General features: G+C 41.5%; 7 protein-coding genes, 1 non-coding gene and 1 pseudogene across 9 annotated transcripts; 6 read left to right on the top strand and 3 right to left on the bottom strand.

Moving 5' to 3' along the window:
* The first annotated feature begins 13,135 nt into the window (after positions 1-13,135).
* LOC132234202 (olfactory receptor 7G2-like) lies at positions 13,136-14,111 on the top strand. Its single transcript, XM_059695247.1, is given in 2 exon segments — positions 13,136-14,071; positions 14,073-14,111. Coding segments are annotated over 2 exon segments (975 nt in total).
* Positions 14,112-37,555: 23,444 nt separating this feature from the next.
* LOC132234201 (olfactory receptor 7G2-like) lies at positions 37,556-38,591 on the top strand. Its single transcript, XM_059695246.1, has one exon. The coding sequence runs from the start codon at positions 37,556-37,558 to the stop codon at positions 38,492-38,494; it is 939 nt and encodes a 312-aa protein (XP_059551229.1). The 3' UTR covers positions 38,495-38,591.
* An 8,752-nt stretch (positions 38,592-47,343) lies between these two features.
* LOC132234200 (olfactory receptor 7G3) lies at positions 47,344-48,282 on the bottom strand. The gene has a single exon (XM_059695245.1). The coding sequence runs from the start codon at positions 48,280-48,282 to the stop codon at positions 47,344-47,346; it is 939 nt and encodes a 312-aa protein (XP_059551228.1).
* An 8,262-nt stretch (positions 48,283-56,544) lies between these two features.
* On the top strand, positions 56,545-57,483 carry LOC132234537 (olfactory receptor 7A10-like). The gene has a single exon (XM_059695485.1). It carries the CDS (start codon positions 56,545-56,547, stop codon positions 57,481-57,483), a length of 939 nt encoding a protein of 312 aa, XP_059551468.1.
* A 14,871-nt stretch (positions 57,484-72,354) lies between these two features.
* Positions 72,355-98,633, top strand: ZNF317 (zinc finger protein 317). 2 transcript variants are annotated; one of them, XM_059696900.1, is made up of 9 exons: positions 72,355-72,489; positions 86,205-86,327; positions 86,849-86,988; positions 87,454-87,580; positions 88,005-88,100; positions 88,576-88,658; positions 89,132-91,533; positions 91,768-93,747; positions 93,789-98,633. In XM_059696900.1, exons 2-7 carry the CDS (start codon positions 86,297-86,299, stop codon positions 90,449-90,451), a joined length of 1,797 nt encoding a protein of 598 aa, XP_059552883.1. In that variant the 5' UTR covers positions 72,355-72,489; positions 86,205-86,296; the 3' UTR covers positions 90,452-91,533; positions 91,768-93,747; positions 93,789-98,633. The 2 variants fall into 2 exon arrangements, with proteins under 2 accessions (XP_059552883.1, XP_059552882.1); XM_059696899.1 differs by having other exon boundaries at positions 91,768-98,633.
* On the top strand, positions 72,363-136,982 carry LOC132235097 (olfactory receptor 7D2). The gene is made up of 2 exons (XM_059696901.1): positions 72,363-72,489; positions 135,658-136,982. Exon 2 carries the CDS (start codon positions 135,671-135,673, stop codon positions 136,607-136,609), a length of 939 nt encoding a protein of 312 aa, XP_059552884.1. The 5' UTR covers positions 72,363-72,489; positions 135,658-135,670; the 3' UTR covers positions 136,610-136,982.
* Positions 92,969-93,097, top strand: LOC132236326 (small Cajal body-specific RNA 24). Its single transcript, XR_009453267.1, has one exon. It is a non-coding gene; the product is annotated as a small Cajal body-specific RNA 24 (non-coding RNA).
* Positions 96,957-97,781, bottom strand: LOC132235098 (U1 small nuclear ribonucleoprotein A-like; annotated as a pseudogene).
* On the bottom strand, positions 105,429-106,361 carry LOC132235094 (olfactory receptor 7D4-like). The gene has a single exon (XM_059696898.1). The coding sequence runs from the start codon at positions 106,359-106,361 to the stop codon at positions 105,429-105,431; it is 933 nt and encodes a 310-aa protein (XP_059552881.1).
* Positions 136,983-144,179: the final 7,197 nt, after the last annotated feature.

Genomic DNA, 144,179 nt, shown 5'->3' with positions numbered 1-144,179 from the left:
AATAAACTGACAAACAAAATAGATCCAGAGACATGAAAGCATGCAAACTGAGGACCCTCAGAGGGAAGGGAGGAGGGGTGCAGGAAGAGATTAACCAAAGAATGAATAGACATAGATATAGAGATAGAGATAGAGATAGAGATAGAGATAGAGATAGAGATAGAGATAGAGATATTAGAGGCCTGATGCACAAAATTCGTGCAAGGGGCTCGGACCTTGCAGCCCCGCCTTCATCAGGAAAGTCATCTGGAGGGAAGTCCAGTCTAATTAGCGTATTACACTTTTATTATTATAGATATGGATACAAAAAATAGTGCAAAGAAGACCTGGGAAAGAGGCAAGAGTGGGGAAGAGAGAGGGTCGCTTGGGGAACAAAAGGAGAACATCTGGAATACTTTCAACAACAAAGATAAATTAATAAAAATAGAGACACAAGGAGATTAATAAAATCAAATGGGATTTCACAGAATTAAGCGAAGCAGTCTGAATCTAGAGCTTGTACTCTTTATCTCCATAATTACAGGAATCATGAGTGAATTAATGAATTTAAAGTTGAGATTCAAGAAGCATTTATCAAATTAAGGGGGCATGGACATGAGAAATATTCCCTGAGAATTATGAGTATTCAGGTAACAGAGCTGAATCAGGCATCAATTCTTGAAAAGTCTCCTATCTACACAACAGACTTTATGAATCACTATTGGTCACTGAACAAAGTCCAAATTTTTAACTTAAAATTTTAAAAATCTTTTAATTCTATTTACTACTGCCCTCCTAAATTTATGTTTGATACTAGCTTTGGTGGTCAATATGCCAATCTGACTCACAACCCATCTTTTGTTGCTACTTGTTATCTCCATGTTTCTTCACCTTTGTTACTAAATACATACCTAGTATGCTCTTGGAACTACAATAGGTGTGTTACATATATGACGTATCCTCCTAACAAAAAGCTATCAGGTGCACGTCATAATCCTCACTTTACAGCTGAGATGACTGGAGCTCAAAGAGCATGTGTAGCTCCCACAGCTATTAAATGGTGAGCGTGGTCCCAATGCATGTCTGCCTGGGTCCAAAGCTCACAGCCTTTCCACTGAGTGGCACTGTCCTCTGCGTTCTCTCTTCCTGGAGTTCCTTGGCCCTCTTAACAACCTCCACAGAATCCTACCTCTACAGAGCCCCCATGTCAAAGTTGGTTTCTTACTCTGTGTCCTGAAATCAGACTAGAGTTTATGCCACTCTGTGGCACTGACAACATTCTATCTTGTAGTTTCATAATTTTACTGAAAGATTTGGACATTTTTTTTAATCCAAAGAGGGGTTAGTGAATACCCAATTGATTAAATTACTGAATCAATGAGCTCATCTCACATGCCCCTGTTCTGCACATCTGAGCTATCACTCATCTTTCCACAGCTCTTGGGAAATGTTCCTGTTTCAGGAACCAGGAGACTCATATGTTGACTTCAGCCTGATGAGGCTTTACTCAAGGAAGCACAACTCTTCCCCCACATAAAACCCTAGAAGTTGGTGTCAGGGGTATCCCAGCCTGGAAATATCAGGAAATCTCCAGAGACTCAGAGATTCAATGATGGAAATAACTCAAACTTATGCCTACAGAATTGTGGTGGAAAAAAAGAGACCTCTTTTTTGTAGGCTGGGAAAAGCAGGTTCAGATATTAATAACTGAGCTATAAATCATGGGCTTTGGAAATTGCTGTCTAGCATCACAACTGGACTACGTCAAGCGAGGTAGATAAGTGAAGCGATTGGATTCAGGTTTGGGAACTGAGTGCTGAGCAGAAATGAACCAGATGGACTCTCCCAATTGTCTGGGAACACAGGCTCCTCTCTTTCTCTCTTTCTGCCACCTGCATTGCATTTCCTCCAAATGCACCCCCCCCCCCCCCGCCGCCTCATTTCCTCCCTTCCCTCCATCTTTGTCCTCCAAGTCCACTTACTGAGCCATTTTTTTCTCTTCTTGACATAATCACTGGTACATTAGTCAAACTTGTCTCAGTTTACTCCCTGGTGATGAAGTTAGATAAGTTAGATCTTGGAGACATAAGGATACCTCGTACAGGCACAGGTCGAGATCCTCCTGGCCCAAAGAAAAAAAGCTGGGGGGGAAGATAAATTGTAGGAACTGAGGGAATATTTATAATATCTGGGCCAGTAAGAAGTCAATTCCCAAGGCTCCTTGTTAGACAAATTGTCCAATTTCACCCCTATTCCCTGAATAGTTGGGGTTCCTATGGGAGCTGGGACATGGCAGTAAGAAGCTATATTGATCGTTTTGGATCTTCAGGAGGCAACTTGGGGCAAGTTGTATGTTTCTCAACTTGCTCTGCACCCTCTTCTTAGGGAACAAGCTCTCCTACTCTTAATCTCTGTCTTCCCAAGGCCATTCTTCTTTGAAACAGCGTTGTTCATCACTTGAAGAACCAAGAAACAGTTCCCTACGTTCACCCAGTGATGTTACACTAAGAAGCAAAGCTGCTTCCAACCCCACTTTAACTTCAGGAGGGCAACACTCTTATAGGCATCATAGCTTCCTCCCAGTTCTGCTAATGGAGCAAGTAGAACCTGACCTAATCGGCACACACACACAGAGGCTGGGTGAATGCATGTGCAGTCAGATCTGCATCCCGAGTATTGACCCTAGGGTGGCAGCAGTTAGAGGCTCTGCCTTTGCATTTTTAGCAATTCAGTTTTGTGAGGTCACTGCCAGATTATCAGGCCATGTGTCCACTCAACAAACAGCCATGGAACTGATTGATGCGTCAAGCTCCGGTCTTTAGAAATGTTCAGGTTGGAAACACCTGACCATGGACAAAAGTACAGAAAATGGTACTAGGCTGTGCCATATGAAATTGCCAATGTTTCATCATTTTTGACCAGTGTAACTGGCAATTTTTCACTTTCCACAGCTTAGTGTAACAAAACGTCATTTAGTCATCACCCAGTTTCAATGATTATTATTCAGGGTCTTTTCTCATCTGTGTTCTACTTTCTTTGACCTCTTACCTAGCAAATTCCATATATCATATCATTTCAATGTGTATCTAAAGTACAACTTTTTATAAAAGCATAAACACAAAACCATTATTTCACTTTAAAATAGCTACCTAGTAAAGACAGAATATGCAAATTAACCATCACTCCACAACAAAGATGGAGGCACCCACAGCCAATAAGGAGGGAATATGCAAATTGGTGTGACAAAGATGGCAACAGCCAGGCCGGGACACTTGCGACGACGCAGGCATTCCACCCATCCCCAGCCGCTCTGGGCCTCCGGACAGCACACGTGCACAGGCACTGAACGGCTGGGATGGGATGGGACACCTGCTATGAGGGGGAGGGCCAGGGGGTGGATGGAGCTACAGGAGGGCAGCAGGGCTGGAACAAAAGTGGCTCCGGCCAGAGCGAAGGCAGAAGGCGGCAGCCAGAGCGAAGGCCCGGGTCCCAGGTGACAGAGGGAAGTAGGTGCCAGCAGCCAGGGGAAGGAAGGCCTATTCTTGCATGAATCTTCGTGCATTGGGCTTCTAGTTAATAATAATTATATATTATCAAATATACAGTTATTACTCAAATTATCCTAATTGCCTCATAATTTTTCATCATTTTTTTTCAAATTTGAATCCAAAGAATGTTCATATATTTCAATTGGTTAATAGTTGTCTAAAGTCCTTTTAACCCTACAGTATATTTTCTTTTTTAAAAATCCCTCTTGCAATTTATTTGTTGAAGAAATTGTCTGAATGTTGCTGATTGCATTTGTATGCTATTGTTTCAAATCGGCCTCCCATAAATTGTAATTATAAACTGATGTTTAGATCCAGATACTTAATCAGGTTCAGGGTTGATTTGGGGGTGGAATGATATTCCAAACATGGTGGTGCAAATGTTCCTTGGGAGGTATATATTCTCTCTTTTTTTTTTCCCAGCTCACTGAAGTATAATTGACACATATGATTGTAACATAATTAAAATGTATAAAGTAATGATTTGATATGTATATACATTGTGAAAGAATTTCCACAAGTAAGTTAATTAACATGTACACCACCTCACATATTTACTTCTTTTCTTTTGACAACACTTAAATTCTACTCTCTTAGCGAATTTCAATTGTACAATACAGTATTGTCAACTATAGTCACCATGTTATACATTATATCCTAAGGCCTTATTCATCTTATAACTGAAAGTCTGTACCCTTTTACCAATTCTCCCCACTTCCCTCATGCTTAACCCCTTGAAATCACCATTCTACTCTCTGTTTTTATGATATTTTTTCAATTCCACATACAGTGATACCAAGCAGCACTTGTATTTCTCTGCCTGGCTCATTTCACTTAGTATAATGCCCTCCAGTTTCATTCATGTTATTGCAAATGGCAGAATTTCCTTTTTTTTAGAGGCTGAATAATATTCCCTTGCACATATACACACCACATTTTCTTTATCCATTCATCTGTAGATGGACACTTAGGTTGTTTCCACACCTTGATTACTGTGAATAATGCTGCAATGAGCATTAGAGTATAGAGAGTTCCTCAAATTAATTTCATTTCCTTTGGTATATACCCAGAAGTGGGATTGCTGGATGGTAGTTCCATTTTTTTTTATTTCTTGAAAAAGCTTTGCACTATTTTACATAGTGGTTGTACCAGTTTATATTCTCATAATAGTGTAATGCTGGAGGAAGCATATATTTTGGATTATCTCTCTTTTTGCAAAATTTGAAGCCATTGAGCTCCATTGCTTAGACACATTATTTCATGAAGGATTGCAAAATGAATATATTCTGTCCGTTGGAATACTTCTACAAAAGAAAACTTCTCCTCAGTAAGTCTCTGGTTAGTTGGAAGTACTGTTTGTAAAGGCAAGTCAGCAAAAATGCTTAAAATTTTACATTTTTTTCCATTGATTCATTGATTTTATTTTTAACTTTATTTTTATTGCTTACACTATTACAGATGTTCCCATTAACCTCCCCAACACACACACACACACACACACACACACACACACATACACACACACACTGCTTGCCCACTTCCACCCAGCTCTCACCATCCCTTCCCTCTGGCCATCACTACACTGTTGTTTGTGTTTATGGGTTATGCATATATGTTCTTTAGCTAATCCTTTCACTTCCTTTCATTCAGTCCACGCCCCCTTAGCTCCTCTGAGAGTAAAATCAAACATCTCTCATAGAAATATTTTTGCTGACCAACTAGTATCCTCTAGGGCAAGGGAAACAAAGAAAAAAGTAAACAAATGTGGCTACATCAAACTAAAAAGCTTTTGCACAGCAAAAATAAACCATCCACAAAATGAAAAGGTAACCCACTGTATTAGAGAACATATTTGCCAATGATACATCTGAGAAGGCATTAATTTTCAAAATATATAAAGAACTTATACAACTCAACACCAGGAAGATGAACAATCCAACTAAAATATGGGCAAAGAGCCTGAACAGATACTTCCCCAAAGAGAACACACAAATGGCCAATAGACATATGAAAAATGTTCAACATCACTAATCATCAGACAGGTATGTAGTTATTGTCATTTTATTGTTCATGTTTATGTTCTTCTTAATCTTTCTTCTTTTTAAAGAAGTCCCTTTAACATTTATTGTACTACTGGTTTGATGGTAATGAACTCCTTTAGCTTTTCTTGTCTGAGAAACTCTTTATTTATCCTTCAATTTTAAATTGTTGCCTTGCTGGGTAGAGTAATCTTGGTTATAGGTCCTTGCTTTCACTGGAAATTTTGTGCCAATCCATTCTGGCCTGCCAATTTTCTTTAGAAAAATCAGCTAAAAGTCTTATGGGAGCTCCCTTGTAGGTAACTGCCTTTCTCTTGCTGCTTTTAATATTCTCTGTTGTCTTTATTTAACCTTTGGCATTTTAATTATGATGTACCTTGGTATGGGTCTCTTTGAGTTCATCTTATTTGAGACTCTGTGCATTTCTTGGACTTATATGTCTATTTTCTTTACCAACCTCAAGGAAGTTTTCAGTTATTATTTCTTCAAATTGTTTCTCAATCCCTTGCTCTTTCTCCTCTTTTTCTGGTTCCCCTATGATGCAAATGTTGTTACGCTTGATGTTGTCCTAAAGATCCTTTCAACTATTTTCATTTTTTAATTCTTTTTTCTTTTTGCTGTTCTGATTGGATGTTTTCTGGTATCTTGTCTTTCAAATCACTCAGTCTTCTGCTCCATCTAATCTGCTGTTGACTCCTAGTGTATTCTTCATTTCAGTTATTGTCTTTTTAATTTCTAACTGGTTCTTTTTTATGGTTTCTATTTCCTTTTTACAAAAGTCTTTACCTGAAAAAATAGTTTTCATTGATTTTTTTAGAGAGAGAAGAAGGGAGGGGGAGAAAGATACAGAGAGAAACATTGATGTGAAAAAAACAGTTGCCTCCCATATACACTCCTGCCAGGGACTGAACCCACAACCTATGCCGTAACCGTGAATTGAATCTGCAACCTTTTTGGTACACAAGATGATGTTTCAACCAAGGGAGTCACCTGGCCAGGGCTCCATTTCCTTTTTTTATGCTTATTAGCTCTTCGTTGAAGTTTTCATTATGTTTCTTGAGCATTCTTTTAACAATTGTTTTGAACTCTGTATCTGGTAGCTTTCTTGTCTCCATTTCATTTAGTTGTTTTTCCAGAGATTTCCTCTGTTCTTTCATTTGATATATGTTCCTTTTCTCATCATTTTGGTTGCCTCTCTGTGTTTGTTTCAATGCATTAGGTAGATCTCCTTGCCCCCAGTCTTGGCAGGGTGGCTTTATGTAGTAGGTATCCTATAGGGCCCAGTGGTGCCTTCTCTCTGTTCACCTGAGCCAGGTGTTCTAGTAGTGTCCCTTGTGTGGGTTGTGTGAATCCTCCTGTTGCAGTTGAGACTTGATTGCTGTCAGTGGGTGGGATGGACACTCAGGCTAAATGGCTGTGAAGATTGTTGGTGACCACAGCTTATGAGCTGCTGTGCAGGGGCTGACCCCACAGAGTGTGATTCACCCCAGTGAGTTCTGGTGCCTGCCAAGACAACCCTTTGGATATGTGTTATCTAATAGAAGGAAATGAAGATGCTTACAAGAAACAAGTCTCTCAATGCATAAAGAACAATGTAACTCCAGACATAATGGAGGAGATATATAAGAAAGTTTATGTTGCTATACAAGAGAACCCAGTCTATGAGAAAGAAGTTAAACAGAAGACTGAAACCGTCCTCCCTCAAATGTCTCTTTCCCAGAAGAAAGATCAGGTATCTCAGAAGAAGGCAACTGTCTGCAGAGCTCAGGGATGAGCTGCTGAGAGCTAATAAACCATACCACAATTTTCTATGAAGATTTTTCAGAATGAGACAACAATAAACGTACTGACCAGGCAATAAAAAATAAGTAAGTAAGTAAGTAAGTAAATAAATAAATAAATAAATAAATAAATAAATAAAGGTATCTACACACCATGGGACATCATTCAGCCTTAAAAAGAAAATAAATTTTGATGCATGTTACAACATGGACAAACCTAGAAGAGATTATAATAAGTGAAATAAGACAGTCACAGAAGAACAAATAATGCTTGATTCTATTGACATGAGGTTCCTAGATTAGTCAAATTCATAGTCAAAGAAATTAAATTAAGGTTACCAGAGTCTGGGGACAAGAGGAAGAGGGGATTTTTTTTAACAGGTTTGGTGAGATGAGTTTTATATATGGATGGTGGTGATGATTGTAGAACATTGTAAATGTACTTAATGCCACTGAACTGTACACTTACAATTGTTCAAATGAAAAATTATATATATTTTTTTGTATTTTACCACAATGTTAAAAAACAAAAATAACCTATACATCAATAAGCCACCAAAATAAGTGACTCAAGAATTAAAATTCTGAATTTTTCTCCCAGTATAACAAGAAGTACAGCAGAGTAAATCAACTTGCAATGAAATGCTTTCACATATGGCCTAGACTACCCATACATATTACCTTGATTTTATTGCTCAATTCAGACACGAAACAATGCTAGAACAACTTGTATTAAGGACACCAGTCATTTGGGTTCAGGGCCCATTCTAATCTACTATAAGCTTATCTGTGTGTGTGTTTTTAACAACACAAATTTATTCCCTTAGAGTGTGGAAGTCAGAAGTCTGAAATCAATTTCACTGAGCAAGGAGTTGGCAGAGTTGGTTCCTCCTGGAGTCTCCTGGGAGAGAAACTCTCCCTTTGCCTTTCTTTTCTTTTGTATTGTCTTAAGTTTTACATATGTCTCCTTTTTCCCCAGTTTACACCCTCCCCAACAATTCCCACTCTGGGTAATGTCCACCCCTCCTTTGCCTTTTTCAGCTGCTACTGGCCCACCTATATTCTGGCCTGTGGTCCTCCCTCCATATTCAAAGCAATCACACTGATCTCTACTTTCATCGTCATATCATCTTCTTTCCAGTAGTCAAATTTCCCTCTGCTTTTTAAAAAATTTTAAGTTGTGAGCATTTTGCTGTATGAAAGAAGACCAAAGAGAACATGTACCTTTTAATTCAAGTTTTAAATGGTCAAAACCTTGAAAACTTAAGCTATATATTTTTTTCATTTTTAGGTAAGTTATAAAAATTATGAAGAAAATCCAGAAAATGCTGATTTGAAAAATCAGAATATTGAATTCTTCTTGGGGGAGAAGCAGAACATTATTGGGATAAAGTATTGCAGATACTGTAGGGTGTTGGTAATCTTTGTTTCCCCTTCATCTTAATTGAGATATAATTGGCATATAGCATTGTTTAAATTTAAGGTATAAAATGGAATGTTTTATCAGGTAAGAAACTTTCTACTTCAAAATACAATATTGTTAACTACAATAGCCATGTTGTACATAGATTCCCAGAACTTACTGATCTTATAACTGAAAGTTTGGACCTTTGGGCCAACATCTCTCCATATCCCCCTTTACTCGGGCTCTGGTAACCACCATACTACTCTCCTTTATGAGTTGGACTTTTTCAGAGCCCACATGTAACTGAGATCAGCAATATTTGTCTTCCCCTGACTTATGGACAAAATTGCACACCACTGCTGTTCAGTGACATTGCATTATCAGAATATAATTTAAAGTGAACAACCATAATTCAATCAAAAGGCCTCAAAGGTGAAGCAAAATATGCATTGAATCTATTGTGTGGACATTGAAAAAGGAAACAGTCAATGTCTCTAAAGATAAAATACCTCTAGATGTTCCATTTTATAATATCTTAACTATATTTGTAAATATTTATGGCCAATACACAAACTATGTTTTCCCACTTCAAATTGGAATCAGGCTTCCTAGTATCATTAATTAGAAATTAATTAGAGATACCTTTGTTTATAACTTTTGTAAAAGTGTAGAATTTCTTAGCAAAGGAGTGTATGTTCATGTGCCCAAGGCGCATGACATGGAGGTGAGTGTGAACACGTGGAGAGAACTGGGTGGCAAACACCTAGCCCAACAGAGTCAAGGATTAGCCATCAAGGATTTCTCTCTCTTCTTGTACTGGTCTTAAAGGATTTGCAATTCTCAGGGATCAGAATGACGCTAAAATCTGTCTAATGAAGACCTTTGGATATTGATCCCCAGGGATACAGAGACTGTAGAAAGTCAGCCTGCCACAACCTCACTCAACCACCCTGGCCTCGTCAGTGAGCAGCACACCTGAGGCTCCTTCCAGACCCTTCTTCACCAGAGCCCATTGCCACCCTTGGTCACTCTGCCCTTCCTGTGGACAAGTCTTCCATGTTAAATATCCAGGTGACACATCAAGCATCAATCCGCAATGATGCCATTCAGGTAACTTAAGATCCCTTAGTGAATGCGATGAGGCATTGAGGAGAGAATATGCACATGGTAATCAGAACCCAGTGTTCCAGGGATCCTGCCTAACTGTTTTCTTGTTGACAGGTTCTCATGTATGTTTGTACAGATAGTCGTCTCATTCTCAACCTGCCATTCTCCTTACCTGTCTAAAAATGACAGAACTCGTTTTTCTCCTGAGCAGAAACCTGCCCCTTCTCACAGAGTGACTGCTGCAACCTTTCTGACATTTACCTGAATGCATGTGGTGGTCCCAGGGACTGGGCATGGTCAGCTTTTCCTTTGATTTCCATTCCTGGGTTATGGTACAGCATGCACAGAGGAGTGTATCATCTCTGTAGCTGGGCTGTGAAAACGCAGGGGAGAAAGGGGAAACAGAGATTCAGCCGGCTGCCTTCCCAGTACACCTGTTTCTCTCCATAGTATAATAAATGTAAAACTGCATGACCATTCTTTAACTGATTCCAGAATTAACAAATGTTGGCATTCTGCTTCAGATTTTTTATAAAGTTAAAAAAGTATTCATACAGCAGGTACCCCTTTACATTACCCTTCTTTTCTGTTCTTGCCTTTTTATACACAACACCATATTGAATGTGCTGGTATCCCCATGTACTTTTATCTGTGTCTTTACAAACACATAAAGGATAAAAGGCAGTAACCATAAGACAATCAGAGAATAGAGAAGTAGGTTGTGATGTAACAATAGAGTATAATACCATCAGGTAATTAAAATTAGTAAAGTGGGACAAAACATATCACTGGTAGTCAAAATTAAATTACATAAGAATACCAATTGTAACTGACATGTACCATATGGTTCTGCTTGTGACAGCTATTTAAATGTAAAAGAATGCATTTATTTATGGAACAATAATACTGATTCTAATAGAAATAGTCGGGGAATCATGTATCTGAAGTTAGTGTGGTGGCTTCCTGGGGAAGGAAAACAATCAAGATTGTGCAAATTCATGATGGGGGGCTTCATACATACCTGTATTATTCATTGCAATAAATCACCTTCAATGAGGATAATGTGTGTACCTAGTACTTTGTTATCTCTTTATTTTGTTGTTCTTTAATAAGTTATGTCTTTTAAATGTGTGTATATTTATTTTTGTCATATATTACTACCTGAGGAATGTTCAATGAATATTTTCAATATTCTCATGCTGTACACTTTTCATCATGCCACATCTTTTCTTATATAGGTTTTTCTTATCTATTTGCTTTATTATTTAATTCATTTCATTTGCTACACATTTCATCATATGTTCATGCCAAGTGAATATTGATATCATTCATGTTTACTTCATCCCTCTTCACACAGTAAGTGTTATGAGATGGAGTTTCCTCTCAGAAACTCACACCTGAAATTTGCAGTTTCCAACCTAAAGCTATTCTCTCTTTCTATTGCCTCTCCTTAGCTTGCCCACCCATTGCTTCCTTCTGAGGGAGTAACACAAGCCAGGTGCTGTTGTTTGTGGACAAAAAAGGCCACACACACACAAAACAGGAGGAGTCAGTACAAGGGTCCTATGGACCAAGTGCTGCACCGGCTGCTGCCCCTCTGCCCAATGCTCATCACCTCAGCAGCCCATGAGCTTCATGCAACTTCCCACTAGAGTGATGGAGAACCTATGACACGTGTGTCAGAGGTGACACGCGAACTCATTTTTTTGGTTGATTTTTCTTTGTTAAATGGCATTTAAATATATAAAATAAATATCAAAAATATAAGTCTTTGTTATACTATGGTTGCAAATATCAAAAAATTTCTATAAGTGACACAGCACCAGAGTTAAGTTAGGGTTTTTCAAAACGCTGACACGCCGAGCTCAAAAGGTTCGCCATCACCGCTAGACAAATGAGGGCACCTACACCTCCTATACAGTGGAACAAATGTCTTCATTCACAAAGCAAGCACTGGTTTGGATTACATTTGAAGTGCTTGAGTCTAAAAGATACACCACATAATGGAGGCTGTCACAGGCACTTCTGTCTTTGCCAGGAGAGGGAGGACCATTGCTTCAGAGAGACAAACCTGTTAGGACACCTGATTATTTTATAAGTTTCTTATAAATCTGCATTATCTTGCAAATCTCTGCCTTCAAGGACCAAAACACTTGTTGCTATTTCTGTCTGTTTTATGAAGAGCCTATGCATTTCATTCCTTGTCTAAATTAGCTATTTTTTTTATTTTTCTACATAATATACCACTTGGCACCTTAGAGGAAGAAATCCCTTAGGATGAGATAGAGAATGTGATCAGCATGGTTTGCAGCTTCTCTTAGACAAAATTCATAATGCAGATGAGTAGTGTACCCATGGGGGAATCTTATGAACTGTATACTTATAGGCAACATTTTAAAATCTAAGCTCAGGTGCAGAGCGTGGACTTGGATGGATGCCATTACCTGACACACTACTCAATGGCGAGAAGTGAACATACCGTAGGGGATGGGGGAATTGAGGCACTTTTCAAGATAAATATATAAAAATTTTAAAGGAAAATTATGAAACCTGAGTGATGGTTTAGGAATTCTAATTCTCTGTTACCCAGAGGCATTAACAGTGATGATCAGACAGTCAACTCAGCATCAGACAACATGTACTCAACTTTGTCTTTTCCTCCCACTGTATACTTGTGTCCATGATACAGTCTCACCTTTCCTAAGTTTCCCCGTGGATAATAGAGTGATAGTATGATCTAACTCATCAATAATTTGACAAACCCTTCAGATGATTGGGGACCATATGCTCTGTAAGAGATATTGAATAACTTCATTCTCATCTTTCTGTTTGAAGGTGAAGGAATATTTCTGAAGGAAATGCCATGTCTTTTCTTTGTTTCAGTCTCAGCACTTGACATTAGGTTATAAACAGAGCTAGTGATCAAATATTTGGGCCAAGAAAGGGAGTGAAGGGAAGAGGAAGAGTGAGAGAGAATGATGACAGGAGAAATCAACAGAGGGAAAGATCTAAGTATTCCCTTAGGTTCACAATTTAAATAACGGTTTTCTTCTTGTTGTTTAATTCCTAGTTTTCAAACTTTAGCAAATATGAAATTCATCTGGAGGGCTTGTTAAAACATAGGTCATCACTCCAGGAGTTTATTGCAGTAAGTCTAAAGTAGTACCAAGAATTTACGTTTCTGTCAAGTTGCCATTGGATGTTACTGTTACACTCCTGGGGACCATTCAGTTTATTTTATTTTCTCCCATCTGTTCCATCAGGTTCATGAACAACATGTTACCTGGAAACCAAACAGACGTTTCAGAATTCCTACTGCTGGGATTGACAGATGATCCAGAATTGCAGTCCCTCCTCTTCTACCTGTTTCTGTCCATCTATCTGGCCACTGTTCTGGGAAACCTGCTCATCATCCTGGCCGTCCTCTCCGACTCCCACCTGCACACACCCATGTACTTTTTCCTCTCCAACCTGTCCTTTACGGACATCGGCGTGATCACCGTCACCATCCCAAAGATGCTGGTGAACATCCAAGCACAGAATCAGAGCATCACGTATATAGGCTGCCTCGCCCAGATTGGCTTTGCCCTGGTTCTGAGTGGATTTGAGAATTTTCTCCTTGCAGCAATGGCCTATGACCGCTATGTGGCCATTTGTCACCCCTTGAGGTACACAGTTATCATGAATGCCCGTCTCTGTATTCTGCTCATTGTACTCTCACTGTCCCTTAGTACAGTGGCTGCCTTGCTCCACAGTCTGATGGTGTTGCGGTTGTCTTTCTGTAAGCACCTGGAAATCCCTCACTTCTTCTGTGAGCTTGCTCAGGTCCTGAAGCTCGCATGTTCTGACACCCTCATCAATAACCTTCTGACATATGTCCTTATAAGTTTGTTTGGTGGTATTCCTCTGTGTGGAATCATTTTCTCTTATAGTCAAATTGTCTTCTCTGTATTGAGAATCCCATCACTGGGGGGAAAGCTTAAAGTTTTTTCCACTTGTGGGTCTCACCTCTCGGTTGTCTCCTTGTTCTATGGAACTATTTTTGGTGTGTATATTAGTTTTGCGATTGCTGAGTCATCCAGGAAGACTGCAGTGGCTTCCATGATGTACATTGTATTTCCTCAAATGATGAATCCCTTTATCTATAGCCTGAGGAACAGAGACATGAAACAAGCCTTGAAGAAACTCATTGGTAGGGTACCTTCTTTTCTGAATTTGTGCCATTTACTTTGGGCAAGGGTTTCTAGAATGAGGGAACGTGAAAGAAATCCTGGTTGAGGCACAGTGTTTAATTTTTCCATCACCATTCTTGTAAGATGGCTAGACAGCATGATGACCAAGTTAATTTTCACTTGAGGTTGAAACCTGACTTTAATTTTTTCCTGGCTCTATGGCACTTGACACAATTTTAATCTTCTAAACTTAATTTCTTAGCTCGGGGTCTATAGAAGCAAAGCCTGAGGCAAGGGTTCTAGTTTTAGAGATTTTTTTTTTTTTATCACTCTCACAGGTGGAAAGTATTGGAACAAGGCTGTGGTGATATCTAGAGGATAGCTTCCAATTATTCCATGGAAGGGTCATGTTAATTGCACCCTGGACTTAGGCCTATAGTAGACTAAGAAAACTGAACTTTTATATACCCATTTGGTAATAAAATTGATCATTTGCTGATATACTATATTCTTTTGAGAAACATTATCAGCTACTATACTGTTTCATTATCTATGAAATCTGCATAATTAGATTATGTCAGTGGTTTGAAAAGATCGTGAGGTATTTGAACTTTATCAGTGAGGAAGTCTTCATTTATAATAATAAAAGAATCTTTCACTCTAATGTGCCCAAGCAATAAAGAGAGTTAGCTTTCATGAGGACTTTACAGGCAAGAAATGCATAGGAACTGGATTGTAGGGACTCATTCAATCTGCCAGGTGTTGTCTTGTCCTCAGAATCACCAGGTGGTGTCGCCAGATGGAGACGTCATAAGGGTACCTGATGCCTGAGAAAGAACTCTTTTTCTTCTTGGAGTCAGATAATTATAGATTTTCCATGGAGTCAAACAGAATATATCTCTGTAGTGGGTGAAATAGTGGCCCTCAAAAGTATGCCCACTTTTTATTTTTCCTAATTCATTAAAATTATATGACATACTGGGGGAATGCTACTTAGTTGGACTTGGGGTATTTGTAGAAGATGACTTTATCTCAGATTATATGGGTAGGCCCTTAATATAATCATACGTATGCTTATAAAATAGACCTAACAAAAATTACACAGAGAAAAGGAGAAGGAATGTAATATGGCAGTGGAAATTGAATTGATGCGGCCAGTATTTGATTTCCAGTATTTAATCAGTTTTTCCAGATTTTTTATGATATCATTGTTTATAACATATAAGATTCAGGTGTATAATGTGTTGATTTGATACATTTATGTATGGAGAAATGATTATCACCATAGCATTAGCTAAAACCTCCATCCTGTTACCTAATTACCATTTTACCATTTCTCTTTGTGATGAGAACATTTAAGATCTACTCTCTTAGCAATATTCAAGTATAGAACACAGCCTTATTAGTTATAATCATTATGCTGTACATTACATCCTCAGAACTTAACCTTATAATTGGAAGTCTGTACCCTTTGACTAACATCTGCCCATTTCTCCCACCTTCCATACCCTGGTAACCCACATTCTATTCTGTGTCAAATTCCACATAGAAATGATATTATACAGTCTGACTTATTTCAGTTAGCATGATGCTTTCGAGTTTCATCCCAAATGTTGCAAACAGCAGGATTTCCTTATTTCTTGTAGCTGAATAATATTTCATTGGATATGGAGATATCCATACATATCTCAAATCTTCTTTATCCATTCATGTGTTGCTGGACATGGACACTCAAGTTGTTTCTATAACTTGGCTATTGTGACTAATGCTGCCATGAACACGGGTGAGCTCTATGAGATCCCAATTTCAATCCTTTTGGATCTATACACATCAATAGGAATGCTGGATCACAGGGCACATTCTCATGAAAAAACAAATGTCCAATGCCTCCTTTGGCCTCAATTAAATTGTCATATAGGTGAGGTGTTACTTGGTACTATTTTTCTGTATGTTCCAGAACCAAAGCATTTTACTCACTATAGCTCCATATTATCTACTATTTGGTAAAGCAAATGCTTCACTTTGTTATTTGCCATCAAGTAGAATAATCTTTCTCTATTTCTCTTTTATATAAAGTTCAAAATCAACTTCTCCAATACAATAAAATTCTAGGATTTGTCTTAAATTTAAAAAGCTATTGGGGAAAATTGACATCTCTATGATATTGTGTATATCTATTCCATTTAAAAATATTCTTTCCATTTTTGTGTTTTGTAGTAAAATATTATCAATTTTTCCACAATGTACTTTCATATCTTTTCTTAGACTCCTTTCCAGGTATTTATTTGACATTTTATTAAAAGTGTCTTTTAAGCATCAAACAGACTGTCAAACTACAGCGGGAAGGCCAGGGAGGGTTGGGGGGGCGGGGGTGGTGGTGGTGGTAAGAGATCAACCGAAGGACTTGTATGCATGCATATAAGCATAACCAATGGACACAAGACACTGGGGGGTAGGGGAGGCCAGGGTAATGTCAAGGGAGTGAAAAAAAAGGAGACATATGTAATACTCTTTGTAATACTTTAAGCAATAAAACAAATTTTTTTTAAAAAGAAACAAACTCAGAAAAGTAATTTTATATATGATAACATTTAAAGCAGCATTTAATATCAGTGAAGGTGATTCAATGAATGAAGTTGGGATAATTGGCTATTTAGCTGGAAAAAAATTAAAGGATGTATCCTTATCTCATATAATGAATGGGTATTAATTCCAGATAAATTAAAGCTCAAAATGCAATAAAAAGAAACTATAAAAGAACATAGAAGAAAATATATGAAAATTTTGTTTCTAATCTGGGGATGAATAATGTACTTGTATAAAAGGTCCAAATGCTTCCGAACGCCACACAAAGACCCTTGCTTAGCTCCTTAACATCGTCTCTCTCTACTGCCCCTACTCCTCCTCTCCAGTCATGGGAAGTTCTTGCTCCAGGAGATGCACCATGCATGGTCTCTCACCTGAGTGCCTTTGCAATGCTCCTTTTCTCCTCTCTCTCTAATATACTGAACAATTCATCATCTTCCCTCTGATTGTAAATGCTGTACTTATCATATATTAAATTTGGCTCAATGTCATTCCCCTCTCCCTCCGGGATTCTGTTCTGTTCCACTGATTTGTTAGTCTTCTCCTGTGCCAATGACATAATGTTTTAATTATCTTATATATTTAGGTAGATGTTTATACCTGCTATCTTTATTATAATTTTAAGAAACAGTGGAATCAGCTTATCAAAGTCTATTAAAAACTCCATTAGGAAAAAAAATGTGTCTTTTAGAAATTACACTTTCTAAATAAATTTTGCTTTGTAAAGCTATGCAATTAGTATCTGTATAGTATTTTGAACAAGAACATTCTCTTGTTCTTTCTAATAAATTATTTATAGTTCTTTGCATTCTCCACCTAGGTGCTAATATTACCTGTCAATGGTTCATTTTTTCCTCAATGACTCAAACCTGAACTATGTTGCTTATATAGAAGCAGTATTAGCAACTTTTATATATTGTTATTGATTTTTAAAAGAATAATTTTAGTCTTTGACCATTAACAATTTCATTTACTATAGTTTATTTCTGAAATACCTTTTCTTGGAACTAAGATAGTTTCTTTTATTCTTACATCATTGTTTTTATCATCATGGAAGGATGTTGCATTGTTATTTTCATCTATTGAAAATAATTGGCCCTGGCTGGTTTGGTTCAGTGGATAGAACATCAGCCTGTAGACTGAAGGGTCCTGGGTTCAATTCCAGTCAAGGGCCCATGCCTGGGTTGCGGGCTTGATCCCTAGTAGGGGACGTGCAGGAGGCAGCCAATCAATGATTCTCTCTCATCATTGATGTTTCTATCTCTCTTTCCCTCTTCCTTCCTCTCTGAAATCAATAAAGATATATGATAAAAAAGGGAGCAACTCAATGTGTTGTTCATTAAATCTAAAAAAAAAAAAAAGAAAATAATCGTATGTTTAGGTCTTTACTCAGTAAATGTGTTGAATCATAATTTAAGATTAAGATTCTAATGCACACATTTATTCATTCATTCAACAAATATCGAGAACACACTGTTGCCAGGCCCTGTATTAGATGCTGCTGATGAAACCGTGCACAAAAAGAGAAATCCCAGTGCTCCAGGAGTAAGCATTTCTGAAAAACGGGTGATATATGACAGAGGTAAATGTGGGGCACTGTGATATGACACCTCTCGACTCTTTAGTGAAGAAGCAGTGATCACCCAAGCTTCTAGGAGTGCTGCTGGCAACAGCCTTTCATGGTCAGCCCCTCTTTGCATCAACCCCTCAGAAGAGAACCAATGCCGCACCTAAGGTCACTCCCCCTTGGCAGGGCTGCACATAATGACTGATCAGTGCAGGTGTTAAGACCTGGACTTCTTGCTTCAATTTAGAACAATGCAGAAGCAACATTCCAGCTATAGAACTTCCTGCAGAGTCAGGGGAGTTTGACATTGGAACTCCATTGCATTTCACTTTCTCTCTGCCTAGTCTTACACTGTTCCCTCTTCTTCCACATGGACTCATCTGAGAACTCCTCAGTATACCCCTGCATGCTTATCTCTGTCTACATGTCTACCTCCCAGTGGACTAATCTGATACCATACAAAAAAGATTGGTTGAGAGATGGTGATAGGGGTTGTGGAAAGGGCAAAATGTTGCAATTTTACACAATAGGGCAAGGGGAATCATTGAGAAATTAACATTCAATTAAGGCTTTAAACAGGTGTGGGACTAAAAGAGTCCCACATTTAGAACAAAAATCAACCTTGCATTTCTGAAGCAAAACTGAATGCAGTATCCATTTACATTCTTGGTTAGATATAGGTGTGTGTTGTTAATAATTTTGTAAGAGTAAGAGTACATGTGGACTCGGTTTTCGGGTCGCTGCGTCGACTGGAGGCCCGGGTCGGGTTAGCTAACTCAATAAAGGACCTTCTGCTTTTGCATCGGACTGGCTCCCTGGCGTGGTATCTTGGGGATCTTGAATTCTGGGCATAACATTTTGGGGGCTCACCGGGATCCCCAACACCATCGATGGGACTCCCAGTCCGGAGGGCCTGACTGACCGCGGTAGGTAGGTCTTGTTTGTGTCGTGTGTTTTGTTTTGTATCTATCTGTGAGCTCACTTCTGAAATCTGTAAATGCCTGTAAATGCCTGTAATAATGATCTGAGTGGATGCACAGGATCAACAGGTGGGAGGAGCTGGGGGACGCCCCGATCCTCCATCTGAAGGGGTATAGCTTTGCTTCCGCAGAGTCGGAAGGTCTGTAGGAACCCCCTTAATCTGAGACAGGCAGGAGGAGTCGGGGGGCGCCCCGATCCTCCATCTGAAGAGGGGAAATTTTGCTTCCGCGGAGTCGGAAGGTCTGTAGGAACCCCTCAATCTGAGAAAAGGCGGGTCGCTCCTGCTGGTTGGCGCGCAGCCAACGTCTGGCTTTGGGTTTGTTTTGTTTTTTGTCTTTGTTTTTTGCTTCCATGGAGTTGGAAGGCTGTATTTCTTTGGGCCCTTTAGTTGTTTGTGTTTCCGTTTTATTTTGTGGACTTGCTGGATTAATAATTTCAAGGAGATTGGGGGAGGCTTTAGAGCTCCCTCAGGAATGGGGAAGTTGTTAGGAGTTGAATGGATTGTTTAAACTCTGAATGAATGTCTGATGAAAGTGTATGAATGTGGAGGGAGGGGGGACTGCTCTCACCCCTCCTTTGTGTGGCGGTCCGGTCGGGTGGCCGCCTGAGTGAGGGTCTGTGGAAACAGGTTACCTCCTCCCCAAGTATTCTAAAATTAAAATCCTTCTTGTAATTGAAAAGCATTTACAAATTTATAAATGCATCCGGGATTTCTGTGCACATGTAAAGGGAAAAGGCCAGCTTAAAAATGAGTGCGCATAGTTTTGAGCTGAACTTGACCTTTTGCTGAGTACAGAATAAAAACCCGAGACTGTTTTGGTCTTAAAAATGGCAAAGATGAACCTGAGAAAGAAATGCAGACAGGTTTCCCAAGGCGATTTAAAGTAGCTTTTGAAATTTCCCGCCCTGAGGCAAGTACCACCAGGAAGTTGATAGTCAAGTTTACATATAAATAGCTATGGTTTTTGTTTCTTGACTTCCCCAACAGGAAAATTGTGACCATTTTAGCAGCTATGCCAGGCTTATTGGCTGGAGACTTAAAACTTTTAAATATGCCTAAGTTAATCTGTTAATTGAAAATGCCTTTGCTTATTAATCTGATTGAGAAGAGAGGATTGATTTTGTGACCTCAACTAAAGATTTTTAATACAAAAACCAGTTTAAACTTAATTGATATTAAGATAATTATAAAAAGTATAAACAGCTAATGAGATTTCTGTTTGTCTACAATATAATGTTGGCCATCTACCTTTTAGGGGTTTTGGTTTGCTCTGTCAGAGAGCAGTGGACAGCCACAATGTTGAGCTGTGTGACTTGGCAGCCGCCATGTCAGCCACATGGCTTGCCGCACCCCTGGGGGCCGCCATCTTGGAACAACAAAGGCCCCGCCCTCTGACTTAGCCAATCACAAAAGGGGTGTCTGCTTACTAAGGGAGGATAGAATTTCAGAGGTGGAGTTTTAAGGTGGAGTTTTACTGCGGAAATGCAGATGGGGCAAAAAGTGTGCTAGCCTCTCGGATTTATTTAATACTTAATAAATTAGCAATCACGGTCTTAATATAATTTCAGTGGTATGATAGCAGTAGAACCACAGTTATTATGTTGAAAACTGTTTTTAAATGTTGAAAATGTTTTCCTAAGTTTTACCTAGGTTACCCAAGAAAGATTTTTCTTTTTTCTGTGTCTCTTAAAATGTATTGCTAATCACCTAAGAATTAAGGCTAAGAGTTCTAGCTACCTGGAAAGCATGGCCTTGGTGTGAAAGGAGGAAAAAAGAAATGTTAAATGGATGGTAGACCAGTGAGCTGGGACTGGTCACTAATGGTGGATTGTGAGAAGGGCTGGTTGTGGCCTAACTTCTCCTTCCTTGGTACCCCTGAAACGTCAGAGGGTACTTCTGGCCTTGGTTTTCCAATGTGTTTAATCTGTCAATTTTGTTGTTTCGCCGAAATCCTCTTGAGTGACATTGAATGATTCTTTCCTTCCTCTTTAACTTTTGGGGGACTGTGTGAATGGATTAATAGCTTCTAGATGGTATTCACCATCTCTGAGACTTCCAGAGAGAAGTCAAAACTCAGACTGGCTACACAACTGAAACTGATTTGTTGGTATTTTGTGATATAAATGTGGACCGTTTCTATCTGGATGAGACATAGGTCAAAAGTCCTGTCCTAGGATGTGAGAAAGGGAGGCCTCCACATCTGTTCCTGTCTGCTCAAGATCCCAAGACTGTAAAGGTAGACGGCGTCGCGACCTGGATCCATCACACTCACGTCCGGTCAGCGGATCCATCCATGACCCAGAAAGACTTCATCACCAAATGGAGCATCGATCGAGATCAACGCAACCCGCTCAAGCTCAAGCTACGGCGTGCTCGACCTGCCTGATGCCGGTAACATGACTCGCGATCGCTCCTGTCACCAGGAGCCCCCACAATACTATGTAATACACCTAGACAATGCCTGCATCTTCATGGACATGGCTCCAAAGAGACAAGGACCATTTATAAGATCACATGTTTAGTGGTAGATTTGGCTACCTGAAGCGGCCATGATGCCAATATTATGTTTATGTTATATTTACCTTTGATTCTTTTGCAGGTTTGAATGTATGTTGGCTGTCCTGGAAGGGAGCTGTGTGGGGTGACCCCCAAAAGTAAAGGGTGTCTAGCTGCCAAGAGGACAAGTGCCCAACTGGGCAGGGAAGGGTGCCCATCAGGTTTTGGTCTCTGTTGAGAGACAGCTAACAGTTGACAGCCTGTAATACTGTCTTACAGGCCTGCGTGACCATGCCCATGTCAGGGGTAGTAAAGCTGGAAAAAGCCTGTTTAGACTAGAAAGTCTGAGGCATGGTTATGCATAGAAAGAAGGTTTTATACCAACAATTACTGTTTTGTTTTATATATATATATTTTTTTATTGATTCTTTACAGAGAGGAAGGGAGAGAGATAGAGAGTTAGAAACATCGATGAGAGAGAAACATCGATTAGCTGCCTCCTGCACATCTCCTACTGGGGATGTGCCCGCAACCCAGGTACATGCCCTTGACCGGAATCGAACCTGGGACCTTTCAGTCCGCAGGCTGACGCTCTATCCACTGAGCCAAACCGGTTTCGGCTACTGTTTTGTTTTAAATCCATGAAAAGGAATTAGCAAGGAAAGTCAGAAAATCTTAGAGTAGATCAGCATGTTTTTCTCCTTATGTAATTCCTCCGAAATCTGGCAATGCTAAATAAGTACGTTTCTTTGCATAGATCCAATGAGACTGGTTCCTAATAATGGTTTTATTAACGGAAAGCTTTGACTGGAGTATCATGTTTTAAAGAGCCCTGCCTGAGCTCTAAAGACTTGAAGCCACTAAGAATGCCACAAAGAAAGCCTGGTATCCTGCTTGGGAGCCCTGAAGATGGCTGGCGCTGGAGCGTCAGGCCCATGCCCTACCATCACTGGCGGTTGGTAAGAGTAGAAGGGGAGCAATAAGGATGCCTCTGCATCCCTGCGAAACCCCCACACACCCTGGGCCGCAACGAGTAGGAGGGCTACTGAGATGGGCCTTAAAGCCTGGAGCGTGGGCTCAGGTAGAGTTGCTACAGGTGAGGGATTCACCTAACTCAGCAGATACTGCAGGCAGGCTTGATGGCAGCTGGATGGCTTGGCTTCCTGGCCTTACGGGGCACATTAAGGTTCAACCATGAAATTCCAGCAAAGATAGTCAGTTACCATTCTTGTTGTGTTTATGCAAACATCAGGACAGTAAATAAATTTATCTTGATTTGGCTTTTTAATAGCCATGGAGGAATTTTAAGAAGAAAAATCCTATTTCAATAGAAGTTGTTAAAGCTAAAATGGTTTCTTTCCCTTCCACCGGACCATTTGTTAAGTGTATAAAATAGTACAGTTGATAGTTCTGTGTGCTCACTATGGGCCCCTAGCGACGGTGAAATAAAAGTGCAGTCGAAGTTCCAAGACAAGGGGGGAATGAAAGGGCGAGGGCTATGCCCTCCATCCTACCCTGGATCCTCCATGTTGGGGCAGAGGCCATGTGCTCAGAAGAGTGCCTTCTTCCCGGAAACCCAGGCCCCTGCTGGCCACGCCCGGGATTTCTTTGAACTAGCCAATGACAAGCAAGGGATGTGCGTGCCATAGAGATGACCACATCCTGTGTAACAAGACCCGACTTGGCGCCTGGCCAATCGGCAAGGCCCATAGCTAGCTCCCTCCCCTCACTATTAAAGCCCTGATTTTCTCATGGATATCACTCGGTTTTCCGGTCGCTGCGTCGACTGGAGGCCCGGGTCGGGTTAGCTAACTCAATAAAGGACCTTTTGCTTTTGCAAAAAAAAAAAAAAAGAGTACATGTGATTTTCCTTTCTTCTGCTAAATTTCTATACTATAGGCATCCAGGCTGTGTGGACCTGAGAACACGAGATAGAGGGTATTCCTTCCCTTATATTTTCTAAAATCAACCTTTTAGTTAACAATTCTTGAATGCTTGGAAGAACTTTTCTGTGAGTCTGTTTAGTTCAGGCTGTGTTTCCTGGAAAGTTATGTGATTGAGCAATTTAATTAGCATGATGTTTCCCACTGATTATTTTCTATTTGTTTTTAAGAGAAATATGTTCTGTTGTATTTGCACCTAATCAAGGCCAACACTTCAACTTCTGTTAGCACCAAATCACTCTTGCCTCCTTTAGAACATAACTCTAGTAATTCTCCCATCTCTCCCTGTATCATACGTAATTTCCCCTTTTGATTAATTCATTTTCAATAACATTCAATACCTTTGCATTCCCCAATCTTAAAGAAATCAAACCTCTCTAGACCCTGCATCCTGCGCTGGCAACAACCTCATATATTTTTCTTCTCTTTTATAGCAACATTCAACCACTCATGAAGAGTTATCAAGGTTCTCTATCATAAGTTCAAGGTTTAATGTTTTTATCCTTCTCTTACTAAAATTGTCAACAACCTTGACTCAGTTTACTCTTTAACTGAAACACGTTCTCTCTTGTCTTTTAGCATCATATATTATTCTGGATACTATTTCAGTCTCCTTTGTTGCATCTTCCTTATCTCTCCAACCTCCAAACACAGGAGGACTTCTAGCTTGGTCCCCAGTCCTTATCTCTGTTCTAGCAGTTATCAGCCCTTTGCAATAGCATTAAAATTCATGGCTTTAATGGCCATCCACACACTATGGATTCCCAAACGTATGTCTTCAAAGAGGAATTCTCCCTCGAATTCGAGACTTGAATGTGGAACTCTCCACTTGGCATCTGATGTGGACACGTAATAAGCACCTCAAAGTCAACATATGCAAGAAAACAGCACTGAAAGCTGCCAAATATGCTTTGCCCACCATTTTTCCTGCTGCAATTGATGGCTACTCCATTCTTTCAGGTACTGAACCAGATTTCTTTCATTGAGCAAAATTCACAATTCTGCAATTGCTTTTACACTTGGTGTCCAATCATTCAGAAAAACGCTGTTGTTTATACCATGAAAATATATTCATAGTCCAGTCAAATATCTCCACCTACACTATAACCAAAGCCATTATAATTTTGGATTATTAAATTTCCACCATTACTGGGCTATCTTGTATCCACCCTTGTTATCAGTAGTTTTTGTTTGTTTGTTTGTTTATTTGTTTCATGCACTACTTATTGAACAAGTTTGTGGAGAAGATGGTTAAATGTAAATGGAAAAGGAGGGGACCACTTCGTTTCATTTTCAATGGCATTGATGCATGTTTTTTTACATTATATAATCTTTCAATATTTGTGACAATTCTTTTTAAAATATATATATATATATATTGATTTCAGAGAGGAAGAGAGAGAGAGATAGAAGCATCAGTGAACAGAGAGAATCATTGATGGGCTGACTCCTATATGACCCCTATTGGGGATCAAACCCCAACTTGGGCATGTGCCCTGACCAGGAATCAAACCATGACCTCCTGGTTCATAGGTCAATGCTCAACCATTGAGTCATGCTGGCTGGGCCTGTCAATTCTTAATATAATATTTTACACAATTGCCTCAAAGGACCTTCAGAGATAAAAGTATATATCTACAGCTATAAATTGGGTACATCCAATCTATATATAATAGAAATTTCTACAGTCATTTCACAGAATTCAGTAGATCAAAAATTGCAATATAGGTTGAAAATTTGAGGAAAGTTGAGGTTTCAAATAATCCTCAAAGGTCATAAGTAAACTGTCATTGTTTTGGTTTTTTTTTTGCGGGGGGTATTGTATTTTTAAATTACAGTTGACATACTATATTTGTTTCAGCTGTGCAATCACAGTCATATAAATTACGAAGTGATCACCCTGATAAATCTAGTACCCATCTGACACCATATATAGTTATTACAAGAGTGAGCAAAAGTAGTTCTACAGTTTAATACAAACAAATAATACAATAATTAAAAAAATAGCCCTAGCCAGTTTGGCTCAATGGATAGAACATTGGCCTGCTGACTGAAGGGTCCCAGGTTCTGTTATGCCCAGATTTCAAGATTCCCAATAAAACCACACCAGGGAGCCAGTCAGTCCGATGCAAAAACAGAGGGTCCTTTTATACAAGCTCGTTTGGTCCCCCCCCTTGTCTCCATTACTGGATGCAAGAGAGAGCCCCGAGTCCCAAGAGCACAAAGAATTTATAGGGCTTGGGGTCGGGGGTTGGGGCAGGGTGCAGCTAGGGTCTGGTTACACAAAGACAGGGGGGGTGGCCAGCATACTTTTGGCCTTGGGCTAGTTTCCCCCGCTTTCCCATTGGCCGAGATAAGGGCAGACTGAGTGACTGATACACCCTGTGGCTTTTTCTTGGAAGAGGGGTTAAGGACACAGCCATCAGTCCTGCTTTGTTCTTTCAGTTCGATTCCGGCCAAGGGCACATACCCGGGTTGCAGGCTCCATCCCCAGTGTGGGGTGTGCAGGAGGCAGCCAATCAATGGTTCTCTCTCATCATTGATGTTTCTATCTCTCTCTCCCTCTCCCTTCCTCTCTGAAATCAATAAAAATATATATTTAAAAAAATAATAATACAAAAATAAACTGCTTTGCAAACACACAACTGTAAACCTACTTTTGCCCATCCCTGTATTATCTCTTATATAAAAGGCCCGTGGCAGTCACACCTTAACGCCATCATGACCAAATGAGCAACAGCTGGGGGGCGGGGGGGGGGGGAGGGGGGGGAAGGGCGGTGCGGAGAGCTATGAGCAGCAGAGGGCCGGCAGCAAGTTAGGAGCAGTGATGGGTGGAGCGGCCAGTTGAGGCAAGCAGAAGCAAGCTACTCACACATGATTTCATGCACACTGAACCTCTAGTTGATTCTATTCTCCATGCTGTACTTTATATCCCCATGACTGTTCTGTAACTAAATAATTTATACTTCTAAATCCCTTCACCTTTTTCAACCATTACCCCAACTCCCTCTTATTTGGCAACTGTCAAAATGTTCTCTGTATCTGAGCCTGTTTTAGTTCTGCTTATGCATTTATTTATTGTTTTAGATTCCACACAAAAATGAAATTATTGAGCACTTGTCTTTCCCTGTCTGACTTACGACACTCAGCACAAAACCCTCTAGGCCTATCCATGTGTAACCAGACAATCAATGGGTGCGTGCTGCCTGTCACTACTTGAGCCAATTAATCAGAGACAGGGTTGAATTATATATGAGTGTTTATTCCAATACTGCTGCCAATATGGGAGAGCAGCAGGTCACCCACAAAAAAATCTGCTCTGCAGCCCCTCATAAGCCAGCTGCTTATATAGGGTAAGGCAAAGATTACACAGGGAAATATGGACTATAGGCATGGGGAAGTAGGGATTTCAGGCATGGGGAAGTAGGAGGCTGGAGTGATACTCCATTGTTTGGGCAAAGAGGTTGTTAATCTTTCCATGGGAATGGACCACATTCCAAGGTTGACTCCCAGGTCCAGGAGGTGTACAACTCCCAGCAGATCAGAATGTCCTTTCTTTAATCAACACAAGGCAATTCTGGTTAACAGAGCACAATTAATATTTCCCATAACCATAGCTAGTCCCCAATATTCTATTCTTGGCCCTAACACATGTTGTTGCAGATGACAAGATTTCATTCTTTTTATGGCTTGATTATATTAGATTGTATACTAGTATATGTAACTTTTCTTCTTTATCCATTAACCTACTGATGGACACTTAAGTTGCTTCCATATTTGGCTACTATAAATGATGCTGCAATAATAAACCCATGGATGTACATGTCTTTTGATTTAGTGTTTTGGGTTTCTTCAGATATAAACCCAGAAGTGGTGGTCCTTCTTTGTCTCTTGTTTTAGTTTTTGTTTTAAAGTCTATTTTCTCTGCTTTAAGTATTGTTACCCCAGCTTTTTTTTTGTTTCCATTTTCATACAATACCTTTTTTTTTTAATCCCTTTACTTGCAATCTATGTGTGTCTTTCAATCTGAAGTGTCTCTTGTAGACAGCCTATGTAAAGGTCTTGTTTTGTTATTCATTCAGCCATTGTATGTCTTTTGATTGGAACATTGTACTAGTTGATATGAGTCTAGTCCAGCCGTGGGCAAACTACAGCCCGTGGGCCAGATCCTGCCCGTTTGAAATGAATAAAACTACTGAAAAAAAAGACCGTGCCCTTTTATGTAATGATGTTTACTTTGAATTTATATTAGTTCACACAAACACTCCATCCATGCTTTTGTTCCGGCCGGTCCAGTTTAAGAACCCATCGTGGCTTTAAGAACCCATCGTGGCTTTAAGAACCCATCGTGGCCCTCGAGTCAAAAAGTTTGCCCACCCCTGGTAGTCACAAGGTTCCTGCAGGTTTTTAATAAACAATACAAACTTCTTTTATCTCCTCAAGCCACAAGCAGAATTCCTCTAGTGATTAGCATTTCTATGTGTGAAACTAAGCAGAGGCCATTAGCCTGAGGCCATGGGATCAAAGACGTCTTGAAAGAGATGGAGTCGGAGAGCATTTCACTTTGTGGTAAATGGATCCGGATCCGGCAATCAAATTCACGCATTCACCACTTAACAGATTTAACTTTTTTTCTAGGGATGTGAGGGCGATCTGGCTACGACATCTGTCACCCCATTGATCGCCAGGGTTGATTCGGCTGATCTGGCTGGCTAGGCGGGTGTCCCCCTCCTCCCTCACCGATCCATGTGCGTCCCTCCCGAAGCTGCGCGCTCGATCGAAGAGGACGACCCTCTCCCCCCCCCCTCCCCCCCCAGGAGAGGACTGGTCTTCGGTCAAGGGTATATGAGTAGCTGCGCTCCCCTGCTAGAACCTCCAAACAAGCTAACTTTTTTTCTAGTAAATTTTAATTATACAATACAGTATTATCAACTACAGTTGTCCTGATGTACATTATATCCTCAGACTCTACTCATCTTATCACTTACAAATCTCTCCTTAAAATGCCTACCCCACAGTCCCTCACAACCACTATTCTACTTTCTGTTTCTATTATTTTGACTTTTTTTTTTAGATTCCATATGGCCTATGACAGACCAAGTGCTCTCTCTCTCTCTCTCTCTCTCTCTCTCTCCCTCCCTCCATTTAGCATAATGCCATCCAGATTCATCCATGATGTCACATGTGGCAGGATTTCTTTCATTTTAAGGCTGAATAATATGCCATTGTATATATCTATATAACGTTTTTTATCCATTCATCTGTCACAAGACACTTAACTTGTTTCCATATCTCCATATCTAGGCTGCAATAAACTTGGGAGCTCAAATATCTTTTCAAGGTACTGATTTTATTTCTTTTGAACATATACCCAGAAGTAAGATTGCTAGATAATATCTTCAATTTCTGATGACCTGCTGTACTGCTTCCCACAGTGGCTGCACCAGTTAATATTCACACCAACAGTGTAAAAGGGTTGCCTTATCTCCGCATCGTCACCAGCATATTAATAAACATCCTAACAGGTGTGAGGTGATATTTCATTGTAGTTTTGATCTGCATTTCCCTGCTGATGACTGATGTTGAGAACCTTTTCATGTACCTGCTGGCTTTTTATGTCTTTGTAAAACTGTCTACTAAGGTTCTTTGCCTATATTATATTGAATTATTTGTATTTTTGTGAGTGGCAAGAGCTCCTTATATAGTTTGGATATTAATCCCTATTGGACATGTGATTTACAGAGATTTTTCTCCGATTCCATAGGTTGCCTTTTTATTGCGTTGATTGTTCCCTTTCCTGTGCAGAAGCTTTTTTGATGTAGTGCAACTTACTTACTTAACCCCTATGTTTTCTTCTAGGAGTTTTATAGTTTCAGATCTTACAATTGAGTTTAATCAATTTTGTACACATCGCTCTGCATTAAAACAGTTTATTCAGCTAGTTATTTATTGCTGGAGATTTTGGTTGTTTCCTGTTTGGGGCATATTACATATAAGTAGCCTTGTTTTGCTTTTGTGTATTTAGGATAGTTTCCTAAGATTAATATTACTGATTCAAAGGGTAATAACTATAAAATTATGATAAATATTGCCAAAATCCTGTCTATTTTGTTGTAAAATTTTGCCCTCCCACAACAAAATGTGATGTCTATTTCCCCACGATCTTGCTAACAGAGCTTATTGTCCAACTTTTAAAATATGTTGTCATTCTAATGTACGGGAAATTATATCTCTGTGCAATTTGAACTTGCCCTGTTTTCCACTTTGATGGCCACTGCATTTTGTTATCTGAGGTTTGTCTGTTCCTGCCTTTTACCAGTTTTTCTATTAGGTCATTAGACTTTTTATTCTCCACTCTTAGGTGATCTTTTAAATTGTGATGTTAAGTTGAAAACATTTTCTTCCAGTTTATAATTTTCACTTTGCTAATGATGTTTTTTCTTTGTGTATTTTATGTTCTGTAGTCAAATTTATTAAACTATTTTTCTGCTCTGGCCATTTGGCTCAGTGGAGAGAGTATCAGCCCACAAACTGAAGGGTCCCAGGTTCCATTCCAGTCAAGGGCCCGTACTTTGGTGCAGACTCCATCCGGGGCCCAGGTCTGGCACCCGTGGGAGGCAACAAATCAATGTGTCTCTCTCACATCAATGTTTCTCTCTCTTTCCCTTTCTCTCTCTCTCTCTCTCTCTCTCTCTCTCTCTCTCTCTCTCTCTCTCTCTCTTTTCCCCCTTCTTAGCACTCTCCCTAAAAATCAATGAAAAAATATCCTCCGGTGAGGATTAAAAAAAATACAACTTGAAAAAAGTCAATCTAATCTAAGTTGACATTTGTGAGTAAGGTGAGATAGGGATCCAGTTCTATTCTTTACTTCTTATCATCTGAAAGGGTAAATATCTACTTACCATTGAACATAAATAAACACAACAATTTGGTTGTAGCCCATCTACCATTGTATCTTTCACTTCTTATTGGAGTACAGAGAAAACTATTTTTCTTTTCAGCCTCACTGTGTCTTTGTATATTTTATCGGTGTGTTTGAAGTTTACTTGTGGTAAAATTATGAATAATATTAAAATGCCCTCTTGTCACAAGTTTATTTTCAAATAATATAGCTGGAAAAATAAGCAATAGGAGGAGAACCAAGATGGCGGCATAGGTTAACGCAGGAGTTTGCTGCTTTGAACAACTACTTCAAAAGTGAAACTAAAACACGGAACGGACATCACCCAGAACCACAGGAACGCTGGCTGAGTGGAAGTCCTACAACTAGGAGGAAAGAGAAACGCATACGGACACTCAGAGGAGGCGCAGTGCTGAAGTCAAATTCTGAGGTGCGGAGCGGGCTGGCGGCGGAGGGCGCGGTTGTTGTTTTCAATCGGGAGGGAGTCGCAGACTCTGAGCTCCAGATACAGGCGAGTCTTTAGGGACCCAGGCTCAAACGGGAGAAGCGGACTGTCTGGCTTCGGTCAGAGTGAGTGCAGCTTTCTCTCCGAGCCTTGCAGCGGGTGCTGGGACTCAGAGAGGCAGAGCCCCTGGGGACAGGACTGAGAGCCGCCATAACTGCTCTCTCCGGCCCACCCTGTTGATCCTGTGCGACCCGCCCTGCCCAAGCCCTGCACAGAGGCATTTACCGGATAGCCTCAGGCAAAGGCTAGATTAGCACCTCCCTAGAGGACAGAAGTTCTCTCACCGCTGACACAGCTGATTCTCATAGCCACTTGGCCTGGAGGTCAAACCCTCCCTGGAATTAGCTACAACAATCAAGATTTATCTATAAGACTGCGAACAAAGACCACTAGGGGGTGCACCAAAGAAGCATAACAAAATGCGGAGACAAAGAAACAGGACAAAATTGTCAATGGAAGAAATAGAGTTCAGAACCACACTTTTAAGGTCTCTCAAGAACTGTTTAGAAGCTGCCGATAGACTTAATGAGATCTACACGAAAACTAATAAGACCCTCGATCTTATATTGGGGAACCAACTAGAAATTAAGCATACACGGACTGAAATAACGAATATTATACAGACGCCCGACAGCAGACCAGAGGAGCGCAAGAATCAAGTCAATGATTTGAAATGCGAGGAAGCAAAAAACATCCAACCAGAAAAGCAAAATGAAAAAAGAATCCAAAAATGCGAGGATAGTGTAAGGAGCCTCTGGGACAGCTTCAAGCGTACCAACATCAGAATTATAGGGGTGCCAGAAGATGAGAGAGAGCAAGATATTGAAAACCTATTTGAAGAAATAATGACAGAAAACTTCCCCCACCTGGTGAAAGAAATGGACTTACAGGTCCAAGAAGTGCGGAGAACCCCAAACAAAAGGAATCCAAAGAGGACCACACCAAGACACATCGTAATTAAAATGCCAAGAGCAAAAGATAAAGAGAGAATCTTAAAAACAGCAAGAGAAAGAAACTCAGTTACCTACAAGGGAATACCCATACGACTGTCAGCTGATTTCTCAACAGAAACTTTGCAGGCCAGAAGGGAGTGGCAAGAAATTTTCAAAGTGATGAATACCAAGAACCTACAACCAAGATTACTTTATCCAGCAAAGCTATCATTCAGAATTGAAGGTCAGATAAAGAGCTTCACAGATAAGGAAAAGCTAAAGGAGTTCATCACCACCAAACCAGGATTATATGAAATGCTGAAAGGTATCCTTTAAGAAGAGGAAGAGGAAGAAAAAGGTAAAGATACAAATTATGAACAACAAATATGCATCTATCAACAAGTGAATCTAAGAATCAAGTGAATAAATAATCTGGTGATCATAATAGAATCAGGGACATAGAAAAAAAAAAAAAAAAAAAAAGAAAAATAAGCAATAAATTTATTTTTTCAAAAAGAAAGAAGAATATAGATGAAGAAATTCATATTGAACAAGTTAAAATGTAAAGTAATAGACACTTGAAAATACTGAAATCCTCAAAGAGAAATGTTTGTAAGTAACTTTAACACAGGTCAAAAGTTAGTCATCATGTATGTCTCTCTTTAAGAATTGTCTGTCTTTAAGAATGTCCACTGCCCAGGGATCAAAATGACACCAAAGGTGTTGGTTAATGAGGAACTTTGGAGATTGACCCCCAGGGGTATAGGAACTGTACGAGTATAGAGCCAGCCTGTGACAGCCTCATTCAGGAGCTTTGCCTAGTCAGAAAGCAGCACACCTGAGCCTCCTCTCAGACATGGTCCTTCTGGACCAGGAGCCTGTGGCCACACTTGGTCTTTCTGCCCTTCCTGTGGACAAATCTTCCATCTTAAATATCCACGTGTCGTGTCAAGCATCATTCCACCCTGATGGCAACCAGGTAACTAAAGTCCCTTAGTTAACGCCTTGCAAATAAAGGCACGTGTTTTGTTACAATGCTATTCTGAGAAGCAATGATCAGAGGACACAGTGCAAATAATCAGAACTAAGTGTCCCAGGGACTCCTCCCTGTCTGCTTGTTGACAAATTCTTCTGTATAATTGTACCAATACTTACTTAGTTCTCACTCTGCTTATCTAGTTCTAACTCTGCTTGTCTCCCAATCTTAAAAAAAAAAAAAAAGGCAGAACCCCATTTTTCTCCTGAGCAGAAATCTGCCCCTTCTCAAGCACGATGGCTGCTGCAAAACGTTCTGCCATTTACCTGAATTCTGGGAATGGGCATGGTCAGCTTCTTATTTTATTTCCATTCCTGGGTTATGATACACCATGCACAGAAGAGTATATTATCTCTGTATCTGGGTGTCAAAATGTAGGAGAGAGAGTGGAAACAGAGAGATTCCACCGGCTGCCTTCCCAGTACCCCTGTTTCTCTTTATAAAATTAAAAATAGTTTAGCCTTAGCCAGTTTGGCTCAGTGAATAGAGCGCTGGCCTCAGACCAAAGGGTCCCAGGTTCGATTCCAGTCAAGGACACATGCCTGGGTTCAACATGCAGGAGGAAGCCAATCAATGATTCCCTCTCATCATTGATGTTTCTATCTCTCTCTTCCTCTCCCTTTCTCTCTGAAATAAATAAAAATATATTTTAAAAAAATAGTTTATGTAAGAACAGCAGAAATAGTATGATAAAAATATACAACCACCTGCCACTCATTCCAGAATAAACAAATGTTGACATTTTGTTTTACAGCTTTAAGGCTTTTAATAAAGTAATAACATCCCAGAATTTTTATTAATTCTATAATGATATTTAAGGCAAATAAAAGCTCTGTGCTATTTCACACACACACACACACACACACACACACACACACACACACACAGAGGCTACTCTTTTCATTACTCCTTTCCTGTTCTCCCCTTCCCAGAGGCAACACCATCTTGAATGTGACATTGCCCAATGCAGTAATTTATATTGTCATAGGATAATGGACCTTAACCATAATACCTATCAATTAGGAAGGAGTAATAAATTATGATGTGACAATACAGTGTAACACTCTGGTGATTAAAATTCATGCAGCAGGACTAAAAATAGCAACATGATAAAAAATAGATTACAGAAGAATGCCAATTTTAAATTACATGTACTCTCTGGTTTCTTTTATTAAAACTTTCAAAAATGAAAAATAATGCAATTGTTTATAAAATGATAATACTTTTAGTGAAAAGGGCAAAAGAATAAAGTTTACGCAGTTGCTCCCCTAGGAAAGGAAAAAAGTCAAGATTGTGCCAATACATGATCAGGGGACTTCACATATACATCTATCATTTGTTGCAATAAAAATATCTAGAATGAGGACAGTGAAGTATGTGAATTTGTTAATGTTGACTAGCGGGAAACGTAGCCCTTCATTGTTAACTCCGTATATTGTTTCACTTGAACGATCCAAAAAATTACCAGGGAGTCTTAATATATATTTCAAAGTTTCTCATGCTGTAGACTTTGTTATTAAATTTTAATAGCTTTTTATTATTTGTGTTGATTCTTATATCTGATTCACTTTATTATTTCATTTATTCTAACTGCTACATATTTCAGCGTATGTCCATTCCAACTAAATATTAATATTATTGCTGGGCTGGAGTGGCTCAGTCATTGAGCAGCAACCTATGAACCAGGTGATTTCGGTTTGATTCCCAGTCAGGGCACATACCCAGGTTGAGGGCTCGATCCCCAGTGTGGGGCGTGCAGGAGGCAGCCAATCAATTTTCTCTCATCACTGACGTTTCTATCTCTCTCTTCCTCTCCCTGCCTCTCTGAAATCAATAGAAATATTTTTTAAATATATTATTAATGTTCCCTTTCATTCTTTGCCATCTGATAAAGGTTGCTAGCTAGAGGTTCATAGAGCTCATGAACTCACTCCTAAAATTTGCAGTTATCATGTAAAGGATGAACTCTCTATTCTCTTTCCTCAATTTGTCACTCCATTGTTTCCTTCTGAGGAAGAAAATGTTCCAGGTGCCATTGTTTATGGACAAAAAGGACCATGCACACAATAAGAAACATCAGTACAAAAGTCACATACAGTGAGTGCTGTGCTGGCTGCTTTTCTTCTATTCATACTCATCATTGCAATGTCCCCATACAGTTACTATACAAATGTGGGCACCAAGGTTTCTCATTCACTTAAAAAACTTTTCCCACTCACAAAGCAAGTGCTGGCTTGGATAAAATTCAGAGTGTTTGAGGCTAAGTGATGCAAGAAATGGCAAAGGGTGTCAAGACCATCTGTCTTCCCCAGGAGAGATTGGGCCACCGCTGTACAGAGACAATCCTGTTAGAACACCTGATTATCACATAATCTATACATAGAAAAAGCTAATATGCTGAGTGTCTGTCTGACCGGTAGCTACGATGTGCACTGACCACCAGGGGTCAGACATTCAGTGCAGGAGCTGCCGAGCTGCAGTGACTTGGCAGCGGTGGTTCTCAGGTGGTGCACCTGGAAACCAGAGAGGAGGGAGCCTGATTCCTCACGGAGCCACGTGATTCTACCTTCTGCCGTGGGTTATGTTGTTGTTGGGGTACTGTCGGCCCCGAATCTGGTTTACTGCACACTGTGTTTGTGTTCCACACCTTGTACGACAGCAACTTTGCAGAGTGCTCTCTTGCACTCCGGGACCCCTCAGGGGATGTCAGAGAGCCTGTTTCGGCCCAATCCCCGCAGGCCAGGCCAAGGGATCCTACCTCCCGGAGGGACCCCACTCACTCTGCAGGTGCCCTTAGAGCCACAGCGCCACCCCAGGTGTAGCCAGCCAAGGAGGGATCATGGGAGGTTGGCTTTAAGGTGTGTCTAGACCTTCTCACCCAGTCCGCCCACCGGCCACCTTCTAATTGATTTCCTTTCAATGTGCACAAATCCGTGCACTGGGTCACTAGTTCTCTTATAAAGCTGCATTATCTGTTTTCTTTTTTTGTAAATATATTTTATTGATTTTTTACAGAGAGGAAGGGAGAGAGACAGAGAGTCAGAAACATCGATGAGAGAGAAACATCGATCAGCTGCCTCCTGCACATCTCCCATTGGGGATGTGCCCGCAACCCAGGTACATGCCCTTGACCGGAATCGAACCCAGGACCCTTCAGTCCACAGGCCAATGCTCTATCCACTGAGCCAAACCGGTTTCGGCTCTGCATTATCTTTAAGTTTCTGTTTTCAAGGACCAAAACTTGCTGCTATTTGTATGTTTTTCTATGAGCATATGGGTTTAATTCTTTCTCTCATTTAGCATTCTTTTTTTTTTATGATATGCCACTTAGCACCTTAGGAGAAAAAGTCCTCTTAGAATGAGATAGTGAATATCATCTCCATAGATGTCCAGTTTCTCTGGGAATGAAAATCAAATCCAGACAAGTAGTGATTCCATGGAGGAAACTTAGGAGCTTCAGTTTTATAGACACATTTTTAAATACATGCTCAGGTGCTGAGTGTATACCTGAATGGATGCCATGATCTGCCACACATTACTTCATGGATAGAGGTGGACATACCTTTTAGGTAAGTGAGAAGATTCAGGCATTGTTTAAGATGAAATATTAAAAATTTTAAAGGAAGTTATGAAAACTGAGTGACAGTTTAGAAATGCCAGTTCTCTATTTTCCAGAGCATTAACAACAATGGGTCAATCAACTCTACAATCAGAAAACATGTATGTACTCAGACCTTCTCTCCTGTGTTCATAACTTAATTTCATTTATCTAAGTCTCCTACAGGTAACTGGGTCATAATATAAGCTAGCTCATCAGTGATTTGACAAACCCTCCAGATGATTCTGGACATGTCAAAGTTTGGGGAACAATATTCTATGAGAGAGATTAAATTACTTCATTCTCATCTTTCTGACTGTTTGAGGGCAAAAGAATATTTCTGAAAGAGATGCCATGTATTGTTCTTTGTTTCAGTCTTGGCACTTGGCACAATATGTGAAACAGAAATGTTGAGCCTTAAAAATTTGGGTCAAGCCCTAACCAGTTTGGCTCAGTGGATAGAGTGTCGGCCTGCGGACTGAAGGGTCCCAGGTTCGATTCTGGTCACAGGCATGTACCTTGGTTGTGGGCACTTCCTCAGTAGGGGGTGTGCAGGAGGCAGCTGGTCAATGTTTCTCTCTCATCGATGTTTCTAACTCTCTATCCCTCTCCCTTCCTCTCTGTAAAAAATCAACAATATATATATATGTTCAAAAAAAAATTTGGGGTCAAAATGTGAGTGAAGGGAAGAGGAGGTGTAGGAGATGATGATGGAGGGAAAATTAGAAAATTAGCAGGGGGAAAGATTTGTATATTCATATGGGTTCTCAATACACAAATATATTTTTCTTTTTTTAAAAGTACTACATTTCATAGGTTGCTGGTCTTTACTGCAAGGTTGGTCAGCAGTAAGAGCGGAGTGGTTCCAAGAATTTGCATTTCTAATAGTTTCCTAGGAAATGCTGCTGCTGCCCATCTAAGAACCACTTACTAGTATTTAATTTTCACTCCATCTTTTCCATCAGGTTCACCCACAACATGGAGCCCAGAAACGAATCAGATGTTTCAGAATTCTTTCTCTTGGGACTGACCAATGATCCAAAACTGCAGTCCCTCCTCTTCTACCTGTTCCTGTCCATATACCTGGCCACCATTCTGGGAAACCTGCTCATCATCCTGGCTGCTGTCTCTGACTCCCACCTGCACACACCCATGTACTTCTTTCTCTCCAATCTGTCTTTTAATGACATCTGTTTAAGCACAACCACGATCCCCAAGATGCTGGTGAACATCCAAGCACACAATCAGAGCATAAGCTACATAGGATGTATCACCCAGATCTGCTTCGTCATGGTGTTTGTGGGTTTGGAAAATTTTATCCTTGCAGCAATGGCCTATGACCGCTATGTGGCCGTTTGTCACCCACTGAGGTACACCGTTGTCATGAACACCCATTTCTGTGGCCTGCTGATTGCATTCTCCGTGTTCATTAGCATTGGGAATGCCCTGCTCCACAGTCTGATGGTGTTGCGGCTCTCCTTCTGCAAGGACCTGGAAATCCCTCACTTTTTTTGTGAGCTTGCTAAACTCATCAAGATTACATGTTCTGATACCCTCATCAATAACATCTTCATATATTTTATGGCTAGCCTCCTTGGTGGTATACCTCTCTTGGGGATCATTTTCTCCTATACTCAAATTGTCTCCTCTGTTCTGAGAATACCATCAGCTGGTGGGAAGTATAAAGGGTTTTTGACCTGTGGGTCTCACCTCTCCGTTGTTTTGTTGTTCTATGGGACGGTTGTTGGAGTGTACATTACCTCTGCAGTTACTGACTCTCCTAGGAAGACTTCAGTGGCTTCAATGATGTACATTGTGATTCCTCAAATGATGAACCCTTTTATCTACAGCCTGAGGAACAAGGATGTGAAGGGGGCCTTGAAGAAACTCATCGATAGAAGACCTTCATGTTTGTGACTGTGTCATCTACTTTCAACTTGGATTTTTAGAATGAATAATAGTGATAAAAATTGTGGGAGATCCTGAATGCCTAATTCTTCCATCACCAATTTTTTCTTAAGTGATTAGAATAGAAGGACCAAATGCATTTTAGCTTGGTGTTGAAACCTGAATTTCCTGAATTTCTGTGTTGTTTAACAAATTATTTTAATTCTTAACTCAGGTTCCATATAATCAGAACTTGAGGCAGTGCTGAAAGGATTAGTAATATTTAAATAAATAACTCTCAGAAGAGGTATAGGAGTAGAATATGGACAGTACAGGAAAAAGAATGGAAGCACAGCTGTGGTCACTTCTAGAAGCCGTCTTCCCCCTTCTCCCATTATAGGGCCACGTCAACGGAAACCCAAAGTTAGGCCCATGGTGAAGCAAGGAGGCTCACTTTTCTTTTTCAGAAATTTAGCAATTTCTGAGATAATTTTTCTTAAATGATCAGAATATAATGACCAAATGCATTTTAACTTGGTGTTGAAACCTGGATCTGTTGAAACCTTTGAGCAACTTTAGCATCCACCATACTCAGTTTCATTATCTATAAAATTAGCATGATTACATCATCTCAGTAGTGAGAGATGATTGTGAGGTTATTGAACTTCATCGGTGAGAAAGCCTTTGGATCTAATAAGAAAAGAAATTCCTAAAACATACGTTTATATGGTCAAACAATTAAGAGAATTGTCTGTCATTATAAGGACTTCAGAGGTAAGGACTTCAAGAACAAGAGAGTAGAAATCATCCATTCCTCTATTTGGTGAATTCGTTCTAAGAATGGTTTTTCTCAGGTTCGCTAAGAAGGGATGGCAGCAAATATAAGTGTCATACTTAACGTAATGCCCAGAGACAGAAAACAATCCTTATCTGGGTCAAATGATAACAGGATTTTCTATGGAGTCAACCGGTGGACATCTATTGTGCATTAGTGGCAACCCTCAAGACAATATGTCCATATCCTAACCCCCACCCCCAATATGTGATTATAAATTTATTTGATAAACGTCTGAATGTTGCTTATTTGGGAGGAAAGGAGGTTTTTGCAGAGATCATACTTATCCTGGCTTATCAGGTGGCCTTAATGCCATGTATTGTTATAAAACAGAAGTGGAAGAGACAGAGAGAAAGGAGGAAGCAACGTGACCTGGGAGACATATTGGATGGACAGAGCCAGTATTTCATTTCCAGTATTTGATCATTTTTGCCTTACACATCTGTCATTTTCATTGGCGTCTAATGTATATTTTATCATTATTTTATTTTTCCCAATGATATATATGAAATAAATTTGCCCTAACACTGACCGTGTTAAAAGCTTAAACTTAATTAATGACTTTTCACTGATGTCAGCAATGTGGAAGAATAGGGGGTTTGTGACTTCCCTGATCCCAGGAACACACTGATATACAGGTACACACAGAACAATTCCCTCAGAGAGAAATCCAGAAGCTGGTTGAGTGACTTCCACACATTAGGTAACTGCAAAAATACAAACTACATAATAGGTATGAAAAGCTGAGACAGCCCTGGACGGTTTGGCTCAGTGGATAGAGCATCAGACCTGCAGACTGAAGGGTCCTGGTTCGATTTCGGTCAAGGGCACATGCCTGGGTTGCGGGCTTGATTCCCAGGTGGGGGGCGTGAAAGAGGCAGCCATCAGTGATTCTCTCTCATTAATGATGTTTCTATCTCTCCCTCTCCCTTCTCTCTGAAATCAATAAAAATATATTAAACTTAGATTTGACAGAGGACCCATGGATATCCAAAGAGGAAAGGATATTCTCTTCAATAAATGGTGGTGGGAAATCTGCATATGCAGAAGAATTCAGTTGAACCCCTAGCCTACACCCCTCACAAAAATTAACTCAAAGTAAATCAATGACTTAAACATCAGACCTGAAACCACAAAAGTGCTAAAAGAAAACATAGGGGAAAACTCCTTGACATTGGTCTTGGTAACAATAATAATATTAAATGCAAGAAATAATAGCAAAAATTAACAAGATGGTCTAAATCAGACTAAAAACTTGGTCACAACAAGCAAATAAACAAACTAACTAACTAACCAAAAACAAAACAAAAAAACACCAACAAAACCCACCCAAAAAAAGCAAACACAAAAAATACACCCATCAACAACATGAAAGGACTAACTGAAATGAAAGAAAACACTGGTAAACTAATTATTTAATAACAGGATAGTATACCAAATATATAAAGAACTCAAAAAACTAATATAAAAAGAATAAATAATCCAATTTAAAAATGGGCAGAGGAACTAGATAAAAATTTTTCTTAAGAAGATATACAGATGGCCAGCAGATATATGAAAAGATATTGAACATCACTAATCAAAACCACAAAATATTATCTCATACCTATTAAAATGACTTTCATAAAAAAGACAAAAGGTGCCCTAGCCGGTTTTCTCAGTGGATAGAGCATCGGCCTGCGGACTGAAGGGTCCTGGGTTCGATTCCAGCCAAGGGCACATGCCCGGGTTATGGGCTCAGTCCTCAGTAGAGGGCGTGCAAGAAGCAGCCAGTCAATGATCCTCTCTCATCATTGATGTTTCTATCTCTCTCCCTCTCCCTTCCTCTCTGAACTCAATAAAGAAATATATATATTTTTTAAAAAGACAAAAGGTAAAATTTAGTGAGTATGTGGAGAAAAGGGAACCTTGTGCAATATCGTTGGGAATGTAAATTGGTATAGCATGGAAATAGTATGAATGTTCCTCAAAAATTAGGAATAGAACTACCATATGATTCAGTCATCCCCTTTGGAGTATATATCCAAAGGACATTTTAAAAAATCTTGACGAGATATTGGCATGCCCATATTCTTTGCAGCATTATTCACAATACCCAGAATATAATAAAAGCTAAGTGTCCATCAATAGATGATTAGCTAAAGAAGACATATAAATCAGTCATGAGAAAGAAAGAAATACCACCATTGGTGACCCCATGAATGGAATTTGAGGGCAGTATGCTAAGTGAAATATCAGACAGTGAAAGACAAATATTACCTGATATTATTTATATGTGAAATCTAAAAAAGCTGAACTCATAGAAAAAGAGAATAGCATGGTGGTTACTAGGGGCAGAGCATGCATGAAAGATATTTAGGTCAAAGGGTACCAACTCCCAATTTTAAGATGGATAAGTTCTGGGGAACTAATTTACAGAATACTGATTGCAGTAAATAATATTGTATTATATACTTGAAGGTTTCTAAAACAGTATATCTTAAAAATTCTCATTACAAAAAGAAATGGTAATGATGTACGGTGATGGAAGTGTTAACTAAGCCTACTGTGGTAATCATTTCACAATATATTTGTGCTAAATTAGCAAGTTGTACACCTTAGGTCAGTGATGGCGAACCTATGACAAGCGTGTTAGAGGTGACACACGAACTCATTTTTTTGGTTGATTTTTCTTTGTTAAATGGCATTTAAATATATAAAATAAATATTAAAAATATACATCTTTGTTTTACTACGGTTGCAAATATCAAAAAATTTCTATATGTGGCATAGCACCAGAGTTAAGTTAGGGTTTTTCAAAATGCTGACACGCCGAGCTCAAAAGGTTCGCCATCACTGCCTTAGATCTTTGAGTCAAGATGGCAGATTAGGTAGACACTTTGCTTTCCTTTCAGAGGACCCATGCGTGAACTTGTTTACTGACAAACTCACTCACTCTGAGCTTCAACCCTGGGGCAGTAGCTCAGAACCACCAGGGACATGCAGAAAGAGCTAAAGAGTATGGCTTCAGGGTGAGGGCTGATGGGGCAGCTCTGGCTGGGACAGAAGTATTGACAGGTGATATTGTTCCTTTGTGAGACCCTCTCCCCTCAACCCACAGCAGGCAGGCAGGTACCATTGTTTCTTTGCTGAGCCGTCACTCCACTGGGCCTGCAAGTGCAGGTAGGTTCAAATCTGCTTCTCCTTCAAACTCACCTCACCCTAGTAATTTCCCAAGAACCAACCCCACCCATCTCACACACAGGCCTGAAATTCTTTCAGTAGCTGGTATTCACAAGTTCAGCTCAAACTGAAAACTTTCCTAAAATCTCTCAAAGGTTTACAACCACAAAAAAGCAATAGCTGGACTTGGCATGCCCTTCATCACCTGCTAAGATGCCTCAAGAATATAGCAATACTGCTAGGTTCAAAATCACTCTACAAATACCGATTTCTTTTTTTTAAGGGGAAATTTATTTAGAATTGTGATATCTAAAAGATAACTTTAACAATATTAGATAAATACTACCTGGAAGTTGTTCTAAAAAAAGATGTGATAGCCCGGCTGATTTTGCTCAGTGGTTGAGTATCAACCTGTGAACCAGGAGGTCACAGTTAGGTTCCTGGTCAGGGCTCGTGCCCAAGTTGTGGGCTCCTTCCCCAGGGGGCGGGGGGGCCTGTGGGAAGCAGCTAATCAATGATTCTCTGTCATCATTGATGTTTCTATCTCTCCCTCCCTCTCTCTGAAATAAATTAAAAAAAATTTTAAAGAAAAGAAATGAAAGTATACTATGAGAAAAGCTCTAACATGTTACTGAAGGACATGTTATAAAGAAGACCTAAATAAATTGAAAGAATATTTTATTTTTTAATATATATACTAGAGACCTGGTGCACAAAATCTGTGCACGGGAGGGTGTACCTCGTGCAGGAGGATGCCCCGGCCTGCACCCTCTTCAATCCGGGACCCCTTGGGGGATGTCTGTGGATCAGGCCTAAACTGACAGTTGTACATCCCTCTCACAATCCTGGACCTGCCTAATCACTCACCTGCCTGCCTGCCTGGTCGCCCCTAACTGCCTGCCCCCCATGCCGACCTGATCATCCCTTACTGCTTCTGCGTGCCAGCCTGATCACCCCTAACTGCCCCCCTCCACCGGCCTGGTCACCCCTTACTACCCTCCTGCCAGCTTAGTCACCCCCAACTGCCCCCTCTACCAGCCTAGTCACCCCTCATTGCCCACCCTGCCAGCCTAATTGCCCTGAACTGTCCCCCCTGCTGACCTGGTCGCCCCCAACTGCCCCCCTCGCCAGCCTGGTTGCCTCCAACTGCCCACCCCCTGCCCCCCGCCGGCCTGGTAGCCCCACACGGCCTGATGTTCAGTTGTTTGGTCATCCCTCACTAACCCCCCTGCCGGTATGGTTGCCCCACTCAGCCTGCTTGTTCAGTCGTTTGGTTGTCCCCTAACACCCCTGCCAGCCTGGCTGTGGGCAGCCATCTTGTGAGGGTGTAGTGATCAATTTGCATATTACCTCTTTATTATATAAGATACTAGAAGCCCAGTGAACTAAATTCGTGCACAGGGGGTGGGGGGGCGGTGTCCCCCAGCCCAGCCTCCACCCTCTCCAATCTGGGACCCCTCAGGGGATGTCCAACTCACAATCCAGGACTGCTGGCTCCTAACCACTTGCCTGCCTGCCTGCCTACCTCATTGCCCCTAACCACTCTGCCTGCCAGCCTGATCATCCCCTAACTGCTCCCCTGCCGGACTGATTGACGCCTAACTGCTCCCCTGCTGGCATGGTCATCCCCAACTGCCCTCCCCTGCCAGACCGATTGCCCCCAACTGCCTTACCCTGTGGGGCTGGGGGGACTTGGGGACTCCAGATGGATGAGGCGGGGCTGAGGGGACTGGATGCCACCATCTTGTGGCTGTGGGCACCGTCATCTTGTTAGGAAATGTCAGTCAATTAGCATATTCCTCTTTATTGGCTGTGGGTACTGCCATTTGTGAGGGTGTGACAGTCAATTAGCATTTCCTTCTTTATTAGATAGGGTGTGTGTGTGTGTTTGTGTGTGTGTGTGTGTGTGAAATAGCACAGAGCTTTTATTTGCCTTAAATATCATTATAGAATTAATAAAAATTCTGGGATGTTATTGTATGTGAAAAGCAGATTTAAAAATTTATATAGCCCTGATCGGTTTGGCTCAGTGGATAGAGCTTCGCCTGCAGACTAAAGGGTCCCAGGTTCGATTCCAGTCAAGGGCATGTACCTTGGTTGCGGGCACATCCCCAGTAGGGGGTGTGCTGGAGGCAGCTGATCAGTGTTTCTCTCTCATTGATGATTCTAACTCTCTATCCCTCTCCCTTCCTCTCTGTAAAAAATCAATAAAATATATTTAAAAAAATAAAAATAAAAATAAAAGTTTATATAAAGCTGGCTGGTGTGTCTCAGTGGTTGAACCAGAAGGTCCTGGTTCGATTCCGGGTCAGGGTACATGCCTGGATTGCGGGCTCCATCCCCAGTAGGGGATGTGCAGGAGGCAGTCGATCCAGGATTCCCTCTCATCATTGATGTTTCTATCTCTTTCTCCCTCTCCCTTCCTCTCTGAAATCAATACAAATACATATATATATTAGAGGCCTGGTGCACAAAAATTTGTGCACTCGGGGGGAAGGGGGGTCCCCCTCAGCCTGGCCTGTGCCCTCTCGCAGTCTGGGACCCCTCGGGAGATAATGACCTGCTGGCTTAGGCCTGCTCCCGGGTGGCAGAGGGCAGGCCCAATCCCTAGGTGCAGGCCCTGGTCGGGCTCAGAGCAGGGCCGATTGGGGTGTTGGGGCGCCGCCCCCTGTCGTGCACAGGGCAGGGCGGATCGGGAGGTTGCGATGCCACCCCCAGTCACGCACAGAGCAGGGCCAATCCGGGGGTTGGGGCGCTGCCCCCTGTCACACACAGAGCAGGGCCCACCAGGGGGGTTGGGGCTCCTTACCCTGTCACGCACAGAGCAGGGCCCATCAGGGGGTTGGGGCGCTCCCCCCTGTCACTCAGAGAGCCGCAGGGCGATCAGAGGTTGGGGAGCTCCCCGGTATCAGGCACAGAGCAGGGCTGATCAGGAGGTTGGGGCGCCTTCCCCTGTCACAAACAGAGCAGGGCGGATAGGGAGGTTTTGACCCCGCCCCCATCACACACAGAGCTGCAGGGCAATCAGGGCGTTTGGGCGCTGCCCCCTGTCACGTTGATCCCGGTGCCAGGAGGCCTCTTGGCTCCGCTGATCCCGGTGCTAGGAGGCATATTACCCTTTTACTATATAGGGTAGAGGCCTGGTGCATGGGTGGGGCTGCCTGGTTTGCCCTGAAGGGTGTCCTGGATCAGGGTGGGGGTCCCCACTGGGGTGCCTGGACAGTCTAGGTGAGGGGCTGAGGGCTGTTTTCAGGCTGGCGGGTGACGGAAGCTTCCAACCGCTTCTTTTTTTCTTTTCTTTTTTTTAATTCTGGGCCAGCTTTAGCTCTGAGGCTCCAGCTCTTAGGCCTCTGCTGCTGAAAGTAGGTATCTGGCTTGTTTCAGTTCGAAACAATGTATAACTCCAGCTCTGACTCCAGCTCTGAGATCCCAGCTCACTGAAAGCTGGTTTCTGGGGTTTTTTTTAGCTTCTATATTTGTTAAAATGTTTCAAACTGCAGGCTCAGAGGCCTGCAAGGCAGGCGGGGAATGTTGGTTTCCTCTGTCACTGAAGCAAGCAAGCCTCATGTTAGTTTCAAGCTGCCTGGCTGCCGGCGGCCATCTTGGCTGACAGTTAATTTGCATATCGCCCTGATTAGCCAATGGGAAGGGTAGCGGTCGTACGCCAATTACCATGTTTCTCTTTTATTAGATAGGATATATATGTATATATACATATTAATTTATATGAAAGAGCAATGGAGAAAAATATTTGACTTGATGGCAAAGAAGAGCAAAGTAGAGTAATTGCTTTACAAAATAGCAAGATTAATTATGGTGCTATAGCAATATTGAGGATGGGGGAATTTTCCCTTTTCCCTCTTAGTTCTTCTGGGGTTGAATAATTAAAATGACATTAGGCAAATTAACAAGAGAATATCATCTTTTAATAGGTAAGCAAGGAGAATTCACATTAGCATGAACATTTCCAAGACAGTAAGGCAAAATGAGGTATGTATGTCATTCTGGATTAAGAAGGGTAAGGGAGGTATCTAACATTTATTACTTGAGATCCAAAACAATAGCTATTCAGGAAGCAGTGATTTAGGCAGAAACCCAAATATTGTTCCAACTAGGAGGTAAAGGTATGGGATATGTATGAGAAATGAAAGGGGGATAGTTACATGAAAAGAAGGAAGTAATTTCTATGGGTGCTAATAGGCTAAGGAAGGAACTTCTCCAGGTGTGAATAAATTCACAGTAAAGATGAAAATGGACTCTGTAATAAATGTAATTGAAAGTAACTTCACAGGGTGACCTGATCATAAATTCCTCACTAGGCAAGTCATGATGGGTAGTCATGACTCAGGCCTATGCAAAGCTTACCTTCAGCTTACGCAAGCCCTGTTCATTGTTTTGTGGGTCAAGGTGGAAGCCAACATGTGGCAGAATGAAATGCAGCCCTGTGGTATTGTGCCTGGACCTACCTGATCCCAGAAGTTTTTCTTGGGGGAAGATACTTGTTTTTATCATTTGACACTATTGGAGTTGAGACTTTTGCCTTATTGCAGCTGAAGATATAAATCCTCACTGATAGAATGAAGTATCTCAAATCTTCTCAACATGTAAACTACTATAATTATGCCAATTTCATAGATGAGGAAACCGAGCTTAGAGAGTTGAAATAAATTGTTAAAGACCTAGAACTGGTTTAACAGAGGGAAGATTCAAACTCAGAGGGTCTGATTCTAAAATGCTCACCCTTAACCAATTGATCTCTGGTATGGGGTATTCAAAGAGGTTGGTTAGGCTTTCTGGATCTCTCATTATTTATTTCTCTGTCTTATTCGAGCAGTGTAAGCCCAAAGCATATCAATGACATATGCTGAAATTTCATGACATATCAATGAAAAGATGATATTCTAGAGATGAGCTTACTCAAAGCCCCTATCATGTCCTTGTTCCTCAGACTATAGATAAATGGATTCATCATAGGGGTGACCACTGTATATATCACTGATACAATTGCACTTTTCCTGGAAGAGTGCGTAGCCTCAGAACTGAGGTATACCCCAAAACCCGTCCCATAAAACAAGGAAACAACTATTAAGTGAGACCCACAGGTGGAAAATGCCTTATACTTTCCACCAGCTGATGGGATTTTCAGAATGGAGGCCACAATTCGAGTATAAGAGAAAATTATCCCAGAGAGAGGAACAACACCCAGCAAGCTGGTCACTAAATACACAAAGAGGTTATTGATGAAGATATCAGAACAGGCGAGTTTGAGAATATGAGCTAATTCACAGAAAAAGTGGGGGATTTTCAGGTCTGTGCAGAAGGATAGCCGTAGTGCCATCAAAGTGTGGAGCAGGGCATCCAGAACACTAATAAGAAAGGACAGCAGGACCAGCAGCCCACACAGTCTGGGGCTCATGATGATGTTGTACCTCAGTGGGTGGCAGATGGCCAGAAATCGATCATAGGCCATCATTATCAGAATTCCATTTTCCAATCCAGCAAAAGTCAGGACGAAGCAGATTTGGGTGAGGCAGCCCGTGTAGCTGATGGCTTTGCTCTGTGCCTGGATGTTCACCAGCATCTTCGGGATCGTGGTGGTGGTGAAACAGATGTCAACCAAGGACAGGTTGGAGAGGAAGAAGTACATGGGCGTGTGGAGGTGGGAGTCGGAGATAATGGCCAGGATGATGAGCAGGTTGCCAAGCACAGTGACCAGGTACATGGACAGGAACAGGCAGAAGAGGACGGGCTGCAGTTCTGGGTCCTCTGACAGTCCCAGGAGGAGGAATTCTGCAGTATCAGAGAGGTTTCCTGATTTCATGTTGTTGATGATCCTGATAGAAAAGATGAAGGTGATGATCAAACACTACATAAGGGAAACTTCCTTAAACTTGTCTATATTTTTAGACCAAATCAGTTATAGATGTTTTCTCCTGCTTTCTTCTCTTACTCTCTCTTCTTCTTTCCTCACTTTATATTCCCATACAACCTACCTCATACCACCCTCTGTCCCAAGGTTTTGTTTTCCATCTAATCTTTGTGTATTTAATTCAGCAACGTTTTTTAAAATATATTTTTATTGATTTCAGAGAGGAAGGGAGAGGGAGAAAGAGAGAGAAACATCAATGATGAGAGAATCATTAATTGGTTGCCTCCTGCATGCTCCCTACTGGGAATCGAGCCTGCAACCCAGGCATGTGCCCTTGAACACAGGACCTTCAATCCACAGACCAACGCTTTATCCACTGAGCCAAACCAGCTAGGGCCAGCAACTATTTTTGGCTTAAAATTGTAGTTCCTATATTTATCAAGATTGATATAAGGAGGTTTGGTTCATTAATTTTAACATACATTCTCACATCAATGGACATTTGGGTTTATTATAATTTTTCCATGGTAGAGAAGTCTTTATAGAGACACATTCACATGTAATAATAGTGTTAGAATAAGTGTGGCAAATACCCACCAAATTCCACAGAGTGGTAACATCTGAGAGGGAAGGAGGGGAATAAATAATAATAAAGAGGACTTTTCCATGATGACATAAGTTATCCCTGTATGAAGGCAAAGAAAGGCCTTTCTGTGTAGATGTTGGATGTCTGAAACTCAGTTAAAAATAAAAGAAAATAAAGAAGACTTTACGTAATGTATAATACTTTATTATTTTAAAAAGGTGCCTGAAGCATATATGGCAAAATTTCAGCATTAATTCTGGAAAGTGGTTGCATGCTGTTTATTTACTGCTCACTTGTGCTGTTCTGGTGGTTTAAAATATTTATTTTTATTTAAAATAATGTTTTGTGTAGGGTTTTTTCAAAGAAAGACTGAAAATGTAAACGAGTGAATCTCAATCTCCAATCCCAGAGTCCACACAGTAAGGAGAGAGGGATGAGACTTGATTCTCCTGTAAGAAAGAAATCTGAACCAAATATGGAAAAATCGAGAAGCCAAACGTACCCCACCCTTACCCTACTCAGGACCAGATAAATGAGGGAAACCAGAGAATGGTAGAACATCTGTCTGGTTTTTGAAGAGGCTAATCCATGCTCAGGTGGGGAAAGAGTCCCTAGAATTTAGAAGACACAATAGGAGCCAGAAATGATGAAAGCTGATTGCAAATTAGATGAAACAGGGAAAGTAAATATATGAAATTAGTTTCAAATTTCACTTTAAAAGTTAATCTTACTGAACTTTCTCTTACCTCTTGGATGTCCTCCAGATAGGCTGGTTGAAAAAAAACAACTGTCCAATATTTCACAGCATTTACTGGGGCACTTAAGATTACCTAGGAGCCATCAACAAGTAACTCGTCTTTCCCCTGGAAATTGAAGTGTGGAGGTGGGAAATCTGTCCCCAGGAAGGGCAGGTGGACCAACGAAGGTAGCTGGGCTTCTGGGAAAGAAGGATCATCTCAGGAGACTCAGGTGTGCTGGTTTTTGACCTGGGATGGGCTGTTGAGTAGAAGGGTCACAGGTAGACTAGTTGCCGTCTCTGTGGCCTTGGGGGCTCAGTTCCCAAAACTCCTCATTATCCAAATGTGTACTGTCATTTCCCCCAAGGCAGTTCATTTCCTAAGGAGCACAGCTCATAGAAGAGAACTCCCGGGTGACTGATTGCTGACCCTGAGAAGACAGGTATATGCATCATTCTCTTCCTACATGTTTCCTCTTACCTCCAGGGAATCTCATGCTAGAGTTCTTCGCTCTGAACTTAAGGGAACTGGTGGGCTTCTCCTTAGACCAATTCCCAGCTTTCTCTGAGTATCATTAAAGGACTAGAGAACTAGAGTGTGTATCTCCACAGGGACAGAGACTCAGAGATGCAGAGAAGGTGCTATGGGATCATCTCCACAAAGCCACTCTAAGAAAATTTTCTCTTTTCTTAATTAAAGTCCCTTCATAAATGAGGTTAGTACTATTGTAGGAAAGGAGGAGCAAAGAAACCAATTTACTAGTTACTTGGCCAGGTTTTTAGAGGTTGTCTAAAAAATAGATACTAAAACCAACACTCTTATAGAGATCACAAAAAAGCACTATCTATAAAGGAAGCAATTGATAAAATGACTGCATTAACATTGCTAAACTTTGAATAATATACAGGACCTCTCTGTATTATTAATTCAATTTTTCTGTAGGTGTAAGAGTAGTTCAATAAAAGTTTTAAAAAGTCAAAAAATTAAAACCAAAAGTGGTAGTCCTGGCCCTGACCAGGTAGCTCAGTTGGTTAGAGTGTCCTCCTGATATACCATGATTTTGATTCCCAGTCAGGATACATATAAGAAAGAAGTACAACAATAAATTGATGTTTCTCTCTCTCTCCCTCCTTCCTCTCTCTCTGTCCTTTCCTCTCTATCTTTAAAATCAATAAATTAAAAAAAAATTTCAAGCGGTATGGCTACATACTCATTAAAATGGCCAAAGTGAAAAAGACAATGTAAAATATTGGCAAGATAGTGGAGTTGTATATTGGTTGGTTTCCAAACTACTTTGGAAAATTGTTTGGTCGTATTAAATAAATGTGACCATGTGTATTCCCTGGGCCCCATAAATTGCACTCCTAAATATATTTCCAACAAAAATATGTACAACTGTGAGCAAAAAAAAATGTATAAAAATGTTTATAGTAGAACTATTTGTAAATTACTCCAACTATAAACAACTTAAATGCCCAAAACAATTGAATGAGTAAATTGGGTTGGAATCAAGCAGAACCTGACAGAATCCTCTCCTTCGTCCCGCACAACAATTGAGATTTTAAAATATAGGCACACAGTCTCCCCATTCCCCAAAGGCAGCAGCAGTTAACTGAAACCCGAAACCTTCCCTTGATAGGCTTCTCTACCCAAATATGTGGCAGAGAAGAAAGAGAATAAAGGTGAATTAGACTGCAAGTGTCCTGGCCAGATGACTACTAACCTTGAAAGCAAGGGCTTAATTCTAAGGCTGGTGGGAAGCCATTGTGAGCAGATGTCACACTATTAGACTTGCATGTAGCAGAGCTAGCTGCATGGTGAAGATGGAACGCAGGAAGCATGCGCTTGACTGAACGTAGAAAAGATTTAAGGTTTCATAGTAGGGTTGTGGAACATCCCTAAGAAACATCAAAACCTGCAGGTAATCTTTATGAGTTTATTTGAGCCAAACTAATGGCAATTGGTGGGAAGCAAAACCCAACAGATTGAGAAAATGCTCCAAAGATTGACAGTTTTGCAGCTTGTTCTCTTGGCGTTGTAGTTTAGAGGGCAAAATGGGCTTTCATCACATAATTGCCCAAGTCTTGGGTCTCAGCTTGTAGGTGAGTGCCATCAGTGACTACAGCACCTATGAGAAAGTCCAAAACCAAGAACCCTCGCCTAGGGTGACTGTCAGAAGAGGCTACCTGAGCAGGTGCTCCTGAAGCAAAAATCTAGAAGCTGTAGCCATGCATCATTATTTTCAAAATTGGTTGCTGAGAGTATTTTAAAGACTTTATATTTTAATGTGTATTCAAAACTACACTTGACCTTGAACAACACAGATTTGAATCCACTTACACCGGATTTTTCAAACTAAATACGTACAATCTTGTAAATGGATTTTCTCTTCCTTGTGATTTTCCTTTCTATTGAATTTATTAGGGTGACACCGGTTAACAAAATTATACAGGTTTCAGGTGCACAGTTCTACAACACATCATCTGTGCACTGTGTTCAGCACCCCAACTCAAATCTCTGACCATCGTCATTTATCTCCCCTATCCACTTTCCCCTACTCCTCCTTACCCCAGCACCTTATGATTTTCCTAATAACATTTTCTTTTCTCTACCTTACTTTATTGGAAGAATACAACATATAATACATACTAGAGGCCCAGTGCACCAAATTTGTGCACTGGGGGGGGGGGGGGCGGGGGCGGGTTCCTCAGCCCAGCCTACACCCTCTCCAATCTGGGACCCCTTGGAAATCCCTCTCACAATCCAGGACTGCTGGCTCCCTACCACTCGCCTGCCTGCCTGCCTGATTGCTCCTAACTGCTTCTGCCTGCCAGCCTGATCACCCCCTAACCACTCCCCTGCCATCCTGATTGATGCCTAACTTCTCCCCTGATGGCCCAGTCACTCCCAACTGCCCTCCCCTGCTGGCCCAGTCACCCCCAACTGCCCTCCCCTGCCAGCCATCTTGTGGCTGTGGGCGCCACCATCTTTGAGGGCAGTGCAGTCAATTAGCATATTCCCTCATTGGCTGTGGGTGCTGCCATCTTTGCAATGGCGTGAGGATCAATTAGCATATTCCCTCCTTATTAGATAGGATGACATACAAAACATGTGTTAATCAACTGCTTATGTTACCAGTAAGGCTTCCAGTTAACAGTAATTACATTTTGGGGGATTCAAAATTTATATGGGGATTTTCCACTATGTGGGAGGTCAGCACCCCTATCCCCTATGTTGTTCAAGGGTCAACTGTATATCAACAGCACACGCGCGCGCGCACACACACACACACACACACATTTTGCTGGATTGGACTGAGTTAAAAATGTGAACCAATGAAGAGTTGACTTTCATGTCAATGAGAGTATTGGCAACAACCATGAAGACGGTCAGGAATGACTGATGTTTGGGAAACTGCCTTCTGGAAAAGTGAGTGGTACTTGGTGAAGGTACTGTCTTCGCTGTTGGGCATCTTGATCAGCCCAGACTGTGAGCTTTCACTTTGGAACAGAACAGAAGCAGGAGAGAGGAAAGGGCTCCTGTTTACCCTCTCTCAGGTAATTGGCAAGCCAGTGGTTCGCTTCCTTCTACTGAAGGATTGGAATAAAGAGAGAACAATTTGGCTAATGAGGAGCTTTGGAAATAAGGCCCCTAGGGCCAGAAAAAAAAAAAACTATAAAAAGACTACCTGTTCCCCATTAACACAGTCACCCCTGCCAGAAAGACACCTTGTCTCTTCTTAAAGATTCTTGTCCGGAAAATGCACGACTGTCTCCCTGAAATTCTCGAGGACCAATTTGTCTTCAACATTCACGTGAATTCTAGGAAGAAACTCGGCCTCAGTGATATTCTGTTGGGAAATCCTGGAGATACAGAAATCCCTTGTAAGTTCTGGAGGACAGGGGGCAGCTTGTTATTATGATCCCCACTTGGAGGTAGTCCCGGGGTAATTAAGTATGAAATCTAAATCGACCGTACTCTGAATATTGCCCCCAGACCAGCAGCCAGAGTTGAGGTCACGGGCTTGCGACCTGAGCAGTTGCAGAGGACCCCACTCTTAGTTTAATGCTCTGTCGTCACTGTCTTGAAATTTTTGAACAAGGGGTCCCTCGTTTTTTATTTTGCACTGAAACCTGAAAATTAAGCAGCCCAGCCAGCCAGCCGTAATCAGTATTACCTGAGGGGTTCTTGGAAATGTAATTTCTCAGGCCTCTCCTACATGTGCTAAAACTCTGGGGTGGGGCCCAACAATCTGTGTTTGTTATTTAAATTTTAATTTTTATTTGTTGATTGATTTCAAAGAGAGAATAAAGGGGGAGGAGAGAGAGAGAGAGAGAGAGAGAGAGAGAGAGAGAGAGAGAGAGAGAGGAGAGAGACATTGATTACTTGTTCCACTTATTTATGCATTCATTGGTTGATACTTGTATGTGCCCTGATAGGGGATTGAACCTGCAACCTTAGTGTATCAGAGGGATGCTTACCAATTGAGCTACACCGGCCAGAGACACAATCTGTGTTTTAAGAAACCTGCCAGGTGGCTCTGATGCATGGTCAAGTTTGAGAATTGCTGTTTAAAGTTACCCCTGATTTTTCATTAACGACTTGGCATAGTTCCAAGTCCACTGGCACCACATTTGCAATTGTTTCTGGCTCCACCAGCCCCTTTCTCTGACCCTAAAATGCAGAAACCAATTCCCTTCTCAAAGGAATCAATATTTCTAAAAATTTCTAAGGATTCCAGGCTGCTCTGATGCACCGCTTTATTTCCCAGAAAGGCCAGGAGAGGACTTGTGCTGCTCTGTCCTCACAATGCTGGTTTGAAACTCAATCCTTCAGAAGCGACACTGAGATTCAAGGGAAGAAGGTCGGTCTCCCTGTCAACTTGCTTCTTGATGTGATCAAGGGTCCTCATGGAATTTTCAAACTATTCCTTTCCTCACATCTCAGATGTTGTCTCACGGATGCTCTCTCTCTTTTTGCTTCCTCCTTCTCCCCTTTCTCCTTCTTCTCTTCCTCCTCCTCCTTCTCTCTTCCTTTCCTTTCCCCTTATCCCCTCAAACACACACCCTTCTAGGGGACGATCCTCTCAGGTTCTATAATAGCGATATAAATAATGTAAATAGTGTGCACACACTCTGCTGTGTGGTTTATTTTTTTCTTTCAAGTGCATTCCTGGAATGTCGGTACTATATTCTCATTTTCATGACACAGATAAGATAAACAAAAAAGCTCAAGCCTATTCAAGGATTTTCTTCCTTGGCTCTGCACAGGATTTAAATTCAGGGGTGGCTGATCCTACATCATGCCTCCGAAATTTCTACAGCAGTGGTTCTCAAAGTGTGGTGCCCCATCCCCAGCAGTCTCCGCATCATCTGGGTACTTGTTAGAAATGAAAATTTTTGTGTTATATTGTAAATCAGCAAGCTGAACATAGGATGCCTTAATGAGCCAATTAATTTGGAGTCTTTTATTATGCTAGCGGGCTCAGAGGAATGCTTCCAGAGTCTGAGCAAAGCAATCATGGAGGAAGTTTTCCCTTTATATGTCTCTAATGTCTTTGTCTCCTAAATATGGGACTTCTGGTCCCTTTTGCAAGTTTCAAAAGAGCCCTATGTATGCTAAGCAGATATCTCGCAGGAAGCCTGTAGGCTTGAGTGCAGTTCGGTAGCCTTGAGTACAGATAACTAGAAGACACCTGGTATGGGGGTAGCTAGGGACGGCAGCAGAGCAGCTTGCAAGGTCAGACAGTTAAGCTTATTTCCCTATCATTAGAGCAGGCATGTTTTACAGAAGCCAATAATAGCAGAATTAATTCACAGAACAAAGAACCTTCTATGTCTCGGAGAAATTTCAAACAGCACTCATCTCCTTTGCTTTCTCAACACTCCATGCATTCCAGTCTTCCTTCACTGATGCTAAGAACATGTGCTCCCTACTAAATAATAATAAAGAAATAAAAAAGAATGTGTCTTTCCAAAGCACACACCCTGAAATGAATAGTTCAGTGTTGCCTAAAGCAGAAAATGACACATTTTCATCCATAATGTTTTGTGCTGGTATTTGCATACCAGCTCTTAGAATTATTCACACTTAACAATTTATTGACTCAGCCACAATGTGCAGTGTTAGTTTTAGGAGGCGGTGATTGCTGAAAGTACATCACCTCAGGTGTAACTATTACAGGGGCCAGATGATGCAGGATCCTGATGCCAGAGTGAGGACTTGGGCGTTTATTGGATAGAACGCCCCTGAAGTGATCCACGAGGATGTGCTGGACCTTCACTGGTTCCTTTGGGAAGATTTCTCTGCAAAGATACTAGGGTTTGAATGCACTCAAGAGTGCTCAGAGGAGCCCTGCTGCATAGCTTGGTTGGTTAGAGCGCCATCCTGATACACCAAGGTTGTTTGTTCGATCCCCAGTCAGGGCACTACAAGAAACAACCAAAGAATGCATAAATAAATGGAACAACAAATCTATATTTCTCTCTCTCTCCCTCCCTCTCTCTAAAATCAATTTTTAATAAAAGACTGCTTGGAGGGCAGTAATATTCTCTGAGAAAATTAAGTCATCTAACCAGGTTTGGTGCCGTAAGAAGAAACTACTAGAATTTAATCCTAGATTTTAAAATGGCATGTGACCATCATAGTTCCTTAATAAAATAAAACAGCGCTTGTTTTCATTTTTTTAATTATACTATTGGAAAAATATATGATGCATACAGGTCACTCAAAAATTACTTGGTGAAGGAAGGAATGAGTAGAGAAACCTGAAGGGGAGAATTGTTTAAATATTACTAGAATTTAAGGCACAGCTCAACGACGTGTGTCAAACAAGTGATGTCTGTTTCATTGTAACTCATGTCTCTGTTTTCCAGCAGACTCATCCATAACATGGAGTCAGAAAACCAAACAGAGGTAGCAGAATTCCTCCTGCTGGGCCTCTCAGAGGCCCCAGAGCTACAGCCCCTTCTCTTCGGGCTGTTTATGACCATGTACCTGGTCACTGTGCTTGGGAACCTGCTCATCATCCTAGGGGTCAGCTCTGACTGCCACCTCCACACCCCCATGTACTTCTTCCTCTCCAACCTGTCCTTTATTGACATCTGCTTCACCTCCATGATAGTCCCCAAGATGCTAGTGAACATCCAGACAGAAAACAAGGCCATCACCTACGCAGGCTTCCTCACTCAGGTCTATTTTTTCCTATTTTTTATGTGTATGGACAATTTGCTCCTCACTGTGATGGCTTATGACCGCTATGTGGCCATCTGCCACCCTCTGTACTACACGGTCATCATGAACCCATGCCGTTTTGGTCTGCTGGTTCTTCTTTCCTTGCTCATTAGCTTTATAAATGCCCTGCTCCACAGTCTGATGGTGTTGCCTCTGTCCTTCTGCACAGACTTGAAAATCCCCCACTTCTTCTGTGACCTCGCTCAGATCCTCATACTTGCCTGTTCTGACACCCTCACCAATAACATCCTTTCATATTTAGTGACTGGCCTTTTGGGTGTGGGTCCCCTTTTGGGGATCATTTTCTCGTACACTCGAATTGTCTCCTCCATCCTGGGAATCCCATCAGCTGGTGGAAAGTATAAAGCTTTTGCCACCTGTGGGTCTCACCTGACTGTTGTTTTCTTGTTCTATGGGACTTGTGTTGTAGTCTACTTTAGTTCTGTATCCTCTCTCCCATCCAGGAGCAGGGCAGTGGCCTCAGTGATGTACACAGTAGTCATTCCCATGATGAACCCCTTCATCTACAGCCTGAGGAATAGAGACATAAAGGGAGCTTTAAGGAAGTTCATCTCTAGTACAGGTTCCTTTTCATGATTCTGTCATCTGCCTTGGGTGTGAGCTTCTAGATGAGTCGAAGGGCATGAAATACTGTGTATGCCAGAAATCATCACTCTTCCATAATTCAATTCTTCTAGCAAAGTGGTTAATCATGGACTTTCTAGTCAAATAGCTTTGTATTAAATCCTGCAGTTCTGTGTTTTACTACTTGTCATTTATCAGCTAACTTAACTCTGAGTTCAGTTCACCATCTACAAAATAGGCAGGGTAATATTAATTACACACTTAATAGTGATATTGGGAATATTTCTCATATATTGGGATATATGAGATAATTTAATATATATGTTTCTATTAAGTACTAGTAAAATTTAATGAATAATTATTGGATGTTAGTGAACTTGTAGTAAAAACTCATTTGCCTCCACATTAAAATATTGATTAAATAAATTCTCATTTCACCCTCCCTTTGAGTCATCATCATCTTTATCTTTATTTTGTTCTCCTTTGTGCTAGAATCTAAACAGAGAAATATATTTGAGTAGATTCTACTGAGATTTTTTATTTAATCCATGAGTTACATAAAAGTGCACTTCATAATGTCCAGGTATATGTAGGATCTCCTTATGCTTTTGTTATTGATTTATAATATATTGCATTGTGAATACCCTGTATAATTTTAATCCTTTGAAATTTATTGAGACTTGCCTTTGTAGCACTTGTGGTCAAACTTAGAACATAGTCTGTCATGAAAAATAAATGTCGTATTTTGATAAATATGTAATTCTGTCAACTCAGTACATTTTCTATATATGTCCAAATTTTGATATAAGTCAAGTTTTTAAATCATGTTTAAAGCTTATTTATTTTGACTGTTTTTTTGTCTTCTTGTTGTATCATTTATGGAGTGAAGTATGTTAAAATCACTCAGAGTGGTACTGAATTTGTCTATTTCTGCTTGTAGTTCAATCAATGGGCCATTGAGTACAACTATTTAAGATTGTTATGTCTTCCTGGTGCCTTGAATCTTTTATGTTTATAAAGTTACCTTTGTTATCTCTGTAGGTGTTTTTACATTAAAGTCTACTTTGTTTGATAGTAATGTTCTGTAGGTACATGAGCTTTTTCTGGTCCTTCCAGGTGGGGGAAACCTGACTGTAATCCATATACCCATTGGATTGCTTCCAGTTCTCCTCTGTTTCTAAGAGATATTCCTCTGGGGTATCAACCCAAGATACCCTTCATTCCTGAGTCTGCAGACACCTAAGGCTCATATTAGTCACTCAGCTGCCTCTTCTAGACCACCTCAAGGAAGAATTCAGCCAGAGTATCTGGCTCACCTGCCTGGAGCGCTATCCTCTCCTAATCTCCAGGCAGTAATTTTCCCCCCTTTGGCTTTCCCAGTCCCCATTTCCCCCCAGCTTTATTGAGGGGTAACTGACATATAACATTGTGTAAATTTAAGGTGTATTTCAAAAGTATTACCACCATGGCATTAGCTAATACCTCCACACGTCTCATGATTACCTTTTATTTTTAGGGAGAGACATTTAGGATCTACTCTGTTAGCAACTTTCAATTACACAATGCAATATTAATTAATAGAGGCCCGGTGCATGAATTCATGCACCAGTGGGGTCCCTCAGCCTGGCCTGAGGGATTAGGCCAAAACTGACTGTCCGACATCCCCCGAGGGGTCCCGGATTGCGTGCAGGCCAGGTAGAGGGGCCCCACCAATGCACAATCAGGGCCGGGGAGAGACACAGGAGGTTGGCCAGCTGGGGAGGGACCACAGGAGGGCTCCAGGGTATGTCTGGCTCATCTCGCTCAGTCCTGATTGGCCAGACATCAGCAGCAAACTAACTTATCGGTTGGAACATCTGCCCCCTGGTGGTCAGTGCACATCATAGCGAGTGGTTGAGAGGCCTTAGCATATTGCACTTTGATTGGTTGAACGGACGACCAGGCACTTAGCATATTAGGCTTTTTTTTTTTTTTAAATATGTTTTATTGAATTTTTACAGAGAAGAAGGGAGAGGGATAGAGAGTTAGAAACATCGATCAGCTGCCTCCTGCACACCCCCCAGTAGGAATGTGCCTGCAACCAAGGTACATGCCCTTGACTGGAATCGAACCTAGGACCCTTCAGTCCGCAGGCCGACGCTCTATCCACTGAGCCAAACCGGTTCGGCGCATATTAGGCTTTTATTATATAGGATAGTAACCATACTGTAGACAGTACACCCCCAGAACTTATTCATCTTCCAAATGGAAGTTTGTACCTTTGACAAACATCTTCCCATTTTCCCTACCACCTGCCCCTGGGTCTATGGGTTCAACTTTCTTTTTCTTTTTTTAGATAGAGAGAGAAAAAGAGAGAGAGAGAGAGAGAGAGAGAGAGAGAGAGAGAGAGAGAGAAACACACACATCAATTTGTTGTTCCACCCAGGAATCACTGGTTGATTCCTGCATATGCTCAGACCAGATTTTCTGAGGATTAAACCCCAAACCTTGGTCCATCAGAACAATATCCCAACCAACCGAGGTACCCAGCCAGGGCTCAACTTTTGCAGATTCCACTGCAGTGACTTCTTACTAGCATTGAAATCTTTGGTGCTTTAAGTTACACTTTTTAATGTACATGACATCAGACTTCATTATCTTCAGCTGGAGGGCTGGTCCAAATTTCCCAATCTACAATTACCGGCAGCAGAAGTTCTGAATACAGATCTTTCAATCAATGCTTTCTTGGGTTTGAAGCTATTTCTGTACCAACAAAAAGCCAGCTTCAGGAAGGGAACCGTCTTTCTAAGCTGAAGTACCTATTTTCTGAGGTGTGTTCTATGTAATCTCTAAGAATGTGTTGGGGAGAAAGCTTGTATGAATGAGGGGCTAGGAACTGAGGCCTCCATTAAATCCTGAAAGAATGGAGTTTGGAGAACTTCTGGGTTGGTGAACAATTGTTATTGTCTCTATGATACAATAACAATTATTTGGTCTTTGTCCCTAGTTCCTGGGACACAACTCTTGACTAAGTGTCTGATTTCTGTAAGGACCAACCTGTGATTAGTGGGTTGGAAAGTTGCTAAGAGAGTAGATCTTAAGTGTTCTCACTACCACACACATTAAAAAAAGGCATTTATGATATGTATGGTGATGTTATCTAATGCTATTATGGCAATCATTTTGCAATATGTAAGTATATCAAATCAACACCTTGTACACTTTAAATTGGCACAATGTTATATGTCTGTTATATCTCAACTGGTGGGGGAGAGGTGTTGGAGGGTGAATCAATCTCCAATGACCCATGATTGAACTGGTTGCGCCTATGTAATGAGGCCTCCACAAAATCCTAAAAGAATGGAGTTTGGAGAACTTCTGGGTTGGTGAACAAGAACACCTCCAAGGGCTGGAAGGGTGACGTGCTCCAAACTCAACAGGACAGAAGCTCCTGTGCTCAGGACCCTTCTGGACCCAGCCCTATGTGTTTCTTCATTTGGCTGTATCCCTTAGTGTCCTTTGTAATAGAGAACTCATCTAGTAAGTAACCAGTTTTCCTGAGTCCGGTGAGCTGCCCCAGCAAAATCAAACCAAGGAGGCGGCTGAGGGAGCCTCCAATGTACAGCTGTCAGAAATACAGGTGACAACCTGAACTTGCCATTGACATTTGAAGTGGGTAATGGAGGCAGGGGGTTGGGGGGAGGGGAAGAGCAGTCTTTTGAGACTAGGCCCATAACCTGTCAGAGATGCTATCTCTGGGTAGGTAGTGTCAGACTGAGTTAAATGGTAGGACACCCAGCTGATATCCAGAAAATCTGATAAATCTGATAGTTGTTTGGTGTGGTGGGAATCCCCCTACACACACACACACACACACATCTGTGGCTAGAGTATCAGAAGTGAAGTACTGGCCTAGGCCAGGTTGCTCAGTTGGTTAGAGTATTATCCTAATATGCCAAGGTTGCTATTCGGTCCCTGGTCAGGGCACATACAGGAATCAACCAATGAATGCATAAATAAGTGGAATAACAAGTTGATGTTTCTCTCCTCCTCCTCCCCCTCCTCCTCCTCCTCCTTTCTTCTCCCTTCCTCTCTCTTAAAATCAATTTTGAAGATAAGAAGAAGAAGTATTAAGTATGACATTAAAGGAGACACAGTGAGAAATGAGTTTTTCTTTAGTCCCACCTAGCCTAAGATGTTTACTATATAGCCCATTATGAAAAGTTTGCTTCCTACCTTATTCTGTCTCTCAAATAATATCTGAGGTTCTTCCTTCCCTGAATTTTTATAACTAAAATTTGACAAACTTCATATAAAAATCCAAGTTCAGCTGTAGTGATTTAAATAATAAGTAACAAAAAATGAGTAATGATCAATAATTCCAAGGGGGAAATCAAGTTGCATTTTAAAGTTGTTTGAGCCTCCTTTTTTTCTGCATCTCAAAATAAATTTAGTTTTTTCAGACATTTTTGCCCAACCTTGAAAGCGTGGTTCTTTCCCAATGGAAAGGTGAGAAGCGATTTTACTGCCCCCTGCCTCCCCAACATTTGGATCCGTTTAACTTTCTTAATTTATTGATACTATTATTTATGTCCCCATTTCATCCCCTTCGCCTACCTCCACCCAGCCCCTGCCCCCTGCCCTTTCTCTGACAATCACCACACTGTTATCTGTGTCTGTGGGTTATGCCTATATGTTCTTTGGCTAATCCCTTCACCTTTTATCCCGTACTTCCTCCCCCCTCTTCTCTGACAACTGTCAGTCTATTCCATGTATCCATGCCCCTTTTTCTATTTTGGTTGACAGTTTATTTTGTTTGTTAAATTCCACATATAAGTGAGATTATATGGTACTTATCTTTCTCTGACAGATTTATATCACTTAGCATAATAATTTCCAGGTTCATCCATTCTGCCGCAAAGGGTCAGATTTCCTTCTTTTATTTTACCAATGCATAGTATTCTATTTTATAAATGTACCACAACTTTTTATTCACTCCTCTACTGATGGGCACTCTGGGCTATTTTCAGATCTTGGCTATTATAAATAATGCTGCTATGAATATAGGCATGCATATATTTGGTGGAATTGGTGTTTCAGAATTACTAGGATAGATTCCCAAAAATGAGGTCTCTGGGTCAAGAGGCAGTTCCATTTTTAATTTTTTGAGGAAACTCCATATTGCTTTCCACAGTGACAGCACTAGTCTGCATTCCCACCAACAGTACACAAGGGTTCCCTCTTATCCACATCCTCGTCAACACTTGTTTGTTGGTTTATTCATGGTAGCCATTCTGGCAGGTGTGAAGTGATGCCTCATTGTGGTTTTAATTTGCAAATCTCTGAGGATTTGTGATGTTGAGCTTTTTTTCATACGTCTTTTAGCTATCTATATGTCCTCATTGGAGAAGTGTCTATTCAGGTTCATTGCCAATTTTTAAATTAGATTGTTTATCTTCCTGGTGTTGAGTTGTATAAGTTCTTTATATATTTTGAAAATTAACCCCTTATCAGATGTATCCTTGGCAGATATGTTCTTTCATATAGTGGGTTCTCTTTGCATTTTGTTGATGGTTTCTTTTGCTGTGCAGAAGCTTTTTAGTTTGTGGTAGTTCCATTTTTAAATTTTTCCCTTTATTTCCCTGGCCCTAGGAGATAATATTGGCAAAAATATTGGTATAAGAGATGTCTGAGATTTTATTGCCTATGTTTTCTTCTATACTTTATGGTTTTATGGTCTCACAACTTATATTGAAGTCTTTTATCTATTTTGAGTTTATTCTTGTGTATGGTGTCAGTTGGTGTTCTAGTTTCATTTTTTTCCATGTACCTATCCACATTTCCCAACACCATTTATTGAAGAGACTGTTTTTTTCCCTATTGTTATGTTCTTGCCTCTTTTGTTAAATATTAATTGACCGTAAAGGCATGGGTTGATTGCTGGGCTCTGCGTTCTTTTCCATTGATCTCTATGCCTGTTCTTATGACAGTACCATGCAGTTTTGATTGCAATGGCCTTGTAGTATAGTTTGATATCATGTATTGTGACACCTCCAACTACTCAGGGCCTTCTTTTGTTCTATATAAATGTTTACGATATTTGTTCTAGATCTGTGAAATATGCTATGGATGTTTTAATAGGAATTGCATTGAATCTATAGATTGTTTTGGATAGTAGGAACTATGATGTTAATTTTTCCAATTCATAAGCATGGTATATGCTTCTACTTTTTTGCATCTTCTTCCATTTCTTTCTTCAATGTCCTATCGTTTTCTGAGTACAGGTCTTTTACCTCCTTGGTTAGATTTATTCCTAGGTAGTTTTATTGTTATTGTGGCAATAGTAAATGGAGGTTTTCTTAGTTTCCATCAATTTCTGGATATTAATTTTATATTATGCTACTTTATGGAATTCATTTATTAAATCTAGTTGCTTTTTGGTGGAGTGTTTAGGGTTTTCTATATATAATATCATGTCACCTGTGAATAGAGACAGTTTTCCTTCCTCCTTTCCAATTTGGATGCCTTTTATTTCTTCTTCTTTTCTGATTACTGTGGCTAGGACTGAATATGCATGGTTAAAGCAGACATCCCTGTGTCCTTCCTGATCTTAAGGGAAACACTTAGTTTTTACCGGCTGAATATGATGTTGACAGTGTGTTTGTCATATATGGCTTTATTATATTGAGGTATAATAAATATACCTCAATTTTTTAAAATATATTTTATTGATTTTTTGACAGAGAGGAAGGGAGAGGGTTAGAGAGTTAGAGACATTGATGAGAGAGAAACATTGATCAGCCGCCTCCTGCACACCCCCCTACTGGGGATGTGCCTGCAACCAAGGTACATGCCCTTGATCGGAATCAATCCTGGGACCCTTCAGTCCGCAGGCCGACGCTCTATCCACTGAGCCAAACTGGTTAGGGTGAGATATGTTCTCATTATTCCCACTTTGCTGAGAGTTTTTATCATAAATGGGTGCTGGATTTTATTAAATGCATTTTCTGCATGAATTGATATGATCATGTGGGTTTTATCCTTCATTTTGTTTATGTGGTATATCATGCTTATTGATTTGTGGATATTGTACCAATTTTGTATCCCTGTAATATATCTCACCTGATCATGGTATATGATCTTTTTTATATACTGCTGGATCCAACTTGCTAAAATTTTGTTAAAGATATTAGCATCTACATTCATCAGAAATATTGGCCTATAATTTTCTTTCTTTGTAGTGTCTTTATTTGGTTTAGAAACTAGGATAATTCTGGCCTCATAAAATGAGCATGGGAATTTTTCCTCCTCTTGAGATTTTTGGAATAGTTTGAGAAGGATAGGTATTGGTTCCTTGAATGTTTGGTAAAAGTCATCTGTGAATTCATCTGGTCCAGGACTTTTGTTTGTTGGGAGTTTATAATTACTGCTTCAGTTTCACTAGTTGTAATCTGTATAATCCAATTTCCTGACTCAATTTTAGAAGATTGTATCTTTCTAGGAATTAATCCATTTCTTCCAGATTTTCCAATTTGTTAGCATATAGTTACATCTCCTCTTTGTTTCTGATCTTATTTATTTTTTCTGATGAGTCTGGTTAAAGGTTTGTCAATCTTGTTTATCTTTTCAAAGAACCAGCTCTTGGTTTCATTGATCTTTTATATTGCTTTTTAGACTCTATTTTGTTTATTTCTGCTCTGATCTTTATTATTTCCTTCCTTCTACTCACTTTAGGCTTCATTTTGTTGTTGTTTCCAAGTTCCTTTAAGTGTAAAGATAGAATGTTTGAGTTTTCTTCTGTTTCCCGAGGTAGGCCTGTAATACTATGAATTTCCCTCTCATGACTGCTTTCACTGTGTCCCATAGATTTGGGGTTATTGTGTTCTCATTTTCATTTGATTCAAGGTACCTTTTGATTTATTCCTTGACCTCATTATTAACCCATTCATTATTTAGTATTATGGTATTTAGCCTCCATGATTTTGTGTGTTTTTTCAGTTTTTATTTCTTGTGTTTCATTTCTAGTTTCATAGCATCTTTCAGAGAAGATGCTTGATGTGATTTCAATCTTCTTAAACTTACTGAGACTTGTATTGTGTCCTAATATGTGGTCTGTCCTAGAAAATGTTCCATGTGCACTAGAAAAGAATCTCCATTCTGCTGCTTTGGTGTGCAATACTCTGAGGATATCAATTGAATTGATTTGACTTAGTGTGTCATTTAAGGCCACTGTTTTCTTGTTGACTTTCTGTCTAGAAGATCTACCCAGTGATGTCAATGGAGTGTTAAAATCCCCTACTGTGACTCTATTACTTTTATGTCCATCAAGATTTGCTTTACATATTTAGGTGCTCCTATGTAGGTACATAAACGTTTACCAAAGTTATGTCCTTTTGTTGGCTTGCTCCTTTCATCAGTGTGTAGTGTCCTTTGTCTCTTACTATAGCCTTTGTTTTAGTCTATTTTGTCAGGTATAATTATTGCTACCCCAGCTTTTTTTCTATTTGCATCAAATATCTTCTTCTATCCCTTTACTTTTTAGTCTGTGTGTATTTTTCATTCTGAAGTGGGTCTCTTGTAGAGAGCATATATATGGGCTTGCTTTCTTTTTCTTTCTTTCTTTCTTTCTTTCTTTCTTTCTTTCTTTCTTTCTTTCTTTCTTTCTTTCTTTCTTTCTTTCTTTCTTTCTTTCTTTCTTTCTTTCTTTCTTTCTTTCTTTCTTTCTGTCTTTTGTTAATCCTTACCCAAGGATATTTTCCCATTGATTGTTTTTTTAGAGAGGGAAGGGAGGGGGAGAAAGAGAGAGAGAGAAACATTGATGTGAGAGAGACACATCAATTGGTTGCCTCCCATACACACCCCAACCAGGGCCAGGGATCAAGGCTGCAATCAAGATACATGCCATTGTCTGAAATTGAACCTGACCCCTCCAATGCACAGGCTAATGCTCTTACCACTTAGCCATGCTGGCCAGTGCTACCCTATGTATCTACCCTATGTATTTTGATTGAAACATTAAAGTGATTTTTTAAAAAATATATTTTATTGATTTTTTTACAGAGAGGAAAGGAGAGGAATAGAGAGTTAGAAGCAGATGAGCAAGAAACATTGATTAGCTGCCTCCTGCACACCCCCGACCTGGGGTATGCCAGGAACCAAGGTACACGCCCTTGACTGGAATCGAACCCGGGACCCTTCAGTCCGCAGACCGACGCTCCATCCACTGAGCCAACTGAGCCAAACCGGTCAGGTCTAAAGCGACTATTGATAGGTACGAATTTGTGACCATTTCATTCTGCGGGAGGTTCTCCTGCGCCTTTGAGATGTTTAGCTGCATTTCCAGATTCCACCATTAGATGCCAGTAGCACCCTACCAAAACCCAGTTGTGACACGACAAAATAATCTCCAGCACTACAAAATGCTCTCCGTTGAGAACCACTGCTCAAAAAATAAAATAATGTTTTAATTGAAGACAGGTAAGGTGTCTTAGAGTAAAGCAGACATTTGTATCTGTGTTTCAAATACAGCAGAGTAACAATATTGAACTTTACCTGTGCTGTTGGAAAACCATGTTTCAGGAATGACTTACTACCACAAAGAACCTCCCTTTCCCAGGTGACACAGATAAGACTCACTGATGATCAGCTTGTTTACCTATAACAAGGCCAGACACAACCCCTCCAAATTCCCATTCTTTTGTCTCATAAATGAGTAGGTGAAATATTTGTCCCCTTCCCAACAAACCATCTAGACACAGAGGTAAACATTTCTTGTTCAGCTAACAGACTCCCCTGATTACAGCAATAATCCCAAATGTGCAATCCTTCCACCTATAACTCGCCTATTTTTCCCTATAAAGTTTTAAAACAAAACCACCCTGCGGAGACACTCTGATTTTCAAATGTGGGTAGTTTTCCCTATTGCAATAGCCTGAATAAAATCAACCTCCTTACTTGCTCAGTTTTTGTTGTTTGCCTTTGACAAAAAAAAAAAAAGAAAAGAAAGGAAGGAAGGAAGGAAGGAAGGACCACAAAATGAGGTGGAATAGAGAGTGAGCTCAACTGAAAAAAAGCACAAACTTACAGTTATCAGATTAACAACTTTGGGGTTGTAATGTGTAGCGATGCGATTATACTAATAATGCTACATCTTGTATTTGAATGTTGCTAAAAGAGTAGATCTCAAATGTTCTCATCATGAAAAAAATAAATGGTAACTACACGGCTATGTGATAGGATGGAGGTAATAGTATGGTGATGTGAAAGAAAAACACTAGCCCAAAATGGAGTCACTTGTGTTAAAGCTAATGCTACCAAACCTAGATTTAATACCTGACCTAGTTGCTGCTTCAACCTCTCCCAGACATTTAATCAAAAAGTCTGGAATTTTCTGGTCAACACCATGATATCACCTGTCACATGGGCCCTCTCTAACCCCAATAGAAATAGCAGGAAATCCATATGATGAAAATGGTTGCCATTCCCTTCCCCCTAGTAGTTGATGTCCTGGTCTAAAAACAACGCATTCTTTTCTTTTGTTAGTAGCCCTCTTGCCCACTCTTCTTCTGGTAAAAACTTTCCATTTTGTACAACCCCTTGGAGCACCCTTCTTGTTGCTACATGGGATGCTGTCCAATTCACGAATAGCTTATTAGAGCCAATTGGATCTTCAAATTGAAAGATCAGTCGGAGGCCAGAATCAGGTGACACAAGCTTTATCAGAGGAAAGACCTGCCGGGTTGTCTCGAAAAGGGAGAGCAGCAGAATGTGCAGCGATTAGAACTCTTTAAGGAGAATGAGGAAGGCACAAGGGCTTGGGGTGCTTGGCGAGAGCTGGTTGGTTAGTCAATGTATATGTCCATACAAGGTGTTCCTTCTGGGGTGGGGCCATATCACATTTACAGTAAATCATCGCCATTCCAGGGATGGGTGGGTTTAGTGATCTCATTCCACGGAAAGGTCAGTGAGTCATCGCCATTCCAGGGATGGGTGGGTTTAGTAATCACATTCCAGAGACATGTGAGTCTGTCACAAATTTGCTCGGTTGAATTTTGTTCTTTAACAACTATTATACTCAGAGAAAAATCACTGCAGTTGTTCTTTTCTTTTATTGGAGGTGTGATTCACAACTTGTAATATTTTCCATTTCCTGTGTGTGTGTGTCTCTCTCTGGCTGTCTTAAGCGAGGGATTCTACAAATGTTACAACACTCTTATTGCCACAGCAATGAGTGGGACTGCATTACTTGCTTTCCCAGTGCTTTCACCTGCACCTCATACAAGACTGACATTGATGATAACTTGAGTAATTGTGATGCCACTTTCTGCCATGTGTTCCCCAAGCCCCATTTTCCCCTCACAATGAGGTCATCCTGGAGCTTTTCAAAGTGTAACCAACCCAGTCCTCGACTCCTACTTTGAGAGTTTCTTTTCTGGTGCCAATCCTGCTACCCTTTACGATATCCAGCAAGTCCCAATAGGCTTCAGATGACACACTGAATTTAGAATAACTCGAGAAGAGTGTAACAAGGCCATATTTACAAAAGTATGGGCAGGGTTTGGGGAAATCACAAGGCATTGTGCAGTAATTGATGGCTATTAAGAGAAATTTGCATTACAGGAGTAGAGAATTTGGTCTGATGGATGCAGCCAGCCCTCAGTGGCCTGCAGGGAAGGACACGAGGGAACAAATATCTAAATCTCACTCTTCTTCCCTCTTGCTAATCCTACCCCATTGACACAACCCAACAGGAAGCCAGAGGGCAAATAAATCTCTTAATGTGGACGATAAGATTAGCCTTCCTGGGCAACAGGGCTGGGAAGAATATGAGCTAGTAGCAAACAGAAAATATCCAACATCTGTATGAGAAATGCTCACCTGTCTGAATTAAAATAATGGACTGGAGACAGAAGTATGGTGAAAACAAGACTTTTAATAGTTCGCAAGAGCAGGTGCCCGTAGCTTGTATAGGCAGGCACAATACCTGGAGTAGCAGCACAGCCTATTTATCTAGTCCAGTGGTTCTCAACCTTGGCTGCACATTAGAATCACCTGGGAATCATCCTCCGGAAATTCTGTTTCTTTGTTACTAATGCTGTGGCCCCACCCCATAACGAAACAGAATTTCCGGATGCTGAGGCCCAGAAATCAGGATTTTAAAAAGATTCCCAAAGGGGTCGTGACCCACAGGTTGAGAACCGCTGATCTAAGGGTTTTAAGGGTGGAGATTTTAGGGGAGGTCCCAGGGGAAGCTCTCAATAGACTATTCAGCAGCTTTCCAGGTGTGCCCTTTCAGGGTTGGGGTCTCCACTGATTGATTGGTCAGTGCCAGGGTCATTATTCAATGCAGCTCTTCCTGAGGTCAACCTTGGCATCACTTGTAGGTGTTGCTGCTTTGCTGAGCCTGGAGCTGAGATACAACTAAGGCTTAGAAGTGATCTCTAAGGAGGAAAGGTCAGAGGGTCTAAACCAGTGGTTCTCAACCTTCCTAATGCCGCCGCCCTTTAATACAGTTCCTCATGTTGTGGTGACCCCCAGTTTCATTGTTATAAATTGAACATAATTAAAGCATAGTGATTAATCACAAAACAATATGTAATTATATATGTGTTTTCCGATGGTCTTAGGCGACCCCTGTGAAAGGGTCGTTCAACCCCCAAAGGGGTTTCGACCCACAGGTTGAGAACCGCTGAAAATGGAATGACCAGCAATATGAAAGGTGGGGGTTGGGAGTCCCAGTCGAATGACCAGAGATTTGCTAGGGGGCTGAGGTTCCACTCTATAATAAGCAACTGAGGCTTTCTGCCCTGGTGACCTTTAGTACCTGGCCCATCTCCATTGCTTTGTTCATGTCTGTCTAATTGCCTATCATAATTAGACATTTATATAATTTACTAAATGATTTCCCTGATAATTCTAGTACTCACCTGTCACCACATAGTTATTAAAATATTATTGACTATATTTCCTATGCTGTCCTTTACATCCTGATGACTATTTTGAAACTGCCAATTTGAACTTCTTAACCTCTTCATCTTTTTCACCCAGATCTCCAACCCACTCCCTTCTGGCAGCCATCAGTTTGTTCTCTGTATCTATGAGTCTGTGTCTGTTTTGTTTGTTCATTCATTTTGCTTTTTAGATTCCATATATAAGTGAAATCATATGGTATTTGTCTTTCTTTGTCTGACTTATTTCATTTAGCATAATATCCTCTAGGTCCATCTATTTATGTTGTCATAAATGTAATATGTCATTTTAAAAAATATATATTTTATTGATTTTTTTACAGAGAGGAAGGGAGAGGGATAGAGAGATAGAAACATTGATGAGAGAGAAACATCAATCAGCTGCCTCCTGCACACCTTCTACTGGGGATGTGCCCACAACCAAGGTACATGCCCTTGACCCGAATCGAATCTGGGACCCTTCAGTCTGCAGGCCGACGCTCTATCCACTGAGCCAAACTGGTTAGGGCTATGTCATTCTTTTTTATGGCTGTTGTATATAGTATGTACCACATCTTTATCTAATCATGTATTAATGGGCACTTAGGTTGCTTTCATATCTTGCCATTTGTTTTAAATAACACTGTGGTAAATATAGAGGTGCATATATCTTTTCAAATTAGTGTTTTGAATTTTTAAAGATAAATACACAGAAATGGAATTACTGGGTCACTAAGGTAATTCTATTTTGAATTTTTTGAGAACATCCATACTGTTTTTCATAGTGGCCAAGTCAATTTGCAATCCCACCAACAATACACAAAGATTTCCCTTTCCCGAGAAGGCAGGGTTGAAGAAGGAATCTTCCCTGTGCTTGGTGTAGTTGAATGGGAGAATTTAGAAGAATATACATGGACTCAAAGTCAGTCAGACCAGTATTGCTGAGCAGTGCTCCTGCTGTCTCTGACACTCCTGTCCTGGAGTCTTTCCACCTTTGCTCACCTCTCAAGTTGGGCTTAAACTGCCAACTTCTTATCCCTGATGAGAAGTAATCAGTTACTTGCATTTCTCTTTTGAATCTTGCAACAACTTTAGGATGTGGCCCTTTTATACAAAAGGAGAAACAGGTGGTAAGCAATTTACTGGAGATGTCAGTCTCTTGGGAGAGTTAGGGTTAGAACTTTTGTTAGGAGGTGGATATTTCTTTGTGCTCCATTAATGCTCACACCACCCAGATAAACGTCTTTACCTGGAAGCTGTGCCTCCTAATTTTCTGGCTCAGGTATCATAAAAGAGGACCATGAAGTGCTAACCCTGACTTTTCTGAGTCCTGCCATGACCTCTCTTGAGTTGACACAGGGGCATGGAAAACATTTCTGGCAAAGTGATCAGGTTCTGGGTTACTGGTCAAGGTAAAACTAACCATTCTGGTGGATCAATGGGACAAACAAAAGGGTTGAGGGTGTTGCCAAAGTTTACAAGTGGAAAGATAAGGTCGCTGTTATCTGAGTTTGAGAAGGTGGAATCTGGAGTTTGATTTGTGACATTTTAAAGTGTTTATAAAATATCCAAGTAGAGAAAGTCTCATTCAGTTTGGAATTCGGGTTAGAGGTGTAGGGCTGCAGGTGGATGTTTGAGTCTTAAGTGTATAAATTGTATTTAAAGCGTTGAGAGTCGTTGCGAGTATAGAGAGAATAATTATAAGAAGCTTGAAAAGTGAGTCCCAAGGCTCTCAAACAATTAGCAGTTGGGGACAGGTGCTCAACCATCAGAATCCACCTGGGTATCCTGACCAGCATGCCCGCCTAAGCTCAGAACTACATTTCCCAGAATCCTTTCCGCTCTGTGCTTCCGGGTTAGAGCAGCCAATGAGTCACGCGTGATTTAGAAGGCGGAAGTGAAACGGAAGCCATTATTCTCCGGAGGCGATAGTCGCTTTACACATAGGCTGTAGAGCGCTCCCCTGCGATTTCCTCCAGTTGTTGGTGACCTTCCGCCTCCCTGCGGCAGACTGGACCTTCCGTTTGAATTTCTCGGCCCTCCGGCGGCAGCTTCCGTGACCTCTGCCCCCCACGACGTTACCCTCAGTAGGGTAAGCCCGGCTTTCCTCGTTTAACCCTTTACTCTCGGCGTCTCTGAGAACTCCAGAGGCCTGCAAGGCAATGATTATGGGGGACCTGGACCTGGGACTGGGGACGCGAGGTGGCCCGGCCAGTAGTGTGTTTTAGTCCCTGTGGAGACGCGAGGACTGAAATTTAGAACCATATTTAGCGACATATTTAGGCGCTGATGACTGGTCAAAAAACAAACGAAAACCAAACACCTGACACCTTGGGGTGGAGACAGAAAAGCCAGGCCCAGTGAGTTCGGGATATTATGGAGGCTCAGGAATTAGAGACCTTGAGGATGAATTACCTTTCTTTTGCTTTTGTGGTCAATTTTCTTTGTGGTTAGTTTGGTCTACTATTAACACAGGCACATTGTTTTTGGCAGCATTTGTCTTTAATGCTTTTTATACTCAAACTTTTGGTGCACTTGTCTGTTTTTATTTTATTAATTTTAGTTGACTCGTATGTAAATAGCCTATAACTAGATTTAAAAATTCAGTTGGGCATTGTTAATTAACTTGAGAGTTAGTCCATTAATAGTTATTGTGATTACTAACAGTTTGCATTGATTTTTACCATCTTATTTGGTTCCTTTGATTTATCTTTCTATAGGACATATGTGCCAAAAAAATGTATGAAAACACATAGACACAGTTAAAAGGACAGCAATAAAGCAAATCCACAAATCAGGCCAAGAAAAGATTATGAAACCTCAGAAACCTGTGTGCTCCTAAATTGCATCCTCCTCTTCTCCAAGATTTTTTTTTTTTGGATTCTACTGTTTATATGCATTTCCCCAAAAATACATTTTCCAGTTTTAGTAATTATTTTTTTAGTGTATTCACGCTCTGAACTATTTTCATGCACATCTTTTTCCCATACTGATGCAACTACACATTCTAATTTAGAGATTTCTAAATATCTTGTAGGTGGAGTTCGTACACATACCCATTGTTTTTTAGGTACCTTGTGGCTTAAATTTTATTTTTTCAAAAATTTTTTATTGATTTTGAGAGTGAGAGAGAGAAACATCGATTTGTTGTTCTTCGTATTTATGCATTCATTGGTTGTTTCTTATATGTGCCCTGACCAGGGATGGAACCCGAAACCTTGGTGTATCTGACAAAGCTTTAACTGATTGAGCTACCCGGCCAGGGCCTGGAAGCTTTTTTAAGACAGTATTTATTAGGTCAAGGAAGCTCCCTTCTTTCCCTAGTTTAAGAGCTTTTCTTTTTTTTCCTCATGAGCAGCTGTAGCTTTTTACAAGTGATTATTTCTTTCTAGCATCTACTTGGATATCTGTTTGTTGATGTATTTCAAACACCTAGGGATGCCTGACTTGTGATAGGTACATGGAATGAATGAGTGAATAATATGCTTTTCTTATTTGTCTGATAGAGTGGTGAATTATATCAGTGAACACTTCTAATATTACGTTAAATATGCATGGGTAAATAAATTACTTGGAAAGGATACTTATTATTGTATCATTTTTTGGTGATTTGGATCTGTGTTTGTAATTTTCCTGTCCTATTCAGGTTTATGCCAGCCATATAAACTTTTTTCTCAAGTTGGCAGTATTTTGCCTAAGAATAGAGTGACTTGTTTCATAAAGGGAACTGTACCAAGAAAAACCGTTTAGGTCTGGAGATTGCTTTGTGGGAAGTCCTAAAGCTGTTGTTTCCGTTCCTTTAAGGGTTATAGGGCATCTAAATTCTCTATTTCATTATAGTAGATAAAATTTCTATTCATGCCATCTAAGGTTTAAATTGTATAGTCAAAGTTGTTAATAATGTGCTCATATTTTTAATGCTTGCTACATCTGTAATCATATATATAATATATATATATATATATATATATATATATATATATATATATATATATATATACACACACACACACACACATACACATATATATATTTCTTTTAAATCCTGTCAGAATTTGGTCAATTTTGTTTTTTCAAAGAACTTTTGACTTGATTGAAGCACTTTATAATATGTTTTTTTTATTTCAAAATTTTCTTTTTTTTTAAATTAAATCTTTATTGTTCAGATTATTACATTTGTTCCTCTTTTTCCCCCCCATAACTCCCCTCCTCCCAGTTCCCACCCCACCCTCCGCCCTCACTGCCCACCCACTGTCCTCTTCCATAGGTGCACGATTTTTGTCCAGTCTCTTTCCGCATCTCCCACACCCCTTTCCCCCCCAAGAATAGTCAGTCCATTCCCTTTCTATGTCCCTGATTCTATTATGATCACCAGATTATTTATTCACTTGATTCTTAGATTCACTTATTGATAGATGCATATTTGTTGTTCATAATTTGTATCTTTACCTTTTTCTTCTTCTTCCTCTTCTTAAAGGATACCTTTCAGCATTTCATATAATCCTGGTTTGGTGGTGATGAACTCCTTTAGCTTTTCCTTATCTGTGAAGCTCTTTATCTGACCTTCCGTTCTGAATGATAGCTTTGCTGGGTAAAGTAATCTTGGTTGTAGGTTCTTGGTATTCATCACTTTGAATATTTCTTGCCACTCCCTTCTGGCCTGCAAAGTTTCTGTTGAGAAATCAGCTGACAGTCGTATGGGTATTCCCTTGTAGGTAACTGAGTTTCTTTCTCTTGCTGTTTTTAAGATTCTCTTTGTCTTTTGCTCTTGGCATTTTAATTATGATGTGTCTTGGTGTGGTCCTCTTTGGATTCCTTTTGTTTGTGCTTCTCTGCGCTTCCTGGACCTGTAAGTCTATTTCTTTCACCAGGTGGGGGAAGTTTTCTGTCATTATTTCTTCAAATAGGTTTTCAATATCTTGCTCTCTCTCATCTTCTGGCACCCCTATAATTCTGATGTTGGTATGCTTGAAGCTGTCCCAGAGGCTCCTTACACTATCTTCGTATTTTCGGATTCTTTTTTCATTTTGCTTTTCCAGTTGGGTGATTTTTGCTTCTTTGCGTTTTGAATCTTTGACTTGATTCTTGCGCTCCTCTGGTCTGCTGTTGGGTGTCTGTATAGTCTTCTTTATTTCAGTCAGTGTATGCTTAATTTCTAGTTGGTTCTTTATCACAACATTGAGGGTCTCATTAGATTTCTTGAGGATCTCACTACATTTATCGGCGGTCTCACCAGTCTTTTTGAGGGCCTTACTAAGTTTATCGGCAGCTTCTAGACAGTTCTTGAGAGACCTTAAAAGTGTTGTTTTGGGCTCTATATCTTCCATTTCTGACATTTGCGTCCTGTTTCTTTGTCTCCACATTTTTTTTTTAAAGTATATTTTATTGATTTTTTACAAAGAGGAAGGGAGAGGGATAGAGAGCTAGAAACATCGATGAGAGAGAAACATTGATCAGCTGCCTCTTGCACAACTCCCACTGGGGATGTGCCCGCAACCCAGGTACATGCCCTTGGCCAGAATCGAACCTGGGACCCTTCAGTCCGCAGGCCGACGCTCTATCCACTGAGCCAAACCGGTCAGGGCGTCTCCGCATTTTTTTTATCTTTTCTTGGTGCACCCCCTAGTGGTCTTTGTGCACAGTCTTGTAGTTAAGCTTTGATTGATGTCGGCAATACCAGGGGTGATTTGACCTCCAGGCTAACTGGCTATGAGAGTCAGATGTGTCTGCAGTGGGAGAGGTTCTGTGCTGGATCTCTAGGGCGGTGCTAATCTAGCCTTTGCCTGAGGCTATCCGGCAAATGGTTCTGTGCAGGGCTTGGGCGGGGCGGGTCCCCAGGGATCTACTGGGCGGGCAGGAGCGAGCAGTTATGGCTGCTCTCAGTTCCGTCCCTAGGGACTCTGCCTCTCAGAGTCCCAGTAACTGCTGCAAACCTCGGAGAGAAAGCTGCCTTCGAGTTCTGACCGAAGCCAGACAGTCCCGCTTCTCCCGTTTGAGTCTGGGTCCCCAGAGACTCGCCTGGATCTGGAGCTCAGAGTCTGAAACTCCCTCCCGATTGAAAACAACAACCGCGCCCTCCGCCTCCAGCCCGCTCCGCGCCCACACTCCGCACCTGAGTATTTCACTTCAGCACTGCGCCTCCTCTGAGTCTGGGTATGATATTCTCTTTCCTCCTAGTTGTAGAATTTCCACTCAGCCAGCCTTCCTGTGGTTCTGGATGATATCTGTTCTGTCCTTTAGTTATATCTCTGAAGTGGTTGTTCGAGGCAGCAATCTCCGGCGTTAACCTATGCCGCCATCTTGGTTTCTCCTCTCAAAATTTTCTATATAATTTTCTTCCTTTTCCTTTTCTTGGGGTGTGTCTAATTTCTTACATTGGGTATCTGTAACATCCCACAGAAGTGCAGTATGTAGTATTATATTTCAGTTCTAAATATTATGACTTCCTTGACCTATGAATTACTTAGAATTTTCTCTTTTAATTTTCAAATTTTCATTCCTGTGACTTTGTTGTTGTTGTCTTTAGTCATAGTTTGCTTAACTTCATTGCACTGGTCAGATTGATGCCATTTTCTGAGACACATTGTGCTTGTATGGTTGGATTTTATAGTTAGGGAATACTGTTTCATCTTAATCAGACTAGGTATAGTTATTGAATTACCTGCCTGAACTGTATTAATGAGAGCTCTGGTGGTGCTTAGAGTCTGTCCTTTTTAATTTTTTTCATACTTTTGAGGCCGTGTCATAACATATGCAGGTATACACAGCATTTTCTTCAGTTATACTTTTCACTATGTAATATCTCGGATTTCCCTCAGAGCTTTATTGCCTTAATCCATTTTGTCTTGTGTTAATATTTTTAAACCAACTTTAAAAAAGTGTGTGCCTTATATATTTTTAAATTTTCATTCTTGTTATATTCCTATGTGTTAGATATCTCTTAGACACAGCATATAACTGAATTTTAATCCATTTTGAGAATATCTATTTTAGTTGAAGCATTTTCATTTCTTTTTTAATTTTTTAATATATTTTTATTGATTTTAGAGAGAGGAGGAGAGAGGGGACAGGGAGAGGGAGAGAGAGAGAGAAACATCAATGGTGAGAGAGAATAATTGATCGGTTGCCCCCTGCACACCCGCTACTGGGGAAGGAACCTGCAACCTGGGCATGGCCCTGACCGGAAATCAAACCATCACCTCCTAGTTCATGGGAATCACTAAGCCACACCCTCTGGGCTGAAGCATTTAGTCTATTAACATTTTATGTGTTAATATATTTGGTTGTTGAATTTGCCTTATCTTTTTCCATTTATTTTTTCTAGTTTCCTTTGATTTGAATATTTTTTATTCTACTTTTTTCTTTGAACATTTTGAATTTATTTTACTTACATATTTACTCTGAAGATGTTGGCCTTAGAAGGGAGGGCAGACATCTCTTGTTTGTAATAGGAGAGGAAGAGATAATAGGTTAGTTGTGGGAGGAATTTTTGTATAACTAGAGACCAGAAAGTAAGAAAAATTTCTTTTAACTCTAAAGTATAGATTACAAGAAAATGCACAGATCTTAGGTGATCAGTTTGATTAATTTTTTTTGACAGTGTGTACATTGTATAACCACTGACTAAAAAAAAAAAAAATACCTGTAGCCCTAACCGGTGTGGCTCAGTGGATAGAGCGTCAGCCTGCAGACTGAAAGGTCCCAGGTTCGATTCCGGTCAAGGGCATGAACCTTGGTTGCGGGCACATCCCCAGTCAGGAGTATGCAGGAGGCAGCTGATCAATGTTTCTCTCTCATCAATGTTTCTAACTCTCTATTCCTCTCCCTTCCTCTCTGTAAAAAGTCAATAAAATATATTTTAAAAAAATACATGTAGTTTTTCCTCAGTCTATCCAATACCATCCCATGTTCTCCATCAAGGCAACCACTTTTTTACCATGGACTTAAATTAGTTCTTCCATTGACTTAAATAAGTTTTGCCTATTCACGAACATCATGTAATTGGAATCAGAAAATTTCTTGTGTCTATCTTCTGTTTGTCAACATATATTGTGTGTCTCGGTAGTTTCTTTTTATTGCTGAGGAGTATTTCATTGTACATGTCACATTTTGTTTTTTTTCTCTTGTTGATGGATATTTACATTGTTTACACTTTTTGGCTATTATGAATCAGAATGTTTCTTGGGTAAATATCTAGATGTGGAATTACTTGGTCAAGTAGTAGGCCTACTATTTAAGAAACTGGCAAAATGTTTGAACCATTTCACATTTCCACCATCATTATATGAGAATTAGAGGCCCGGTGCACGAAATTCGTGCACAAAGAGGGCCCCTAGGCCTGGCCGGCGATCAGGGCAGATCTGCGGGTTGACCAGCAGGGCGATTGGGGGATTCCGTTGGCACCCACCTTGGCCGGCCTGGGGTCTGCTAGCTGGGGGCAGCTCCTGCGTTGAGCATCTGCCCCCTGGTGGTCAGTGCGCATTATAGCGCCTGGTTGTTCTGCCGGTTGTTCCGCCATTTGGTCAATTTGCATATTAGGCTTTTATTTTATAGGACTAGAGGCCCGGTGCACAAAAATTTGTGCACTAGGGGGGGGAGGGGTTGGTCCCTCAGCCCGGCCTGTGCCCTCTCGCAGTCTGGGACCCCTCAGGAGATAACGACCTGCTGGCTTAGGCCCACTCCCAGGTGGCAGAGGGCAAGCCCAATCCCTAGGTGCCTGCCCCACAGCCCCTGGTCGGGCTCAGAGCAGGGCCGATTGGGGAGTTGGGGTGCCGCCCCCTGTCATGCACAGAGCAGGGCGGATCTGGAGGTTGCAATGCCACCCTCAGTCACGCTCAGGGTAGGGCCGATTGGGGGGTTGGGGCGCTGCCCCGTCACACTCAAGGCAGGACCGATGGGAGGTTGCGGCACCACTCCCTGTCACGCACAGAGCAGGGTCGATCAGGGGGTTGGGGAGCTCCCCCCTGTCACACACAGAGCAGGGCCCATCAGGGGGTTGGGGAGCTCCCCCCTGTCACTCACAGAGTAGGGCCGATAGGGGAGTTGGGCCACTGCCCCCTGTCACACACAGAGCAGGGCCTGTTGGGGGGGGGGGGTTGGGGCCCGCAGCCTGTCACACACAGAGCCGCAGGGCGATCAGGGGGTTGGGGAGCTCCCCCCTATCAGGCACAGAGCAGGGCTGATCAGGGGGCTGGGGCGCCTTCCCGTCACGAACAAAGCAGGGCGGATAGGGAGGTTGTGGACCCGCCCCCTATCACACACAGAGCCGCAGGGCCATCAGGGGGCTTGGGTGCTGCCCCCTGTCATGCTGATCCCTGTGCCGGGAGGCCTCCCGGCTCCGCTGATCCTGGTGCTGGGAGGCATATTACCCTTTTACTATATAGGATAGAGGCCTGGTGCACAGGTGGGGGCCGGCTGGTTTGCCCTGAAGGGTGTCCTGGGTCAGGGTTGGGGTCCCCACTGGGGTGCCTGGCCAGCCTGGGTGAGGGGATGATGGCTGTTTGCAGCTGGTCACACACCCTTCAGGGTGGGGGTCCCCACTGGGGTGCCTGGCCAGTCTGGGTGAGGGGCTGAGGGCTGTTTTCAGGCTGGTGGGTGACTGAAGCTCCCAACTGCTTCTTTTTTTCTTTTTATTTTTTTTTATTTTGGGCCAGCTTTAGCTCTGAGGCTTGGCTCCAGCTCTTAGGCCTCCGCTGCTGAAAGCAGGTATGTGGTTTGTTTGGGTTATATAATCGAAACACTGTTTCAACTCTAGCTCTGAGATCCCGGCTGGCTGAAAGCAGGTTTCTGGGGTTTTGTTTAGCTTCTATATTTGTAACAATGTTTCAGACTGCAAGCTCAGAGGCCGGCAGCGGCAGGCGGGGAACATTGGAGTCCTCTGTCACTGAAGCAAGCAAGCCTCATGTTCGCTTCAAGCTGCCTGGCTGCTGGCTGCCATATTGGCTGGCAGTTAGTTTGCATATCACCTTGATTAGCCAATGGGAAGGGTAGCGGATGTACGGCTAATTACCATGTTTCTCTTTTATTAGATAGGATAGGGTATATGCCACATTCTTGGGATATTATGTTGATGGTCTTTTATTTTGGCCTCTCTGGTAGGTTGAAATGCTATGATGTTTTATTTTGGCCTCTCTAGTGGGTTGAAATGCTATGATGTTTTATTTTGGCCTCTTTAGTGGGTTGAAATTCTATTAGTTTTGATGAAAAACTAATGATGTTTTAACTTGCATTTATCTGATAACAAATGATGCTGAGTACCTTTTGTCATGATTATTATGTTTGTCATTACATTTCGTGAAGTGTCTTAGTTCTAGCCTTTTTTTTATTGTTTTGTAGGAGTGCTTTAATCTGAATATGAAATTTTTGTCAGGTATGTGTATTAATATCCATCACCATACATAGTTTCAAAAATTTTTTCTTGTGGTCAGAGCTTTCAAGATACACACTTTTAGCTACTTTCAAGTATGCAATACAATATTATTAACTATAGTTACCATGCTATACATCACATACAGTTATTTTATAACTGGAAACTTGTACTTCTTTCTTCCCCTCTTTTTGTTGTTGTTCTTGTTAAATCTCACCCAAAGATATATACATTTTTTTTCATTGATTTCTAGGCAGAGTGGAAGGGAGGGGGAGAGACAGAGAGAGAGAAACATGATGAGAGAGAGAGACTCATGGATTGGTTGCCTCCCTCAGACTCCCTGACCTCTTTTATCTGTTTGATCCACCATTACTGCCTCAGGCAACCATCAGTGTGTTCTCCATATTCTGACCTTGGCTTTTGTTTTGTTTTGCTTTTTTTAAGTTTCTATATATCAGTGAGAATTTTTTTTGTCTGACTTAATTTCACTTAGCATTAATATCCTCAAGGTCCATCTATGTCACAAATGGCAAGATTTTTCTATAGCTGAATAATATTCCATTTTACATATATATACATATATATATAGACACACACACACACACACACACACACACACACATATATACTAGTATATATTTATTTCACATTTGCTTTGTCCATTCATTCATCAATGGACATTTAGGTTGTTTCCATGCCTTGGCCATTGTAAATAATGCTGTAATGAGCATGGAGGTGGAGATATCTTTTCAAATTAGTGTTTTCATTTTTAGGTAAATACCCAGAAGTGGGATTGCTGAATCACATGGTAGTTCTGTTTTTAATTTTTTGAGGAAACTCCATACTGTTTTCCATAGTTGCTGTACCAGATTACATTCTCACCAAACAGAGCATAAGTGTTCCCTTTTTCCTATATTCTGGGCATCACTTGCTGTCTCTTGTCTTTTTTATAATAGTCATTCTAACAGGTATAAGGTTTTGATTAGCATTTCCTGGATGATTGGTGATGTTAAGCATCTTTTCATGTGCCTTCTGGCCATTTGTATGTCTTTGGAAAAATATCTGTTTAGGTCTTCCGCCCATTTTTTATTTGGATTGTTTGTTGTTTTGCTGTTGAGTTGTATGAGTTCTTTACATGTTTTGGATATGAATGACTTGCAAATATTTTCTCCCATTCAGTAGGTTGCCTTTTCATTTTCTTGATCGTTTCCCTCCCTGTATAGAAACTTTGTAGTTGTTTTTTTGTTTGTTTTGTTTATTTTTTTTTTTGTTTAATCCTCTTCTGAGGATATATTTTTAGATAGAGGAAAGGAGTGATAGAGACACCAATCTGTTAGCACCCATACGCACCCTCACGCACCCTCACTGGGGATTGAACTCGCAACCTTGGTATGTGCCTTGACGAAATCAAACCCACAGTTTTGTGGTGTATAGGATGACATCCCGATCAACTGAGCCACAAGCCAGGGCAGGCTTTTTTTTTTTTTTTAAGAATTTTTTAAAATATATTTTTATTGATTTCCGAGAGGAAGCGAGAGGGAGAGAGAGCGATAGAAACATCAATGAGAGAGAATCATTGATTGGCTGTCTCCTGCATCCCCCCTACTGGGAATTGATCCTGCAACCTGGTCATGTACCCTTGACTGGAATCAAAACCTGGACCCTTCAGTCCTTAGGCCGAAGTTCTATCCACTGAGTCAAATCAGCTAGGGCAGGGCAAGCTTTTTAGTTTGATGTAGTCCCACTTTTCATTTTTGCTTGATTTTGGTGTCAAAACCCAAGAAAATCATTGCCAAGTCTTTTGTCAAGGAGCTTACTGCCTGTTTTCTTCTGGGACTTTTATGGTTTCATGTCTTACTAGTACACTTAAGTTTGTTTTGAGTTAATTTTTGTGTATAGTGTAAGATAATGGTCCAGTTTCATTCTTTAGCACCTGGCTGCCCAGTTTTCCCAACACCATTCTCTGACTGTCCTTTCCCATGGTATATTCTTGGCTACTTTGTCTTAAAATTAGTTGAGCATGTATGTGTGGATTTATTTCTGGGCTGTCAATTCTGTTTCATTGATCTATGTGTCTGTTTTTATGCCAGTTTATTCATTTTTTAAATAATGTTATTTGATGATTAAAAATTTTCAAATTCGGTAGAGTTTAGCTTATTGCTTTTTTTTTCTAGTTCTATTTGTGTCTAGTCTAAAATATTGTTATGTAACTCAAGGGTCATTAAAATAGTCTCTGTGGATTTTATTTTCTGGTGTCCAATTCATCTCAAATGGATATTTTTAATACAAATTTTTGTGTATGCAGTGATAATATAAGTCAAAGTTTCTTTTTTCCATTGAGTCTTTCAACACCGTTTATTAAAAATACTAGAGGCCTGGTGCACAAAATTCGTGCACTGGTGGGTCCCTCAGCCTGACCTGCACCCTCTCCAATCTGGGAGACCTCAGGGGAGCCCTCTCCAATCCAGGAGCCATAACGGCTTAAGCCCTGGCCGCTCCGTACCCACTGCCCAGAGGCCCTCCGCGGCCAGGGCAGAATACTTGCCTCGTCGTCGCCGCAGCAATGAAGCAAGCCTCCTGCCAGGCAGCTCACGCTGCCCACTCTCAGCAGCTGCCCCCCCAGGACTGGGGGACTCTGGCAGGGTTGAGGGGACTGGGTGCCGCCATCTTGTGGCTATGGGCGCCGCCATATTTGTGACAGAATGATGATTAATTTGCATATTATCCTTTTATTAGATAGGATAGCTGTCCCGTTTTGCTTTAAGTCAATAATCCTATCTAATAAAAGGATAATATGCAAATTATTATATGCACCGACCTAATGGTGGAATGACTGGTCGCTATGACGTGCACAGACCACCAGGGGGCAGACGCTCAACATAGAGGCTGTCCCCTGGTGGTCAGTGCGCTCCCACAGGGGGAGCGCCGCTCAGCCACAAGCTGGGCTGACGGCTGGTGAGCGCAGCAGCGGTGGTGGGAGCCTTTCCCACCTCCGTGGCAACGCTAAGGATGTCCGACTGCGGCTTAGGCCCACTCCCTGTAAGTTGGACATCCCCTGATGTCCAGGGCTCCTGGACTGGTAAAAGTCGCAGGCCGGGCTTAGGACGACCCCCCCCCCCCCCATTGCCCAAATGTCATGCACCGGGCCTCTAGTATTGTAATAACTGTGTATGGCAGCCGTGGGCAAACTACGGCCCGCAGGCTGGATCCGGCCCATTTGAAATGAATAAAACTTAAAAAAAAAAGACCATACCGTTTTATGTAATGATGTTTACTTTGAATTTAAATTAGTTCACACAAACACTCCATCCATGCTTTTGTTCTGGCCCTCCGGTCCAGTTTAAGAACCCACTGTGGCCCTCAAGTCAAAAAGTTTGCCCACCCCTGGTGTATGGTGTCAGATGGGTACTAGACTTACAATGGTGATCACTTTGTAAGTTACATAAGTGTTTGATCACAGTGTTGTACCCCTGAAACTAATATAATATTACATGTCAAATATAATTTTAAAATGAATTTTTTAAAGAGACTGCTTACCTACTCAGCCAGTGTGGCTCAGTAGTTGAGTATCAATCTATGAACCTGGAGGTCATGGTTCAATTCCTGGTTGGTCAGGGCACATGCCTGGGTTGCGGGTTTGATCCCCATAGTGAGTGTTCAGGAGGCAGCTGATCCAAGATTCTCTTTCTTCACTGATGTTTCTCTCTCTCCCTCTCCCTTCCTCACTCTGAAATCAATAAAAACATTTTTTTTAAAAAAAGACTGCTTCCCCTATTGAATTGCTTTGTTCTTTTATCGAAAATTATTTGACTCTGCACTTGTATTTCTATTTCTAATGCTATTCTGTCCCATAGACCTATTCATACTTATTCCAATAACTCTTCATTACTGTGATGAAGTTTGTAGTATGAATCATTCAAGTTTGTTTTTCTTAATATTGTTCTGGCTCTTCTAGATCCTTTGCATTTTAATACACATTTTAGATTTGGCTTGCCAATTTCTAGAGAAAAAGCCTGTAGGAATTTTGCTAGGAACTGTATTCTGTGTGCAGATGAATTAGGATAGCATGAATACTCTAATAATGGCTCTTGTAGTCCATGAAAATGATATTTTTCCCCACTTATTTAGGTCTTTAACTTCTTTCATCAGTGTTTCAATTTTTTATTGTAAAAGTCATACACAGCTTTTGATTTATTATGAGATACTTTATTTTCTGCTATCATATATGGGACTGTTTTTTGTGTAATTTTCTAGTCTTTGCTGAGATCCATTTTTTTCTGGTTGTGATTACTATGAAAGGAACATAAGATTATTTGCTGAAAGAGGATAATGGTAAGACAGTTTTTTATTCAGAAAAACTGTTGAGGTTTTTACCTGATTATGGGGATATTGGAGGATTGGATTGCCTAGTATGCGTTTCTTCAGTGTAGATACTCCTTTAGGGTTAACGACTTTGAGTTTTGAAGGTGACCAGTTGTGTGTGGACTAGTCTTCCCAACTATCTTTAGAGATGAGGTAGATGGTTGGAATCATCCAGGCTGGTCTTTTTTTCTTTTTCTTTTTCTTTTTTTAAAAATATATTTGTATTGATTTCAGATAGGAAGGGAGAGGGAGAGAGAGATAGAAACATCCATGATGAGAGAGAATCATGAATCGGCTGCCTCCGGCACACCCCCCACTGGGGATAAAGCCCACAACTGGGCATGTGCCCTTGCCCGGAGTCGAACCCAGGACCCCTCAGTCTGCAGGCCAACATTCTATCCACTGAGCCAAACCGGTTGGGGTCAGGGCTGGTCTTTTGCTCATTCAGGGTTATAATAGGCAGAGGAATTTGGACAGATTGTAGAAATGATAGATTGTGATAAATCTTGGCTTGATAGGTGGAGCAGTGAGAAGAGGAATTTGCTGTGAGGGAGATTGTAGAAGCATGAGTGCTCTGGAATCTTCTATAAAGTGAAAGAGTGCATGCAAGAAGAATGTTGTGTAGAAGTGCAGATTTCTGAATCATTGTTAGATAAAGTTGGCAACTAGAGATGACAAGGCCTGTGTGTTGGCGAACAGTTGTGTATGTTGATGTGGAGTGGGGGGCCAAAGAGCACTGGAGATTGGAACATGTAGTCCTAGATGGACCATCCTCATGGATACTAGAATGATCCTAAACCATAGCATGTATCAAAGTTGAAGAACAGAAGTCTGGGGCACAAATGTTTAATGAATGAGGGAGTTTAACAGAGTTGTACTTGGTGACACATTACATGGGGGTCAGGGTTGTCCACCACATTGCCTGGAGGTCTTGCCTAAGCAAGGGAAAGGCTTAGGATCAAACAGAATTTGCTGCTCAAAAGGAGAAATACTGGAAAGCCGAAGTCAGAATTGTCCCATGAGCAGGAGAGATAGAAAGCCTTGACTTCTTCTAGTAATCTTTTTCTCATTTACTACAGATGCCTGCTCGAAGACTCCCATAGGAACAAGAGAGTAGCTTTCTGATGCTAGTGCCCTGTTGTTCAGGCAAATTTATTATCATTCTCACAGGATGGCAGCTCTTGATCTCTCTCCCACAAGTGGTAAGTTCTAGGAGTGAAGAATGCTCTCAGAATTCAAGTTTAAGTGGCCACTGCCACTTCCCAAGGACAGAGGGATTCATCCTGCCAGGGGAGGATGAATCAACTGGAAAGTAGTGGGAGCAAAGTCCTGGGAGAGCCTCTTGAGGTGACTGTCTGATTTAGGCAGGATCTTTGTGAGTTTGGGTGACAGAGGGAGTGTGTGTAATTGGTGTGAAAAGAAAAACACAAGTATGGGTAGTAACCCTGAACGGCCTCATTTATTTTGATAAATCTGAGCAAAGCTCTGTCTCTTAGAGAGTTAATTCCTTCACTCATAAATTGAGAAAACATATTACTTTTGTTACAAGTGTATTGGCCCACCTCCCTTCTTCCTGTCCTTGAGTAGAGCAGGGCTGCTCTGTATTCTTACCGAATGTGGGGTGTGTGTGTATTTTGATGGGGAATGTGCACTACACGCTTACAGTTTAGTAGTTTGTGAGTGTCAAGCAAGCTTTTATTCTCATGGAGCCTGTCTTCTCTAGCTATATCCATCCAGGAGCCTGCCCATATCCAGGAGTCAGAAATTCTTCTTGCCTCAAAAGACCATTCTTGTCACCAGAATATGGACCTGTTTGCTTGTAATGGCCTGGAGCTTCATATGCCAACTAATGTCGTTTCCCAGGTACGCCAATATCTCTGGGCCCCTGAAGGTGGGAGAGGCACTTCCTAGGACACCCCCAATATCACATAATGAAATTCTTTTAGATTTTTATTCTGGTTAATTGATGCCTGATCAGGGATCAAGAGACAGAGCCAAATAATGTTTCAAGGCTGTCGCAGTATCAAAATTTTTAGGGAAAGTGACTTACATAGCAAATGTTTCTCTTATGGTTTGAGCGCTCAGGCCAGGCTAAAAGTGGAGAGAGATTTTGATCCCATGTCAGAGTTGCATTTGAAGCAGTGAGACAGGGTAAGATCACCACATAAGGAAAACAAAACAGCTGCTGACTGGCTTCTGGAATAAATTTTGAGACACCAGAACCCCATACTGAAATCCTATGATTTGAATCTTTCATATCCAGTCTTCAGCCTCTGCCATCTTTGAACACAAGCTCTTTTCTCACTGACCCCAAATGTGGTGTTTCAGGACTCAGTGACTTTCCAGGATGTTGCAGTGGACTTTACTGAGAAGGAGTGGCCCCTGTTGGATTCTTCTCAGAGAAAACTATACAAAGATGTGATGCTGGAGAACTATAGCAACCTTGCCTCAGTGGGTAAGACTGGCATCACTTCTTCACTTATGAATCAAATAATTTTTAGTAGTTGGCTTTAACCTAGGAGCAGGGTGGGGATTTGGAACACAATTGTGACCTGGTGCCTACCCTTTGGTGTCTCCCATGGATATTGAGACCTGTTTATTGCATTGACCTTGGAGGTTGTCAAATGTGTCTGAGCTTGGGCATAGGTTTCTGAATTAAGAAATCCTTAACTTCTGAGTTAAGAAATCTATTGAAGGGCAAAACATGTGGGTGTTTGTGGTTTTGATTTTTATGACAGCCTTTCACTGTATCCCTTAGAAATTTGTCACCATCATTTTGCTGCTCCTAAGTCAGTCTTGTCCATCTTCAGAACTCTTGACTTCAGAACACGTGTCCTCTGCACGATCCTCCCTCAACATGTATCTTTCCCCGTGAGTAGGGTGTCAGGTGGGGAAACCCAGCCTCATCTTCCACTTGGAGCAAGAAGAGGAGCTGAGAACAGAGGAGAGGGGACTTCCCCAAGGCACATGTCCCGGTAAGGACCTGCATCATAAGTGCTTCTGAGTAGTGGCTATTCTCAGTGATTGGGGTGGAGGGAAACCCATTAGGAAATTTCACCCAGGAATATATAAAATGCTCATTCTTTTTCATTGCTCCTCCATTCTCTGACAGATTCTTTGGTTTCACTATCCTTTCACCTTTAAATTTGACATGTCCACACGGAACTTTTTTCTATCCTTTTAAATTCAACATTCCTGATTATATTTTTTCTTTCATTAATGTTGGTCTTTGAAGAATTACTTCTTAGTGTGCTGACATAAATGTCTGCCCCTTGTCATTGCCAAATATCACACAGTCAAATATTTCAGTCATTTTTACCCATGCATTCTTCTTTTTCACCTCATCTTTCCTTTTTTAGAATTGGTATTTTTTTTAATCACCTATTTTTGTCACCAGCGTTCTACCATTTTCTTTTATCAGCAAATTTATCTTTTTCCAATTTGTTTCAGATTGGGAGATTCCTTCTAAAACCAAGTGGTCTATTCTCATGGAAGATATTTTTGGGGATGAAACACCTAGTGGTGTGACAATGGTAAGATTTTTGGGGGGATAATTCTGGATCTTCCATATTAGGAGATAAGTGGGGCAGCTTAAGTTAGAAAAGGACCTCAAGAACTAGGCAGGTGGCATTCCCCAAGAGGAAGCAGTGTTAGAGACACTAATATTACCAATTACTAACCCCAAACTTTCCACTTAGAGTTCTGATGAGTAAAAATTCCTATAGCTATGTCTTAGGTAATTGAGTGTTGGAGTTCAATTCAGATTTAAACAGTTAACAAAGTCTATTTTGTAAAAAGCTTTGTTGTGGTTACACACATGGTACCTTCGGGCATACATAACATTCACCAGTTCTACTTGATAGAGCCCACAGAGGCAGGACTAGTATTTTTACATCTATAGTCATAATGATGTGCTTTAATTTATGTCAGTTTATGTGGGGATAATTCTGAGGAGTGAAATGAATATTGGAAATGCCTTAGTCAGCACTCATCTTTAAATCAACAGGAAAGAACTCATCTTGGAGAGAAATCCACTGAATATGCTCACCTGTTTGAAGTTTTCAGTATGGGTGCTCATCTTACTCAGCAAATGGGAAGACACACTGGCAGGAGGCCCTATCACCGCCGGGACTATGGGGTGGTTTTCAAAAACAGACCACATCTAACGCAACATGTGAGCATTTACAATGGGAGAAAAATGCATGAATGCCATCAGTGTCAAAAAGCCTTCACCACAAGTGCTTCTCTTACACGGCACAGGAGAATACACACTGGGGAGAAACCCTATGAATGCAATGTCTGTGGGAAAGCTTTCAATGATCCCTCAGCCCTTAGGAGTCACGCAAGAACTCACCTCACAGAGAAGCCCTTTGATTGCAGTCAATGTGGAAATGCATTCCGAACCCTCTCCTCCCTAAAGATACACATGAGAGTTCACACAGGGGAGAGACCTTACAAGTGTGATGAATGTGGGAAAGCATATGGCAGGAGCTGCCACCTCATTGCACACAAAAGAACACACACTGGAGAGAGACCCTATGAATGTCAAGACTGTGGGAAAGCTTTCCAGCATCCGTCACATCTCAAAGAGCATGTCAGGAATCACACTGGAGAGAAACCCTATGAGTGCACACAGTGTGGAAAAGCCTTTCGATGGAAGTCTAACTATAATTTGCACAAGAAGAACCACATGGTAGAGAAAACATATGAATGTAAAGAATGTGGGAAATCCTTTGGTGATCTCTTATCACGGAGAAAACACATGCGAATTCATATTGTAAAGAAACCCGTTGAATGTCGTCAGTGTGGGAAAACATTCAGAAACCAGTCCATCCTTAAGACACACATGAATTCTCACACTGGAGAGAAACCATACGGGTGTGATCTGTGTGGAAAAGCCTTCAGTGCCAGCTCAAACCTAACAGCACACAGGAAAATACACACTCAAGAGAGACGCTATGAATGTGCTGCCTGTGGGAAAGTCTTTGGTGATTATTTATCCCGGAGGAGACACATGAGCATTCATCTTGTAAAGAAACGTGTTGAATGTAGGCAGTGTGGGAAAACCTTCAGAAACCAGTCAACTCTTAAGACACACATGAGAAGTCACACAGGAGAGAAGCCTTATGAGTGTGATCACTGTGGGAAAGCCTTCAGCATAGGCTCAAACCTTAATGTTCACAGGAGAATACACACTGGGGAGAAGCCCTATGAATGCTTGGCTTGTGGAAAAGCCTTCAGTGATCATTCATCTCTTCGGAGTCATGTTAAAACTCACCGGGGAGAAAAACTCATAGTGTCATCAGTGTGGAAAAGGCTCCAATGATAACACCTTCTTTAAGAAACACAAGAGCTCAGACTGGAAGGAAACCTTTTAAGTTTCAGGAAGGCAGGAAAGCCTTTATTAATTCATCTTACTGAGCACAAGGGAATACATGTAACTTGAAAGAGAAACAGTTTGTGTAATGACTGAAAAGACAAGTTTTTTTCTCGTCTCTGAGAATTAATGCTGGGGGAGAAAATGTGTCTCTGTGGTGTGGAAAAGCCATCAGTGTACATTTAAGTCTTAACAAATGTGACAGCTTAGGAAGAGAAACCCTAGCCTGGTACTTAATGTTAAAATTACTGTTGTACCACCTGGCACCTTCTGAGCCTACAAGTAAAGTAAGCACACTAGGGAAACATGGAAAAGTCGGTAATGGGTCAGGAAACTACAGCCAGCTGTCTATGTACGGTTCTCAATCTAAGAATAGTTTACATTTTTAAGGAAGAAAATATGTGACAGAGACTGTGTGGCCCACAAAGACTAAAATACTCATTGTCTGGCCCTTTACAGAAAAAAATTTGCCAATTCCTGTTGCAGAGCAGTGGTTATTGCCAGGGAGTGAATATGCTCCCCAGGAGACATTTGGCAATTTCTGGCGACATTTTTGGTTAAAACTGGGGAAGGCATTACCTTCATATAGTTGGGAGACATCAAGGATATTGCTAAATGGACTACAGTGCAGAAGAGCTCCCCAGAACAAAGATCTATGTGCCCCAAGTGTTAATATTGTCAAGGTTGAGAAACCTTGTCCTAGAACAGCTCCTCGATTTTTATGAAACTTGAGTACTAGTACTCATGGTAGGCGAATTTCTGTTTAACACTTCAAAAATATAACCAATGTAATTAATTCTTTGAAGAAATGCAAGAACCCACACTGCCAGCAATCCCTATGTGGAAATGATTTCAGCCACAGACCCCTCACGTTGCTTATGAAAATTCATTCACACCTCTAAGGAATTTTCTAGTTATTCTGAAATTGCATTTGATGTATTTCATCATGAAAATAGACACTAGCTCATAAATTTTTAGTCTTTAAGGTTATGCTCTAAATTACCCTTACACACATCACAATATGTTTGTGTGTAGTGCAGCCGTGGGCAAACTACGGCCTGCGGGCCGGATCAGGCCCGTTTGAAATGAATAAAACTAAAAAAAAAAAAAAAAAAAAGACCGTACCCTTTTATGTAATGATGTTTACTTTGAATTTATATTAGTTCACACAAACACTCCATCCATGCTTTTGTTCCGGCCCTCCGGTCCAGTTTAAGAACCCATTGTGGCCCTCGAGTCAAAAAGTTTGCCCACCCCTGGTGTAGTATTTTAATTTTAATTTCACTCTTAAGAATGTGTTAACTTCCTTTTGGATGATTTACTTGACCAATAGACTCTGTAGAATCTTAGTTACTGTGAACTGTGGCTATTTTTTTAAATATATTATTGATTTTTTACAGATAGGAAGGGAGAGAGATAGAGAGAAACATCGATGAGAGAGAAACATCGATCAGCTGCCTCCTGCACACTCCCCACTGGGGATGTGCCTGCACCCAAGGTACATGCCCTTGACCAGAATCGAACCTGGGACCCTTGAGTCCACAGGCCGACGCTCTATCTACTGAGCCAAACCGGTTAGGCACAGTGGGTATTTTTAGTGCCTGTTTGTTTGAGTATCTAAATCAAATGCATTGTGATCAGACTATGATGTCTTCATCAGATGAGTCCTTGCCATGTTCCAGTCAACAGTGGCATATACTTCTAGTTGCTTCCCTAGTGTCTCATCTTCCATATCAAGAAAACTCAATTTTTGTTAGATTAGTAAGGTGTACTATTTTTAAAATCTCTTACAAGTTTCCTTACAATTCATACAGTCCATGTTCCACAGCCTGTCCGTTATCAAATAAGCAGATGTTAATATATGGGCTTTGAGAAGACTCCTGAAAAAAGGGCCATTCTTACCTGGATTCTTCTCCACTTGTTTTTTTATTTTTGTTCTTCCCCCCACTTCTCACCGAGCAAGGAGATCCAGTACTTTGTGTTAAAAGATCCATCTTATGACCATGAGGATGCAAGACACAGGCTAAGAAGGATCCTGCAGAAAATTCACAAAGGATTCTGGCCTCCCCAGGGGCTTCTTTAGGTGTCTATACGATCCCTGAATTCACTTCCAGACTTCCTATGACATGGAAAAATAAAACTGATTATTGGTTTAAGCTTCTTTGGATATTCATTTTTTTTTTCTATTAGTTTTCTGAATGGCAGAGGGAGGGTTCTGCCTCATCCAGCTAGATGCTGTCTAACCCATTCACCTGTGACAGAGACTGTGTGTGGTCCACAAGTGAGTTTTTGTAATGGCTACACATATGGGTATAATCTGCTTAAGCTTTTAACTGTTGGATATGGATTTTTAAATTCTTCAAGCCAAATTTTAAAATTGCATTTCATATCTTTGATCTACTTAAACATCTATTTTCCTTTCTTCTTGTATTGAAGAACTGTATTTGTTTTCACAGAAGTGCTAAGTGGACATTTACTTTATTCAGTTTCTTCCTAAGGTGAAGAAAACTCTTTGTAAGTGTCCTAGAGAAATATAGTACCTTTCTGTTCACACTTTGCAAGTAAAAAGGGTGGATCGTTCCACTACTGACATTTAAAAAAAAAAAAAAAAGTGCTGAGAAGCAGGTGCCATCAATATTCTTTTGCACGTGGAGAATTTGAGGCACGGAAGTTTAGGTGACTTGTCTGAAGCCAACCTGTTAGCAGGTAGGAGTGCTTGTCTTTAAACCCTGGTGTCTGATTCCAGAGTGTATATTCCTGTCAGACCTTGTTCTATGCCCCTGGTCTATAGTGAATCAAGATACTCGCCTTCAGGTTGCTTACATTCTACTTGGGGTCGAGGCACCTGATAAATGAGTAAATATATATTATCTCTGATGGTGGTCAGTGCATGGAGGAAAAATTAAGCATGTGATGATGAGAATGTGGGATTCAGTGGAGCTGTGGGGTGTATAGGAACAGCCTTTTGTGTAAGGTGACATTTGCTCAGAGATGTAAATGAGCTATAAGTGTGGGCTGTATTGTAATGTGGGGAGGAGCGCCCTCAACAGCAGTTCAAAGGCCGTGAAAAAATTTTGTGCTTGGGATAAGGGGCCAGTGTGAGTGGAGTGGATCAAACTTGTGAGTTGAAGATGATGAGGTCAGAGCTAGATCAGGGTCCTGATCATGGGGACATCCTGTAGGATTAACTGGAAGGACTTTGCCTTCATTCTCAATATGGAGGGCTTTGAACAGAGGAGTGGCAAGTGTCCAATTAAAAGGATCACAGTGGCTTCTGGGTTGATAGGCTAAATAGAGGGACAAGGTATAAACAGGCCATTGCAGAATTTAAGTTACATATAATGGTGGTCAGATTAGTAGGGGTAGTGGTGGTTTGAGAGTCACATTAATGACAATAGCCCTAGTTTAATATTCATTTTCAGATTATGATTCTGTTAGTATACCACAAGTTATTTACCCATTCTGCTGATGTGCAGTTAGTTACTGGACTGTTTTCACTTTTCTCATTATGAGCAATGCTGCTTTAAGAAATTTTGTCACAGGTCTTCTGGAGTATTGGTGAGTTATTCCAGGAGTGTGAAATTGCTGGGCTGTAAAGTCTGTGCATGTTCTGTTTATTAGTGTAATGCCAAAGTCATTTCTAAAGTGTATAATGATACTTTGTGTATGTGTGGTAACATTTAAAACAGATTTTACTAAAATGCAGAAAAATACTTAATTTGTACTTGTACAACAGCTAAATTATCACGTATCCATATAATCACGTATCCTTAATATATGAACACATCCATATAATCAGGCAAGAAAAAGTACTACCAGCATTCCTGATACCCCTTCTTGCCTCTTTCAACTGACAAACCCTTCCCTACTCTCCGTAGGTGACCAATATTCTGACTGACAATATGGCTTGGGGTTTTTGTTTCTTACCCCATACAAATGGAACCATACAGTATATGTTCTTTTGTATCTGTCTTAATTTTCCCTAATGTTTTTGTGAAATTGATGCATATCGTTTTGAGTATCTCTAGCTAGTATATTTTATTGTGTTCCCTTGTTTTGAATATCCCACAATTTGTTTAAGCACTTTGTGTTGATGGGCAGACATTTTGACTTTTCAGCTTGGGACTATTATGAATAATGCTGCGATGAGCATATTTTAATATTTCTGATAGTGCACAGTGTATGTATTTCTCTTGGGTGTGTACCCTGTATTGAAATTGCTGGTCATATGGGATGCATATGTTCACTTTTCATAGATGATGCCAATTTTCCAAAGTGGTTGTGCAAATTTGCTTTCCAAGAAGCTATTTTATTGAATTACCTGCCTTTTTCTTATTATGTATTCCAGATGTGAGCCCTGTGGTTGGATATATTTTACAAATATTTTCTCCAACTTTGTGGCTTGTCTCTTCAATGTTTTAACTTGTATTTTTTTATGAAATGAATTAATTTTAATGTCATCTAATCTTTATGGACAGTGCTGTTCTGTTCCTGAATATTTGCCCACCCAGAAGGCAAGAAGATATTCTACATTTTTTTTCTACAAGTCCTATTGTTTCAATATGTACATTTAGATCTACAGTTCACCTAGAATTGATTTTTGTGTATTTTCCCCACATTGATCCAGATCATTTATTTTAAAAGTACATCTTTACCCCAAGTTCATCTCCTTTTGAGATACCACCTTTGTCATATACTGAGTTTTATGTGTTTTTAGCCTAATTCTGAACTTTATTTTTTTTGCCACAATGTTTAAATTATAAGAAGCTTTATAATAAGTTTTAATGTCTATGTGAACTGGTTTCCCCCTCACGGTTTTTCTTTTTCAGTGTTTCCCTAGGTATTCTTGCCCTTTTGTATATGCAATTTCCTATTGTCCAACTCCACAGAATTATCTTGTTGGTATTTTTATTGGCATTGCCTTGAATTTATAAGTTCACTTGAAGAGAACTAACATCTCTATTTTGTTAAATCGTCTTATCCAAAAACAAGGGGATGTCTTTTTATTTAAGTCTACTTTAGTGTGTGTCAGGAATGTTTTAAAAAATCTACTTTAGTGTTTGTCAGGATGTTTAAAAATTTTCCTTGTACAAGTTTTCCTTATAACAAATTTTTGTTGTTTCCCCTAAATATTTAATTCTTTATTTAAATGAGATTTTTCTATACCATTATGACTTTATAGTTTCTGTATATGAAAGCTACTGATTTTGTATCTTAATTTTATAACTTGCTATTGACTGAATTTTTTTTTACTTTTTAAGTTTTATTATTGCTTTTTTGGAGTTTTCCAGGCATAATACTATGTCATCTGTAAATTATGATAGCTTTACTTGTTTACCAATTCTTATGCCTCTGATTGTTTTTGTTTGTCTACTTGCATTGGCTAATACCTCTAGTGCAGTGATAAGTAGTAGCAGAAATAGTGGGCATTCTTACCTTGTTCTAGGGGTAAGGTCCCTTTTGTTTTTCCATTAAGATAATGTTTTAGAGTAAATATTTATTTTATCATATTTAGAAGGTACATTATACTCTTGGAAGTTTACCATGAATGGGTGGTGAATTTTGTCAAAGTTTTTCTGATTTATTAATACTAGTATATGATATTAATAAATTTCTTAGCATTCAAAAAGTCTTTGATTTTAATGAATTTCACTTGGTCATGGTGTGTTATTTTCTTAATGTGGTTTTGGAATCTGTTTGTTAGTATTTTGTTTAGAATTTATTGATTTTCATGAATGATAATTGGCCCATAGTTTGCTTTGTACTGTCTTTATCTGGTTTAGGTATTTGTATTATACTTGCTTCATAAGAAGATATAGTAATATTTCTTTCCTTTTCAATGCTCTGTAATAGTTTATATAGTGTTAGTACTCTGTGGTTTTGGAAGATTTGGTAGAACTCACTGTGAAACCATTCTGGTCAAGTGCTTTTCTAGTGGGATAGTCCCTTAGGAATTTTGTTTCTTTTATGGTCATTGGTCTGTTTGAAGCTTTCTAACTTGAATGATGTCAGTGTTGGTAATCTGTATTTTCCTAGGAAATTGCCTAATTCATCTAGTGTAGAGGTCAACAAAGTCATCTTATGATTTAAAAAACGTTTTCTGACTCTGTGTCATCACCTGTTTTTTTGTATATTTGCCTTTCCTTTTTCTGAATCAAATGAGTGGTTTATTTGTTTTAAAAAAATGGAATTTTGACTAGTTAGATTGATTGCTTTTTTGTGTTCCTCATTAATTTCTTTTTTTTTTTTCCCAAGCAAAAACAAACCAAAAATACCTTAATTTCAGCCTAACAGCAGCAGGTGCAATGTGTGGTGACAGATAAGGTACAATGCTGTGTGACCACTCACATAGACAGCTCTAAGAAGGCTCCCGAGGGGAACTACCTCCAGGGGGCTGAACCAAGGGGAGGAGGGGAGTCCCCAACGAGGTGTGGACAGGCATGGGGAAAAGGCGCTACTTCTTGACAAAGGAGATCTTTGCGGGGTAGTTCTGGGTGATCTTGAACCCCTCTAGGGAGTCTCAAAGGGCCCCTGCCTGTACCCCATTGTCAGACTCCACAAAGGCCATGTCATGCTGCCCTAGGACCAGCCAGACCTTGAAGACAGAGAACTGGTTGAAACACATGGACAGCATGAACTTGTTGGTCTCTGGCAGGTTGCTGAGGAACAAGAGGTGATTTAGTGGGTTTTCTGCAAGAGGCTGGATAGGTGACATCTGACCTGGCATATGCTGCGGGGGCAGTGGCTCCGGTGGGATCTGGCCATGTTAGAGACCTGGAGATGGGATCATGCCAGGGGACAGCATGTGGGGAGGCTGGTCCCAAATGTGTGCACGATGCGGGGCACCTGAGTCATGGCCCCATGCCCAGGACAGGCCCTGGGACAGCCCCCACGATGAGACTGACTGCCCTACCCTGTGCCACTTTCTTAGCAGCTGGGGTCTTCTGCCTCTTGGGTTTCCTCTTCTCCCACTTCTAGTCCTGCTCCACAAAGGCGCCCTTCATCTTGGCAATGATATCCGAGTCGGTATTGGCATACGGGGGCGCATGAGTTTGTAGAAAGGGAAGCCTGCATGGAGCGCCAGGCCCTGGTGCTGCTGTCCTTTTTGAAGATGACAAGGGCCTGGCCCTCATCTTCAGGCTCTGTGACAGGATATTCAGAATCTGGCCAAACTGGGAGAAGATAGCGTACAAGGACTTCTTCAGCTCATTCTTCTGGATCTTCTCATTGAGGTTGTTGTATAAACAGTAAGGCTGGGGCAGGTCTGAGGAACTTCCATGAAGGGAGGTGTCATGGTAGGGTAACAGAGCCACAAGTCTGGCAAGTGGCTTCTCAGTGCTCAGCACCTTCCTCATTAATTTCTGCTTTTATCTCCATTTTTTCTTTATGCTTTCTTTTGGTTTATTTTTTTAAAAAAACTGGCAATTGATTCTTAATCTTTTATTGACAAGTGTTTTGTGCAGTGAATTTTCCTTTGTTCACTGCTTTAAAATGCATTCCATAGAATAGAGCATAAGTCTTGGAAATCATTATTTCTTTAAAATTCTGTAATTTCAGTGTGTATTTCGCCTTTCGCTCAGGAGTTAATAAGAAGTTTTTAAATTTCCAGATAGAAGAGCCTTTTTTTGTTTTTGTTAATAAATTCTGGGTATGTTTATATGTTGATTTTCTGCAATTTAAATATAATATGCCTCAATGTAAATTTCCTTTGGGATTGATTCTGCTTGTTGATCTCTTAGCTTCCAGGATCTGTGGTTTGGTGTTTGTAATTAATTTTGGAAAATTCTCATTCATTATTACTTCAAATATTCTGGTCCTTTCTCTCATTCTTCTCCTAGTATTCCCATTACACATGTTACACCTTTTGTAATTGCCCCCACAGTTCTCAGTTCAGATATACTGTTCATTCTCTTCTCTCCTTGTATTTTCATTTGGACATTTTTTATTTCTAACATTCCCTTTTGATTCTTTGAGTTTCTCTGTGCTTACGTTACCCATTTGTTTTTACATGTTCACTTTTTCTATTAGAACCCTTAACATATTGACTATAGTTATTTTAAATTCCCCATCTCATAATTCCAAAATCTCTGCCATACCCAAGTCTGGTTCTGATGCTTGCCTTCTCATTTTAGGCTTATTTTTTCTCTCACTTTTTAACATGCCTTGCAGTTTTTTGTTGAAAGCTTGACATGATGTGTTAGGTAAAAGGAACAGCAAGTAGCAGGCCGTTAGTGTGCTTTTTCTTGCTAAATGTTAGTCTGTTTACTGGTTGCTGTAGCTACTGTGTCAGAGATTAAAGCTTTCTCTAGTGTCCTTATTTTTGTCTCCCCTGTTTTTTTTTTGGGGGGGGGGTGTTCTTCTATAGACTCCTTAAATAGAGGCTAAGACTAGCAATTTTTTTTCACTGTATTCCCATTATACAGGAGCTTAGACAAATCTTCTCACCCTTTAGTGTAAGCAACACAAGCTCTGTTATGTCTTTAACTAGCCTACTGCTACGTTCCTGAATTCAGAATAAAAGCTGATTTTTTTCTAGCCTACCCAATTACTTCTTGGTAATCTAAATAAATAGAAATGCTTCCTAAAGACAAGTTCCAGACTCAGACCCTTGACAATTGTTTTGACTTAATGTTTTTCACAATTTTGAAAAACTATCCTCCCCACCTCACATAGGATGTCAGATTTGAATATTTTTTTTACATAGATTAACTACAGTCTTCCACACACCACAATAAGATGATCATTCATCTGTAACAGACAGGCGGGAAGAGTCAGCTTATCAGCTAGAAACTGGGACCCTTTGTCAGAGTGCTTACTCTGTTCAGACCCCGCTTCCCTTCTTGACTGCTCTGCCTTTCATGTCTGTATCAACTGATGAATCAGTTGGGCTGATGGTGCCTGATGCAGGGGGCACATGGTCACAGGTCACATGAATACATTTAAGCATTAATATCTTACACCTGCCTTTCTGAAATCTCTGCACCCTGCCTTTTCCCTTGGAATGCTTTGTGTGGTCTTTGGGTGAGTGGTGGGGCACTTTCTCATCCTTGAATGAAGATGCTGAATGTTGCATAGGCCTTGCTCAATAGTTTCCCATACTCATTAGTGAAGAAATAGCAATCATTGCCCTGCTCTTGCCTAGTTTGGAAAAAGTAAATGTGTATACCCTAGATGCCAGGCCTAAGGGGAATAGAGCACTTCTCTCAGCATTGAGTAAAATGGGGCTATTTCTTTAATTAGGAGCCTTGGAATCCAGTGTAATTATTCCCTCTATGCCCAGTCTCTCTATCACATTAATTAGTACAGGAGGAAACTCAATTCCCATCTCCACCTAAGTGTCCCAGAGCTCTTGAATCTCATTGCACTGCCTGCTAGTTCTTGGGACAGACATCATAATCTTGCTCAGTCTCTCTGGAGGGGACTTCTAATTATACTCTTACCTAGTGTTGCCTCATTATGGCTTCTAATTCTTGGGGCTTCTCAGTAGTAAGCAGCTCTGCCTTGTGTAATGTTTGGGTAACACCAATTCACTCACGATTGTTCCCTCTGGAGAACCAGTGAATTATCAGTTAAGTGTCTAACACGTAATTAGGCTTTGGGAAGAAAGACAATAAGACATACTATTGTCCTTAAAGGAATAATGGTCAAGGTGAGACAGACATAAACAATACATAAGATAGTCCATCCAGGAAGTCCCCATGAGCGGGTGCTGCCTGTGGAGTGGTCAGGGAAAGCCACAGGGAGGAGGTGGTGCAAGCCAAGTGTGGATGGCTTGTGTATTGTGTTGAATGAGTATGCCAATCCTGAGCCTAAGGCATGGCAAAAACACATCACATTCTCTGACATGGAAAAGGACAATCTTTGAAGTAGGAGATAAAGCTGGAGAGGTAAAAGGAGATAGATTATAACACACACACACACAGAAACATACATTAACACTATATACCACTCTCAATGTAAATGTTAATTAAAAGTTGATGGAAATCCATTGACAATTGAGATTTTCAGTTAAGAAGTGACCTGTACCCCATAGTAGAGGGAATAAAGGGGTCTGTTTATATTTGCTGCATAGTGAACTGCCCAAAGCACAGTGCTTTAATATAGCTCACTTTCTTTAGCTAACAGTTGTGTTGGCTGACAATTTGGGTTGTGCTTAGCTGGGCTTAATCAAGTGCCAGTTTGGCTTGGGGGTTACTTGCTCTTCGCTGAGGTCGATCCTGCACCTATCTAGGTGGGGCCTGTATGCATGTTGCTGGAAGATCCAGGACAGCTCAGGCGCCACTGTTTACATGTTTGTCAAGTTCCTGCTTGTGTCATGTTTGCCTTGTACCCTGATGCTCAGTGCAGTCACATGGATAACCCCAGAGTGGAAAGGTATTCAGAGTTATTCAGAAGGGGCGTAGGCACAGGAAAGTGAATAAGTGGTAGCTGTTTTTGCAGGCACCACAAGGCCACTGTTTGGATGGCAAGTGTCCAGTGTAGAGGGAATAGCTTTATATAGTTAAAATGGACATATAATAAATGTTAGGGGGTTGGCCAGTGATGCAGGCTGTGAAAGAATTCACAACTAAAAGAAGAGATGCAGAGAGGTTTATTTTACTTTCCCGAAGGGAAGGGAAAAGGGTTCATTGCCAATCAATACAAGGGCAAGAAACAAAAAAGCGGCTACCCCTTTTAAGCCCTGGTTATTGCTAAGCAACAAGGGAGAGAGGAGGATTTGAGGGCTGAAATTGAGCAAACATGGGGGGGGGGGGGCGGTTGTAGTTTGTTCTTCAGGAGACAGTCGGGGCAGGGCAGGGCAGATGTCCTAGGGAGGTGTCTTACTGGTCTTTTCCCCAGAACTGTAAAGCATGCTTAGAACCGAAGTTATGAAGAGGCTTGTTTGAAGGGGAACGAAGAAGGGCACTTTCTACTAATTATCCCTGAGTTGGAAAAACAGCAGGCGGTATATGCAAGACGATAGCCTTGAAAGTAACTTATCTTGTCCCTCAGTTTGAACAGAGGGGCTGTTTGAATCAGAGGAGCTAATACTCTTGAGGTTTAATTACCAGGTGCTTCTCATAAATTGTGGAAGGCTACAGTAAGGAAAAAGAAAGGCCTTTTTTATTATACTGATAAATTGCATTCTTAAAGTATGTAGCATGATTAGCTTTGACCTCTGTGTACACTTGTGAAGCCATCACCACAGTCAAGTTGGTGAACCCCCAAAGTCTCCTCATATCCCTTTGAATCCTCTCATTCCTCAAGCAGCCAGTGAACAGGCAAGGTTCTTGTCCTCTGAAATTTGGAGGCACTAAAATGTGTTCATCTGTTTATTCAACCAATGGCATTGGTGCTTCTTTTTTAGACCGAAGGCCTTCTCCATAAGGACTCTCTTGACCAGAGACTGGTATCTTAGTTCCATTCTATTCTGGTTCTTAGGAAGACCAAGGTCTTCCCCTCACTTTATTTTTCCTGCACTTTCCTTTCCTTGAGTCTTCAGAGTTATGGTAGATCAGTGGTTCTCATCCAGCAGTGGTTTTGCCCCTTAGGGGCATTTGGCAATGTCTGGAGACATTTTTTAAAAATATATTTTATTGATTTTTCACAGAGAGGAAAGGAGAGGGATAGAGAGTTAGAAACATCGATGAGAGAGAAACATCGATCAGCTGCCTCCTGCACACCTCCTACCGGGGATGTGCCCGCAACCAAGTTACATGCCCTTGGCCGGAATCGAACCTGGGACCTTTCAGTCCGCAGGCCAATGCTCTATCTACTGAGCCAAACCAGTTAGGGTTGGAGACATTTTTAAGTGTTAAGACTGGGGCGTGAGGGTGGGGGAAGCCACTGGTGTTTAGTGTATAAGGCCTTGGATGCTGCTAAATTTTCTACTATGCATAGGACAACCGCCCCCCTCCCCCCCAAAGAATTATCTGGCCCCAAATGTTAACAATACCCAAATTGAAAAACAGTGATAGAATAATACTCCCTACCAGGAACTAATTGAAAGATGGAGGACAAATCAGATAGTGCTCTAGGCTCATTAGTATGGTCCTACGCTCTTGGCTTCATCTAACCTGCCTAAGGCACCAGGACCAGGTGCTTGGTAGAATGGCTGGTAGTAAGACCTTGCACTGAATAAAGTGATTCTTTTTTGTAGCATCCTGCCAATAGGTCTACCTCTTTTTGGCATAAGATGGGATCACAAATAAATGTTGTGTTCATAAATACGATGTTCACTACTTTTTGAGATTTTATATATTAGACACTTAATAATAATTTGCTGCAATCACCCCAACAACTATTTACACATAAGGAACCTGAGGCTGCATCCTAGCTGGTTTGGCGCAGTGGGTAGAGCATCAGCCTGTGGACTGAAGTGTCCTAGTTCGATTCCAGTTAAGGGCAGGTACCTCAGTTGCAGGCTTGATCCCCAGCTAATCGGGAGGTGGGGGGGACACAACTAATCAATGTCTCTCTCACATTGATGTCTCTCTCTGTCTCTCTCCCTCTGCTCTTTCTCAAAAAAAGAAAAATGGAGAAAATATCCTTGGATGAGAATAGAGGGAGGGAGGGAGGGAGGGAGGGAGGAAGGAAGGACGTACCTGAGGCTGCTTAGAGATAGTCAGTGTCCTAATAAATGGTAAAGTGAGGATTCAAACATTGGAATCTGAATCCAGTGACCACCAAGAGGGTTCTACAGGCATCAAGACAACCCAAGACAAATATTTTTTTAAGTTTTTAATTTTTGCTCAGTTTAAGAGATTCTCCCAATGGAACTGAACCAGTGTAAAAGATGCTTTGTTTTCCCAGTTCCCTGTTGTAGGGAGTCCTTGTCTGGGGCCATTTCCTGGTCTAATCCTTAGTCTCTAGGTCTAGTCTCTGACCAGCATCTGGTGCTTTTAGGATTGAGGCTTGTCTTTGTGGCTTTCTTGGTGCTTTAAGTCAGAGTTCTGGAGATGTATTCAGTCAATCCCATCTAAACCCATGGCCTGATAAACTCCATCCAGTTTTTCTAACTCTGTTCTGCTGATACTGGATCCCTCTCATGCACTGTGTGCCCCCCTGTCCCCCCTCGGCTTCCCCTCCCCCCCTTCCCCCCCCCCCCCCCATGGTAGTGCAAGCTATAGTAGTTAATAGAATTTAAGGCAGAGAAGAGTCCCTGGCTGGCTGTTTATAATCTCTGCACCTTTGTGTGGTCAACATAGACCTCCTTGGTGGTCTTCATGGATCTTATGATGGCTAACAATTACTGAGTGCTTGTGTCAGACACTATTCTGAGCTCCCTTATGTGTCACATTTAATTCCTGCCAGAACTCTAGGAAATGTATTGTCATCCCTATTATTATGGGTGAGGGTATGGAGGCAGAAAGAAGTAACTTGAGCAAGATTATACCACTTGTTAGTGAATGATGAAAATATTTGAGCCCAGAGCCCTCTTAGTCACTATGCTATGCTGCCCCTCAATATATAAGTGCTATGAAAACTGGAATGAGTAGGAGGATGGTGACCAGGGTAGGCCTCTGAAGAGTGGATAGTTTTTTTGTGTTGTTTTTAAATCTTTATTGTTGGAAGTACTACATATATCCCCTTTTTGCTCCCATTGACCCCTTATAACCTCCCCTGCCCCTATCCCCCACCCCAGGCCTCCACCACCCTATTGTCTGTGTGAGAGTGGACAGTTTTGATTTGAAGCCTAACTTGTGAGAGGATGCCAGGCATGAGCAGATTTGGTGAAGCATGATCCAGGCAAGGAAGGCAGAAAGTGAATTGCTTTGGACTCTTTATTTCAGATCTGCTGGCTCATGGATCAACAAAAATCAGAATTTTCTCTTTTACAGTAGACACTACAAAGAAGTTTCTTATTAAAGTCCTCAGTTTAGGTCAGTGGCCACCACAGGCAAGATACACTAAGTAAAATTTTATGAGGTCACAGAGGTCAGTATGAGATAGTTCAGATAACTGTTCCAAACCAAGGAAAACATGGCCCAGTGAGTATGGTAATTTGTTTTAGCTAGAACATAACAGAGGGGTAAAGATGAGTTAATAATGTGTAGACATTTGTTGTCATTCTTCTCCCCTGCTGCATTCCTTGACTTGCTTTCTCCTCCTTTGATGCTTGCAGGAATCTGCATTCTTTTTATTTTTTTATTGATTTTAGAGAGAGGCAAGGAGAGAGAAAGAGAGATGGGGAGCGGGGAAGTAGGGGGGGGGAGAGAGATCAATGGAACCTACAAACTAAGTATGTGTCCTGACTGGGAATTGAACCCTCCACCTTTTGGTGCATGGGACAACGCTCCCATCAACCAAGCCACACTAATCAGGACAAGAGTCTGTGTTCTTGAAATAGTTTATTTCCACAAGAGGTGTAGTAATTGGTTGGCCATTCTTTTTTTTTTTTTTTTTTCATTGCTTAAAGTATTATAAAGAGTATTATATATGTCTCCTTTTTTTTTTTTCTCTCCTTGAGCCTTCCACGGCCCCCAGTGTCTTGTGTCCATTGGTTATGCTTGTATGCTTGCATACAAGTCCTTCAGTTGATCTCTTACCCCCCCCCACCCCCAACCCTCCCCAGCCTTCCCGCTGTAGTTTGACAGTCTGTTCGATGTTGCTCTGCCTCTGTATCTATTTTTGCTCATCAGTTTATAATGGTCTTAATTATACATAAATGAGTGAGATCATGTGGTATTTTTCTTTCATTGACTGGCTTATTTCACTTAGCATAATGCTTTCCAGTTCCATCCATGCTGTTGCAAATGGCCATTCTTTTTCTTTGGTAGATGGTGAGCCTTTGGGTGTGCTACTTCAAGTTTGTCTTTGGTCAGGAATATCTTCTAGTATGTCATGGTAATATTTCTTCTCTATGTCTTCAAACTACATATTTAGGAATACTAACTATCAGCACTTTGGATCTCTGTTGCCCTTAACTTGCATGATCTCACCAAGATTATGCCCTGTTGAAAAGTCTCCTCAGAGCCTCTTTTATGTCCCTGTTCCTCAGACTGTAGATGAAGGGGTTCAGCATGGGGGTGACCACCGTGTACATCACTGAGGCTACTGAACCCTTTCTGGAGGGTTGGTTTGTTCCAGATGTGAGATAGACCCCAAGGCCGGCACCATAAAACAAGGAGACAACTGAGAGGTGAGACCCACAGGTGGAAAAGACTTTGTACTTCCCCCTAATAGATGAAATGCCCATTATGGAGGAGACAATTCTAGAATAAGAAAAAAGAATCCCAGTCAGGGGAATAACACCCAGCAGGCTAGTTACAAAATATTGTAGGATGTTGTTGGCAAGGGTGTCGGAGCAGGCAAGCTTGAGGATCTGAGCAAGTTCACAGAAAAAGTGAGGGATTTCCGTCTCTTTGCAAAAGGATACCCTTAATACCATCAGACTTTGCAACGAAGAATAGGTTAGGCAGATTAACCAAGAAAGCAGAAGCAGGATACTACAAAGGCGGGGGTTCATGATGACCGTGTAGTGCAAGGGGTGACAGATGGCCACAAACCGGTCATAGGCCATCACTGTGAGTAGCAAATCATCTAGCCCAGCAAAAAGCATGAAGAAATACATCTGGGTGAGGCAGCCTTCATACATGATGTCTTTGCTCTGTGTCTGGATGTTCACCAGCATTTTCGGGACGGTGGTGGTCGTGAAACAGATGTCAGTGAAGGACAGGTTGGAGAGGAAGAAGTACATGGGCGTGTGCAGGTGGGAGTCAGAGCTGATAGCCAGGATGATGAGCAGGTTTCCTATAACACAGACTAGGTACATGTAAAGGAACAACCCAAAGAGGAGGGGCTGCAGGTCCACATCTTCTGAAAGTCCCAGGAGAATGAATTTTGAAGTAGCTGTTTGATTTCCTGCTTCCATATACATTTATGGGAATTGCCTAAAGAGAGGCAAGAATTATGTTAAGACAGTAAAAAAGCAGGAATGTGCCATCTATTTCAAACTCATTAAGTTTTATGTTTTATTTGAGAGTTTTATTTTCTTAAGTTGACGAAAATATCTTCAATAATACCGTTCCTTTCCTGCTTCCATCACTACCTGGAACAGTGGCTCTTTTTTAAAAATACATTTTTATTGATTTCAGAGAGGAAAAGAGAGATAGAAACATCAATGATAAGAGAGAATCATCCATCGGCTGCCTCCTGCACGCCACACACGGGATTGAGCCCGCAACACGAGCATGTGCCCTGACCTGGAATGAAACCATGACCCCCTGGTTCATAGGTCGACACTCAACCATTGAGCCACACCAGCTGGGCTGGAACAGCTACATTTTAAAATTAATGTCCCACACTGTTCAGGGTTCTTCTTTGCATTGTCCCTGACTACTGGCTAGTCCACCTCTATAATTCCTGTGAAAGGACAATCAGCCTCCTGAATGTCTCCTTTCTGCCTTGTAGCTGTGGTCTCTTTGGGTCCCAGGGAAATATAGAGTATAGGAAGATCACTGGGAGTTGCAGAATTTAATGCTTTTTAAAAATATATATTTTTATTGATTTCAGAGAGGAAGGGAGAGAGAGAGAGAGAAATAGAAACATCAATGATGAGAGAATCATTGATCCCCATACTGGGGATCGATTCCGCAACCTGTGCATGTGCCCTTGACCGAATCAAATCTGGGACCCTTCAGTCCACAGGCCAATGCTGTATCCACTGAGCCAAACCAGCTAGGGCTTTAATGCTTTTTTTTTAAAGACAAAGTTTATTTAGAAAGTTAGAGGTAGTAAAAGTGAGCCTTAGAAGAAATGGGCTTAGGAAACATGTTACAGAGCCAAAACAAGGGCCTTGGAGCTTAGGAAAGTACACTCAAAGATTTTAGTGGGTGTGCTCTGGGGGGAGAGGAGAGAGAGAAAGCTAATTGTGTTTTTTCTTTGCCCTCATGACATTTGCCAGTATCTTGAACTAGACCATTCTCCATCTCAAGATTGACCCAGAGAAGGTTATTGGGAAAAGATTTTATAGATAATTCTTTCAATATTATAGTAACTTTATTATTGTCCCAACTTATCCCTCTGCCATTGTAATGATCAGTGTACCATAATACACTCAATTCCCAAGACCAATTCAGACCATTTTGTGTCCTGCATGGTTGTGTTGTAGTTCTTTAACTTTCTTTAGGTTGGGAGAACTGTGACTTTTCTGTTTCATTTTCATTCATATCCCAAGCACTTAGCACAGTACCTGGTACATAATAGGTGCTCTATAAGTATGTTTTAGAAGAGATTTTCAGGGCATAGTAGAGGCAGTTCCCTATAGAAAACCTTTAATCAAGAACAAAGACATCATTTATAATGAAGGCTTGTCAGTTGAACTTAATGAGAATGAGAGCTTCCTTCCAAAGCAGACTAGTGAAAGTAATTACAAAGGAATAGCTCAGTAGTTTAAAGTACATACAAGAAAATTTGTAAAAGATTAATGATGAAGAACAGGCACTTTAAGAATGGGAATAGACATAAATACAGGGATTGGCAAAAGTAGATTTACGGTTGTATGTGAAATACAGTTCTTTTTTTTTCTCCTTTTATTTTTTTTTTCATCACCATGCAGTTTATTCTTATATTATTTGTAAATTGTATTATTTTCCATACAAACTAATGTAAACCTACTTTTGCCCACACCTGTATATAGAGGGATCAATGGAACAAATTGAACAGTCAAGAAACAGATACTAGCCAATATGAGAATTTAGTTTATATATATATATATATATATATATATATATATATATATATATATATATATATACTACAAATTAACCCATAAAAGGTAAATGATATAATTAACAATCCTATCTAATAAAAGAGAAACATAGTAATTGGCATACGACTGCTACCCTTCCCATTGGCTAATCAGGGCGATATGCAAATTAACTCAGCCAAGATGGCAGCCGGCAGCCAGGCAGCTTGAAACTAACATGAGGCTTGCTTGCTTCAGTGACGGAGGAAACCAACGTTCCCGCCTGCCTTGCAGGCCTCTGAGCCTGCAGTTTGAAACATTTTAACAAATATATCTCAGAGCTGGAGTTATACATTGTTTTGAACCGAAACAAACCAGATAACTACTTTCAGCAGTGGAGGCCTAAGAGCTGGAGCCTCAGAGCTAAAGCTGGCCCAGAATTAAAAAAAGAAAAAGGAAAAAAGGAGCGGTTGGGAGCTTCCGTCACCCGCCAGCCTGAAAACAGCCCTCAGCCCCTCACCCAGACTGGCCAGGCACCCCAGTGGGGACCCCCACCCTGAAGGGTGTATGACCAGCTGCAAACAGCCCTCAGCCCCTCACCCAGGCTGGCCAGGCACCCCAGTGGGGACCCCCACCCTGATCCAGGACACCCTTCAGGGCAAACCAGCCAGCCCCACCCATACACCAGGCCTCTACCCTATATAGTAAAAGGGTAATATGCCTCCCAGCACTGGGATCAGCGGAGCCGAGAGGCGTCCCGGCACCGGGATCAGCGTGACAGGGGGCAGCACCCAAACCCCCTGATCGCCCTGCGGCTCTGTGTGTGACGGGGCGGGGCCACAACCCCCCTATCCACCCTGCTCTTTTCCTGACAGGGGAAGGCGCCCCAACCTCCTGATTGGCCCTGCTCTGTGCTTGATACAGGGGAGCTCCTCAACCTCTGATTGCCCTGCAGCTCTGTGTGTGACAGGGTGTGGTGCCCCAACCCCCTGATCGGCCCTGCTCTGTGTGTGACAGGGTAGAGCCATAACCTCCCCATCGGCCCTGCCCTGAGTGTGAGAGTGGCGGCGCCCCAACCCCTGATCGGCCCTGCTCTGTGGGTGATAGCGGTGCCACACACCCCCCCCCCCTCCACGGGCCCTGCTCTGTGTGTGATGGGGTAGAGCCATAACCTCCCCATCGGCCCTGCCCTGACTGTGACAGTGGCGGCGTCCCAACCCCCTGATCCGCCCTGCTCTGTGTGTGACAGGGGGCGGCGCCCCAACTCCCCTATCGGCCCTACTCTCTGAGTGACAGGGGGGAGCTCCTCAACCCCCTGATGGGCCCTGCTCTGTGCGTGACGGGGGTAGCTCCCCAACCACCTGATCGACCCTGCTCTGTGCATGACAGGGGGCAGTGCCCCAACCCCCGTATTGGCCCTGCTCTGTGCGTGATAGGGGGTGGCGCTGCAACCTCCCCATTGACCCTGCCTTGAGTGTGACAGGGGGCGGTGCCCCAACCCCCCAATCGGCCCTACCCTGAGCGTGACTGAGGGTGGCATCGCAAGCTCCCGATCCGCCCTGCTCTGTGCATGACAGGGGGCGGCGCCACAACACCCCAATCGGCCCTGCTCTGAGCCCGACCAGGGGCTGCACCTAGGGATTGGGCCTGCCCTCTGCCACCCGGGAGCAGGCCTAAACCAGCAGGTCGTTATCTCCCAAGGGGTCCCAGACTGCGAGAGGGCACAGGCCAGGCTGAGGGACCTCCCCCTTCCCCCCGAGTGCACAAATTTTTGTGCACCAGGCCTCTAGTGTTTAGATAACTCAGTAACTTTATTTAAACACCTCAAAATAAATAGTAAGGCCCTGGCCGGTTTGGCTCAGTGGATAGAGCGTCGGCCTGTGGACTGAAGGGTCCCAGGTTCGATTCCGGTCAAGGGCATGTACCTTGGTTGTGGGCACATCCCCAGTGGGGGTTGTGCAGAAGGCAGCTGATCGATGTTTCTCTCTCTTCAATGTTTCTAACTCTCTATCCCTCTCCCTTCCTCTCTGTAAAAAATCAATAAAATATAATAAATAAATAGTAAGAAAGAAGTGACTGGCAAAATTGAGGACAGAACAGTATAATATATGTATGTGACTTCCTGAAGTGTAAAAACTTCCTAAGCAGACCAGTGAAAGTAATTACGAAGGAATAGATCAGTAGCTTAAAGTACATACAATAAATCATTCATTTGTCAGCTGATTTCTCAACAGAAACTTTGCAGGCCAGAAGGGAATGGCAAGAAATATTCAAAGTGATGAATACCAAGAACCTACAACCAAGATTACTTTATCCAGCAAAGCTATCATTCAGAACGGGAGGTCAGATAAAGAGCTTCACAGATAAGGAAAAGCTAAAGGAGTTCATCACCACCAAACCAGGATTATATGAAATGCTGAAAGGTATCCTTTAAGAAGAGGAAGAAGAAGAAAAAGGTAAAGATACAAATTATGAACAACAAATATGCATCTATCAACAAGTGAATCTAAGAATCAAGTGAATAAATAATCTGGTGATCATAATAGAATCAGGGACATAGAAAGGGAATGGACTGACTATTCTTGGGGGGGAAAGGGGTGTGGGAGATGCGGAAAGAGACTGGACAAAAATCGTGCACCTATGGAAGAGGACAGTGGGTGGGGAGTGAGGGCGAAGGATGGGGCGGGAACTGGGAGGAGGGGAGTTATGGGGGGAAAAAAGAGGAACAAATATAATAATCTGAACAATAAAGATTTAATTTAAATAAATAAATAAATCATTCATTTGTCAATAATACCACATGACATAAAAAGGCAAATTCACATCTGAGGGAGGGAGAACTTATAACTTATGAGAAAATATAAAAGTGCAGTAACTTACAAAGCTCTTAAAAATAATAAAAAACAAATAGAAAAAAAGGATAAATACAAGTAGATAAAACATGAAAAAGTGCTCAAATTTCATATTAAATCAATGAAAACTAAAATAGGACAAGGATTCAGGAATGGGTGAGGATGGCTGTTGTTACAACACTTTTTCATAAAACAGATGAGTATATGGAGATTATTTAAGAAGACTCTGGTATCAAAATGGCAAAATAAGCTGCCACTGGGCACTTTGTTCGCTCGATGCTGCTTTAATTCAGGTCCTGCTAACCTCTCATCTGTGCTACAAATAGCTTGCCACCCATTTGGCTCATGCTGCAGGGGATGTCAGGATAGTTCCAATCTCGGCATCGTCTGCATCTTAAAAATTACTCAGTGGCTCCATATCCCTCCAGTCGAGAGCCCAAACACCATTGCCCTCCATGATCTGGCCCCTGTCCTATTGCTCCGTCTTCATCTCCCATTTCGCCACCCTCTTCCTGGCTTCTAATCCATCCTTTGCATTAAAGAGGAAATTTCCCAGAACTTTTCAGTGAGACAAAAGGATGACTGTCACTGTGAAGCATTGTCCCATGGCCTGCCTAATTCTCTCACTTTCTGGTGGAATGTTCCTTTGTCTGCTTGGGACCTACACTCTGAACTTAATGCTCATAGGAATTTAATAAATTGCAAGTGATTTTTGTCCAGCATACATGCGAATTATTTCTTTTCAGGTAAAAGGATTACCCCGAAGTTTTTGTGTATTGCCCTATGGGAATCTCTATCTGGTAGAAAAGATAACCCCAAAAGCTATGATTTTATTTTCCTATATTTTTGCATCATTTCTTTCCTGCCTATATACATTTCTGTTCTTCAAATGCTCCGCAAACTAGCTTCACTCCCCTCACTTCTCATTAATAAGTCTTTGGCATATGCTCTCTGTGTATTCATGTGAGTCACATTTTTGTCCACATTTTATCCAAAGTGATGCTTTAACATTAGATACTCAACATCTTTTAATTCTGGGAACATTCTGGGCAGTTTCATAGCTTTGCATCTTTGCATTTACCAGCCCCTCTCACCCTGGGTCCACCTCCTCCCTTCACATGGAAGAGTCCTATTCCTCCTTCCACACTGTCCTGAAATCTGTATTGGCACCGCCAGGCAGCACTAACCACTCTCTTTGGACATTCTCTGACCTTGGTAGACTAAACCACACATGGGGCAAGCCGTTTCATTGATTTATTGTATGTACTAGAATTTTAATCCTCCCAGGAGAGCAACACATTATAGCTGCCTCTTTATGTGTAGCACCTAGCTCCGTGTTAGGCGCAGGAAGATGCTCTATGGATGTAGAAATGTCCCATTGGAGAAAAAATTGGGGAAGGGCAAGTTCAAGTGAGTGGAGAGAGGATTATGAGGGGAAGACCCAGAACTGAGAGGCAGTGAAGGACAGTAGACATAAAGATAGAAGTGAGAGAACATAAGGTCTAGTGAGGCTTGGAAGAGCCCTGTCCAGAGCTGGGGACTTTAACTTGATTTTGGTCGGCTTTTCCTCCTGTGCATCCTGCCTATGTGCCAAGAGAGCATGTGAGTAAAAGTTTTGTCCCCCTCTTACCTCTTTGCCACAACAGTTTCTGAGATGCTAGGGCATCACAATGGAATTTCTGAAGGTCTGGGCTCTATTATCTTTGCTTCTCCCAATGGAGGACAAATAAAGACAGAGGAACAGGGATGAAACACTAAGCACAGGCCCAGAGATAGACTGACACCTCAAGGGAATTTCCACCTGGCCTGGGACAGGCGAGCCTGAAATGAAAGACACAAGAGGATTATTTGGTTCTGAATCATCTTGCTTCTCATTAAAGAAATTGCTGTTTTGATAGTTTGTTTCTGGAGACCTCCTCCCTGATGGTCAGTGGAGTGATCTCTTCTACCCACGGGGAGGAAGATGGGAGCCACGTGTTGGATCCTAAGTGCCAGGCGGTGAGTTCTGTGTACCATGTAACTTGTTTCATTTCATCTGCAGAATTTCCCTCAAAGTCTATGTGCACACTTTTTATTATTTTATAGGTAGATTAGGAAAGCAGCATGGCATTTTTACATAATCTGTATAGGTCATGAGGCAGAAAGGAATAAAGCCAAGTTAAAATCCTCAGTCTGACTTCTGACCTGGGGCACCTGGCCAGTGTACTGCCTCTGCCAACCCTAAGTTATTTCACTTCCCGTGATGCTCTAGGAAGAGATCACTTACTCATTGTGCTCCTCCCTTTGGGGCTTTCTGGGGCTCACAGCAAAGAGCAGTGAGGGGTGCCTGCTGCATTAACTATATAGGAAGGATGGATGGCTGAAGTCACAGGCAAAGAGCACAGAGTCAGCACGCGGTAATTTAGGGCAAAGCCCCTGCTCCTGGATATCCCAATAGAGTTGTCCACTTCTTCCAGTCACGTAATCAGCTCAGACAATCTTAGAGAGACATAACATTAGGGTCTTAATCCTTGTCTGCTCTACTTAACAACTTTGTGACATGGGGCAAGTTCTTAATATCTCTGAGCCTGACTTGATTCCGAGTTGACACAACTGCATTGAGTAATGACTGACAGATAGCAATGCTCCCTGTGGGGTCAGTATGTGGTGGGTGCATAAAGTAAAGGAAAAAATAAGTTTTAGATATTTAACAATATTAAGGCTGATCCTCGTGTCATTTAACTTAAAAGTCCTGTGACCTGAAGTTATGATATCCTTGATCCCTGAGAGGACATTTTATTTTTGTCCTCGTATAACTAGATATTTAGTATTTGGAGAAAAACTATTGAGTCTCATTTATCTTTTATTCCCTAGGGCCTATACTTCCTGGTACAGAGGAAGCATTGAATACAAAACAAAAATCTCTCTCAAATATTGAATACACCCCTCTTTGGTTAATAAAAACAGCATAGACAGTATGGCTCCCACAAATTAGGTTTCTCCTTTTCAAGGATGCCCCATAGAACTAGAGAGAAGATAAAATAGTGCTTGCTTTAAATTGTCCATGTAATAGACACGTTTTTGATGTACCAATGAAACATATTATCTTTATATGAATATAAAGCACAAGTTACAGTGATAGTATGCACATTGTAATTGCTAATTAAATGGAATATTTTAAGGTTACAATAAAATTAATTTTTTAGTTTTAAAAATAAGTATGGGCAAGATTTTGAATTTCAAATGAATGCACACTAGTGAAGAATTGAATGGAGATGCAAAAAGTACTGTGCCTAGAATATAAAAGAAAGAAGGTATGTTGTAATTGATGGCATTTACAGTTTTCTGCAACAGAGCAAAATGAAAAAGGTGTTTGTTTTATAAAAATTTTTCAGTGACAACGTGGACACAATTAAGAGGTATTTTTTTTTTTTAAGGAAACAATAAATTTGATAAGATTTCTAGTAGCGGTCAAATAATTGATTAATTTTGATATTAGAAGCATGGTGGTGTGAGAGGCTCCCCTGGTCTCTGTCCCTGGAGTTACAACAGTTTGAACAATTATAATTCAACACAGGATTCCTTGCTCAATACACAGACATCTGAGAGATCTGCACATGGAAACATCTGGTGATGGGAAAATTGGAGCAAAGAGGAGGAGGGAAGGGTAAAGAGCAGAGCCAGGTGCCACAGATGCAGCCCAGTGCCCACTGCAGGTCTTGGGAGAGGGAAGAAATCAGGTTGCAGCCTGCACTCTGAAGCCCTAAAGAGCAGAGAAGTGGAGCATCTCTGCCTGAGTGGTCGGCACATACTTCGTCTGAACCCAGTGACCTGGGCAGAGACGGAGTGCAGATGTGAGGATGTGGTTGTCTGGCAGCTGCCACTGAGCCAGAGAGCCTGGATGCCTCCCCTCACACTCCCAGAGCGAGCAGTGGGCCCCAGAAGAAGCTGTAGCAGTGAGTGTTGGGCTACAGAGCATACTTTATGCAGCCCTGAGAACTGGAGAGGCGGAAGCATTTTCCCCCAAGGGGAAGGTGCATGCTTGGGCTAAATCTAGAGACAGTGGTGGAGATACAGAGGTAAGGGGGCTGAGGTCAGGCAGTTGGCATTACTGGGTGGAGAAAAAGCCACGATTGCACCAGCCAGCCTATCTCAGCTCACCCCTCACCCATTATGGCTGAGCCTAGTGGAGGCACCTCAGACTCCCCCAGCAGTGCAGCACTGCCGGCAGCATCTGGCTGCAGGGGACAGCACTGGGATTTCATGGGATCAGAACCCCATAGTCTATCACATTCCCCCACAGGGGTGGTGCCCTGAGACCTAGTAACCTGGTCACAGAGAAGACGCCACCTCCCCAGGGAACTCAGCATTTTCTACCTCTGTACAGGAGCAGGGATCCAGAGAAGACAGCAGTGCAAGAGAAACTTAAAAATTTATACTTCAGCACCACCTACTGGCAAACAAGAAAGATTATCAACCCACTAATTAGAGAAGTGCCATTCAAAAAAAAAAAAAAAAAAATTAAAACATTTTATCCCCATGCTTAGGCAGAGAGAATTCATCAAATACTGGGAATAACCAAAGTAACAAGGCAGCTTAGAAAGAAAATGAAAATCTCTAGAAAATAAAGAAAAGGAGATATGTGATTCAAATAACAGAGAATTCAAAACTGAAGTTCTAAAAAACAAGATACAAGAAAACACAGGAAGTTTTTTTTTTCCCCCATTTTTTTTTTATTATTGATTAAGATATTACATATGTGTCCTTGTCCCCACGTTACCCTCTACCCTCCCCCCCCCCATGCCCTCACCCCCCCGTTGTCCGTGTCCATTGGTTAGGCCTACATGCTTGCATATAAGTCCTTTGGTTGATCTTTCCCCCTTACCCCTACCCTCCCCTACCTTCCCTCCAAGGCCCGACAGTCCAATCAATGCCTCTCCGTCTCTGGATCAGTCCTTGTTCATCAGTTTATGTTGTTCATTATATTCCACAAATGAGTGAGATCCTGTGGTATTTATCCGCTCTCCAGTTCCATCCATGCTGTGGCAAATGGTAAGAGTTCCTTTTTCTTCTTCCTCTTCTTAAAGAATACCTTTCAGCATTTCATATAATGCTGGTTTGGTGGTGATGAACTCCTTTAGCTTTTTCTTATCCGTGAAGCTCTTTATCTGACCTTCTATTCTGAATGATAGCTTTGCTGGATAAAGTAATCTTGGTTGCAGGTTCTTGCTATTCATCACTTTGAATATTTCTTGCCACTCTCTTCTGGCCTGCATGGTTTCTGTTGAGAAATCAGCTGACAGTCGTATGGGTACTCCCTTGTAGGTAACTGACTGTCTTTCTCTTGCTGCTTTTAAGATTCTCTCTTTATCTTTTGCTCTTGGCATTTTAATTATGATGTGTCTTGGTGTGGACCTCTTTGGATTCCTTTTGTTTGGGGTTCTCTGCGCTTCCTGGACTTGTAAGTCCATTTCTTTCACCAGGTAGGGGAAGTTTTCTGTCATTATTTCTTCAAAAAGGTTTTCAATATCTTGCCCTCTCTCTCCTTCTGGCACCCCTATAATTCTGATGTTGGTACGCTTGAAGTTGTCCCAGAGGTTCCTTACACTATCTTCATATTTTTGGAATCTCTTTTCTTTTTTCTTTTTCGGTTGGGTATTTTTTGTTTCTTTGTATTTCAAATCTTTGACTTGATTCTTAGGATCCTCTTGTCTGCTGTTGGATCTCTGTAAATTATTCTTTATTTCAGTCAGTGTATGCTTAATTTCTAATTGGTCCTTTTTCATGTCCTCCATGGTCTCACTATACTTATTGAGGGATTCATTAAATTTATCGGCGGTTTCCATAAAATTCTTGAAAAACCTTATAAACGTGGCCTTGAACTCTATATCCAGTCGTTTGCTTTCCTCCATTTCTGCCATTTGTGACCTGTTTCTTTGTCTCCGCATTTTGGCTGCTTTCCTGTGTTGATAGAGTGGCCCTGCGCGCCAGGTGTCCTGTAGGGCCCAGTGGCTCAGCCTCCCCAGTTACCTGAGGTGGACACTCTTGGTGCACTCTTGGTGCCTTGGTTGTTGTAGGAGCACTGGGAGGAATTGACCTCCAGGCCAATTGGCTGTGAGAATCAGCTGTGTCTGAAGTGGGAGAACTTCTGTGCTGAAGACACCCTTCTGGGGCAAGACTTGCTTCAGTGGGGCTTTGGTGCTCACTGAGTCTGCTCCCTGAGTGTGTCCCTTATGGATCTGAGGAGTTGCAATCTGATGGTCCCCCTCTGACCACTGGGTACAGTGGCTCCTGGATCTAAGGAGGTGCTAATTCAGCCTCTGCCTGAGGCCACACAGCAGGAGCCACAAAGAGGCTCAGCTGTGAAGCAATGCAAGCCGCTGCGGGGCCTTGGGCCTTCTCTTGGAAGTTCCGGGTCTGCCTGGCTCAGCTGCAGTTAGGTAATTATCAGTTTGCAAAGGGCCGGTACATTCACATGCAAAAGCCTCTGCCGCAGCCTGGGTGGGGCGGGGTCTCAGGGAATCAAAGGGCGGAGCAAAGAGCTATGGCTGATTCTCCGCCCAGCCCTAAGGAGTCTCGTGTCTCAGTGACCTGATAGTTGCTGCAAGCACCTCTGAGGGAAAGCCGCCCTCAAGTTCGCCCTCTGCCCGCAGTCCAGCTTCCCGTATGAGTCCTGGGTCCCCAGAGACTTCCCGGAACCAGAGTTCAGAGCAGTCGGGGGCTTGTGATTCAAAAAGACAGCCGCGTCCTCAGGTGCCACCCCTGGTCCGCGCGCACGCCGCCGTACCTCTGCACTTCACCTCCGCCGCTCCTCTGGCTCTCCGTGTGCTTTTCTTTCCTTCTAGTTGTAGAATTTACACGCAGCCAGCCTTCCTGTTTTTCTGGATGATGTCTGCTCTGTCCTTCGCGGTATTTTTCAATTGTTGTGGGAGGTGGCACTTTCCCGGTGTTTATCTATGCCGCCATCTTAGTTTCTCCAACACAGGAAGTTTTATGAACTCAGAAATAAAATCAATGAACAAAAGGAGTACTTTACCAAAGAGATTGAACCTTTAAAAAAGAACCAACTAAATCCTGGAGATGAAGAACTCAATAAAAGAGATGAAAATGAACTAGTGAGCTTAGGAAATAGAGCTAACCAGATGGAAGAAATAGTGATATTGAAGATAGAAATCTAGAAATGATGCTGATGGAAGAAGAGACTTGAGAGTAAAAAAAAAAAAAGTAATAACTGAGAACTATCTGACTTCATCAGAAGGAGTAATCTACACTAATAAAAGAGAAAAATGGTAATTGGCGTACGACGATACCCTTTTCATTGGCTAATCAGGGTTATATGCAAATTAACTGCCAACTAAGATTGGCAGTTAACTGCCAACTAAGATGGCAGTTAACTGCCAGCAAGATGGCGGCTAATTTGCATATGTAGGCACAATGCAGGGAGGCGAAAGGGAAAGCAGGAAGAAGCCCCCTGCCACTGACAGTGATCAGAAACCCAGGGGGGAGCTAAGAGCTGGGGGGCAGGGCAAAGGCCGCCTTTGCCCTGCCCCCCAGCCATGATCGGAGAATCAGGCGCCTTTGCCGCCCTGGCCAGTGATAGCAGGAAGTAGGGGTGGAGCCAGCGATGGGAGCTGGGCACGGTCGAAGCTGGCAGTCCCGGGAGCTAGGGGTCCCTTGCCTGGGCCTAAACAGAGCCCACGATCGCGGGGCCGCTGCAGCTGCAGGTCCCCGCTGCCCGGGCTGGACGCCTAGGCCAGAGGCCTTAGGCCTGGGCAGGGGCGGAGCCTGCAACCGCGGGGAGCTGGGGGTCCCCTGCCCAGGCCTGACACCTCTGCCGGAGGCCTCAGGCCTGGTCAAGGGGCCGATCCAGTGATTGGTGATCAGAGGGTGATGAGGGTCAACTCCCCTGGCCAAGGCATCAGGCCTGGGTGGGGGGCGGAGCCGGGGATTGGGGGGATATGATGGTCCCCTTGCCCAGGCCTGAAGCCTGGGTCAGAGGCATCAGGCTTGGGCGGGGGGTGGAGCAAGCGATCAGAGGGAGATGGGGGTCCCCTGCCCAGGCCTGACGCCTGGGCCAGAGGCCTCAAGCCTGGGCTGGGGGCAGGACCAGTGATGGGGGGAAATGAGGGTCCCCTGCCCAGGCCTGACGTCAGAGGCGTCAGGCCTGGGCAAGGGGCCAATCCTGCGATTGGAGGGTGATGGGGGTCAATGCCTGAGGGCTCCCAGTATGTGAGAGGGGGCAGGCTGGGCTGAGGGACACCCCCCACACACACCCAGTGCACGAATTTCGTGCACCGGGCCCCTAGTCTATATATATAAAAGCCTAAGTGACCCAACAACTGGTTGCTATGATGTGCACTGACCACCAGGGGGCAGATGCTCAACACAGGAGCTGCCCCCTGGTGGTCACTGTGCTCCCAGAGCAGGAGAGCCACCCAACTGACTGATGGGTGCCAGATGCAGGGCTCACAGCTGGCTGCCACAGCCTGGAGACCACAGCAGAGCAGCAGCAAGCCTACTGAGCGGCAGCGAGAGGCACAGCAGGCGGCATTGGAGTGCTGGTTTCAGTCTGATCCCCAAAGGCCATGCTGAGGGACCCCGCTGGTGCATGAATCTGTGCACCGGGCCTCTAGTATAAGAATAATAGGCATAACAGAAGGAAAAGAAGGAAATAGCCTATGCAAACAAATAGTTCATGAGAATTTCCCAAACAGTTGGAAATAACTGGATTCTCAAATCCAAGAAGCAAACAGAACACCTAATTATCTCAAATTAAAAAGGCTTTCTCCAAGGCACATTATATAAAACTCTCAAAAATTAATGACAAAGAATTCTCAAAGCCAGGGAAAAGAAGACAGTAATTTATAAAGGAAATCCCATTAGATTATCTTAGGTGTTCTCAGCAGAAACGCTATAAGCTAGGAGGGAGTGGAATCAAATATTCAAACTACTGGAAGGCAGAAATTACCAGCCAAGAATAACATATCCACCAAAATTATAATTTACATATGAAAGAGAAAGACTTAGATATACAGAAGCTGAGGGAATTTACCACCAGACCTGCATTTTAGGAAATAATAAAGAATGAATATATATATATATGACTAAGTGTCTGTCCGACCAGTAGCTATGATGTGCACTGACCACCAGGGGGCCGATGTTCAATGCAGGAGCTGCCATGATGCACACTGGCCATTTAAAAATAAACTGCACCATAGACCTGGTGCCAATAAACCAACCCTTGGCTTCCCCCAACTGGGACACAGGCCCTGCCACCACCCCGGAGCAGCATCCCACCACATCACAGCCAACGCTGCCAAGACCCCATGGTGCAAAATATGGCCCACAGCCCAGCCTGGAAAGGGTCACTGTGAGTGCCAGGTGTGACGTCACGTAGCAATGCCAGGCTTCCTCTCCCTAGTGACTAGCCTCCTTGGAGTTTCTTCAGCCCAGGAACCTGACTTGCTTTATAGCCAGGTGCAAACATTTTACACTATAACCAAATGTCTGTGAAGTGTTTTCACATGCCTCATCTCATTTGATCCTGGAATAGGTAGATAGGAGACTCGGTAGAATCATATTTTCTTTTCATTAACCAGAAAATGGAGATTTAGAACATTTAGAAACTTGACCGGACTGAAAATAAGTAAGAAATGGTTGAACTTGAAAATAACTTTACGTTTTCTCACTGCGCAGAATATAGTCAAACACTGCTGCAGTTCAGTTAAATATTTTACCCCTTGTTCTCCCTGCATGATCTACAATAATAATCTGCTTTGTGTTGATATTTACTGCTGTGTTACAATTACCTGAAAGAGAAGTTGGGGTGCTTCACTGGGCTGGAAAAAGTTTAGCTAAATCAGAAAGCAGGTCTAGTTAAGCAAGTTTATTCTGTATATATAAAAGGCTAAGTTGACTTGCACATGGGCAATACATATAAAGCTCTTGCTGGCGCCAATTGCACACATGTGTTTTGACCTGTCATTGTCGATTGGGAATTTGGTTGACATTTGTGTTATAGAGAAAGGGAGAATAGTGATATTAAAATATTTCTTCTAATTAATTTCCTTTCAATGTGCATGAATTCATGCGCCAGGACACTAGTGTTATTCTATCTGAAACAAAAAAAATCAAAAGGTACAAAACTGTGAGTTAGATAACTAGCAGACAGAAGCAGGAAATTGCATCCTTTATTCAGAATAGGGTATTACATGCTTAAGTATAGCATAAAGGTTAAAGGAGGTAAAATATTTTTTAAAAGAAGAAAATTAGCTACTGCAATTGGGAAATAAACTTAAAGCATAAATAGGGATAATTTGTAACAATAAAAACAAAAGGGGAGAGAGCAAAGGTCTGAATTTATAAGGGAAATGGAGATTAAATGCACTCAAAAGAAAAAGACTACCGTATTTATGGAACATTATTTTTTTACATAAAGCTAGTGGTAAACACACACAGACACAGACCAAAACTGAAGACATGTAACTTCAAAAAGAGAGGAAACAGAGGAAAAAATATGGAATACCATCAAACACAACCAGCAGACAGAAACACAAAGGAAAACAACCAATGGGGCCACAGAACTACCAGAAAACAACAGATAAAATGGCTATGAAAAAATCTTTATACATCAATAATTACCATAAATGTAAGTGGATTGAATTCACCAATAAAAAAAAAGTACAGAGTAGCACATTAAATTTAAACACACACACACACACACACACACACACGCTGCTTTTAAGAGACATCTCAGCTGCAATGACAAATATAGACCCAAAGTGAAAGGGGGAATAATGATTTTCCAAGCAAATGGCATCCAGAGAAAAGTGGTGGTAGCCAGACTTAAATCTGACAAAATAGATTTCAAGATTTAAAAGAAAAAGGTAACAAGAGACAAAGGTGGACACTTTGTAATGATAAAGGGGACAATACATCAAGAAGACATAACAGCCCTAACCGGTTTGGCTCAGTGGATAGAGCATCGGCCTATGGACTGAAGGGTCCCAGGTTCGATTCCAGTCAAGGGCATGTACCTTGGTTGCGGGCACATCCCCATTAGGGGGTGTGCAGAAGGCAGCTGATCGATGTTTCTGTTTCTCTCTCATCGATGTTTCTAACTCTCTATCCCTCTCCCTTCTTCTCTGTAAAACAATCAATAAAATATATTTTTAAAAAAAGAAGACATAGCCGAAACCGGTTTGGCTCAGTGGATGGAGCGTCGGCTTGCGGACTGAGGGGTCCCGGGTTCGATTCCGGTCAAGGGCATGTACCTGGGTTGCGGGCACATCCCCAGTAGGAGGTGTGCAGGAGGCAGCTGATCGATGTTTCTCTCTCATCGATGTTTCTAACTCTCTGTCTCTCTCCCTTCCTCTCTGTAAAAAATCAATAAAATATATTAAAAAAAAAAAAAAAAAGAAGACATAACACTAATATATATGCACCCAATCAGGGATCACCAAAATCTATAAAGCAACTACTAACAGATCTAATGGGAGAAACTGACAAAAAACAAACCTGCAATTATAGTAGGGCATCTAAATACCCCATTGACAATTTTAGATAGAGGCCTGGTGCACAAAAATTTTTGCACTTGGGGGGAGCGGGGTCCCTCAGCCCGGCCTGTGCCCTCTCGCAGTCTGGGACCCCTCATGGGATGACCACCTGCTGGCTTACACCCGCTCCCCAGGGGATTGGGCCTAGGCTGGCAATCAGACATCCCTCTGGCAGCCCAGGAGCCCTTGGGGGATGTCCACTTGCCAGCGGGGAGCAGGCCTAAGCTGCAGTCAGACATCCTTAGCGCTGCTGAGGAGGCGGGAGAGGCTCCCACCACCACCGCTGTACTGGCAGGCATCAGCCTGGCTTGTGGCTGAGCACAGCTCCCCCTGTGGGAGCACACTGACCACCAGGGGGCAGCTCCTGCATTGAGCATCTGCCCCCTGGTGGTCAGTGTGTGTCATAGTGACTAGTCATTCCCAGTCGTTCTGTTGTTAGGGTCAGTTTGCATATTACCCTTTTATTATATAGGATAGAGGCCTGGTGCATGGGTGGGGGCCGGCTGGTTTGCCCTGAAGGGTGTCCTGGATCAGGGTGGGGGTCCTGCTGGGGTGCCTGGCCAGCCTGGGTGAGGGGCTGATGGTTGTTTGCAGGCTGGCTACACCCCCTTTAGGGTGGAGGGGTCCCCACTGGGGTGCCTGGCCAGTCTGGGTGAGGGGCTGAGGGCCGTTTTCCGGCTGGCCAAGCCCCCCTGGCAACAGAAGCTCCCAGCCTCTCCTTTTTTTCTTTTTTTTTTTTATTCTGGGATTTATTTACTTTCTATAATTGAAACTTTGTAGCCTTGAGAGGAGCTCAGAGCCGGCCGCGGCAGGCGGGAAGTTGGCTTCCTCCATCATTGGGGCAACCAAGCCTCCTGCTTGCTCCAGCTCCGTGGCTGCCGGCCGCCATCTTGGTTGGGTTAATTTGCATATACTCACTCTGATTGGCTGGTGGGCGTGGCTTAAGGCATAGTGGAGGTATGGTCAATTTGTTTGTCTTTTATTAGTGTAGATTATTCAAATAGAAAATGAGGAAATACTGGCCTTAAATAACACATTAGATCAACTGGACATAATCAACATTTACAGGGCCTTTCATCCTAGGACACCAGATTATGCATTCTTCTCAAGTGCACATGGAATGTTCCCAAGGATGGAACATATGTTGGGACACAAAAGAAGCCTCAACAAACTTAACAGTTAAATCAACAATCATATTCTCCCACCACAATGCTTGGAAATTGAAAATCAATGCAAAAGGAAAGCAGGAAACACCACAAATATGAGGAGATTAAACCATATGCTACTAAAGAATGATTGGGTCAAAGAAGAAATAAAAGATTTCAAAAGAGATAAGAGATAAATGGATGTGACAACACAACATATTAAAACTTTTGGGATGCAGCAAAAGCTGATAAAGGATTAATATCCAAATATGTATAGAACTCATGCACCTCAACAACAAATAAAACAATCCAATTGAAAAATGACCAGAAGGTCTGAAGAGACACTGCTCCCAAGATGACATACAAATGACCAACAGATATATGAAAAGATGCACAACTTCACTCTGAGGAAAATGTAAATCAAAACTACATTAAATTCCTCTTCACACATTAGAATGGCTATTATCAACAACACAGGTAATAACTGTTGGAGAGGTTGTGGAGAAAAAGGAACCCTTACACATTGGTGGTGGGAATATAAACTGATACAGTGACTACAGAAAACAGTATGGAGTTTCCTCAAAAAAGGATCTAGTTACCATATGGCCCAGCAACCTCTATTCTGGATATCTGCACCAAAATTTTAAAAACATTTATTCGCAAAGATATATGTGCCCCTATGTTCATTACTTCATTATTCACAGTGGCCAAGACATGGAAACAACCAAAGTGTCCTTCAATAGATGATTGGATAAAGAAGCAGTGGTACATATGTACAACAGCAACTACTCAGCCATAAGAAAAGAAAAATACTGACATTTGTGACAATATGAATGGATCTTGGGAAGAGCATAGTAAGCAAAATAAATCAGACAGAAAAAATCAAGAACCATATGAATTCACCCATATGTAAGATATAAAACTGAAAGCAGCAAATGAACCATCAAGAAAAAGTGCTCATAGACACAGATAATAGTATGGAGGTCCCCAAAAGGAAAGGGTGGCGGCGGGGTAGGAAAGGAGGTTAAATATATGGTGATGGAAGATTTGACTTTGGATGGTGAACACACAATGCAATATGTAGACATCCTATCTAATAAAAGAGAAACATGGTAATTAGCGTACGACCGCTACCCTTCCCATTGGCTAATCAGGGCGATATGCAAATTAACTTCCAGCCAAGATGGCGGCCGGCAGCCAGGCAGCTTGAAACTAACATGAGGCTTGCTTGCTTCAGTGACGGAGGAAACCAACATTCCCCGCCTGCCTTGCCGGCCTCTGAGCTTGCAGTTTGAAACATAGTTACAAATATAGAAGCTAAAAAAAACCCAGAAACTTGCTTTCAGTGAGCCGGGATCTCAGAGCTGGAGTTGATACAGTGTTTTGATTATAGAACACAAACAAACCAGATACTTGCTTTCAGCAGCAGAGGCCTCAGAGCTGGAGCCAGAGCTAAAGCTGGCCCAGAATAAAAATAAAAATAAAAAAAGGAGCAGTTGGGAGCTTCAGTCACCTGCCAGCTTGAAAACAGCCCTCAGCCCCTCACCCAGACTGGCCAGGCACCCCAGTGTGGACCCCCACCCTGAAGGGTGTGTGACCAGCTGCAAACAGCCATCATCCCCTCATCCAGGCTGGCCAGGCACCCCACCCTGATCCAGGACACCCTTCAGGGCAAACCAGCCGGCACCCACCTGTGCACCAGGCCTCTATCCTATATAGTAAAAGGGTAATATGCCTCCCAGCACCAGGATCAGCGGAGCCGCGAGGCCTCCTGGCACCGGGATCAGCGTGACAGGGGGCAGCGCCCAAACCCCTTGATCGCCCTGCGGCTCTGTGTGTGACAGGGGGCGGGGCCACAACCTCCCTATCGGCCCTGCTCTGTTCGTGACAGGGGAAGGCGCCCCAACCCCCTGATTAGCCCTGCTCTGTGCCTGATAGGGGGGAGCTCCCCAACCCCCTGATCGCCCTGTGGCTCTGTGTGTGACAGGGTGCGGTGCCCCAACTCCCCCCCCCCCACACCCGATGGGCCCTGCTCTGTGTGTGATGGGGTAGAGCCATAACCTCCCCATCGGCCCTGCCCTGAGTGTGAGAGTGGCGGTGCCCCAACCCCCTGATTGGCCCTGCTCTGTGGGTGATAGAGGGCGGTGCCCAACCCCCTGATTGACCCTGCTCTGTGCGTGACAGGGGGTGGCGCCGCAATCTCCCCATCGACCCTGCCTTGAGTGTGACAGGGGGCGGTGCCTCAACCCCCCAATCGGCCCTACCCTGAGTGTGACTGAGGGTGGCATCACAACCTCCCAATCCGCCCTGCTCTGTGCATGATAGGGGGTGGCGCCCCAACTCCCCAATCGACCCTGCTCTGAGCCTGACCAGGGGCTGTGCCTAGGGATTGGGCCTGCCCTCTGGCACCCAGGAGCAGGCCTAAGCCAGCAGGTCATTATCTCCCAAGGGGTCCCAGACTCCGAGAGGGCACAGGCCGGGCTGAGGGACCCCCTCCCCCCCCCCCCCCCGAGTGCACAAATTTTTGTGCACCGGGCCTCTAGTCTACTTATATAAAAACCCTGGGTGTAACATCACGTCCCGAAGCTTGAGCAACCGGAAGGAAGTCAGTCCTGCAGGGGTCGTCTTGGAAACAGCTGTGCCCTCCCCCAGCTGTTTCCCAGAGGGTGAAGTTTCAGGCAGGAACCTGACCTCAGGGTGAGGTTTCAGGCAGGAACCCGCCATTGGAGCAGAGCGTGGAAGTACTGAGTCCTGGGTTGCCTTGCCAATGACTGTGCCCTCCCCGAGCTGTTTCCCGTGAGGCCTGAGGGAAGAACCCACCCTCAGAGCACCAGGAGCACCCAGCAGCAGTCAGTCCTGGGTTGCTGAGGCGGAGGCCACAGCATGGTAGAACTCTGGGTCTGGCCGAACAGGGGTCATGGCCAGCCTTGAAACCAGACTCTGACAGTAGGGAGGAGGCAGACCCATTCCTCACAGAATCTGCTGTTGGATAGCTTGCTGTCAGTGGCCTGCCAGCCAGGAACCCCATTCACCTGCACCCCGGACCCGGACAGGAGGGAGGAGGGAGCCCCATTCCTCACGGAATCCACAGGTGGCCAGTTTGCTGTCAGGGGCCTGCCAGCTAGGAATCCTATTCACCTGCATATCTGTATAAAGTTTTAATACATTATATTAGAGGTCATGGTGGTACTGTTTTACCTACAGCATCTACAGGAATTGCTGCAGATTTACTTCTCGGTGGAAGAACCTTTCATTCCCAATATAAATGACGAATTCTATTAAATGAAACTTCAGTTTCTAGACTCAATATAAAGAGTGAAGTTGCTAAAACTATTAAAAAGGCCCAACTTCTCATTACTGATGAATGCACCATGGCATCCAGTCATGCTATAAACACCATAGACAGATTACTAAGAGAAATTATGAGTCTGAATGTTGTATTTGGTGGGAAAGTTCTCCTTCTTGGAGGGGATTTTCGACAATGGCTCAGTATTGTACTGCATGCTATGTGATCAGCCATAGTACAAATGAGTTTAAAGTACTGCAATGTTTGGGGATGTTTCAGAAAGTTGTCTCTTACAACAAATATGAGATCAGAGGATTCTGCTTATAGTGGATGGTTAGTAAAACTTGGAGATGGCAAACTTGATAACAGTTTTCATTTAGGAATGGATATTATTGAAATCCCCTATGAAATGGTTTGTAATGGATCTATTATTGAAGCTACCTTTGGAATACTATATCTATAGATAATATTAAAAATATATGTAAATGTGCAATTCTTTGTCCAAAAAATGATCATGTTCAAAAATTAAATGAAGAAATTTTGGATATACTCGATGGAGATTTTCACACATATTTGAGTGATGATTCCATTGATTCCACAGATGATGCTGAAAAGGAAAATTTTCCCATAGAATTTCTTAATAGTATTACTCCTTCGGGAATACCATGTCATAAATTAAAATTGAAAGTGGGTGCAATCATCATGCTATTGAGAAATCTCAATAGTAAATGGGGTCTTTGTAATGGCACCAGATTTATTATCAAAAGATTATGACCTAATATTATCGAAGCTGAAGTATTAACAGGATCTGCAGAGGGAGAGGTTGTTCTGATTCCAAGAATTGATTTGTCCCCATCTGACACTGGCCTCCCATTTAAATTGATTCGACGACAGTTTCCCGTGATGCCAGCATTTGTGATGGCTATTAATAAATCACAAGGACAAACTCTAGACAGAGTAGGCATGTTCCTACCTGAACCCGTTTTTGCACATGGTCAGTTATATGTTGCTGTCTCTCGAGTTTGAAGAGCATGTGACATTACAGTTAAAGTTCTAAATAGTTCATCACAAGGGAAATTAGTCAAGCACTCTGAAAGTGTTTTCACTCTTAACGTGGTGTACAGGGAGATATTAGAATAAGTTTAATCACTTTATCAGTCATTGTTTGCACCATTGTTGTTTTTATATCATGTTTTTGTTTTCATATCATATTTTTGTCGTTTTTATATCATGCCTCTGTTGTTGTTATATCCTTTTGTTACTGTTTATTTATTAATAAATTTATGTATTATTTCCATATACATTTTACTAATTTCCTTTCCTCTCTCACACTTCTATTATAGAGAAAGGGTAAATAGCAATATTAAAATATCTCTGCTAATTAATTCCCTTTTAATGTGCACGAATTTTGTGCACTGGGCTACTAGTGTATTATATAATTGTACACTTGAAACCTATATAATTTTGTTAACCAACTAGAGACTCAGTGCATGAAATTCATGAATGGGAGAAGGGGGGAAGAGGATGTCCCTCAGCCCAGCCTGCACCCTCTTGCAATCCGGGACCCTTCAGGGATGTCCGGCTGCCAGTTTAGGCCTGATCCGGCAGCTGGACATCCCTCTCATAATCCGGGACTGCTGGCTCCTAATCACTCGCCTGCCTGCCTGCCTCATTGCCCCTAACCACTTACCTGCCTGCCTGAACACCCCTAACCACTCGCATGCCTGCCTGATCTCCCCTAACTGCTCTCCTGCCTGCCTGATTGCCCCTAACCACTGGCCTGTCTACGTGATCATCCCTAACCACTCGCCTGCCTGATCGCCCCTAACCATTCGTCTGCCTCCCTGATCGCCCTTAACTACTTGCCTTCCTGCCTGATTGCCCCTAACCACTGGCCTGCTTGCCTAATTGCCCCTAACTGCTCTCCTGCCTGCCTAATTGCCCCTAATTGCTTGCCTGCCTGCCTGATCGCCCCTAACCACCTCTGCCTCAGCCCTGCCACCATAGCTTCATCCAGAAGGTTTTCCAGAAGGCCATCCAGAAGGTAATTCAGCCGTCTGGTCTGAATTATGCTTTAATTATTATAGATGTTACCCTAATAAATGAAATTTTAAATTTTTTATTAAAATTTAAATCAGATGACTAATATCCAGCAGAATTTTTTTTTAATCCTCACCTGAGGATATGTTTTTATTGATGAGAGAGAGAAATAGAGAAAGGGGGGAGAGAGAGAGAGAGAGAGAGAGAGAGAGAGAGAGAGAGAGAGAGAGAGAAAGGGAGAGAGAGAGAGAGAAGCACCAATGTAAATGAGAAGCACTGATTGATTGCCTCCCATATATGCCCCAACCCAGGAACCAACCAACAACCTGCCTTGACTGGGAATTGAACCTACAACCTTTTTGGTGTATGGGACAATCCTCCAACTGACTGAACCACCCGGCCAGGGCAGAAGTTCTTTTAACTTACTTTTTGTTTTTTATTGTGGTAAAAAAATATATATATTTAAAATTATAATGTAAGAATTACCATTTAAGCAATTTTTTAGTGTACAGTTTGTGGCATTAAGTGCATTCACATTGTTGTAACACCATCACTACCTTCCATCTTCAGAACTCTTCATCTTTTCCAACTGAAACTCTGTCCTCATTAAACACTAACTGCCTGTTAACTCTCGCCCAAGCCCCGGCCACCACCATTCTTTCTGTCTTTGTGAATTTGACTACCCTAGGCACTTCACATAAGAGGAATCATACAATATCTGTCCTTTTGTGAGTGCCTTATTTCTCTTAGCATGATGTTGTGTCAGAATTTCCTTCCTTTTTAAGACAGTATAAAATTATTTTGTATGTATATACCATGTTTTGTTTATCTGTTCATCTGTCAAGATACTTGGGTTCCTTTCACTTTTGACTATTGTGAATAATGCTGCTATGAACATGGGTCTACAGCCAACAAAACTTTAAAACCTTTTTTTTTCACTGATCTGAGCTTGTACATAGAATAAAGGAAAGCATTTGTTTTTCTGATAGATGATAAAGCAAATTATTTCAGTTATTAAAATTTTATTAGGAAATTAACAGGAAAAGAGTAAACAGGAATTTTTAAACATGAAAAATTTAACTTAGCCACTGGACAATTGTCCATAAAATAAAGACCTTTCTTAGCATATCAGAGAACAACTGATTCAAAATTTGAAAAATTGCAAATACTTTTCTTTTACTGGGTGTTGCAGTATAAGAGACCCTGTCCAATTAATATTTTGAGAAACTTTATATCAATGAATTTACAAATTTATTAAGAAGTGCATTTAGCACTTCTTAATAATTTTCATTGAGTATGTAAAGATTGCATCAGAATTTTCATGAATGTATTGTAGTTTGCAAATTTTTACTAATTGAAGATGTAAAGGAGTCAATGCAAATTATTTTTAAACTTTTTAAAATCTTTTCAGCAATTTATATTTTTTGTGATTTTATACAACCATATTTTTACTTTGTTTTAACAACTGACAGATGTATAAGGGTTTTGACAGAAATGTGCTATATACACAATTTTAAATATACCAGATTTTACTGATATGCAAAAATTTTGCCATTAAAATAAATGATTTCTCAAATAAAGTGTGTTCAGTTTATAGCCACAAAATATAAATTCATAACATACATAATTTTGAATTTTGCCATATGGAGTTGTTGCATTTTAAGACTTTTCTAGACAGAATAATGAAATTACTTGTATAGTATTTGAAGACTTGTATTTATATTTTCAATGGCTATTGGACTATAGCCAGTGACAGCGAACCTATGACACGCGTGTCAGAGGTGACACACGAACTCGTTTTTTTGGTTGATTTTTCTTGGTTAAATGGCATTTAAATATATAAAATAAATATCAAAAATATAAATCTTTGTTTTACTATGGTTGCAAATATCAAAAAATTTCTATATGTGACACGGCACCAGAGTTAAGTTAGGGTTTTTCAAAATGCTGACACGCCGAGCTCAAAAGGTTCGCCATCACTGGACTATACTATTGAGATTACGTATAGGTGTTTTTCAAGAATCAATGTTCTCGATAGTTTTCTGCACTCACAAGGTCAATTTCTTTATTGCTAAGTCACTCCCAGGCATTCCATAAGTAAACTATTCCCCATCACTCTACCAGAATTGCTCTATTGCAAAGATTTTGAACTGGTGTGCTGTAAGAATTTTGAAAACATGCAATACCTGACTACTTAGGGCACTAGCCTCTTTTCCCTTAGATTGTCAAATAAAAAATGACAACAGCCAACACATTCATTGGTGTGAATGAATCAAAATTATATCTATTTTTTTGGTCAGATCAGCAAAAATTCTGGTGTGCCTCAGAATTTTAGTTATTAGTTTGTGTGCCATGAGATGAAAAAAGTTGAAAATCTCTGCTGTATTTTTTTTTCATATCACTAAACCCTAGACTTATTGTTCAGCCTGTATTTTACTTGCCTTCAGACCATCGTTTTATAGGGTTGATTCTCTCTCTCTTAAAACACAACTTTCTCCATCTCCACAAGGGATTCACTGAGAGATGCATCTCCATTTTCTTCTGTGTTGCTTTGAGACCCGAAGTACTGTGGCTACAGGGAGATAGGTCTTTGGAGCACAGACACATTCCTGAGGGGGAATCTCTTTTTCTCAAAGCCAGATCAACAATGATGAAAGTGAGGAAAGAGGCGTGTGTGTGTGTGTGTGTGTGTGTGTGTGTGTGTGTGTGTGTGTGTGTTTGGGTCAGGGGGAGGTGGGGGTGGTGTGGTATGGGTCCGTCTGGCTCCAAAGCTGCCTTCCTGGAAACAGAATAAGCACAGGCTTTCAGTTCTGCCATTTGCTCTGCACCCCAAGGGAGCTGAGTGAGTTCAAGAGTAGAACATCAGAAGAACAATTTATTTAATGAGGAATGATGAAAAATCATTCTCTTGGGGCTTGAGAAACCATAAATACTTCCCTAGCATCCTCACCCATAGTTCAATGAGGCCTGACCAGGGGAAGACCACACTTGTGCCTCTCACAGACATGACTTTGTGACAAGTTCTATCTCCCTACCATTCATTCCCTGGGTGAGTCTGTCTTCAGCATCCAACAGTCAGAGATGAAAGAGTTTGTATAAATATTTCTTTAAGCAATGCCAGTGGAGTGAGTCCCCTGGCCTAGTGAGTATGGCGTATGAATAGACGTATTATAAAAGTGGTGAGGGGTCCCTGGCCGGGTAGCTCAGTTACTTAGAGCATCATCCTGATACACCAGGGTTGCAAGCTTGATCTTTGGTCAGGGCACATGCAAGAAGCAACCAGCAAATGCATAAATTAGTAGAACAACAAATCGATGTCTCTCTCTCTCTCTCTCAAATCAATAAATTAGATAAAATGTGGTGAGGGAAGGAGGTAGCATGGTTGATGATGTCCCATGGAAATTTTATTTTAATCTTTGGAATTTATTTTTCTGGCTATGTCTATCTTTTTAGATTCTGTTGTCTCTGTTACCTCCAGCTTTGATGGAAACTCATTCTGGAACCAGTGACTTGCTCAGTGTCAGTAGGAATTATCTCCAGTATAAAAAGTTTCCACCCCCCTGCTCAGAGCTTTCTGTCTTCTTGTGGTACAGTCCTTCTCCAAGTGTGGTGCCTGAAGCAGTGGCATCAACACACCCCGGGGAGCTTGCTGGAAATGCAGAGTCTCAGGCCCGCCCAAGACCTGCTGACAGAAATTCCAGAAATGAGACCCAACAATCTGTTCTGACAGATCTTCCAGGTGATTCTGATGCCTTCTATAATTGGAGAACCTCTGCTCCAGCAAAGTGTCTGCTTCTCCTCCCCAGCCCCATCATCCTTTGGTTTTTATGAGGTTATATACTATACACTATTTTTAAAAAATAATAATAGTGTATTGACTTTTTAGAAAGGGAGAAGAAGAGAGAGAAACATCATTATGAGAACTGTAACATCAATCTGCTGCCTCCTGCATACCCCCCATCAGAGATAAAGTCCCCAACCTGGGCATGTGCCCTAGGCTGGGAATCGATCCAGCAACCTCCTGGTGCATGGGATGATGCCCAGCCATCTGGGCCACATTGGCCAGGGCTTAGCTACACTCTTTGATTGAACAAATGTGTGCTGAATGCTGACAATGTGTCACGTGTTATCTATGTTGTCATTGCAATTGTGAATGGACCTATTTCCCCCCTTTCCTAATGATTCTTTGCAGGGACAAAGAAAGCTGATGATACTGATTAGTTCTAATTGTATTTAAGTTGACTTTAGTCTTCCCAAGTAGGTAATCATATCAGCAGCTAATCGCGACCAATTTTGTTTTTGGTTTTAAACTATTGTATATGATTTACTTTTCTTGTCTTACAGTATTTCTTTTGAATTATTAGGTACTATATTAAATAATTATAACAGGCATAATTTCTCCTTATGAGTTTATTTTGTGTTTTTAGGGTTTAATGATGGATCTTGGATTAATACTTAAAATTTTACTGTTCCCTTCCCTTCAATGACTGTTAAATTTTATTACATACATTTATATTGAAACTATCATTATTTCTGCATTGGTCTGTTCATGCAAATACTTTGTTATCTGACTTTCTAATATTAAATATTTTTATACCTTTCAAATGAACATTAATTCATAAGGGAATGTTATCTCTATTAAGCAGATAGCTTCATCTTACTCCTTTTTCAGTTTGCTGCATCTGTAGTCAATGTGAGATTAACTTGTAGATTTCTTGTTTATATTATACATTGCTCTTGGTTTCAACCTTCATTCAACTTTTCCTGCTCTTTGAGAACAAACCACTGGATTACCAGGATCAGAAAATTTTATGACATGTGAGCTGAAATGCATAGCTTAGGTTTCAGTTGTGGGAGGGACAGATTTTTTAAAAATATATTTTTATTGATTTCAAAGAGGAAGGAGAGGGAGAGAGAGAGAGAAACATCAATGATGAGAGAGAATCATTGATTGGTTGCCTCCTGCACACCTCACCATGGGCATTTGCCCTGCATGGGAATGGAACTGTGACCTCCTGGTTCATAGATTGATGCTCAACCACTGAGCCTTGCCATCTGAGCAGGAACAGATATTAATAAAATAATTTCATAAGTAAATGCAAAAACACAACAATGACTTAGACAATGAAGAAGACTCTAGAGTCTAGGAGGCTATAAAAGCATGAACTACGGGGACTGCACTTGCTGGGCAGGGAGGGTTCAGGAAGGCTTCTTTGAGGAAGTGATATTCCAGATAAGAGATAAGGATAAGAATAATCACAGGAAGACAAAGGCATGGAGGAGCACCCAGCTGGGAGGGCAGTACTTACATAAGCATGGCTGGGGATGTTTAGGATTCCTAGGAAGGCAAAAGTGTTAGAACTGCAAGAGTGAAAGGCTAGTGTTGTGCTTAAGATTGGGAGGTTAGAAGGAACCCACATGCACTAGCAAACCTGGAAAGGGTGTCAAAAGAAAGAAAAGTCATAGACACTGAGGCAAAAGTCTTCAGCTGAAAGTACCCTTCAGAGCATATGTGTGTTTGCTTCTGCCTGGGGCCTGGGTATGTGCCATCAGGACCACTGAGACTGCATTCCTCTGGCTGAGATTCTAGGTGAGTGTGAGTGTGGGCTCTAAACCTGTGAGTGGCCACCTCGGCTACAGTGATTTTTGAAGCCTGACTCTTTCTGACATTTCTTGGATGGATTTTCTTTCTTTTTTCTACCCAGTACTATTGGGCATTGTGTGAAAGTGTTTTTACCTTTTAATTTTTACATTATTTCAGGTTTGAAGAAAAGTTGAAAGACTAGTTCCTATGTATATCCTTTGCTGGATCCCCCAAATGTTAACATTTTTACCACCTTAACTTTTATCTTTATCCCGTTTTCTCTGTCTTCCTTCTGTGTGCATGAGTTTTTCCCCCAAACCATTTGAGAATAAGTTGCACCTCTAAATCATTGGTATTCCCTAAAAAACAAGGACATTTTCCTCACACAACCTCGGTACAATGATCAAAATCAAGAAATTAAAAAAAAATTAACATTGATATAATACTGTTATTAAAGTTACAGACATCAGTCCTATTTGGACAATTATCCTAATAATGTCATCTATAGCAAAAGAAAATCCAAGATCACACGTTACATTTGGTTAACATCTCTTTAGGCACCTTTCATCCAGAGCAGTTCCTAGACTTTCTTTGAATTTGAATGCCCCTCGTTTTGGCGTTGTCTGATGCTCCTTAACCTGGAGATTGAAGTCCTGTATCTTTGGCAAAAGTCCCACAGTAGTCGCACTGAGTCCTTTCTAGTGCCTCCTACCAGGAGGTACATGATGTTGATTTGTCCCATTTTGAAGCTTCATGACCATCTGACGGGGTTGTTATAAAATGGATCCTTAAGATGGGTGGTCAGGAGTTCTATGTGGTAGGATTCCCTTTTGGTTTCATTGTTATAAAATGGATACTGAAGATGAGAGGGTGGGACAAGAGACTCCATCTTTTAGGATTCCATTTATAAGTGAATAGAGACCTGACTCTTAGGTAAAATGACAGTCTTTATCAATAACTTCCGTGAAAGGCATCGTCAACATTTCTGGTATGTGGAGGGTGCCAGTTTGTGCTAATTCATGTTGTTCTGGTTTCTTCCTTCATAGATATATCAGCCACATGAAAGCAGGAAACAAAACAGGAATTTTAGTGTTCACCCTCCTTGGACTCTCTGAGGATCCAGAACTGCAGCCCCTCATCTTTGGACTGTTCCTCTCCATGTACGTGGTTACTGTGCTTGGGAACTTGCTCATCATCCTAATCATCAGCTTTGACTCCCACCTCCACACCCCCATGTACTTCTTCCTTTCCAACCTGTCCTTGGTTGACATCTGCTTCAGCACCACCATAGTCCCCAATATGCTGGTGAGCATCCAGACAGAGAACAAAGCCGTTTCCTACATGAACTGCCTCACTCAGGTGTATTTTTCCATGTTTTTTCCTATCCTGGACACCCTACTCCTGACCATGATGGCCTACGACCGGTATGTGGCCATCTGTCAGCCCCTGCACTACATGGTCATCATGAACCCTCGTCTCTGTGGCTTGCTAGTTTTTATTACTTGGTTCATTGGTGTCATGACATCCCTCCTCCATATCTCTCTGATGATGCATCTGAATTTCTGTAGGGATCTTGAAATTCCACATTTCTTCTGTGAGGTGACACAGATCCTCAAGTTGGCCTGCTCTGATACCTTCCTGAATAGCATACTGTTATACTTTATGACCGGTGTGCTGGGTGTGTTCCCCCTTTTGGGGATCCTGTTCTCCTACTCAAGAATTACTTCAGCCATAAGGAAGATGTCCTCATTGCAGGGAAGGCAAAAAGCATTTGCCACCTGTGGGTCTCATCTCTCAGTCGTTTCTTTATTTTATGTGACAGGCATTGGGGTCTACTTCACTTCTTCGATGACTCACTCTTCCCAGGAAGTCTCAGTGGCCTCAGTGATGTACACTGTGGTCACCCCTATGCTGAACCCCTTCATCTACAGCCTGAGAAACAAGGATGTAAAGGGCGCCCTGGGAAGGCTTCTTAGCAGAGCAGTCTCTTGTCTGTGATAAATCTATTGGTCCTGGGACTGAGAAGGTTTGTGAGTACCAGTGGCAAACGCTTTTATTCCGAAGTTCTTACACTTGAATATCTCAGAGGATCTTATTCTTTTATCCAGTTCTTAAGGACCTATGAATGTGCTCTCTCTCAGTTTTTTACACACATTTAAACAACTAATCTCTGAGTAACTTCTTTGATGACTTTTTTGTCCTGTTGGTTATCAAAAATTATCTCCTTGGTCTTATTCCTTACCTTCACACTCGTGAGTTCTAAACTTGCATTTAAGGCATTTACTGTATCTTTGTTATCTCAAATGTTGGCCTAGAGAGTTTAAAGTGATTGCTCACTTTTATTTCTATGTGTTTGATTGTGAATTGTGTTATTTGTATGTATCACCAACAGTGTTGTTGTTTTTTTTACTGTTTTTTTAATAAAGTATAATTAAAATACATATCAAAACAAAGTTGATGTGTTAGTGCTTATTATATGATAAGCATGTGCTGATTTTTCTCTGTTATTTATGTAATCTTCTCAATAGGAAAAATTACTGTCCCCATTTTGGAGGTGATAAAAATGAGACTCTAAGAAAGCTAAAGACAATACAAAACTTTCCCAAAGTAACAGAGAGACGAGGGACCCAGTGGCAAAAGCAGGATTCAAACCCAGAACGCTAACCCTGAGCCCATAGTCTAATCTAACAGTCTTCACAGTTTTCCACATAGATTTTGATGTTGTGCACATTTCTATGGTAGATTTTACTGCTGATTGGCAATATTTCTAATTATTCTCTCCTATTAGATACCCAACAGAATTGCACTTCCTTTCTCCTTGAAGGGTAAGGTGGCAATATGTTTTTATCTGCCCAATAAAACATGAGTGGAATTGATGTGTTCCTTTTAGGCTGCTATATTTAAGAGCTGGTAAATTATTCTCTATATTCACTCTGCCTTTGATATGGCTATTGTGGAATAAGGGTATCATAAGATCAAAATAGTCTAGAAAGCTGGCAAATACATGTTGGACTTTCCTGGCTAGTTACTCAAGTCCACATATAAATTATTTTTTAAATGTAGAATACCAGGAATTCCATTAGTGCCACAATTCATAATCTTTCAGTGTGATATATCTGTGATATTGTTGTGGACCAATGTTTGCGAGAGTATGACCACCAACTCCAATTAGGTCTTAGCAGCAAGCGAGGATTTATTGAAAGCTGGCCAGCGACTGCAACAGATCCTCCACACAGGGAGCCCCACCCTGCTGCAGCCCCGAGCCTTTCTCTAATAGCCTTTTTAAAGGGTGTCACAAGCTCGACAGCGGCCAGTGCGGTGTCACACCTGGCTGGAGCTTTTAACCACAACCCATTCTTTGAACAATCCAGTGGAAACTACCTACTCTTTGAAAGTTTAGTAGAAACAGGTGTAACGCTTGGCTGGAGCGTACAGATTGACATCAAGATACATAGAGTACAAAGAAGTAACAAAATTTTCTTTACGTCAGCTAAAAGTTACATATCTATACCCATTTCACTATATGACGCTAAGCGTGCATGCCCATCACAATATGATATGAGAGGAGTATTTTCAGCATAGCCAACTGCTAATATATTTACCCGGAATATTGCGAGGTTTTCTTAGGGCTCTACTTCTACCTATTCCTTGGAGACCTCAACTTCTCAACATCTTGGTCCCTCTCCCATGTCCAACATGAATAGTTCAAAAGTCTCAAGGCTCTACCTATCATCCAGTGATGGTGATGTATTCAGTGACAAAGAGACATCAGATTATCACCAGGGTACTTTGTTTAGAGAAAAAATTAATATTCCAAGAAAAATTTGTCATATGGCTTAGTGTTAATATATGTAGTATATCTTATGTCTGTCTATCTACATCTATCTATCTATCTATCTATCTATCTATCTATCTATCTATCTATCATCTAATCACATAAAATTTCCCAGGGCTGTGAGACCAGAGAAAGGCTGACAACTCTGTCAAAACATTGAGAGTTCATGAAGGGAGTTTGCATATAAAGCTTGTCTTGTGCGGAAGCTCGGCAACATGCACAGCGTCCATGCCACATGGCAGATGCCGAGTTATATAGGACGGGCAAGATGGACGGAGCACTGAGGCATGGCCTGCCCCAGATAAGGAGAAAAAACCTTACATGCTTGCCTGGGGAGAGGCAACAGCCTATTCCAGGAAATGGCACTCCTGGGGCATAGGGGAAGGGTCAGACAGTCTCTGAGAAGATTTATGGGAAGCAATCTCTGTTCTGTCCGGAATCTAGCTGGATCTAGATTCTAGATACAGGTCCAGCTACAGTCATGTTATTGAATAGCCTTCCACCCTATCTTTCTGTCTGCTTATCTATCTATCTATCTATCATCTATCTATCTATCTATCTATCTATCTATCTATCTATCATCTATCTTTTATCTATCCTAGATTTCAGCGTAAGGCACCAACATGTACCTGAGCTCTTCCCTCTGAGTGTCTTAGTAAATGAGGATGTTTTTGTGGAGAAGATGAAGCAGGGTGTGTCTGAGTATGGACAAGCCAGTGGGCACAATGAAACATTTTCAGGGACCAAAGATGGTTCAATGATTAAAAAAAAAAAAGAATCACGCAGAAATATATGAGTGAGAGAAGTGGAAATGATAAAAAAGTAGAAAGTCTTATGTGGACATGTGTTTAATATCATTTAATATCATAACTGCCATAATAACTTTATTGACTTTGTAACTACGTATAGTCAATACAATCATACTTAATATAAATATTTCTTGTTTTTAAAATTAATTGATTTATGTTTTTATTTTTAATATTTACTGACTCATTCTTTTATTAGATTTATTTTCTTAATTTTTCTAAACATTTAAAACAACACCTTTAAGTGCTTGATGGTAAAAAATGTGATATATAATGATGTTAGAAAACTTGGAAAATACAAATAACGAGAGATACGGTAGGGAGCCCAAAGGATAACCACAATTTACATTTTGATGAATTCCCATCTATGTGCACTGTATGTTTACAGACAACACATTCTTTCCTGATTATTCTTTCTAGGCTGCAACTGGGTTAATAAGTGTTCTCCCACCACAGATGAGTTTGACAAATTTGATTATTGTTATGTTTTAAAATATTTGTACTTTCAGAGATGAAAAGGAGAACTTTAATTTTGTTTCTATTCACTGTTATTTTTAGTTAAATTGCAAAATGTTTAATACTAGTTGAACTATGAAATTATTCACTTTAAAAAGGCATGAGCCGGGGTGCTGGGGATTAACCCCCCCCCCCTTTTTTTTAAATCTTACTGGGTATATGATCTTAGGCGAGTCATCTGACTTCCCTGGACCTCAGAACCCTCTGGGAGGAGAGTTAGGATCACTCCACCAGGTAAGCCATCCAGAGATATTACTCAAGGGTGAGGGGGATTGAGAATGGATAGAGGAGAGAGATACTGAGTATCAGTTGTGGCTTTGAGGCCACATATAGTAGCAGAAGCTATAGTTCTTCACACTGATCCTTCTCTTTTTAAATATATTTTATTGATTTTTTACAGAGAGGAAGGGAAAGGGATAGAGAGTTAGAAACATCGATGAGAGAGAAACATCGATCAGCTGCCTCCTGCACATCTCCCACTGGGGATATGCCCGTAACCCAGGTACATGCCCTTGACCGGAATCGAACCTGGGACCCTTCAGTCCGCAGGCCGACGCTCTATCCACTGAGCCAAACCGGTTTCGGCTGATCCTCCTCTTTTTAGTGTATCTCATTCACCCTCTCCCCTAAAACATACACGTTGAAGCCATGGAAGAGCTTCTCCCAAAACTTATATAAAAAGTTGATCCAAATAAAGGTGATAAACAAAAAACAAACAAACAACACACACACACACACACACACACACACACACACACACACACCCCAAAATAAACAAATGAGCCCACATTCAACCAAAAGGCTCTGCACGGCAAAGGAAACATCAACAGAATAAAAAGAGCTTCCCACCAAATGGGAGAAAATATTTGCAAATCATATATCTGATAAGGGCTTAATACAAATATACATAAAGAACACATACAACTCAATTGAAATGAAAAATCCACCAGGAGAACCAAGTTGGCGGCATAGGTTAACGCCGGAGTTTGCTGCTTTGAACAACTACTTCAAAAGTGAAACCAAAAAACGGAAGGGACATCACGCAGAACCACAGGAACGCTGGCTGAGTGGAAGTCCTACAACTAGGAGGAAAGAGAAACGCACACGGACACTCAGAGGAGGCGCAGTGCTGAAGTCAAATTCTGAGGTGCGGAGTGCGCGGAGCGGGCTGGCGGCGGAGGGCGCGGTTGTTGTTTTCAATCGGGAGGGAGTCGCAGACTCTGAGCACCAGATCCGGGCGAGTCTTTAGGGACCCAGACTCAAACGGGAGAAGTGGGACTGTCTGGCTTCGGTCAGAGCGAGTGCAGCTTTCTCTCCGAGCTTTGCAGTGGGTGCTGGGACTCAGAGAGGCAGAGCCCCTGGGGACAGGACTGAGAGCCGCCATAACTGCTCTCTCCTGCCCACCCTGTTGATCCTGTGCCACCCACCCCGCCCAAGCCCTGCACAGAGGCATTTGCCAGATAGCCTCAGGCAAAGGCTAGATTAGCACCTCCCTAGAGGACAGAAGTTCTCTCACTGCTGACACAGCTGATTCTCATAGCCACTTGGCCTGGAGGTCAAACCCTCCCTGGAATTAGCTACAACAATCAAGATTTAACTATAAGACTGCGAACAAAGACCACTAGGGGGTGCACCAAGGAAGCATAACAAAATGCGGAGACAAAGAAACAGGACAAAATTGTCAAAGGAAGATATAGAGTTCAGAACCACACTTTTAAGGTCTCTCAAGAACTGTTTAGAAGCTGCCAATAAACTTAATGAGATCTACATGAAAACTAATAAGACCCTCGATCTTATATTGGGGAACCAACTAGAAATTAAGCATACACGGACTGAAATAACGAATATTATACAGATGCCCGACAGCAGACCAGAGGAGCGCAAGAATCAAGTCAATGATTTGAAATGCGAGGAAGCAAAAAACATCCAACCGGAAAAGCAAAATGAAAAAAGAATCCAAAAATGCGAAGATAGTGTAAGGAGCCTCTGGGACAGCTTCAAGCGTACCAACATCAGAATTATAGGGGTGCCAGAAGATGAGAGAGAGCAAGATATTGAAAACCTAGTTGAAGAAATAATGACAGAAAACTTCCCCCACCTGGTGAAAGAAATGGACTTACAGGTCCAAGAAGCGCGGAGAACCCCAAACAAAAGGAATCCAAAGAGGACCACACCAAGACACATCATAATTAAAATGCCAAGAGCAAAAGATAAAGAAAGAATCTTAAAAACAGCAAGAGAAAGAAAGTCAGTTACCTACAAGGGAGTACCCATACGACTGTCAGCTGATTTCTCAACAGAAACTTTGCAGGCCAGAAGGGAGTGGCAAGAAATATTCAAAGTGATGAATAGCAAGAACCTACAACCAAGATTACTTTATCCAGCAAAGCTATCATTCAGAACGGAAGGTCAGATAAAGAGCTTCACAGATAAGGAAAAGCTAAAGGAGTTCATCACCACAAAACCAGGATTATATGAAATGCTGAAAGGTATCCTTTAAGAAGAGGAAGAGGAAGAAAAAGGTAAAGATACAAATTATGAACAACAAATATGCATCTATCAACAAGTGAATCTAAGAATCAAGTGAATAAATAATCTGATGAACAGAATGAACTGTTGATTATAATAGAATCAGGGACATAGAAAGGGAATGGACTGACTATTCTTGGGGGGGAAAGGGGTGTGGGAGATGTGGGAAGAGACTGGACAAAAATCGTGCACCTATGGATGAGGACAGTGGGTGGGGAGTGAGGGCGGAGGGTGGGGCGGGAACTGGGAGGAGGGGAGTTATGGGGGGGGGGGGGGGAAAGAGGAACAAATGTAATAACCTGAACAATAAAGATTTAATTTAAAAAAAAACTTAAAAAAAAAAAGAAATGAAAAATCCAGTTTAAAAACAGGCAGAGAATCTGAATAGACATTTTTCCAAACAAGACATAGTTGGCCCATGGGTACTTGAAAAGATGCTCAACATTACTAATCTTCAAAGAAATATAAATTAAGGGGTGGGGTGAGGGTGATTGGATAAAGAAGGTGAAGGAATTAGCAAAAGAACATATATGCATACCCCATGAATATGGACAATAGTGTGGTTAAGGCCAAGAGAGGGGGAGGGAGGAGTGGGTGAAAGTGGGCAAAAGGGAAGGGGGATCTGCAATAATGTCAATATTAAATTTTTTTAATAAAAAATGACAATGACATATCGACTTGCACCTGCTGGAACAGCTACTATCAAAGAGATAAGAAATAATTAGTGTTGGTGAGGGTGTGGAGGAAAGGGAACCCTTGTGCACTATTGATGTGAATATAAATTGGTACAGCCACTATGGAAAACAGTATAGGTTCCTCAAGAACAAAAAAATACAACTACCATATGACCCAGCCATTTCACTTCTGGGTTTTTATCCAAAGAAATTGGAAGCAATAACTTGAAAAATATATCTGTACTTTCATGTTTACTGCAGCATTATTTACAATAACCAAGGTATAGAATGTAAACCTAAGTGTCCATCTATGGATGAATATATAAAGAAGATGTGTTTTATATATATATATATATAATGTGAGATATATATATAATGTGAGATATATATATATATATATATATATATATATATATATATATATATATATATATAATGGAATATTACTCAACCATTAAAAATCCTGCCATTCACAGCAACATTTATGGACTTTGAGGGCATTATGCTAATTTGAAAGAAGTTTGATAAAGACAAATACTATATGATCTTACTTATATGTGGAATCTATACAAAAATGAACACATAGATACAGGGAACAAATTAAGACCTGCCAGGAGTCAGGAGTGAGTGAAATTGCTGAAAGATGTCAAAAGGCACAAAAAACATGGTGACTATAAGAAATATCAAATCATTATAATGTATACATAAAAATTTTAAATGTTGATCTAAAGTGCCAATTAAGATGACAGAGTAGAAAATGTTGTGCTTACCCCCCCCCCCCCGCCACCCCACCACATCAAGATTACAAATTAAATTATAGAATAATCAACTGGGAGAATCATCTGAAAACAAGCTGAACATAGTCCTATAACTAAGGATATAAAGAAGAAGCCACTGTTAAGATCTGTAGGTGGAACACAGACAACACCTGCTGCCACTGCACCCATGTTTGGCAGTTGAAAATTGGAATGGATATCTCAGCTATAGAGGTTCTACCTGTGAGCAAGGGGTCCCAGCTCCACCAGGCCCACAAGACCAGAGCACTAGTGCTGGGAAGAGGAGCCCCCAAAACACCTGGCTGTGAAAATCAGCAGAAATTCCCTTCATCTGGGTGAGATGGAGGTTGCTGGAAACCCAGGCATCCACTTACATGGCCCATGCACAGACTCACTGGCTCATAGGCACTTGCCTTGGGCTCCAGCAGAGGG

The sequence above is a fragment of the Myotis daubentonii genome, chromosome 5 (assembly GCF_963259705.1).
Source record: "Myotis daubentonii chromosome 5, mMyoDau2.1, whole genome shotgun sequence".
NCBI classification, from domain to species: Eukaryota; Metazoa; Chordata; class Mammalia; order Chiroptera; family Vespertilionidae; genus Myotis; species Myotis daubentonii.
This window is presented reverse-complemented; position numbering and strand designations above follow the sequence as displayed.

Bases quoted from the DNA above. Each gene is read 5' to 3' on its own strand.
- LOC132235097 (XM_059696901.1), top strand. From the start codon at position 135,671: ATGAAAGCAGGAAACAAAACAGGAATTTTAGTGTTCACCCTCCTTGGA.
- LOC132234537 (XM_059695485.1), top strand. From the start codon at position 56,545: ATGGAGTCAGAAAACCAAACAGAGGTAGCAGAATTCCTCCTGCTGGGC.
- ZNF317 (XM_059696900.1), top strand. From the start codon at position 86,297: ATGGCAGCTCTTGATCTCTCTCCCACAAGTG. The intron at 86,989-87,453 runs GTACGCCAATAT...GTGGTGTTTCAG, and splicing joins CAACTAATGTCGTTTCCCAG to GACTCAGTGACTTTCCAGGA. The intron at 88,659-89,131 runs GTAAGATTTTTG...TTAAATCAACAG, and splicing joins CACCTAGTGGTGTGACAATG to GAAAGAACTCATCTTGGAGA.
- LOC132234200 (XM_059695245.1), bottom strand. From the start codon at position 48,282: ATGAAATCAGGAAACCTCTCTGATACTGCAGAATTCCTCCTCCTGGGA.
- LOC132234201 (XM_059695246.1), top strand. From the start codon at position 37,556: ATGGAGCCCAGAAACGAATCAGATGTTTCAGAATTCTTTCTCTTGGGA.
- LOC132235094 (XM_059696898.1), bottom strand. From the start codon at position 106,361: ATGTATATGGAAGCAGGAAATCAAACAGCTACTTCAAAATTCATTCTC.